A 125,126-nucleotide genomic window follows, 5' to 3' on the forward strand; every position below is an offset into this window, starting at 1 on the left:
TGTGCCTGCGCACGCCGTGCGCATGTGCGCGGAAATATCGATGCCTGCTTATAAACACCTACACCAAGTGTGAACATTGTTGCTCAATTAGAAGGAGAGTTATTGAGTTCCAAAGTCTCGACGAATCAAATTGCTAATCGCTCTGCTTAGCAGAAAATGTTCATTATCGAACTTAGTCAAGGTATTGATGTAATAAAACTATACACCAAGTTGTTGTGGGGGGTTGGATGGCCGAATGGTTATCACGCGCCAGCTGTATCATACGGTCTGTCATTGAGTCAACTGGCGGGGTTTCGATTCCCTGGTTGTACATGACAAGGAGTAGGGTCGCCTGTCCAACCTCGTGGGTTTTCTCCGGGTCCTCCAGATTCCTCCCACTGCTAAAGACCCCTATGCGCAAGCGAATGATTGAAATAAAATTGAACCATGTGTTAGTCCCGAAACGACCTAGTTTGTGTCGAGTGGACTTTAAACCCCATTTCTCTCTCTCTCCAAGTTGTTGTGTCCCAAAGCATCAACCAATCAAACTGCTTACCCTAAGCAGAAAATGTTCATCTTCGAACTCCATCAAGGCATCGTCCTAATAAAACCTACACCAAGTTTGAACATTCTAGCTCAATTAGAAGGAGAGTTATTGTGTCCCAAAAAGTGTGACAGATGGACAGACAAACCCATTTTAATAGTACCCTGCTTTCTTCGAAAGATAGGGGACAATAAATATGGTTATATGGGCAATGCAAGCCATTAGAAAAGCAGGAGAATTTTCCCTGGACAGAAGCATTTCTTTTTCCAATTTCTAAGAATTCAGTTACTTCCATTTACAATGCATTTAATGGTTGACCTTTTTTCCTGTATCTTGATGAATAGGCACACTTTCCTTGTCAACCTTTGACGACCGGTGCCATTATATCCTTAGTAAGGGGGCCACGGAATGTTCCAGAACCTAAACCTAGCTAGGACATCTTTCTGTGAAAAAAAATTAGGATAAAAGTCATGTGACATAATGCAGTTCCAAACTATCAAAGGTAAAAATTTACTTACCCTCCTCTGGTAAATGGACGCCCAAATTTACTTCCTCTACCACGACTATCAGACATACCTGTAATAAAATATATCACACAGTATGTACAAATATATCACAGATTATGTATAAATTCATAGTATCAAGATACATCTCTTAAAATATATTCTAGCACTCCAGTATGATATATTGTTGAATAAGTGAATTCCCATTTCCAAGTCGTAAGGTGTGGATCACTATACTTGAATCTGCTATCTTATGAGCTATTCTACAAATTCTATTGACCTTTAAATATAACCATTTCATTTTCATATTTAGTATCAAATTTGGGTTTTCTGGTTAAATTTGTGACCAGAATATGTATCAACATTTGAATTATATTGCGACACCTGCATTGTGATATACATTATATTGGGACAATGTGACATTTTTATTTGTATTTAATCAACCACAAAAGCTGAAAAACTAATATCATATTGAAATCAGAGATATATTAAATATAAGAAAGATAACAATTTACTTACGAGGATGACTACTATCATGTCGATTATAACTACCAGGTGGTGTAAAGAAGCGACCTCTAGGATTAAATCCTCTACCTCTATCAAATCCACGACCTCGTCCCCGGAAGGGTTCCTACAATATAATATTATTATAAATATAAAAAGAAATAACAATAACAATTGTTAAATAACAAGTGTTCCAGTTCAATAATTGTTTTTGATTATCTTCTTTAGTATTATTGCAATTCATCACAACCATGTAAGAACATTAAGTCAGCATACATATATTATTATAATACATACCCGATCCATTGTTCGTGGTCCAGGGGGAGGTGTTCCATGAGAACTTTCCGGTCCTTGATGTTTTTCCATTTTCACAAAATCATCCACATGCATAGAGGGAGGTCGACTGGTGTTTGGGGGTCGTGATCTGAAGGGGTCATTTGGTCTACCACTAGAAACCATACCATGCATGATACCACGACCTCTCATTGGGGCAACTGAAAATAAAGCAATCAAATTCATCAATCTATATAAAAAATTCTTTAAAGCATATTTTGAGGGATCTGGACTACATATGAATATAAATACCATTCTTTCTTTGTAGAAGATTAAGATCTGATCCATGTAAAGCGAACGTGTAATAACTTTATATTCTTACCAAATGGTCGTCTAGCACCACCACGTCCTCTACTGTAAATATTTATACCTTCTTGAGAACGTCTAATATCCCTACAATATAAACATGATCAAAATTAATATCAATTTATTAAAATAAAAACAAATAATCATATTAGTTAGCTATAACATTTTCAGTTGGATGCATTAAAGTCAGATACATATATCTCGTATGTGAAAACTATGTACTATTTTAATGTAAAGACTTGTTATTGAGCGTGGGCTGAAGCGTATGAAAAAAAAAAGCAGAATTAGTATAGCTATATCTAAGACATATAAAGATTTTAATAAAAGTATATATTATGCAAGTAAATTTGATATGATCCTGCATATCAGATGGCCAGATCACATCTCAATCCAGGAACTGTGGGGAAAAAACAAACCATAGGTGAATCAATCTATATCAGCAATGATACAAAGCCCTTCCTTAGTATATTAAATATAGCATGTAACTTAAAAAAATCTTACTTCAATCTTTTTGGTTTAACCACTTCATCACCAGAAGCCACTTCTATTTCTTTACGGAACTCTTCCTCCAGATTAAAATCACCACAATATTTTTTACACATATCCTCTAGGTCAGTAGTTAATGTATCTACATCAGTATCTAGTTCATCATTAACGGGATTAGCTAACCATGTAGTCGGACTTAATCTACCATCTTCACCATCACATAATATAAATACAGCTCTCTGATTATATAAACTTGATAACGTCTGACATTCAGGTAGTATCTGTTCTTTAATTTCTGTAAAACATATAACAGTAGGTAATTCTGTAAATCATAATAACAGTAGGTAATTCTGTAAAACATAATAACAGTTGGTAATTCTGTAAAAAAAAATAGTAACAGTAGGTAATTCTGTGCGATTGACATAACAAAGTAACAGAATGGTTAAAATTATGAAGTGACATGGATGGATAAGTTCTACTTGATGGAGATATTTTCTTATTCACTTGGCCAATATTTCTTGGCTAAATTTCTCCAGCTTTAATTTTTTTAAACACCCACATTTTCATGTGGACATATAGTCATCGCCCCTGTATATTGTCTGTCCGTCCACAATTTGTTTGTGGACACTCTGATTTTGACCAAACTTGAAAAATAGGTTTATATCCAAAAGATCTGGGTTCATTTCAATATTGGCATGCATCGGACAGTAACATCATGGATTATGGCCCCTGATTGAATGAAAAATCATGTTTTTAGCTTGTGGACACTCTAGGAAAGGAACGAAGATATTTGGGTCATAAAAATACATTTTAAGTTTCATCAAAATCATATAAAAATTGGGACCTCTAGAGGGAGCACAATCTTGGTATCACATACTTTTACACTATTTGCGTACGAGAAGCTGCCATTTTGTCAGGTAATTTCGGTTCGATTTTCACGAAATTTCAACTCAACCGCCATTAGGGTGTAATGGTGATATGTTTGAACAGTTTTTAAAATCGGAAAAAAACCACATGCTAGAAATGTGATTCTTCGTACAATAAAGGGCTATAACCCAGGATGTTATGATCCGATATGTGCTAATATCGAAAGGAACCAAGATCTTTGTGGTTATAAACACACATTTTAAGATTCATCAAAATTTGATAAAAATTGTGACCTCTAGAGTGTCATACAATCAGGGGCCATAATGCATGAAATTATGATCTGATACATGTCAATATCGAAAGGAACCAAGATCTTTGGGATATCAACCCATATTTCAATTTTCTTCAAAATCAGATAATAATTGTGACTCGTAGAGTGTCCACAAACAAAATCTATGATGAACAGATGTCCAGTCGGACAGGGGCGATGACAATATACGTCCGCATGAAAATGTGGGCGTATAAAAATGTCCACTCCATGTTCTCAAATAGTGTAAAAGTATGTAATACCAAGGTTGTTAACTCTCTAAGAGGTCACAATTTTTATCCGATTTTGATGAAACTAAAAATATATGTTTATATCTCCAAGATTTTGGTTTCTTTTGATATTCTCGCATATCGGACCCTAACTTCCTTGATTATGGAATCTGATTGTACGAAAAGATTTTTTTCAGCTCGTTTTCTGTCCATCTCTTGCAAAATGTGTGTGTATCTTGCACGGCAACCACTTGTTTACCGTTTGTGTGACACAAGAAAATTTGTGTTTGTGACTTTAAATGCTTCATTCGGGAGTTGTACGTCTTTAGTACCTTATCACATGCTATTACGATTTTACAAAGCTTGCTTTGTTTCTAATTATAATAATTACCTATTTTTTTATCATCATCGTCAGAATCATCATTCAGAACTTTCAATATAGTGACTAAAGTTTCTGATAAACTGTCTACAGCTTCATCTTTATCTAGATTCTATAATAAATACAAATTTATATTTTGGATAATAATTGAATAGTTTATAAATCACAAAAATAATCTTCTCACGTCATGATGGTAAATACATACTGGAACAATTAATGAATGGGGATGCGATAATACACATGTCACAATTCTATGGAATACACTTACTGATACTGTTTATTACTGAGCGATGTTTCGACTAGGCTTTTCTAGTCTTTAGACAAAGATATTACTAATTTTGAAAGGAACTCTTTCTACATTGATGTAAAAATACTAGAAATTCTATGTTTAGTTTAAATTCTTTCTAAAATAAATAAATAGACATGTTTATTTGGTACAGACCTTGAGTAATTTATCTATCTCTGATAGGGGATGATCGTCACCTGTCTCCCATTCTAGTAAATTACGTAGTTGTTTAGGTGATAAAGTAAATGTACGATTACCCTCTTCTTCGGGTCCAATATAAACTAAGACATGTAATAATTCTATAGTAGTAGATAAGGTAGTTAAACAATCAGGATTATCTTTACTAAAACTTGTATTTAATCTATGCAATAATTTAGTTATTACACCTGGATTCTGTTCAAAACTCCTGTTAAATATAAACAAACATCAGATAATGATTTTACTTTTCAAATGGAAAAACTTTGACAAAATAACCCCAGGTACCGTTCATTAAAGGATGGATCTCAGTAATCCCCAAAACACACATTGTTGTTTGAGGAATAATTTTTACTTTTTCTTGCACCAAAGTAAGTTATGTTACATCAACTTTCATAATAAATGACACTTTATCCATGTTCTATCCAGTCTATCTGGCTGTTAGTTTTACTAGTATCAGTGAGGTACAGCAAGTTACACAGAAAATCTGCAAGAATGCTACAGATAATTGATACTACAGAACATTACAGTAGGCGAATCAAATGGAAGTGGGGTAGAAGATAATAAAATCAGTATTATATATCTAAAATTCATGAGGATCATATTTAAAACGAGTAATACCTTACCTGTAAACATAGTAGAAACCATAATCATAGAAGGTTAATAGTATTAAAGATCTAACACATGGCATGATAGATGTTAAACTATGACCTATACCACCAATATGTTCTAATAAAGCTGTTAATAAAGGACATAATATATCTTTATCTGGCAGACTGTTTGATAACTGAAAAATACAACCATTTTTAATATAGAACTTAATATTACAGATCAATATATTAAAGAGTAGTTCCCCCCGAGGTGAAATGAGCCACAGTGACCCAGCGAGTAAGGCACTGGCTCACTTGCCAGAATGAGGGCTTGGCAATGAACAGCGTCCAATCAATTGCATGAGATGAAAAACACATAAAAGAACCATTAACAGTTGCAATTTCCATCATGGCACACTGTATCATGTATGCCTGTCTTCATTAGATCGGTTAGAGCAGAAATTTAGGCCACTAAATTCCATTTCATTTTATTTTGCAACCCGAAAACTTATTTTTAGCTAAAAACATCATATTTCATAAGTTTGGCAGACAACCGTTCATTGTAAAGTGAAGACATATTGTACAAACCAGGGCTTTCACTTCAAAATTTTCACTACCGATAATTTTTGATAACGCACGAAAACTTTGCAAAATAAATTCATATTTCATGTTTTATATTCATGGTAGGGTATTTGTGAATTCACATGTCTATACCACTTTGTCAGCATGGAGTACACAAAAAATTATATATTGGACTTAAAAATGAAATATTAGTAAGGCTTATGATAATTATTTATTAATTAAATATTCCCTTTTGGCTACTTAAATAATCAAATAGCTGAATTGGTTGTAGAAAAACCATTTCAGTAGCTCACACATAATAACCATGTGCTTTATAGAAAACACACTGACCTGGATAATTATGAGTTGTTATACAATAACTTTGATATGAAGATAAATATATAATTATCGACGGCATATATATCTCACATTTATTGGTTCCCGACCATCTTTTACGGCATTACGGACCACAGAATTGTGACGTAAATCTTAATAATGAATAACTATCGGATAACTAACTTCACAGCTAGCGACACTAGTGCCCCCTAGAATATTGCTGTGTATAAAAGTTACCATACATGTATATACACAACATTTTTGTAACACGTGGAATTATCAATATTGCTACACAATAGCACTGGAATACGTAATGTTCTTAATTTTTCGGTAAGCAAGTTAACAAATCTCGAGATTTTATTTCTACAATTCGCACAAGGCCGTAATAACGTTATAAAAAAATTATAATGTATTTTTCTCCCAACACATACGTTGTTGAGGATTTACGTAATTTCTATGTGTTTTTATTTAATATGACAGTTGGTTGGATTCGAAGAGCAGTACTTCATATTAATTGCTCTTTTTTTGAAGATAATAATAATCTCGTTTTCATCGTGCGTGACTGTAATAGCGGTAAACGGTGGTGGTCTAGAAAATTCTTATGACACTTGGACAATACGTGATTGACTAAGAATGGACCGCTTCACGCCTTTGATAAGATTCCCGACCGGCATATACGGCTGACATGGAACCTATGGTACAAACTCATATTTGGGTCATAAAATACTTTAATAAGAAAACACAAGAAAGCAATCTATATCTTAAAATATCTAGGATTACACGGACATAATATAGAAAGATCTATGCAAAACTATTGATAATAATTCTACTAAATTACCTGTTCTGGCAATAAAATATCACCCAACATCAAAGTTACATCAGCATCACACAGACTAAGCGCAATATTCTGAAATAAAGAATTAAATAATAAAATACATGATCGTGTGTCACCCGGCAAAAAGATATCTGTTTCGTTTATAAGGTGGTGTAACCTTAACATGTGTGGTTTAATGGTCGAGATCAAGACATTAAGTAATATGTGACCCGTGCTGGCATAATGAGTTGCAATGAGGAAATTTTGAAAATTGAGTTATTATTGTTTTCACATTCTCCAATTCAATACTTGCAAACTGATGTATGATTGGTTTGATTCAGGCAAAAATTGGCTGAGCTGTGTCCTTTTGAAGCTGACCAAGTCAGGAAAGAATATTTGAGAAAAACCAAGTTAGCAAAATCACATAGCAACCAGGCAATTTATCTGCTATTCAGTCGTTTAATAAAAACATTTCCTATGACAGTGTTACAATTTAGAACAAATGTGAATATTCCATACTTCAGTAATCCATGTTTCGTATATTATAACTTTTATGAGAAACAGAGAGAGAGAGAGAGAAATATGGTTTAACGTCAACTCGACACAAACTAGGTCATTTCGGGATTAACATATGGTTCAATTTTATTTCAATAATTCGCTTGCGCGTAGGGGCTTTTATGAGAATAACTTGTCTTAATCTCATCAATTAATTAGCTCCTTTAGTGGTTAAGAGATTAAAATTGTTTATTGGGTAATCAAGTTTAATTTATTTAGAATCATATAGAAGCCGCCACAGCTATACATGTGCTCTGTGTGTGTTCTGTTATCTTCGTCACACGACTGAACTAAAGTAAGGTTTTGCGTGTACATGTTAATTTCAGGTACCGTAAGGGTATCAGAATCTGAATCACTGATAGAATGATAGAAATTTGTAAGAGATGCTTATGTTCACTTTAGAGCCTTTTGGAATAGTGAAACGAACGGCGGGGAATTTTCTCACTAGAGATTTGTCGCTTTTCAACCTTTTCGTTGTTCTAAAGTTTCCGAACCTTGCTGATAATAAAATTTGAAACAATAATATCCAATTAGGCATGCTTGTACCAGTATATTTTATATGCCGTATAAAGCCACAGTAAATGAAATTCAACTATCCATATAAATATATGATTTTTTTAAAGACAAAACGAAATGTCAAATAATCACAGCTTGGATTAATTAATTATTCAGGTTAAATAATGACCTGAGAAAGGTTTCATATATATCATTGACAATTATCAATCAACTACTCATTAATCCATGACAATTGATAAGTATTCTTCAATGAAAAGTTTCGGGTTTAACCTAGTTGATTAATTTATGATATGCCATGTGGGATGTCTGGGCCAATCGGCAACTGAGTTACGCTGGGCTGACTTGAAACAGGCTAAGGATGTTTACATTTTTAAACTTGTTTGTACTCGATGAAAATGATATAATCGGAAGTACTTCGGTCATATTTGTAAACTACAGATGTAACGCTTCACAACGATGTCAAGTATTACGCAAGGGGATTACCTGATCGACCCACACCAAGCGAAGACAAATAACTAATTCGCTGAGAATTTTAAGAAAAAAGAATAATTTATGAATATGGTACTCTCAAAAGGTGTTTCAAAATGTTTTATTGCTATTTTGATCTTTTAGGTTGATAAGATAGTATATTTATAGACATATTTTTGTGAAAATCTCATTTGGCCATCACAAGTCACATATATTGATACTGCACGAGGACGTTAGTCTGAGTGTTGTTTCAATATATTACACAATGTCTTGCTCGAGACCATTAAACAACTTAAAGTACAGACACTATCCTGCATATGTGCATTTCAATGAAACTGTCACCCAAGTCCAATATTTCATCCAGTGTGATGCGTATGATTGGCACGCTGCTTGAACCATTATTTGAAATAATGGTACGCCAACATCAAAGTGTGACATCACATCTGTATTTTAACTTGCTTAAATATTCTGAATAACACTTCAATATTTAATGAGAAAGTTTTGATATTTTTGAAATAGATTAACTAATATCTTTATATACTAACGACTATATTTTCTTGTATCTGTATATGATATGCTTTATCATTCTCTACAGTAAGCTGTGATAAAATACTGGGTAAAAACGCTTTATACTTCTCATCTCCTTTATTACTACAATATATGATAAAATATTAATTATAGCAAATATAAAATAATTATTTGTTCAGATATATTATTTTCTAACATTCTGAAACCATAAAACATTCACAAGAGTCTATGAAATCAAAAAGTGAAAAGAATATAGAAACGATTGATGAAATGTTCTGCTTTGACTGGGCTAATGAAGACAGGCAACCGCCATACAGCGTGCTTTGAGCGAAATCTTGCCCCGACAGCGGCGCTACGGTCTACTCTTATATTAAATTCCAACTGCCAATGGATCAGTTATAAGTGAATGCCAATGTGTACACGGGACCTCAGTTTTTCATCCAATTCGAACCATTATACATTGTCCATTGACAAGGGGGAACCACACTGGGAAATCCTGATGAAGTTTCTCGGCCAACGCAGGGATCAAACACGGGGCCTCCAGGCTAGCGAGCCAATGTCTTACTCACTGAGCCATCGTGGCTCTGAAACTGTAAAAGAGAAGTTATAAACAGAAATCGTGGAAATTCAATAGGCTTGTCAACTGAATCAATCTTAGCAATGATAAAATTTTATGCTACAGTAAACACAAGATTCTACAGTGAGAGCAATAACTCTGGTAGTTTTAAATGAAAATTGTAGAAATTTTAGACTTTTTCTGAAGTAAATTTGAACAAGATTTGCGGTATATAGTTGTCACCACCTCGGCAATCATTTAAAATTTGACACTCTTTGAAAAAACCAGCGGCTGCCAGGCAGGATACGCCCACATTTTGCGAAAGATGGATAGAGAACAAGCTAAAAAAAGCGATTTTTTGTACAATCAAGGGCCATAATTCAGGAAGTTACGATCCGATACGTGTGAATAACGACAGGAACCAAGATCTTTAAGTTACAAAGATATATTTCAAGTTTCATCAAAATCGGATCAGAATTGTGTCTTCTAGATGGTCCCCAATCTTGATATACCATATATTTACACTATTTGTGTACGAGGGGTGGCCATTTTGTCCATCAGCCTTGAACTGATTTTCAGGAAATTCTAACTCAAACATGTAACGGTTTTTTAAATTGGATAAAAATTTGCCCACATTTTGCAAGAGATGGATAGAGAACAAGCTAAAACAAACAGGATTTTTTGTACAATCAGGGGCAATAATCCAGAAAGTTATGGTCTGAAATGTGCAAATACACAATTTGCGTACAAAGAGCGGACATTTTGTCAGGCAGTTTCATTTCGATTTTTCCCGAAATTCAAATTCAACATTCATTATGGTGGAATGGTGATATATTTAAACGGTTTTTAAAATCCGAACTCTAAATTACGGTTTAACAGTGATATATTCGAACATTTTTTTAAATCGGATAATAATTGTGACCTCTAGAGGGATCACAAGCTAAAAACATGATTTTTCGTACAATCAGGGGCCATAATTGAGGAAGTTATGATCCGATACACACGAATATCAAAAGGAAACAATATCTTTGGGTTATAAACATGTATTTCAAGTTTCATCAAAATCTAAAAACAAACAGGATTTACGCTATTTGAGTGTGAGGGGCGGCCATTTTGTCTGTCAGTTTTGGTTCGATTTTTACGATAATTCGAACTCAAGTAGGCAACTGCTCAATTTCAAACCTGTAACTACATTAATATAGGACGCTTAATCTGGACATAGTATTATCATTGGATTATACAGATGTCTCTCCTCATGATATTCACAGCATTCATTAAGTGTGAAAATTATTCATTTAGTTCAATACATGCAGAAATAATAACATGTAGCATACCTTGATTGTAATATATGTATAAAAGCTGATTTAGCTGAAGCCTGTGTTACTAGCCATGATAATAGACTAAGTATTTTATTTAATAGTGAACTGGTAATTAGTTCATCTTTAAATATATCATTATCTTTCTTCTCTTCTTCTACTGTCTTCTTATTACACAGATCTAAATATACATCTAATATACACCTGAAAATAAAACATATACATCTATATACTTCAATTCATTAACGGTTTAAACCAGCGGTTGCCAGTTAGGATACGCCCACATTTTGCAAGAGATGGATAAACAAGCTAAACAAAAAGCAATTTTTCGAACAATCAAGGGCCATAATTCCAGAAGTTACGATCAGATATGCGCAAACATTGGAAGGAACCAAGATCTTTGGGTTATAAACATGTATTTCAAGTTTCATCAAAATCGGATCAAAATTGTGAGCTCTAGAGGGTCCACAACCTTCGTATTGCATACTTTTACACAATTTGCGTACAAAGAGCGGTCATTTTGTCGGGCAGTTTCATTTCGATTTTCCCGAAATTCGAATTCAACCTTCATTATGGTGGAATGGTGAAATATTTAAACGGTTTTTAAAATCGGAAAAAAAAATTGTGACCTCTAGAAAATCCGCATGCTAAAAATGTGATTTTTCGAACAATCAGGAGCCATAATCCAGAAAGTTACGTTCGGATATACGCGATTATGTTTTTTTAAATCGGATAAAAATTGTGACCTCTACATGGACGACAAGCTAAAATATCGAAAGGAACAAAGATCTTTGGGTTATAAACATGTATTTTAACTCTCATCAAAATCAGATCAAAATTGTGACCTCTAGAGGGTCCACAAGCTTGATATACCAGATGCTATACACTATTTGCGTATGAGGGGTGGCCATTTTGTCTGTCAGTTTTTCACGAAATTCGAACTGAGCCATCCTTAGGGTATAACAGTGATATACTAAAACGTTTTTTAAAATCGGATAAAAAATTATGACCGCTATAGGGTCCACAAGCTAAAATCGCGATTTTACGTACAATCAGGGGCCATAATTCAGGAAGTTACGGTCCAATATGCCCGAATATCGACAGGAACCGAGATCATTGTGTTATAAACTTACATTTTAAGTTTCAACAAAATCGGATAAAAATTGTGACCGCTATAGGGTCCACAAGCTAAAAACACGATTTTTCGTACCATCAGGGACCATAATCCATAAGGTTACGGTTCAATACATGCCAATATCGAAAGGAACTGAGATCTAAGGGAGATAAATCTATATTTCAAGTTTTGTTGAAATCGGATAAAAATGTCATTGATTAAGTGGCAAGTGGTACTAGTCAAAGATTGTTAACTGGAAAGTGATGTTAAACATAATCTTGTTAAGTGGCAAGAAGTATCAATCACAGATTTTTAAGTGGAAAGTGGTATTTGTCACAGACTGTCAGGTGGCAAGTGGTATCAGAAATACTACTATTATCATCACATACAAGTATTCTAATAATATAGATCCTGATATAAAAGTGTAATAAGATAAACAGTAGAGAAATATTATTACTTGATTAACATGGTAGCTGATGGTGATGATAAATCTGTTATCTGCCAACATACACGACGTATTATAGTTTGTAATGGTAGACATCCTGAAACTGTAATATATATCAATCAGATATAGGTTCATTAACTACTTTATCATTCTTACTTACATTTACTTTAACTCTTATACTGCTATGTAAATCTGTAAGAAACATGCAATACCCTTCTTCACAATAAGTAACAGCTGACAAATTTTCCATAAAATGACACATGAGTAGGGAAATATATATGTTATCAATCATAGTTTACAGAATAAGGGCAGATACTGATAGTCTAATAAGTGTAGGTTACTGTTTCATAACTTAGTACAGAAATAGAAGAAATTCAAACTCAAGTTACTCAGTTCTTTCTTATTACACACTAAATTCTGGATACTACACATTAAATTCTAACTGTGTAGTGTCCATTTAAACAACATAAAAACAAAAATAAATGTAACATCGTCTAATTACAATTTGACTTTGTTTCACCGGTTGACACTTATTCTGTTATTACATAAAATTTGATATCAATTAACAAATATTAATGAAATATCATCTTACCTATTAAGTTTGATATAATTTGTATAAACTGAGGTGTTAAAGAATGTAGATGAGCACTCCATAGTTTACGACTAGTAATCATTAAAGTCACCTCTTCTTCACTTAATCCCTACAAAAATACAAACACATACTTTAATATAAAAGATGATATCCACCAAACATAACAACCTAAACTACAACACTTCAGTGAAAGAACATACAAATTTTAACCATGTTAAACAACTTTCTTAGCAAAATGTTAATTATTGCAATAGTCCGGTCAAAATACAGTTTAACCCCCCCAAAAATTGCTACAAAAGGTTTCTCAACTGATTCTGGCAGGATTTAGTGTACTTTATAACATACTAAAAGTTTACCACAGTAGGACCCCGGAAAAGTGTTTTTTTCAAGATGGCGTCAAAGATGGCCATCAAAACATCTTAATGATCATAATTATGTAACTATCAACTAAAATTTGATGATCTTGGGGTCTATTCCTAGGTTTTGTGGGGCAAAGAACACATTAAGATCACTAAAAATGATGTTGGCCTATTATGTCAAAAATGGCCGCCAACACGTCCTAATGACCGCAAGTCCATAACTATTGACTCAAATTTGATGATCTTATGTCTATCCCCAGGTTTTGGGGAGCAAGGAACATATTAAGACAACTTTGGATGTCACTGAGCTGTTCAATCATTACGAAATTGAAATTTTTGGGGCTTGAGGGGCTATTTTCCATATATTGACCTGACTACAATGGTTTTTGTATTCCACACTCCAATGAATAATTTTAGGCTATATATTTATCAAAATTTTATGAAAATTGTCTGTTGTATTTCTTCCTTTATAGAATTACACTTCTATGTAATATTTTCCTTGAATTGTTGTTCAAAACAGAAGGTCACAGGTGACCAGCATACACATCCAAAGAGTTCCCCCTTTATGTCAGACTTCGGGAACCGTGACATGATTAATCATCGCCTTTCAGTCCTGGTAATAGAAAGTTTCTATTTGTGTCGCACGAATCAGTGAGTGTAAATAATGACGGCATCTTAAAGGGAGGCTTGAGTGAAATAGTCGCTCTGAGCGTTATAGTGTCATCCACAATGTTAAAACCATGGTTTCTATTTGGGTTTGGGCTCAAAAGATTGTGCCCTTAATCATAACTGCAACCGTTTGGATAGAGTTCAAATGAAATAGAATAATTAAGAAAAATAATTTAACCTCCTTTGTTTGAAGAGGAAGTGGTAAGGGAAGTAATTCCGATAACAACAGTAATCCACCCATGTAACAGTATGGTGATTTAGATGTATGTTTAAATATCTCTTTTAATGTTAAGGTCCACAAACTCTGACTAATAGCTGAAAAACACAAAATCATTTAACTCTTACAATTCTTACAATTATTTGTTTTAATACTTATACATGACAAATGATGAAGAAATAAATCTGCAGCAAATTCTAGCGACAGGGAAATTTTGGATTACAAAACATCCCTACACATCAATAATGATTATTTTCATATGTGGCCAAATAAAAATACAAGTCAAAAATTCCATCCAAAAGATTTATTTTTTCAAAAAACAATATGTGTGTAGGGAAGTACACACTGGTCATATTGAAGCCCCTGTCCAAGTTTTCCCCCAAAACACAGATTTACATATCAATTGTATGTAGGTATACACTTTAGAACATACTGAAGCATATGGTCAAAAGTTCACACAGTTCTATAAAGATTTGAGGTTATTGAAGTTTGAAAAAAAACTTTGTCCTATGAATTGCCAAAAGCTGATGGTGACCGAAAGTGTGACTGCTGTGTCTTGCCTTCAGTTGCTGTTGTCGAGGACAAAACAAAAAAAGACATTGACCCAGCTTCAAAGTCACATACGTTTAATTAAATGACAAAAACTCTATTGCTTTAAAATAGACTTTTAAAAACAAATTCATATAAAAACTAAAGATAACCAGCGGCTGCCAGGCAGGATACGCCCACATTTTCGAGAGATGGATAGAAAACAAGCTAAAACGAAAGTGATTTTTCCTACAATCAAGGGCCATAATTCAGGAAATTACAATTCGATATGCGCAAATATCGAAATGAACCGAAATCTTTGGGTTATAAACTTACATTTCAAGTTTCAACAAAATTGGATAAAAATTGTGACCTCTATAGGGTCCACAACCTTGATATACCATATTTTTAAGCTATTTGAGAACGAGGGGTGGCCATTTTGTCTGTCTGTTTTGGGCCGATTTTCACGAAATTCGAACTCAGTCGTCCTTATGGTGTAACGGTGATATAATAATACGGTTTTTTAAATCGGATAAAAATTATGACCTCTATAGGGTCCACAAGCTAAAAACGCGATTTTTCGTACAATCAGGGGCCATAATTCAGGAAGTTACGGTCCGATATGCGCGAATATCGAAAGGAACCAAGATCTTTGGGTTATAAACTTATATTTCAAGTTTCAACAAAATCAGATAAAAATTGTGACCTCTATAGTGTCTACAACCTTGATATACCATGTTTTTACGATATTTGAGAATGAAGGGCGGCCATTTTGTCTGTCAATTTTAGGCCGATTTTCACGAAATTCGAACTCAGTCGTCCTTATGGTGTAACGGTGATATAATAATACGTTTTTTTAAATCGGATAAAAATTATGATCTCTATAGGGTCCACAAGCTAAAAACGCGATTTTTCGTACAATCAGGGGCCATAATTCAGGAAATAACGGTCCGATATGCGCGAATATCGAAAGGAACCGAGATCTTTGGGTTATAAACTTACATTTCAAGATTCAACAAAATCAGATAAAAATTGTGACCTCTATAGGGTCCACAACCTTGATATACCATATTTTTACGCTATTTGAGAACGAACAGCGGCCATTTTGTATGTCAATTTTAGGCCGATTTTCATGAAATTCGAACTCAGTCGTCCTTATGGTGTAACGGTGATATAATAATACGGTTTTTTAAATCGGATAAAAATTATGACCTCTATAGGGTCCACAAGCTAAAAACGCGATTTTTCGTACAATCAGGGGCCATAATTCAGGAAGTTACGGTCCGATATGCGTGAATATCGAAAGGAACCGAGATCTTTGAGTTATAAACTTACATTTCAAGATTCAACAAAATTGGATAACCAGCGGCTGCCAGGCAGGATACGCCCACATTTTCGAGAGATGGATAGAGAACAAGCTAACAAGAAAGTGATTTTTCCTACAATCAAGGGCCATAATTCAGGAAATTACAATTCGATATGCGTGAATATCGAAAGGAACCGAGATCTTTGGGTTATAAACTTACATTTCAAGTTTCAACAAAATCGGATAAAAATTGTGACCTCTATAGCGTCCACAACCTTGATATACAATCAGGGGCCATAATTCAGGAAGTTACGGTCCGATATGCGTGAATATGGAAAGGAACAGAGATCTTTGGGTTATAAACTTACATTTCAAGATTCAACAAAATCGGATAAAAATTGTGACCTCTATAGGGTCCACAACCTTGATATACCATATTTTTACGCTATTTGAGAACGAACAGCGGCCATTTTGTCTGTCAATTTTAGGCCGATTTTCACGAAATTCGAACTCAGTCGTCCTTATGGTGTAACGGTGATATAATAATACAGTTTTTTAAATCGGATAAAAATTATGACCTCTATAGGGTCCACAAGCTAAAAACGTGATTTTTCGTACAATCAGTGGCCATAATTCAAGAAGTTACGGTCCGATGTGCACGAATATCGAAAGGAACCGAGATCTTTTGATTATCAACTTAGATTTCAAGTTTCAACAAAATTGGATAAAAATTGCGACCTCTATAGTGTCCACAACATTGATATACCATATTTTTACGCTATTTGAGAACGAACGGCGGCCATTTTGTCTGTCAATTTCGGGCCGGTTTTCACGAAATTTGAACTCAGCCATCCTTAGGGTGTAACGGTGATATACTTGAACGATTTTTTAAATCGGATATAAATTATGACCTCTATAGGGTCCACAAGCTAAAAACACGATTTTTGGTACAATCAGGGGCCATAACTCTAGAAGTTACGGTCCGATATGCGCGAATATCAAAAGGAACCGAGATCTTTGGATTATCAACTTAGATTTCAAGTTTCAACAAAATCGGATAAAAATTGTGACCTCTATAGTGTCCACAAGCTAAAAACGTGATTTTTCGTACAAACAGGGGCCATAATCCATGAAGTTTCGATCCGATACATGCCAATATCGAAAGGAACCGAGATCTTTTGGAGATAAACCTATATTTCAAGTTTCGTCAAAATCGGATAAGAATTGTGACCTGTAGAGTGTCCACAAACAAATTGTGGACGGACGGACGTCCGGACGGACAGGGGCGATGACATAATACGTCCACATGAAAATGTGGGCGTATAAAAATTGTGACCTCTATAGGGTCCACAAGCCAAAAAACGTGATTTTTCGTACAAACAGGGGCAATAATCCATGAAGTTTCGATCCGATACATGCCAATATTGAAAGCAGCCGAGATCTTTTGGAGATACACCTATATTTCAAGTTTCGTTAAAATCGGATAAGAATTGTGACCTGTAGAGTGTCCACAAACAAATTGTGGACGGACGTCCGGACGGACAGGGGCGACGGCATAATACGTCCACATGAAAATGTGGGCATATAAAAATAAATCTTCTAATAAATATATTTACCATCTTCAGTATCTGACTGATCTAATATTGGCTGCGTAAATGCCATCAGGGTATCTACTATACTTTTCTGTACCTTAAATACCAAATAAAATAAAGTGAATTTTCATTTTTAAAATATAGAATGGTAGTGTAGAGATCATTGAGAAACATATACTTTAGAAAATGTAACTTCGCCAGTTCAATCTTAATTCTGTTGATATCTTATAAATATTCATTGATTGTCAAATCCACAGTTTGATTTGACAGAACCCATAAAAGCAGTTATTTGCTGCCCATAAACACCAAAATGACAACAACTGAATTAAATGTTGGAGAGAACCTCACCTTTAATACAGATTGATTAAATAAACTATTGACTGGTGCTGAACATAGTACTGTATGTAGTTCTAATAATATAGGTACACTTGTTACATCTTTAAACTAAAATATAACATACACTGATTATATATCACACTAGGTTAATAACCAATAAAATAATCAATCAAAATTGTTCAATTCTTGTCTTTGATATCTAAAATAAATACTTATGTTAATTTTCTTTCAAATTTTATTTAATACTATTTGTGATATATGCAGAGTTCTCACTCAGCTAAAGTTCTCACTTATCAAAGTTTTAAATTAGAAAACAAATTGAAAGAAAATATGTTATAGATAATAACTGAATGTCAGTATTTAAAATCAGGACGAGATAATATTGAAACTTGAGTATTATGACAGCTCATGTGGGACTGGCACATACATTCCTAAGACAAAGTGTGGTGTTTTACATTGTGTAAGGAATTGAATAAATTGCAATTGCCAGTCTCGATTACAGATAGAGTATGAGTGGAATCATAATTTAATCAAACACAAAGATTTGTTTCAGTTATGCAGATTGGTTTGATTCAGTCCTGGAATGTTCAATAGTATATCCTATATGGGGACATATAAATCAGATAGTTATATATAAAAGAAATGAACTTACTGCCGGTCCTCTTGACTCTATAAAATATTGCATGGTAGCTTTATATATATCCATTACAGGTTGTAATATAGAGAAATATATATCCCATAGTTCACTGTTATTAGGTAAACCTTGTTGCCATGGATGTAACAACTTATCACTGAGTTTCTAAAATAAAGTTAACAAATTAAGAAATTTACATTAAACATGCACTTTGTTTAAACTTTATTAACCAGTGAAGCGTGACGTCTTTAAAACGTTAACTACCCCCTATTGTGTAATTAATTTGACGAAGAACTATGTACTATGTTCTAATAGGTTGGGGAAAATACCTCCAAGGGCGTTATATTACGCACTGCACACAGTGAGTGGCAGTTGTCCAGGACGTAATATAACGTCCTACACAAGCTGCGATCGTGGGGGAATTCCCAAGGGATTCTCCCAAGTGACGAACTATGTTCTAAGAATAGGTTGGGGAAAATATATCCAAGGCGTTATATTACGCCCGACACGCAGTGAGTGGCATTTGTCCAGGACGTAATACAACGACCTATGCACTTAACGGGTTAATTATATGAATTCCCCAAATTAAAAACATCAACGTCAATGAACATATGCTTGCCCTCTCAATATTGACTTGTAAAGACAATTTATGTCTGAATCTCATGCATTAGACAATAAATGAAATATTTGTGAGCCAATGTTTAGATTTTGTTATATGTATACAATGAATTCCTTACCATTATTTCAGATTTGAAATGATTAATATAAAAAGTTACCTGTATTAATTGTGTAAATACAGGAAGACAATCAGCACTATATAATTCGATTAAAGCATATTTATACTTTAACTCTAGTCCACTTTCTACAAACACACAAATACATATTATTATATTACAATACTGATTTTAATATCTAAAACATTGTTCAAGCTTCTTCATTTTCACACATGGAAAGAAACAATAATTTGTTTACTTTTTAAGTTTTAATAATATGGACATCAGCTCCTGATTATCAAACGAGTCCAGTCACTATAGATTCTTTATTTTAGTAACACACTGGCTGCGATGTTATCAAGATAACTGTCACCCACTGTAAACAAACAAAGCAGCACACTAGTCTCGGATTCAATGACTTTCTTTGTTTATTCACCTATAGACAAATGTTTATAGAGTATGAAGAGTAATTATTAGGGCATGCACACAAGACTTTGTTTATAAACAGTGAATGACAGTTACACTGATAATGTCACAGCCTGCGTCTTAATTTGTTTTGTAAAGGCCAAATCATTTGCACTTCAGCTTCTGCATTATGGAAAAATATTTTAATAGTAGATAGTGAATAAAATGGCTAAACTCCTCATTTCGGAACTAACATATGGTTTTATTTAATTTCAATAATATGCTTGCACGTAGGGGTTTTAAGCCAGAGGACCCAGAGAAAACCCATGAGGATGGACAGGCGGGGAATTGAAACCAGGCCACTTGACTCAATGACAGAACTTATGAGTCAATGTGCACGTGTTGAACCATTTGGCACCCCCCCCCCCCACAACCGAGAAGTAATACAGTTTTGTAGTTACCATCAGGGAAGGGTGTATCTGGTGGTATAGCTAGATGATGTAATAAACGTATTGTTGTTATCAAGGCATAAGGTAGTTTCTTTATATCTTCTGAATACTGTTTTAAATAATTAATTAGGTTAGTTAGACCATCATATGTAAAACATATCTTCTGACATGGTACCAACCATTCCTGCAACTCTGTCAACTTGCTATTTATTTCTGTAATTACACATAAGACACAAACACTAGAACACATGATATTGCACTGTTAATTGTTTACATCTTTTTGATGTTAACATCTGTGATATAGCCATCTTTCTGTACGGCAGACATAAGTGGTACTCGATTAACCTTTCCATAATTGAAATAATTCAATCCGTTGAAAAGTGTCAATTGTTTAAACGCAAGAATTTCAGGCAGAGTTTTTACTCCAACTGAATTTGATAGTATTTTGAACAATCACCATAGTTGAATGCTTGATCACGTCATGATTCTACTCACACCATGTCTGTTATTTTGACTGGCAGAACTGTGACAGAACTCAATTTTGTTTCGGACTGATAATCAAGGATCTTCTACATTGAGTCCAGTGTAATAATGAACGATGTATAATTGTCATACCATGCATAGTGAGATTTATGTACAAATATCTTCATTTAGTAATCATCATTCTTTGAAATTAGGCCATGTTACTTATATATGCAAGATTTACAAATCTTACTGAATACACAGTATAATAAGCCTAAGATTAGATACCTACCTTCTTCACTAATAGCTATCAACTGTGGTGAAAATTGTTCTAACATCTTGATATTAGTAGAGTTTCTAATAACAACACGTATTAACTCGGTAGCAAAACTAGTACACACTGATTTCTTTCTTTTTAATTCTTTTTTTCTGTCTCCTGTAGAAACAAAATGTAAATATGAGGATTTATTTGTCTTTTCTACCATAAAGCTACCAGTAATTCCGACTCTTTTTAATTAAACACCATAAATTATGTATATAGAGAGAGAAATGGGGTGTAACGTCCACTCGACACAAACTAAGTCATTTCAGGGCTAAAATATGGTTTAATTTTATTTCAATAATTCGCTTGCGCGTAGGGGTCTTTAGCAGTGGGAGGAAACCGGATGAATAGACATTGAGTAATGGTAGTAAAGATTAAACAGTACCAATATGTAATCTTATCATTTTCACCATAGCCTTAAGGCAGGACACTACTAAAGAATTTCACATCGATAACAGAAACTTGCCATTTAGAGTATATATTGTATATGATGTCCCAAATCAGATTTAACAATTTGAGGTAAAATGTTCATTTGTTGCCATGGAAATAGTGACCATATTGGATTTTTATATATTCACCGTGGGTATGTTAGGAAATCAAACAAACAATTGTGATTTGGAATAACATATATAGGCATTAAAGAATGCAATGAGGTATAAATTTTACTATTTGACTGTTAATAAAGAACATTATGCATCCCAAATAAAATAAGTGGGTGTGGCCGAACACACCACTAAAAAGATTTTGTACAATAAAATGTCCAAATGTATAACAAAAACTTTGAAAATCATCTTATTGCACACAGTAGCTATAGCACTAATCGTATTCCAAAGATGAGACCATTATCTCTTATAGATTTTGAGAATTTGATTTTCTAAGACCTGATAGGGGTGAAAAATTGAGTACGAAAAAAAGCAAGTTAAAAGTTTGATTTACTTATATAAATGACTAAATATTCAAAACTATATACAGTAAACCTTGCATAAGTCGGATTCGTATAAGTCGGATTTGTATAAGTCGGATCCTGGGTTCTTAATCCATTTTGAAACAAACCGGCCAGAATTGGGTCAAATGAGGTCCCGGTAGGAAATGGGTTAATTATAAGCTTCCATTCCCTTTAATGTAACGAAACTTCCACAAAAATAATTCTTGGTAATTTGTTATGGAAAATGTCATATTCTGATGTATGTGATTACCACAAAAATAACAACAATTAGGTACACCTTTTGAAAATTTTCCATATTTAATTCACGTACCAGCTTTCAAGTTCACGTCCGTAATACTCCTGAATAAATTACGATCTTGTTTATTCGATGAAACATTCGTGTTTCATCAGTCGATGATCAAAAATATTAGCATTTTTCTACTATTGCCAGTATCCGAAAATGCTGCAGCCAACATAAACTGATACGGCATCATGGCATTTCTTCATAACACAATTTGTAGTTTTTTGTCATCACGTAACTAGTTACGTAACTTGCAAAAGTTTTTATTCATTCATCGAAGATAGACAAACGGCACAATTTTCATGTGACAACCATAATTGAATTGCTTTAAAATAAAATTCTGTATAATTATGATATAGCCTTCAATAAAAACGACAGTATATTTAGAATTAAACCATTGTCAGAATGTGTATATACTAAGCAGCAAAAGAAACATCAGGTTGGTATGCTACTCTGAATAGACGAATTGTATAAAACTTGCCAAATGTTTTTATTGTATACTTGTGACCACATCTCCAACTTTATTTGAGCAATAAGGTTCCAGGAAATGTTCTCAAAAACGCAACCTGACTTCTGAGATGGTAATGTGTTCTCCATGATTTTCATGTAACTCATGCTGCACGTGCTGTTCACCGGGACCAGCCCTATAAAATGTAGCCCCATATCTGGTTGAATCATTCACATTACAACGTCAGCAGCATGCAACAACTCATGACAGCTCAGAGGAACCAGGTGCATGAAAGACTCGACGCTGGCCACACTTCCCAAGCCGTTGCCAATCACTTCCAGATCAATGTTGAACTATCTACAGGCTTCAGCAATGCTTTCAGGCTACCAACACCACAGATGATCGCCCCTGAACTGGTAGACCAAGGACTAAGACAAGGCGACAAGACCGCCATGTTGTGTGACAGCACGTGCAGAATCCCTTCACACAGGCATCTGAGACAGCACGTCAGATAGTGGGAACACACGGAAGACCCATCAGTACTGATATAGTGCGCTGACGTTTCACCAGAGAGAACATCCATTGCCGTAGACCTTACTGTGGACTGATCCTCACACCTCGCCATCGACATGACAGTCTACAGTTTGCCCAACAACACCAGAACTGGCAACACAGGCAGTGGAGAACTGTTCTGTTAACAGATGAGAGTCGGTATTGCGTATCAACTGCAGATGGCAGGACCAGTCTATGGCGTCAACGTGGCCAGCATTATTCTGACCAATGTGTTTGGAGTGGAATCGGCCTGAACCAGAGAGTGGGTCCTGTGGTGTTCCAAAATCTTGGTCCAGGGAGAGGAGTCAGTGTCACAGTAGTACGCTACATCGATCAAGCTCTCAGAACCCATATCATACCACATTTAGCACGTCATCGAAACAACGTTTTCCACCATGACAATGCCCGTGCCCACACCGCCAGAGTTACTTGGAACTTTCTACAGCAGAACGGTGTCAACGTTATGCACTGGCCAGTCCTTAGTCCGGACTTAAACCCGATTGAACATCCTTGGGATGAAATTCAGAAGAGACTTAATAACGTCGCACCGAGACCAAACAGCCGATGGATTGTGCCAGGCTTTTCTGAGAGTGTGGTTCCAGGTGCCAATGGCGTTCATCAATCGTCTGGTCCACTCCATGTACAGACACTGTGCTGCTGGTATTGACACTCACGGTGAACACACCAGATACTGATGTATAGACTGTGTACAGACTCTAAACCTTCTCGTAATGTCTTGGAATTGTGATGAATTAATCACTAATGTGTCAACATATTGTTCATAAAAAATTGCTTTGATCCATTTAGTAAGTCGTATTCTAGAATGATTTGATTAAAGTGCATCTCTGATTTTGAAATCGTAATAACATTTAAACTGCTGTTTAGTATATAATAAAAATGGTAAACGCTATTTAAAACTGGTTTATTGACCTAATTCCAAACGATATGTCACGTGTCATTGGCATTCGGCACTGGAGATTCTATCGGGAAAATATATTTTTAATGACTATTTCTCAGTGTATTCAGTGTTCTATCAGGGGATTATACTCAATGAAGATATAAATTTACCTATGGCCGAGCCACGTAAATCTGTACGCCACCCCACATCTAGACCTCAATGGCCTACGCCAAAGCCGTTTAACAGAAGGGGACGCACTTTTAACAACATGTTGTGTTGCACATACTGACTCTAGCGATGTAAGCGAGGTCTTATTTTCTCACTAAAATGTTCCTTTACATTGTTCGGGCGTTCACAGAGACTGACACACGACTGGGAACCGATTTTATTTCAACAAGGATTCAATAGGACGGTTCCTGAACGTACAGGGTGATAATGAGACCTACGTTCAGAGCTGAACTAGGTCTTAGGCTAACTTGGATCTTCGCGTAACTCAGATAAAATTGGTCAATCCATTTAGATCCGACTTATGCGAAGTTTACTGTAATATAAAGGCTGGACACGACTTGAAAAATCAGCAAATTTTTCCTATTTTGGGTTAGCTGATATCAAAATTTGACAGATCAAATCAAACACAGTGTTTTATAAGGTAGTGTCCTGCCTTAACATCAAACTGACACTCCCATTTATTATCCACTCAACAGAAACTATGTTATTTTGGGACTAACATGATGGTACAATTTTATTTCAATAATTCTTTAACAGTGGGAAAAATGCAGAGAAGGTTGGGCAATTGACCCTACTCTATGTCACGTACAGGCTAGGGATTGAAACCACACCACTTGATTCAATGGAAGACCCGATAAGTGAAGCACACGCACCCAACCCCACTCAAGACTATGATCTTAAGCACACAATTTAGACAACTCAACCACCACTGTGAAGATGATTCTTTCCAAGAAATGATATTCATTGCATGTGCCATTAGTATAATAAATGAGAAATACCTGAAGCCTGTATGAATGGTAATATAGCTTGAAGGTTGTTATCAAATGACAGTACATTTACTACCGCCTCACGTCCCATCAACGAGAAAACTACACCTGACTCTCTAACAGTGGAGGTAAAAGTCATTGAAAATAAGGTATGTAAACATGTTAATGGTTCGGGTTCATCAAATTTTCCTTCTTGTCCAACTGAAGGAAAGAAACAAAAACAACAAAGATTTATTTAAAACATTAGATATTAATGCTAAATGGGCATCCAATTTTTCACTAAAAGTTTCAAATATCATCTACAGTTTTAATGACAATTTATTATAATCTATGTTGATAATCCGTATAGAGACTCAGTAATACCATTAATCTAAATCTAACTTCTCTATGTAACAAAGGGAGTCACAGTGGTTAAGTGAGTAAGATGATGGCTCGCTAACAGAAATTTTTGGGAAAATCTCTAAAAATAAAACAAAGAAAACACTGAATCCGGGAAAAATTTGATACAGACCTCCCGTGTCAAGGGGCCCCGAGTCCAAGAAGAGGACCCATGAATCGCGAATCACCTGCATTCCCCTAAGATTAAGATTAATATTAATTTTTAAAAAGTCAAGAACAATTAAAATTCAAACATTTGTTTTGCTTAAAATTCCTTTCAAACAAATTTAGATTCTATCTAAACCCACATGCAAGTGCTCTAAATCTCATCTAAGGGGATGTCATATTCAAAATATTCCAGGGGACGGCCCTGAACCCCCTGTCACTGAGCCCTTGAGAATGAGTCACCTCTGATGGCCAATCCCTTAATAAGCCCCTGAGCCCAAATGGAGCAGAAAAGTAGGACATTAAACCCCATTTCATTTCATTAATTTCTATATAACAACTTCCGATTCAAAAAAATCTCACTGGTTAATAAAGGATAAGGACATAGGAATCAATAGGATAAGTATATACTTACGTTGTTTATTATAGGTTATAAGTTGATCTATTAATGTAATGACATGTAGATGATTGATCAAATCAACACCTAGTTGTTTACATATAATATCATCTACACTATCTTCATTTTCTTCCTATAAATAAAAAACAAACAAACTTATACTAAATATGTGTATTCATTTAATTAGTTTATAAATCATGAATAAATATTATCTTTCTCATCAACACTGATTATTAGGGTCAAGTATAGCTGTTGAAAACTGTATTTCAATATTTAAATTATATAGGATCAAAGTAACATGCATTTTGTTAGTCTTAACAATTATTCAGAAATGGAAAAAGTAACAACTGAGCTTTATTTAATTCAATACTAAAAATAAAGTGAATAAGTTATTGGTGTAATTGTTTTAGCGGGTCAATTTAACTATCGGTAACAACTATCAGTCAAGCAGAATTGTTCCATTATCTGCTGAGGTATTGTTTGTAATAATGATGGTGATTTTGACAATTTATAGAATAAATATTTGCCAAAATAAAAAGAACTTTTCATTCATAAAAATAATGTTATGTATCGAATAGGTTATCATATTGTGAAGTTAAATCGATCAATAAAAAAAACCCCAAGTATTCTGCTTGAACCATACATCTCAATTATCTGATGCAAAAAGGCAAAATAAATTTCATCTAAACAGAGAAATTGGAAACTTACTTGAGTACTAACTTGTAAAAGTGATCTTATAATACCATTAGTTATCTCTGAGTTAGAAGACAGATATAAGAGACCAGTCTGTGATTTTAAGAGATATTTGAGTATATTATGAACACTGTGATATATTGGTGCTTGGGTAAATAATGATGGTGAAGATACTAATACAAACAATGACTGTAGCAGATTACTGAAAAAAAAAAGTAAATTCAAAATCTTATCATGATATTAACTTGCCAAATTAATTTTAGGACAAAGTACATCTAACTGAAGACAACTATATTAGATTAGCTATATAATTATTAACTCATCTAGATAATTATTAACTTACCAAGTATTAGCTATATAATATAAACTAGGATATGGATCACTATGTGCACTACCTTTATCAAATGGATTAGTCGTAGGCAATGATCTTTTTGGCTGAGCCTGAAAACAAAACATAAACATGTATGACACTTTAACCATGGACGGAAAATAATAAATGAAGACAGATTTTTATCCTCCAAAAGATATAAACACATGAAATCCAATTAAATTGACAATTTTATTTTTTCACTTAGAACAAAGTGATCTTGCCATCTTGAAACTGACTTTAAATATTTCAATAAAATACAACTTTAGCAAATGTAAAAACATTGCATAAAACACTGAATGATTAACACTGTATCTTTAAATGATGACTTTACTCATATTTGTCTGTGATATAGGTAAAATTAAAAAAATACTAACTATAAGATCAGGAGCTAAAACAAGAACTTTATAAATTTCCTCCAAACATGTAACAATGTTATCTATGTCACTCTCTGTACAAATATTAGTAGATAATTCTACATCTATATCTGTTGTATCTTCTGTACTGTCTTCAGATAAATTATCTACAATTCTACAATAAAATCAACAATATGCATAAGAACAAAACATTGTCAATTAATAAATGAAATGAAATGGGGTTTAATGTCTTACTTTTCTTCACTGACTGGGCTAATGAAGACGGGTCAATCAAAAAGTACAAGCATACATTGGACCAGGAGCCGAGCATCCAAAATCCAAGGCTATATTCCAAGGAACAAGCATGTCGTGTTTCACGTCGATTGTCCTTAAATTGACAGAGTCTTAGTCTCTTTTCGAAGAGTGTCACCACCATAAAGAACAGCAAAATGAGTAGCGCTTTGGGCCCAGTTCCTGATCCAAAAATATTTGTTCACATTTAGCCAAAAACATGTGTATCACTGTTCCTGGTTTAACTTGACCAACATGTCATGCGCATGGATAATACTCCTACTTAATTAATGAATCTTATCATTCTGAAAGAAGTTCAAATATGACAATGCTTCATACAAAACCTTACCCATTTACAGCTCTAGACAAATTCTTCATTACTTCATAAATATGAATCTTCCTCAAAAAACATGTCAAAGCTACAGTTGTTCTTACTAACTATAAATAGAAGATTAATTATTACTAGTAACTTCAACTATTATGTTCCCTATTCCTTTATCTTAAAAAAAAGACATTATCACTTTCAAGAGAACAATTAATTTAATCAATTTTACATCTCATATTTAAAATGTCCTCACCAAAATGTCTCCTGATTCATTGAAAACAGGAATGCAATATAACTTCCTTAATTCAGTAATGGATTTGCAGACTTGTACTAGGTTTTGCATGCAATATAATTCAAACATCACTAATGTAACTGTATATTCAAATCATGTTAAATGGGGAAAACAAATTCCACCCACCAGTTAGACGTCCTAATGCCTTTTATTGATAGGCTCTACTATACAAACTGTGTATAACTTTTGCACTATTTCAAACAATCATTGGCTCAATGAGTAAAACATTGGCTTGCTAACCTGGAGGCTCCATGTTCGATCCCGGTGTTGTCTGAGAAAGATAATCAGGATTTGATGGCTTGATTTCACGTTGTGAGTGGTGCAAGACGGAGGGCCTGGCAATGGACAACATAGCCAAACTGAGGTCCTGTGTACACATTGTCATGCACGTAAAGGACCCTTTACAGTTGGAATTCAAAATAGAAGTAGTAAGAAAGCATTATCGGAGACACCACATTTTAAAATATATCAGCCTTACAGGTTAAAAAACATTTTTTTTAAATTTACCTGTTTGCCCAACATTATTTCTAATGTTCTTTGATAACATGTGACTTGATCTTGTTGCATAGCAGATGTCTGTTGAGTGTGAATTCCCAGAAACCAATTTAAACCATCAACATATCTAACAGTATTATCTAAAGCTCGTACTATCAAGAGTTTAACACTGAATGACATGTATGGACTGACAAATAAATCTATTAATTTGTGTTGTATATCTTGTGTCTGCAATTGAACATAAACAAAGTTAAATTAGGATATTCTAATAATCTGATAACATTTTTGTATTGATTAGTTGTCTGAGATGACAATCTATCTTTTTGAAATTTTGCTTAGTCATAGCCAATGAGTTTTGTGTTCAACAGTCGACAATTTAAGTCATAAATCAAACTAAAACAAGATAACTAGTCATCACCATCCCACGCAATTGAACTTGTTTGGAAGGCATAAGGAAAAACAACTTCTTGGAATATCAATGACACTAGTCAGAAGATTCATACTCTGATCATAGTAGCTCGGCAAGGCACAGTTGCTACTCCCTGTAAGGTTTGCACAACAACCTTTTACCTACCTCAATCAGCTGCTGTATGTTAAACATTAAACTTATACATCAGAAAATAAAATACTTTAATAGTTTGATGTTTGTATAAAGTTTTAAAAAGATTTCTTTGAACAGATAATGAAATATGCTCTTGAAATGAAGTCGGGACAGAAGGAAGGTCATCAAAAAATAAAATGATAGGTTGATGAATGTAAAAGTGTTATAAAGGTATCTTGAACAGTTTCTGAGATATGCTCTAGAATAATAATTATATACCAAGACCTAATTCAAATGTGTAGTAAAAATCATTCAACAGAGAACTTTTTTTCCATGGAAACACAAAAATTATAAAATCTGACAAATTTCTAATTAGCAAAAGGCACAACTACTGTAATAGGATGATGTGTGTTCAAAGTTTCAAAAAGATATTTTGAACGATTTATGAGAAATGCTCTGGAAACAAAATTGTGCATAAAAACTAAGTCAAATTTGTTTCCATAGAAACACAAAAATGATTAAATCACAGAAATTCCAAATTAGCAAAAGGCACAACTAATATAATAGGTTAATGTTTGTAGAAAGTTTCATGAAGATTTCTTGAATGGTTTATGAGATATGCTCTGTAAACAAATTTGAACACCAAAAACTAAGTCAAATTTGTTTCCATGGAAACATGAAAAAAATATAAATCCCAGAAAATCCTAAATAGCAAAACGCACAACTTTAACAGATTGATGTTTGTACAAGTGCCAAGAAAATATCTTGAACGATTTATGAGATATGCTCCGGAAACAAAATTGTACACCAAAATTTGTTTCCATGGAAACACAAAAAATATAAATCACAGAAATGTCTAAATAGCAAAAGGCACAACTACTGTTGATGTTGATATCTTGAACGGTTTATGAGATATGCTCCGGAAACAAAATTATACACCATAAACTACGTCAAATTTCCATGGAAACAAAATTATACACCATAAACTACGTCAAATTTGTTTTCATGGAAACACAAAAAATATAAATCCTAGAAATTCCTAAATAGCAAAAGGCACAACTACTGTAACAGGTTGATGTGTGTACAGAGTTTCAGAAAGATATCTTGAATGGTTTTGAAAAAACCTTATCTTGACAGTGCTTGTCCCATTACTAATAGAAATAACATTTTGTAATTCTTAAAACATTTTTTTCAGTTTTTACTTTACTGTCCGTAAAGCATTACCAATGATAAAGAATTATCCATAGAGATAAATGAAATTTATTATTTATTTAAAACCGACAAGTCAGATTGCACAATATAAAATGTGTACGGCAGTATACTAGCATTTTTCTGCAACCGTGTAAACAAATTTTTAAAAATCCATTACCAAAAAAGATTGTGAACTTCTATTTTCTACTTACAATGATTTTCTTAGCTATATCTGGATTTAAAGATGCAAGGGTACCAGCTAATGTAATTCCCATCTTTAAATGTCGCACTTTATAAGCTGATTCTGGTTGTTTCATCGCTAAATCTAGATCTACACCTTCCATAGTCCAAGACAACAGTTTATCCAAAACATCTGCAAATACACATAAATACCGGTACAGTAATTAATTGTCTATTTCAAATGCTTTTAAAATTTCTGTTGTTAGATATTACTGGTAGTAACATCCATTGAATACAAACTAGGTCACTTTAAAACTTACACAGGGTGCCGTTTTTATTTCAATAAAAGTTTAAGAATCCAGTCAAGTGAAATTAGGTCATTTCAGGACTAACATGGAACAATTTTATTTCAATAATTCGCAGTGGGAGGATACCAGAAAGCTCAGAGAAAATCTATGAGGTTGCACAGGCGACCCTTCTCTTTGTCACGGACAAACATGGCTGATCCAAAGCATCCAATCCTCAACATCATAGATTAATATAAAATTATATTGAATACCTACCAGTATTTTTGTCTTTAACTAGAAGATAATTGAGACCTTTTTCTAATAGATTAGGTACTGTTTCCATAGCTTCTACCCATCTAGTGTAAATAACATTACTTATATTAGCTTTTTAAAATAATTATAGGTCTATATATGATATACATCAGTAGAAGAAAAGGTAAATACACAAATTTGTTTTTTCTATTGGCCTTTGGACATACACAGATATGCTTTATGTACTGTGTGTTTATTACTCACTTTCCGGTATTTTATATTTCCTGTTCAGAAGAAATATCATATTTTCAATTGAAATAAGGCTTGAGCGTACACGAGATATACTAATCAACCCCAAAGGAATACATTCTATATCTGTTAGTCTTCTCAAATTTCTCTTTTCTATTCACTGTTTCTATTCTTTTGTTGGCTGTATTAGAATTTACAGTGTTATTAAATTGTTAATTTGTATAGCATAAACTGATATCTTACTTGTCATGATGTTGTATAAAGCATGAACTAATATCTTACTAGTCATGATGTTGTATAAAGCATGAACTAATATCTTACTTGTCATGATGTTGTATAAAGCATGAACTAATATCTTACTTGTCATGATGTTGTATAAAGCATGAACTAATATCTTACTTGTCATGATGTTGTATAAAGCATGAACTAATGTCTTACTTGTCATGATGTTGTGTTGTTGTGTATAAAATAAACTGATATCTTACTTGTCATGATGTTGTGTATCTGTAAATTGTTGTAGTATATCTAGTATAGTCTGGGCTTCCTCAGGTCTTTCACTCGTCTCAGTAGTTTCTAATATTTTTCCTTCTGCTTCATACACAGATAATGCTGGATCTTGAAAACTCTGAAATATACATTTGAAACAAGTGATAATCAAATTATTATTAATCTTACCATTTTGGGTGATCCACACCACATCTTTTTGGAGACTAATTACCTCCCTTGAATTTATACATGGAAAAAAAATATAGCATCAACAAATACAGTAAAACAGCCCTTGATGTTCAATACAGGATGTTTCTAGTAGTTTAATATATTAAAGAAAGCATTAAACCTAATATGACCACCCAAGGTATTTCAGTTATTTCACAAAAAGTTTTTAATTTTATATCTTTCAAATATTAAAATATATATTGTATTTGAACATATCTCTGATCAAGAGTAATATAAATAGTAACAACAACTACTGTTAGTCAAGCGAAGAAGTGGTATTAGAGGTTTTGTATGAAGCAAGCAAATCTAGCACATGCACAATCATACACAATTTAACCAAGGTACAAACCTCCAGAGGTACAAGTTCACATTGTAGTGGATTAAAACTGGCTGTAGCAAAATTCCATGGATCATCTGCCAGATCATAGAGCTCAATACCCTAAAAATATGAATGGAAATTGATATTATTTATAATGATGGAACCATAAAGGCAAATTATTCCATACTATATACACTGAAAAGCAAATCTAATAAAAAACTAAATTTTTCATTATGGTCTTCCGATTTTATGACATCGCCTTGATTTTCTCTAATATTTTCAGTTGATGCCTGGCAGTGTTTCATTTAAACCCAAGAACATCTAGCTCAAGATGGTTGATCATCATTTGTATTTTTTTTAACAATATCTAATTTTTCCGCGGCATAATCTAACCTGAAATTATTTGACAGCATACGTATTAGACCAATCGACTACATAAACACCTGCCCATCCTTGATAGCAACAACCGAATGAAAATTGGACCTTGTATTTATTTCTAATTTTAAAACAATTAATTACCTGTAATTCATCCACTTCAGCTGCCATCATATCATCATCTGATGAAATATCTTCATAACTAGCACCATCATCATCCTAATAAAATAAATTATTGACGAATGAGTAACTACAAGAATGACCCAAGTACCTGTGACAGGTTATATTGTGATGCAACTGTTTTTAAATAAAACTTACCTGTGTGTCATTATCAGCTTCAACTTCTCCTTCTGGTGCAAACATGTCCTCTGGTGAATTCTCGTCTGATAGACTTTCATAAATATCTTCTTCCAATTCTCCTGAAGGAAAACCAAATTCAACTAAAATGACACTCACTGCATTCAGTGCAAGTGAACATTTGATAACAACATCGGCTGCCAGGCCAGATACGCCCACATTTTGCAAGAGATGGATAGAGAACAAGCTAAAAACAAAAATCAATTTTTCGTACAATCAGGGGCCATATTCCAGAAAGTTATGGTCTGAAATACGCAAATATCACAAGGGATAAATTGGATAAAAATTTTAACATCTACAGGGTCCATAACCTTTGTATTACAAACTTATACACAATTTGCGTACAAAGAGCGGCCATTTTCAGGAAATTCCAATTCAACCTTCATTATGGTGGAATGGTGATATATCTAAACGGTTTTTAAAATCTGAAAAAAATTGTGACCTCTACAGAATCCACAAGCTAAAATGCGACTTTTCAACCAATCAGAGGCCATAATCCAGGAAGTTACATTCGGATATGTGTGATTATCAACAGGAACCAAGATCTTTATGATAAAAACATATATTAAAAGTTTCATCCAAATCGGATTACACTATTTGCGTACTCAACCTATCATTAGTGTATAACAGTTAAATCGGATAAGAATTGTGACCTCTATAGGGACCACAAGCTAAAATCGTGATTTTTCGTACAATCAGGGGCCATAATCCATGAAGTTATGGTCCGATACATGCCAATATCGAAAGGAACCGAGATCCTTGGGAGATAGACCTATATTTTGAGTTTCATCAAAATCGGATAAAAATTGTGACCTGTAGAGTGTCCACAAACAAATTGTGGACGGACGGACGGACAGGGGCGACGACAATATACGTCCACATGAATGTATTTATAAAGTATTTATAATATAATGTATTTATATATATATTTATAACGCACTTTATCCACCTATATATATAAAACATACCTTACTTGGTCTGATATAGTTATATCATAGGTTTATTTTCTTAGTGAAAAACAATCATCTCAATATAGTCCATGTATCATGTTTAGAATGCCAAAATAGTGTGAATTACAGAAACAGTTTCCAATATTCAATGTCAATGACTTTATTATTTAGTTTATAAATGTACCTGATTCCACATCTTCTTCTCTAGGTTCAGCTGGTTCTGGTGGTGGTTGTGGTGCTACTGTAGGATGAGGTATAGGTGATCTAGATTCCGATCTATCTGGTGATATAGATCTAGCTCTTGGTATTGGTGGTGTTCTAGGTCTAGCATCTCTTTCTTCATATACTGGACTTCTTTCACGATCTCTTTCCAGCTCTCTTTCTCGTTCACGATCCCTTTCTCGATCACGTTCTCTTTCCCTGTCTCGTTCCCTTTCCCTATCCTGCTCTCTCTCCCTTTCTCTCTGTTCTCTTTCCCGTTCTCTCTGTTCCCTTTCCCGTTCTCTTTCGTGTTCCCTTTCTCGATCACGCTCTCGATCTCGCTCTCGTTCCCTATCCCTTTCTAAATCTCTTTCTCTTTCCCATTCTCTATCTCGATCACGCATTCTTTCTCTATCTCTTTCCCGGTCACTATCTCTATCTCTATCATTATCCCTGTCTCGACTGTCTCTATAATCTCTAGGCTCACGAGAAGATTCTCGCGACTGAGATCTCTCTCGGCTGTCCCTTGAACTTCGTCTTCCTCGAAATTCCCATTCATAGGAATCCCTTGAACGAGCATCATCATGCTGATCTCGTGGCTCAAACGGTTCCTTTGGTTCTGGTGGAAAACTAGGATAATCTCTTTCTGGCTTTTGAGGTGGGGGATATTTTTCTCTCTGAGGGGGGTAGTTATGTGCTTGACTTACAGGAGGTGGACCATGTGTAAGTTGATGAACAGCTAGAGGTGGTGTGATAGTTGGAGGGGGTTGTACAGGATGTGTAGCAGCTTGTTGTTGAAACCGTTGCTGTAACTGTATTTGTTGCTGTATGTAGTCCAGTGGATGTTGCTGTTGGGGTGGTGGTAGAGGTCTATGATCAACTTTAACTTGTTCAGGTGGTCGATTCTCAACTGCAATATACAAGATAAAAGAATTCATATAGTATGCCAAGATTCACAGAATATAAGTCTATTATAACATTATAGTAGAGGATATGTTGAAGATAATCTGAAATTGATATTACAACAAAGCCATGATCCTTAAAATGATGCACAGAAACACATTGAGTAAAAATCATAACACTGTCAGGATGCAGATAAGGTTCTTGATAATTATGAGTTCTCTAATCTTTCAACAAGTTGAGCTGGAAATTTAACACAAACGGACAATCATAAGCACAACGTTTGGCATGTACCTATGTCGTTGTATTGTATACCCAGGACTTAAGTCTATAGGTTTTATTAACTTTTCTTCTTTGAAGACATATACATTTCTACTAATTCCAAGACAAATGAACATATATGAAAAGATAACATGGTGGAATTTTCTGATGTCCATGATATATAGTGAGCCCCATGTAAGGATGCAACGATACATACAAAAATAATCATGATTAATCATGATTATTTAAAAATAAATAATCGCGATATCTTGGATTATCGTGATGTTATCATTTATCGCGATAATTTAAATAATCATGCTAGAAGGATTCATTATCGCGATTATTGAAACTAATAAAGAGTTTTCACAGCCTAGACTAAGTACAGTAGGCCTACTTATTATGTTGGAATGGATGTAAATTGTGAATGTGTGTTTTGTTGTGATATTATCTGTAGGTACTCTGTGTAATATACTGTTGTTACTGTGTGTAGAAAGTTTGGTACAGTTCTAACTCGTAAGGCGGAATCGTTTAACATGGCCAGGGAAACACTGCGTTAATTGAATATACCCCCTGCCCCCTTGGTTATGCAGCTGCAGACTACCCACCCATATTCAGAATATCTTTATGTTCTGATTTTCTTGTTGAATGGCTGAATTAAAATAAAAACTAGAATATACATGTATTTATCACTTTACTTAGTCAGGTTGATCAGTGTCATAAAGAAATTCAGGCCTTCAATCCTTTTCATTATACAATGCCAATTATGATTTTCACCACTGGCACATCAATCAAAATTTTACAAAATAAATAATATTGAGTATTTTACTCATATGTGTCTTTGTTGAAATTGGCACAGTTGCATCATTCATTTTCATTGTTAGTTAACCCTTAAAATTGTTACACATCAATTCATGTAATTACACAGGTTCTCATGCCGTAAATGTGTCATCAAACTTATTTCGTGGCAATAAATTTAAAAAAAAAACAAAAAAAAACAAAAAACAAAAACAGATTCTGTTTCCTACAGAATTGAGAATATTTCAGATTAGTTCAGTGGCAGTCACTATTAATTAGTACACATTCTTACAAGTCTATATTTTTACTTAGAAAAAGCATCTGATTTACAGTATCTGGATGTAGCCGGTTTCTGGTTTTAGTTGCTATTAATCCTGCTCCACTAAATAATCTCTCAGAAGCGCAGCTTGTTGCGGGTACTGATAGGTACCTTTTGCCAAACTTTGATAATTTCTGATAAGTAAACTCATTTTTCTTCCACCAAGCTAGAGGATCTTCAGTTGATGAAATATTTTCACCATCCTCATACAGTTGTAATTCTCTTTTTAATTTTTCTCTGTCACTCAATTCTGTCTTCTGAATTTTTTTATTTTTTTCAATCTGCAGCAATATATTTTTAAGGGAACCACATACATTACTATCAGAATCAGATACTTTATAACTTTCTTCATTCTTCTTTTCTTCAACATCAATAATTTCCTGTACCCGTATTTCCTCATCTAATATGTTTAACAAATGATTTTTTACTTTAACTACCATTTCATCACTGACACAGGAGCTTTTAAACCTAGGATCCAGATAGGAATAAACTGATAAAAACAGTTTGATATTCTCTGATTCATATCTCTTTTGAATAGATTTCAATATTGTTTTCTTTAAGTTAATTTCTAATGAACTGTCATCACCTTCATTAATCTTTAATAATGTCCCACTTAAATATTCTAAGACAGGTACCAGAGCACTTACAGTAACATATTGATCACCACTAAAAGTGTCTGTAAGTTTAGACAACGGAAACAAAACATTATCAGTTTGTTCCAAACATCTTATGATAGCTGTATCTGGCATAACATGCCAGTGCTTTCTGTCTGTAAAAGGTACTGAATTCACTGGTTGTTGTTGCTCTAAAAATCGATGGATCATGCTGGCAGTTGAACCCCATCGAGTGGCCACGTCGTGGATGAGTTTGTGTTCTGGAAAATTCAGTTCTTTCTGTTTAATCATTAGGTCTCGACTCTTCTTCCAGCTTCTGGTAAATGTATCCACAGCTACTCTGACAAGCTTTACAGCTCTACTGACAGTGTCAATCTTTAAACCTTCATTAACAGCAAGATCCAAATTGTGACCAAAACAGGATAGCTGTTGTTTCTTTAGGGCGGTAAACATTGTAGAATTATTGGAGGCATTGTCTGTTGTTCCACTTATCACATCATCCAACTTTAAATTCCACTTCTCCAGAGTCTCTTTTATTCCTTCTGCCATGTTTACCCCAGTGTGATCATCATTGAATGGAATAGCACCTAAGTTAATGGACTTTAATTCCCAATCAGGATCTATAAAATGGACAGTTAGGCTCATGTAAGGCTCCATAGTAATCGATGTCCACATATCTGTGGTGAAAGAAAGCTTGTCTGCAGTACCTAAAACATCTTGGACTGTAGCTTCAACATCGTTATAGATTGTTGGGATGATTTTCTGTTGAAAATAGGTCCTGGAAGGCACTTGATATTTAGGGTTAATTTGTTCCATGAGATGTCTAAATCCTGTTCTTTCTACGGCAGAAAAACTTATCATATCCTTCGCCATCCAATGGCCTATTGCCAGGTGTGTAATTATTGCAGATTTAGAATTAATGTCCCATTTTTTTTACTTTCTCAAATGCTCCAACAATACCGGGTTGGGTTTTAAACTTTGTTGAACTTTGTAAGTTGGATCCCTGTTTTAAATTTTTCGTTTTGTTGGTGTCTGAATAAGCATGCGGGTGGTTGTCTCGCAAATGATTCGAAGTGTTACCCCCTGGCGTTTTGATGTCTCGAGAGCAAAGTTTGCAGGTCGCGACGTCTTTATCATTGACATTTTTAAGGCCAAAATGACACCATATCACTGAAGAAGTGTTCTTTTTTGCAGCAAGGATACCATTTGCTGTCGAAATCGGTACAGAACTTTCCAGTTGAGCAGCCATATTGTTTCTAATGACAATAAAAGAAATATCATCCAGACGCATAAATTGTACTATAACATAGTTACCGACTGGATAACCAATGTTCAACAACGCGACGAGTGGAGTTGGTTTCTATGACAACGACACTCTACTCAGCAGCGCGTGCAGTGGCCAAACTAGAAATTGTTAACACGAGATATTTTATCATCCTTCTGTCATTTTGACAAGAATTCTATCGAAATAATACAATATACTTTCCATATTTTATAAATGTGATTATTCCAAATCATAATTGTGATTATTTTAAAAATAATCATGATATATCGTGATATAACGATTATTGCGAAAGGAGGCGATTATTTAATCGCCTGACCCAATAATCGCGATTAATCGCAATCCCCGTATAATATTATGCAAAACTATGAACTATTGTTTCACACAATGCTCCCAAACGCAAAAAATATTGGCCCGTGTGCACAAAAAAAATTGCACGAGATGCACATGAAAAACCCAATATTCACGTGCAGCATTGTGTGTGAGCCCTTTAAAAGCATGTTTTCAAGTTAATGTGCAGTACATGAACTGTGAAACGTCAATCTGTCGTAATTTGTTGTTGGACGTGTGAAGGAATCGAGCTAGAGATGCCGAGACTTACTGAAAATCAATGGAATGAAGCCATGGGAATGTCCAGGACTGGCATGTCTACACGTGCTATTGCCAGACACTTCAATTGTCATCAGTCCACTATTGTAAGGTTGGTGGAACGTGTTCGAGTTACTGGATCAACACGTGACCGTCAACGTCCTGGTCCACAACGCGTCACAACCCAGACTCAAGACCGCTACATCCGGGTCACTCATCTGCGTGACAGATTCCACCCAGCGACTCGAATAGGTGCAGCAGTCGTCGGAAGACAAGGACCAGTAAGTGCCAACACCGTAAGACGTCGTCTAAGAGAAGTAGGAGCTATCCTCAGGGATCATCACCATCAGTGGCGTTTGATATGGGCTCAAGGACACCAGACATGGAGAAGAGTAGACTGGCAAAGTGTGCTCTTCAGTGATGAGAGTCAGTTTTATTTTTATCACGCTGATGGCCGTCAACGTGTGTGGAGACGTCTTGGGGAACTTCTTGCAGACTGCTGCATCTTCGAAACGAATCGATGGGGTGGTGGAAGTGTAATGGTGTGGGGAGGCTTCACATTTCATCACCAGACCGCCCTACACATTTGCAGGGGTCGCGTTAATGCTGTAGCCTACTGTGAAGATGTCTTGCAACCAATTGTTGTTCAGATGTTTCGAGCGCACCCACAACTTCAGCACTTCCAACAGGATAATGCACGTCCGCATACCGCCCGTTTTAGTATGGACTACCTGGCTGCTAACATCAATGTCTTGGACTGGCCAGCCATGTCTCCGGACATGGCACCGATAGAACATGTCTGGGATGAGATTGGACGCCGTCTGTATCGGAGACCACAGATGCACACCATTGCTGCTTTAGAAGCTGCTCTTGTCCAAGAATGGAACAATTTGCCCCAGGCCTTCTTTCAAACATTGGTAAATTCCATGCGACATCGCTGCACAGCGTGCGTAAGAGCCTGTGGAGGACACACACGCTACTGACATCTGTGTCATACTTTTGGTTTTGACCCCTCTGACTTTGTACCGTTGATTACAGATTAAACATCCATAAGTGTACAAATTTGTTGTTATTGATGTGTTCCCATTTGAATATTGGTCACAATAAGAAGCAAATTAAATAAGATATGTTTACGGGATCATTTTGTTATACGAAAAACTAAGTGATGCGTTTTCCATAGCGCTCAGTATATTTCTTCTTCAAACATGACATTTGGACTTCAATTCTTTCATCATATTCTTGAACTTCTTACCTTTAGCTCTAGGTGGTTGAGCTGGAGGAGGTGGGGGAGGGGGAGATGATCTTTCTTTTGGTAGAACAGTTGTCAACAATCCATATACAGCCAGTGTAATTGTGTTATACCAGCCTTTGATAATCAACCCATCTGTTGGTACCTATAAAACAATCACATAATATAAAATTATTTCCTAATAATTGTAAATCAACCATATGACCATCTGAAAATGAAACTATGCTTGTCAACAGGCCAAACTACATAGAGATAAGAATACTATTCAATATCTATCTGAATAATGTATTGAGTTGTAGACAGAAATAATAAAAACATGTAGAGTTTAGATGCCAATTGGTAATTCGATTGATGATTACATGGTCCTGTGCATAAACTATCAATGTGCGGACTTGACAGACTGGTTTAGTCTGACTCTGGAAAGATAAATCTTACATGCCATTGAGGAATTTTTAAAGGAAGGTTGACTAAGGTATATTTTTCTTTTATTTATCTTAACATAAGAATATAAGTATACTTACATCTTCATTGGGCTTGAGTTGAATATTATTTTCTTTATACTGTAATCTATAAAACATGAATATTAAATCATTAGTGGGTTACTTTCCCCCCTCACCCCGCTCATGGACTGATAACGTAACCAGGATCTGTGGAATCCAAATCATATTTTATAGCGAGATCCTAGTGTTCAAATACAATAGTTAGAGAAAGAAGACTTACACTCCAATATTTTCAAATGTGGAGGAATTTGGTTTATTCAGGTTATTGACAAATAGTTCTAGTTTAAAAGTAGATGGATTAGTTGCCCTGAAAATAAACAATTGAAATTAATTATTTGTATGACCGTAACTATGTGCTAAGGCAGTTGATGCTTTGCAAAGACTCTGGTGATCATGTACAGAGGCAAAAAGTGCCTTGAAAGTACATATCTTTGATATAAATTATTATAATAATATGTCCAATTATATAGTGCCAAATACATAATGTGTGCTCATAGGGCATATGAAATTGAAAACTATATACAAAAGTTCATTGGCTCTAAGTTTTTTGTCAATTTTTGTAGTGAATGGTGAAAAGATGAGTTTTAAATCAAGATTTTTGAAGATTGACAAAGAAGTCACAAAACGGAGTTCAACTTAGAGTGAATTCCATCACTCGGCAGTGGCAACAACCAGCGCTCTTTGTCCAATAGTTGTAAGTTTCCACGGCACTGGCTGATTGAGATTGTTTGAACCACTGTTTTTTTAGAATATTCTGTTGAATTATTTCACAAAGGTAAATCAGGAGCCTCTCCACTGAACTGATATATTAGGCAGAGTACTTTAAAGTCTATCCAGGCACTGATTGGTAACCAATGAAGGGATTGGAGAACTGGGGTAATGTGACAAAGATATAGAGATCTTGTGATCATTCTTGCTGTGATATTTTGGATTCGTTGAAGGTGATTTAGTTGATTTTGGGGTAGGCCGGTGACAAGACTATTACAATAGTCTAGTCAAGATATAATTAATCATAAGCTACAGCTGAAGCTGAATTCTGTGTGAGAACATGGCGGAAGGAACTGATGTTCTTCAGATAGCAGTAGCATTTTCTAGACAAATCATGACTTAATTTGTGAAGGTCGGGCCACTATCCAATAGTACATCTATACTATTGGATAATTTGTTAATTAAATATAGTACCTACCCAAGTCTTACACCACCAGGTAAATCTGCTTGTACCTGCGTTCTAAGTGGGATAACTCTTATTTCATATATTATAACTGGGCATGGAAATTGCACAAGATCAAGATTCAATTCCTAGAAAAGAAGAAAATATTGTGACACCAGTAACGATAAAGCATTCAGAAGGAACATACAAAGCTACATCTTCAATAGAAGGCTTGATCTCGCTTTTTAAAGACTACAAACATCTTATCACGTAATAGTAGAAAATAATATGTCAAAGTAGAATTCTTCTTGTAACATGTAGGCCTAAATGAAAGCAACGAATGCTGAGAACAATAATGACAGTGAGTGAAACAACAGTTATGTTATTTTTAAAATTATGTAGTTGCTATGGCAACCAAGCAAAGTCCTTAATATTTCCCTAAAATTACACAATTCATAATATTTTATATTACATGTGTTATAAGTATATGCTAAAATGCTTACTGGTATCGTACTTAAAATGTGGGGATCATTTGCAATTCAGTACGGTAAACACCATTGAAAATGGTATAAACATTGCATTTTTGTTGGTTTGTTTTTCGTTTTGGTTACCGGTACTATAACATCCAAATATTAAGTAAAGACATGTGATTTTAAAAATTCACAAACACATTTACTTGTAAACAAAATTTTACTTCAATATCTCAATTCCTTCATATTTTATTTATGTCGTAATAACGGCCAAAATGGGCAATTTGCTACTGAGGAATTTTTTTCAAATGTAAACCCCTTTCCTGCTGTTGAGAGAAGACATAAAAATACCTTGATTTTGTTTATTTTTTAAAATCTTGCCTGATAGCTTCTGATTTTAAGATAATACAATTATCAATATTGATGTCATAAATATTGGAAAATACTGCTTATTGGAAAAAAAATAACTGTGGTTACTCCTTCATATTTTTTCTCAAACTTACACAATCCATATAATTTGATATTGCATGGTTTTCAAATATTTTAAATTGCTTACTTTAAAATGTGGAGATCACCTTTTGGGTTATGGTAAATAGCGTTGAAAATGGTCGAAAATTGCATTTCTTTCCATTTTGGTTGCTATGACAATCAAAATTGATAATGTATGGCAGATTAGTAGTATGTAATTTTAAAAATTCACAAACTTTTTGACATGTTCACATAATTTCACTAATGTATCTCTATTCCTTCTTATTTTATTAATGTCCAAAAAACACCCCAAAAATAGGCAATTTGCTTCCGCGGAAAATTGTCCAAAAATGAACATATATCCTGCATGTGAGAGAAGGCATATGAATATTTTTCTCTTTTTTTTTCCTGTTAATCTTACTTGATAGCTACTGATTTTAAGACAGGTTGCCAGGCAACGAAACATACGCCCACAGCAGCTGTATCGTCCGGGCAGTCAACAAGAGTTGTTGCATATTTTTACTTTTTTTCGGTAATGAAACATTTATAATACATTAAAATCTGATTAAGAGTAACAAATCATTTAGTAATTATTAGAAAACCTTTAGAATTTGTTCTGTTTTTATAAAGTTCTGCCCCATGCTAACGTTTAGTATACGAAACTTTTAACATCATGGATTTAGCTGTTCAAGTCATAAAGATTCATTGAAAATCAATATACTTGTTTGTCTCAAGAACTTAAACACTGTGTATAATATAAATTTAAAATCAATCGGATACTAACTTTAGCCTCAAGATTTTTCAAAGTGATCAAGTGCCATAACTCTAGCTGTAATCATCGGAAATCGCTGAAAATCAATAGGATTCTTCGTCTCATGACCTTATAAATTTAAAGTCAATCGGATATTAACTTTAGCGTCTAGAGTGTCTACAAGATTTTTTGAAGTGATCAAGGGCCATAACTCTGGCAGTAATTATCGAAAATGGTTGAAAATCAATAGGATTCTTCGTTTCATGACCTTAAACACTGTGTATAAATTTAAAGTCAATCGGATATTAACTTTGACCTTTAGAGCGTCCACAAGATTTTTCAAGGTGATCAAGGGCCATAACTCTGGCAGTAATTATCGAAAATCGCTGAAAATGAATAGACTTCTTCGTCTCATGCCCTTAAACACTGTGTATAAATTCAAATAAATTTAAAGTCAATCGGATAGTAACTTTAGCCTCTAGAGCGTCCACAAGATTTTTCAAAGTGATCAAGGGCCATAACTCTGACAGAAATTATCGGAAATCGCTGAAAATCAATAGGCTTCTTCATCTCATGACCTTTAACACTGTGTATAAATTTAAAGTCAATCGGATATTAACTTTAGCCTCTAGAGCGTCCACAATTTTTTTTTAAGTAATCAAGGACCATAACTCTGGCAGTTATTATCAGAAATCGCTGAAAATCAATAGGCTTTTTCGCCTCATGACCTTAAACACTGTGTATAAATTTAAAGTCAATCGGATATTAACTTTAGCCTCTAGAGCGTCCACAAGATTTTTTGAAGTGATTAAGGGCCATAACTCTAGCTGTAATCATCGGAAATCGCTGAAAATCAATAGGATTCTTCGTCTCATGCCCTTAAACACTGTGTATAAATTTAAAGTCAATCAGATATTAACTTTACCCTCTAGAGCGTCTACAAGATTTTTTGAAGTGATCAAGGGCCATAACTCTGGCAGTAATTATCGAAAATAGTTGAAAATCAATAGGATTCTTCGTTTCATGACCTTAAACACTGTGTATAAATTTAAAGTCAATCGGATATTAACTTTGACCTTTAGATCGTCCACAAGATTTTTCAAAGTGATCAAGGGCCATAACTCTGGCAGTAATTGGAGGCAGACCACCATTAATTTCCCCATTGACTTCAATGTTAATTCTGGCCTCTTTGCCCACCTCCAACTTTTCCCCAAATTTTCGTTGGGCTGAATGCTTACCACTACAGACAGAGGAACAAATGGTCATGTCTTTGCACTAAAATTTGCATGAGGTTGACCACCAAAATTTTGAGATACACAAACTTGAAGAAGCATACTAAAAACATGTAACTAGTTGCCGTACATATCGCCGTAGCTAACCTGATAACCCTCTTATTCTTCCGCCTCAAAATCATGAATATTTACCAAAACCTGGCAGAAAATGTTAATTCAAACCCTCTTCATCCATTCTAGACCAAAAAATCAACACAAATGGGCATGCGAAAGGGGAGAAAAGAGAGAGAGAGAGAATTGCTATAAATAGACGAACTACAATTCGTGGGTACCGAGATGATGAAATTTAATGGTGGTCTGCCTCCAATTATCGAAAATTGCTGAAAATGAATAGACTTCTTCGTCTCATGCCCTTAAACAATGTGTATAAATTTAAAGTCAATCGGATAGTAAATTTAGCCTCTAGAGCATCCACAAGATTTTTCAAAGTTATCAAGGGCCATAACTCTGGCAGAAATTATCGGAAATCGCTGAAAATCAATAACCTTCTTCATCTCATGACCTTAAACACTGTGTATAAATTTAAAGTCAATCGGATATTAACGTTAGCCTCTAGAGCGTCCACAAATTTTTTTGAAGTGATCAAGGACCATGCAGTTATTATCAGAAATCGCTGAAAATCAATAGGCTTTTTCGCCTCATGACCTTAAACACTGTGTATAAATTTAAAGTCAATCAGATATTAACTTTAGCGTCTAGAGTGTCCACAAGATTTTTTGAAGTGATCAAGGGCCATAACTCTGGCAGTAATTATCGAAAATGGTTGAAAATCAATAGGATTCTTCGTCTCATGGCCTTAAACACTGTATATAAATTTAAAGTCAATCGGATATTAACTTTAGCCTCTAGAGCGTCCACAAGTAATTGTGGACGCCGGACCGACCGACCGACGGACGGACAGGGGCGACGACAATATACGACCACATTTCAATGTGGGCGTATAAAAATGCATAATAACCAGGTTCAATATTTCAGATATAACATGGACAAGACAATTTTTGATGAAAAAATTGACCAAAATCACTTTGACAAAATAGAATTTTTGAGAAAATCTATGTATTTTTGAGTTGCTTGGGAAATCAGAGTAATTGTTACGAAAATGTGAAAATCGGAACATAATTAACCTTAAAGTTGTATTTCATGAATTTACATCTAAATTTTTGATTGGTTTGCTATGAAATGAAATATGACATTGCAAAAAACACCAAAAATGACTTTTTCAAGGCGTTGAAAAGCCTTTCTTTCACGAAATGTCAAAAATTGCAACTTTGCGCCTCTATAAAAAAAAAAAAATTTCATTCGATTTTGAATCTGTAAAAAGTTTTGGGAGATGAGATCTACTTGAAAAACTAATAAAATCAAATGTATAATCATAATCCCAAAATCACCTTTTCCACCTATTAGTAATACCCTGCATATTTCAGCACTAATTTCAATTGGGTACAAGCCCAGCTTGTGAGCCTATCAGATTCCTTGATCGTCGTGAATACCAAGTCTCGTGCTTTCAAGCTAAAATGTCTACCTGTGATAATCGAGGTTGCAAAGTTCAAGGTTCATTCAATGTCAAGGTTTCCGTGGAGGTCGCGATGTCACAACCTCTGATTGGACGCCACTGATCACTTGTCTGTAGATAACATAGCTATAAGTTCGGGAATCGTGAAGTAAACAAGTAACGTCCAGATGTTGTAAAACTCACAGACATTGCTTTAGGAACATGACAAAGCTAGTAACACTGAGAAACACAACTAACAGATATGTACATGCTTATTGCTCACAGCAATTGAAATTTATTTCTTTACCTTAAAAGATGGGGTTTAAAACTTGGAACCATGCAAGGTTCAATGGATGCTAATTGACTACTACATTACACAATATTTATCTAAAACCCACCGTAAAAATATTAAATTGCGACATAGAGGTGTTTGAAATATCTAAGTTCACAATGACCTCTCATGGGAAAATATACCCTCTGAATTGAGCCGAGCCACTAACACTGTAAATCTGTGCAAGCATTTTGTTTATGTCACTCACAAGGATTCCTTCCAAGAAGTTAAATGAAGTTAGAATCAGAAAATAGTTGAATTAACAGTTTAAGCCAATTTCTTAAAAACAATGTCCATCATGCTGGCCATAAATATGGATTGATTACCTGGCAATAAAACTTACATCCCACTTCTACTCATTGCCACTGGCAACCTTTGATAAAACTGTCCTGTTTAATTGCAGTACATGCAGAAAAGTATCCGTGTATCAGAAATGTTCAGAAAGAGTACTGTTCATTTCAGTTGTTGTTGTTGTTAGTGTTTAACGTCCGCTTCCACCGAAGGTGATATCGCAGACAAGTTGTCTTTTTTTTTTTTTATTTTCATTATCTTAGCGCACGCGCAGGGGTCTTTCCTGTGGGAGGAAACCGGAGTACCCGGAGTAAACCCACGAGGTTGAGAAGGCGCCCCTATCTCCAAGCCACATACGCTCACACCAGGGATCGAAACCACAACCGCAAGCCAGAGGTGACCGGCCAGCTAGAGGTCGAAGCGTGACACTCTAGACCACTAGGCCATCCCAACCCCCCCTACTGTTCATTTCAGATACACGGATACTTTTATACCGTTTTAGATACCTATCAAGCAATAAGTAGCGGACGTTTAGTCCGACCCAGATCGCAATTGATAACAAGGGCTCTGTACAATGTCCACGAAACGACTAGTCAAAATCATAGTAACAAAACAAAATGGGGGGAACTACATGGCAGTTCAAAAACATATACAATGACATAAAATTAACATAACAACATATTACAAAAATCAATTATTATACATATCAATTGGCATCTATTTCATAATTTGGTTTCAGATACACGGATACTTTTATACCGGATACTTTTATACCGTTTTAGATACCTATCAAGCAATAAGTAGCGGACGTTTAGTCCGACCCAGATCGCAATTGATAACAAGGGCTCTGTACAATGTCCACGAAACGACTAGTCAAAATCATAGTAACAAAACAAAATGGGGGGAACTACATGGCAGTTCAAAAACATATACAATGACATAAAATTAACATAACAACATATTACAAAAATCAATTATTATACATATCAATTGGCATCTATTTCATAATTTGGTTTGATTTATATTAATATGCAAAATATATAAATTAGAATTTTGAATAATTATTTTAATTAATTGTGATGATAGAAGGCGCAGTTCTCTTGCTTGACACTTCACAGGCATTGAAAATAAGCAGGATGAAAAAAAAACGCCTAGAAAGTCATAAACTTTATTACAAATAAATTTCAACGGAAGAACCATCCGCCGATGCATACTTTCACCAGGAATGACCCACGTTTCGCATTTCCTTTACACTACATTTAATAATATCGCAGTCCTCTAGGCCATAGACAAGTTTGTTTTGACGATGTGGTCTAAACAAACACGTGAATGTTTTACGCTCAGAGTATCATAGCAAGACGCACGTGTAAATACTACTCAGGTCGTCTCTCCACTGCGAAATCATTCTACCATGAAATGTAACGTGAGGCTCATAAAGGGATAAATAATGAAAGAGCAGAAAGTATTTGTCACTTTTCGGTTGAAACGACTCGATAATAAATACTATTTTTCACATTTTGCTTCACAATACTCGATAGAAATGTGATGTAAGTAACTTATTAGCACCTTTCCTCGGTGTATCGGTGAATATCAGGACAGTTTTGGTCGGGAGCCGCCTCGGCTGGGCCCCTCGACCAAAACTGTCCTGATATTCACCGATACACCTCGGAAAGGGTGCTAATAACTACTACATACATCCACGGGTAAATGTAGCTAAGTAGTCTGTTGGTTTAGCATCATTAACCTCGACTCCTGTTCCTAGTAACTCAACCCAGATTAGTCTCTAAGGAAACATATTTTCTGCGATATCACACTTGATGGAAGAGGACGTTAAACCCTACAAACCAACCATCAATGAATCTTGTACTCTTGTAGCAATGTTTTTCTAGGGAGCATTTACAATACACTAAAAACTAATCATGGGAAACAACCTATGAAGATATAATATAACATTAAACATACATTATGCAAGAGCTAAATCTGCCTATTGCAGGTCTTTCTTTAAGCCTGAAATGTTTTCTAAATTAATAATTAGACATTAATTAATTTATCCAGGTCTATTGCAGGTCTTTCTTTAGGCCTGAAATGTTTTCTAAATTAATAATTAGACATTAATTCACATATCCAGGCCATAATCAACTCTCAATGGCATCAGATTTCTCCGATACTAAATAGATTAGAACAGTTCAGCCATATTTTGATTTAAGCTAAAAATGGAAGAGCGAGACTTAGTTTCAAACAACCAGTACGGTGGTTGAAATTATTGCACACGTCTTGTCAAACCTTCAAAGGCTAATATCATTGCTTGCAATAGAGTAATTTGATTGAAATTTTCAAATTATTCATTTTACATTATTTATTTTCACACTATTATAGCAAGAATGACTAGCTCTTTATCTAAAATAATGTATCTTTAATCAAGGGAGATAAATGGGGTTTAATGTCCGACAAACACAAACTAGCTCTAACATGTAATACAATTTTATTTCCTTGAGTGTGGGATCAAAATCTCATAATCAATAAAGGAGTAGGCTAGCCAGAAAGCATGAGTTTTTTGATGAGATATGGCACCAGTATTAAAAGTTATGTTAGCTTATTTTCTAACTCTTCTTTCTTAGGTAAAGTCATCTTCAATAGAAGGCTTGATCTTGCTTTAACTCTGTACATCTTATCAATCTCTTCACATACATGTAATACCCTGCATATTTTCGTCACTAATTTTAATTGGCTACTGACCCAGCTAGGGACATCTCAGATTCCTCGATAGAATATATCATTGTGCTAATGTGCTTTCTAGCTAAAAGGTCTACCTGTGATAATCGAGTTGCAAAGTTCAAGATTCGTTCAATGTCATGGTTTCCGTGGAGGTAGCCATGTTTAATTTGAGTGTGTTTGTGCCACGGCCTCTGTTTGAGTGTGTTTGTGCCACGGCCTCTGTTCACGTGTCTGTGGTAAAGGGAGATAACGTACCTATAAGTTCAGGAATGACTAGATGTTGTAAAACTTGTGGTTGTTGCTACAGAACTACATGTAAAGGCCCCTCGGGTATTAAAGTAGACCTGCTTGCATAAGCCTACATACTGTTGTGTTTAGCCAATTCTTTAATGATAGGTCATACAGGAATAAGCTATTCATTTATATGATGACTATAATGATAATCATAATTCATATTAAAGTAGCTAAGTCTCTAACTCAATATCATTCAAAGTCTTCGACATTGAAAACACAAATTATTTGCCAAATTAAATCAACATTTACGTCGTGATCTTACCAGGAAAAGATGGTGTTTATCAACTCTGTAATATGAGAAATCATGACAGATTCGGTTTCCTTAAGTATCTTTACAGAGATGTTGTCAACACCTGTAGCCTTTTTGTCTCCAATCTGTTTTAGAAAACCTGAGACATTTTTTTTCACTTACATGATTGAAACTAAAATTGACATTACTACTTTGTTCACTATCTATTTCTATGCTGTCTTTACCAATATATCTTTTGCAACATTTATATAGAAATCATTGAAAATATTACATACATTGTTTTGGTCAGACGTAATAGTATCATTCACATAATGTGATTGCTGTATCATGGCAGCTACCCTTGTTTGTAAGAAATGGACGTATTGTGGGCCAGAAGTCTTTCGACTTTGGTCCACCAGAGCACCTTTCCATGAAATATTCTTTAATAGCTTTCCTTTTTAATTTTGTAACATTATTTCTTTGACATTTATAGAGTCACCAATTCTTATCTGTTTTACATCTTTGAAATTTCCTGAATAGAGTTTCCTTGTGATTAATAGCTTTTCTTAGTTCACCGTTCATGAACAGTGCGTTAAATTTCCTTTTTGGTTTTTGTTTGATAGGGATGTGTTTATCAATAATCTATTTAAGCATCTTGTCATGTGCCCAGTATATATCATCCATGCACAATTTAATATCGCAACGAATAAAAAAGTTCTCTCTTGAAAAAATTGAATTCCCATAAACTTTTGACATGGAGAAATACCAAAATGGAAGCCGATTACGTCACTCTTCGGGAGAGATCATTTTGTATAAAGGGGTTACAAGATGTCACGGTTTGCGGTACTTTTACGACAGTTCAAGTTTTGTGTAATCCCGACTCGGTATTGAGTTTGGTCGTTCACACACATAACTGCCCGTATTCCTTTATTTTGTTACTATCTTTAACATTCTACTAACTCTAGTAAAATCTCTGCAAAGTTTATAGCTTTTACCTTTTGAAATATTTTGTTTTAATCATATTTTTGATTAGAGTCGGGTGAATGAATTTAATCTGATATATAACATGATAGATCTAACGTACATGTAGGCCTACAGGGTAGGCCTATTTAAAATTATGGGGCTATGCATGTTCCTGAAGCAACGACTATGAGTTTTACAACATCTGATAAGATGTACGTAGTTAAAGCGAGATTAAGCCTTCTATAAAAGGTGGGGGCTATGGTGTGATTTAAGTATTATTCACAATAAATTTTTAAATAATAATTTATAAAGAATATATTTTCATCATGAACAATAAACATTGTACCATATCACAATACGGTCAAAACTGTAGGCCTAATCAGTTGATAATTTTTGTTGCCCAAACTCAAACGTTTGAAATGAGGACGCTTTGTTTTGATTGCAACACATGGTTGTCAAAATCTCTGTCATACCCCGCAACAGATTCAATAATGGTTTCGTCCAACACAGCCTGAGGAGGAAAGTCATGTTCATGATGTTGTCTTGTCAAAAATACAAGTAAATACGTCAATTTTTTCAAGAGAGAACTTTTTTATTCGTTGGGATATTAAATTGTGCAATGGATTTTATTTAACGGGAGTTGATTTCAAACACACAGGTAAGTTTACAATAACCAAAGATAAGTAGTTTGATCATAATTGAAATTTTTGAAATGAAATCCGTTTAAAATTTACGATGGTTCAGACAGTAATTATTGTTAACAATAAAAACTACGTATGGCGTCATATAGAATTAAATATCATTTTATATTCAAATATAACTTTGTATCGTGAATTGCAACAGATATTATAATGTCACCTCTGTATTTTCATGAGAAAATGTATCAAAAAATAATAGTTCCATTTGTTGACTGCCGGTGTCCGCCATCTTGGCGGAGGAAAGAAAGAACTTTAGAGTTATTTCCCTTGAATAATCGAAAGTAGAATTTGTTATATAGAAATTAAATTGTTTGGCTCAGAAAAATGAAATGAAATGGGGTTTAACGTTCTACTGTTCTGCTCCTAACCTGGGTTTATGAAGACGGACATACGCCATACAGTGTGCTATGAGGGAAATTTTGCCCGGGCAGCGGGCGCGTCGAATTACCCAATAACACCCAAAAAGACCCAATAACTGCCCAATAACACCCAATAACGGCCCAGTAACACCCAATAACTCCAAAATAACAACCAATAACTACAAAATGTTGACTTTAGAAACACAAAATAACAATTTAGTTGAATTTAAGAAGCATCGCTGTAATTGTGTCCAAATCGGAGTTGCACGCTCACTCTCCTGAGGGGACATGTGATTTTTGTTGACAAGAAATTAATAACACCCAATAACTGCTCAATAACTGCCCAATAACACCAAATTGTTGACTTTGGAAATACAAAATAACAATTAATTTAGTTGAATTTAAAAGCCTCGCGGATCATGTTTGAAAGAAACTCGCGATATTCAAAGCTTATATTGTGAAGTATGTCAACGTTAGTGCCATTCAGATTGTGAGAAAGTAGATACTACTCAGTTGAATTTTTTTCAATGTTCAAGTGAAGACTACATATGTAGGTCTTGCAGATCCAACAATGCTGGTTTTGATATTCAAATCAGAGTTTCACGCTCGTCTCGCCTGAAGGGAGATAATTTGTGTATGTGATTCCCTGGTTATACCTGACAAGAAGTAGTGTCGTCTGTCCAGAATCGTTGGTTCTCTCTGGGTCATCACACTGGTAAAGACCCCCCCCCCCCCACACCACACACACACATTATTTTATTATCTTTATAATATTTTCATATGAAACATTTTTAAATATGTGTATGTTTTTTTTATAAAACATTGTTTTGTAAAGGAATTAAAATTAAACGCCAAGTATCTTGTTATTGGAAGTTAATTTGAATTTCATGAAAAACTATAGCAGGGACATCTGTAATAACGTTTGTTATTGCAACCGCCAGACGATACCCATGGAGGACTTCAAATAGTTATTCCATATTTGACGCCCATGTATAATTAAAATGAATTGCAACGAAAGCATACATTAATTTCTTGTAAACAAAAATCACATACGCGAGTTATCTCCCTTCAGGCGAGTGAGCGTAAAACTCTGATTTGGGCTCAACGTTGCGAGGCTTTTAAATTCAACTAAATTGTTATTTTGTATTTCCAAAGACAACAATTTGGTGTTATTGGGCAGTTATTGGGTGTTATTAATTTCTTGTCAACAAAAATCACATATACGAGTTATCTCCCTTCAGGCGAATGAGCGTGAAACTCCGCGATTTGGACACAAAGCAGCAATGCTTCTTAAAATCAACTAAATTGTTATTTTGTGTTTCCAAAGTCAACATTTTGTAGTTATTGGTTGTTATTTTGGAGTTATTGGGTGTTATTGGGTGTTATTTTGGAGTTATTGGGTGTTATTGGACAGTTATTGGGTGTTATTGGGTAATTCGACGCGCCGCAAAGATCTCGGTTCCTTTCGATATTCGCGCATATCAGACCATAACTTCCTGAATTATCGCCCCTGATTGTACGAAAAATCACGTTTTGAGCTTTGTGACCCTATAGAGGTCATAATTTTTATCCGATTTAAAAACCCATATTATTATATCATCGTTACACCCTAAGGGCGACTGAGTTCGAATTTCGTGAAAATCGGCCCAAAATTGACAGACAAAATGGCTGCCGTTCGTTCTCAAATAGCGTAAGAATATGGTATATCAAGGTTGTGGACCCTATAGAGGTCACAATTTTTATCCGATTTTGTTGAAACTTGAAATGTAAGTTTATAACCCAAAGATTTCGACTCCTTTCGATATTCGTGCATATTGGACCGTAACTTCCTGAATTATGGCCCCTGATTGTACGAAAAATCGCGTTTTTAGATTGTGAACCCTATAGAGGTCATAATTTTTATCCGATTTAAAAAACCATATTATTGTATCACCGTTACACCCTAAGGACGACTGAGGTCGAATTTCGTGAAAATCGGCCCAAAATTGACAGACAAAATGGCCGCCGGTCGTTCTCAAATAACGTAAAAATATGGTATATCAAGGTTGTGGACCCTATAGAGGTCACAATTTCTATCCGATTTTGTTGAAACTTGAAATGTAAGTTTATAACCCAAAGATCTTGGTTACTTTCGATATTCGCGCATATCGTACCGTACCGTAACTTCCTGAATTATGGCCCCAGATTGTACGAAAAATCGCATTTTTAGCTTGTGGACCCTATAGAGGTCATAATTTTTATCCGATTTAAAAAAACGTATTATTATATCACCGTTACACCCTAAGGACAGCTGAGGTTGAATTTCGTGTCGATCAACTCAAAATTGACAGACAAAATGGCCGCCGTTCGTTCACAAATAGCGTAAAAATATGGTATATCAAGGTTGTTGGCCCTATAGAGGTCACAATTTTTATCCGATTTTGTTGAAACTTGAAATGTAAGTTTATAACCCAAAGATCTCAGTTCCTTTCGATATTCTCGCATATCGGACTGTAACTTCCTGAATTATGGCCCCTGATTGTACGAAAAATCGCATTTTTAGCTTGTGGACCCTATAGAGGTCATAATTTTTATCGGATTTAAAAAAAACGTATTATTATATCACCGTTACACCCTAAGGATGGCTGAGTTCGAATTTTGTGAAAATTGGCCCAAAATTGACAGACAAAATGGCCGCCGTTCATTAATAGCGTAAAAATATGGTATATCAAGGTCGTGGACCCTATAGACGTCACAATTTTTACCTGATTTGTTGAAACTTGAAATGTAAGTTTATAACCCAAAGATCTCGGTTCCTTTCGATATTCGCGCATATCGGACCGTAACTTCCTGAATTATGTATGACCCCTGATTGTACGAAAAATCGCATTTTTAGCTTGTGGACCCTATAGAGGTCATAATTTTTATCCGATTTAAAAAAACGTATTATTATATCACTGTTACACCCTAAGGTGGACTGAATTCGTATTTCGTGAAAATCAACCCAAAATTGACAGACAAAATGGCCGCCGTTCGTTCTCAAATAGCGTAAAAATATGGTATATCAAGGTTGTGGACCCTATAGAGGTCACAATTTTTATCCGATTTTGTTGAAACTTGAAATGTAAGTTTATAACACAAATATCTCAGTTGCTTTCAATATTCGCGCATATTGAATTGTAATTTTCTGAATTATGGCCCTTAATAGTAGGAAAAATCACTTTCTTGTTAGCTTGTTCTCTATCCATCCCTCGAAAATGTGGGCGTATCCTGCCTGGCAGGCGCTGGTTTTATTCTGTTATAAAAACTGTTTAAATATATTACCGTTACACCCTAATGCCGTTTGAATATGTCTTACCAGGGTTTTCAACCCTCTAGATGTCAAAATATTTATCCGATTTTGGTGGAATTATATGTTTGTATCCCAAAGATCTCGGTTCAATTTAATATTGTAGTTTATAGGACCGTAACGTAATGGATTATTCCCCCTGACTCTGACCAGTCTATCCAAATGTGGGCTTATCTTGAATGGCAACCGCTTTTTATAATCATTTTATTGCCAAAATGGTATTTCTCGCATGAATTTATAGAACAGACATCTACTGTCAATTATTTTTATATATATTAATGAAAAATATATATTTAATGATTGGAAGATCACTAAAAGCGCCTCCTTACTCCGCAATCACCCCATAGGGCCTACTCAATTACCAGTGCTGGTAAAGTAAAGCCTAAATAAAACTTATGATGTTTTTGCACTTACCTAATCGAGTGAAGATTGAATTTAATTCAGAGCAAAAACATCGTAAGTGATATTTTGGACAGAATGGGTGTAAATAACTGTAATTCCAAAATTGCACCAAACATTTCATTTACCCTTAATATCATTAGTCAAGTGGAGAAATGTGAAATGTATTGCAAAAAACTTGGATTTACCAGAAATGTTTCAACCTTTAAAGTCGTTTTTCTCCACAATTAAAAAAATGTCACTATGTTTTTGCTCTAACCCAACGATATGTCTGATAAGTGGTCTGTAAAAGAGGGACTTTCTTCTTAGTACAGTAGTGTAGTACTAGTAGTACTGTACTACATGTAGTAAGGGAGGTAGTAGGAGGTAGCTGACCGTTGTTCCTAAACTCGCGGACAAAATTGGCACTATGCCTTAACGGTCATTCCTATAGAAGGGCTAGAAGAAGCGAAAAATTAACAAACATTTGATAAAAACCGAATCATCACAATAGAATTTCAAGTTATTTGCTTAAAGGACAACATTTGTGGTGGCAGCCATTATCACATGCATGGTTAAACACGTTCCAAATAGGGTGTAATTTTAACATAGAGATCATTGCTACGTAGATGCGTAACAAAGATTTCAAGAAACGGAAGTGACAAAAGCAAAAGGGAAACACGAGTTATCCTTCTATATAACTGACAGAAGTATGAAAAGAATTTTAAGTATTTGCTGAAAAAAGATTTGGATAGATTAAGATCCAATTACATGTAAATTCAATAGCAATATCGCGTTGAGGTAGGCTACAACATCAGGCAGTGCCAGTGAGTTTGGGATTTGTTTTCCATCAGACCAGATAGATTCAAATCTTCCTTCAACTAAAAAGTTAATTTATGACCTTTAGATCGCTTGATGACTACATGTTTGCTATGAAGGTGGTTCTCCGTATTTTAGGAGCGACCTCTGCCTCACAGGAGGTATCATGGAACCGTCAATGCCCTTGACAGTTCTTAAAGGGCTTTTACCTTTCGCGAGAAAGTAGCTTTTTACACATTGGTACCTATACTCGTTAAGAGTGAGCTGAATGCACCATATATTCTAGCTACAGATTTGTTCAAAACTTCAACTGCCTTTCCATCAATACCATCTTGGAATGTGAGGTTGATAAAATCATTTTGTGTAGGTTTACTCAGTAGGAGCTTTTTGATGGGAAACAAATCCCAAACTGATGCTGAAATTAGCGATGATGAAAAGCAGTGCCGGATTAACCTTGTGGGGGACCCGGGACATACCAACTGTGCGGGGGCCCCACTTTTGTTTGTTCAAATTGTTCGTACTGACCGAGGATCGTACTAGTATTTACTCCGCCCCCTTGTGTTCCTGGGGTGTTTTCCTCCAGGAATTATTTTTTAAATTAGAATTAATTTCAGTGCATCTGAGATGATTTAGCAGCGATTTCCTGGGCCCCCAAAAATCTGTTGGTACCTACCAGTCCCGGGGCCCCCAATATCCCTTACTGCCCATGGCCCCAATCATCGCCCCTTCAGCCCCGGTACTGGTTGGCTCCGTCCGTGATAAAATATTAGTATGACCCAAAATTGTGGGGGGGCCCGGGACATTTGACCCCCCCCCCCATCAGATCCGGTACTGATGAGATGGACAATCTGAATATAGAACAAGCATCAGCCTACGAAGACGAGATCTTAGATTTTAACTAGAGTGGATGGATGGTAAAAGGCACCTTGTGAAATGACTGATAATGTGAATGTGCTCCTTTGAAATATGTTATGATTAATAATCTTTCAGGGCGTGAAATGAATCAAAATATTACTTATCAAAAGGACATTCTGCCGAAATATTGGAGATAATCGTGAATGGACCTGTATGATTAACCCTATAATTCACTATTGCCAGTTGAGAAATTGGCAAAAATATCATTTTCATCTTCAAATTCAAATGTTTCAAGATAGCTACTCCATGGTGGAGAATAGAAAACAAGGGAGGTAATTGTGTTATTATTTCCGGGGTAAATAAGTTTTAAGTGTGAGAATGACACCTATGATCGTATAATAGTGAGTCGACAACCTATTGAGCAAAGGACATAGAAATAATTATGTTTTGACTTTCTTAGAAAATATGAAATTGTAACTTTAAGAATTCCCATTCTGATCATTGGCCATCAAGGTGCCTCCGTGTATAGTGCCAATTTTTATCCCCAAGTTTAGGAACAATGGTCAGCTAGCTCCCCTATCTGGACCTTATCAAAAACTATAAGTACGAGGGAGCTGTAAGGCTTTGGCTCAGAAAGTTTCCTGCGATTCTGCCATGTTGCTTTGGCCTTATCAGTGATGTATGTCGGAGGATCTGGCAAGGAACTGCATCATTGGCATGCACATAAAAGAACCCTTGACAGAATTCTAAATGCGCCCTAGCTCTGTACTCCTAGTCCTGCACTTCGACTCCAACAGGATAACCTCACTGGAAAATCACTACAAACTTTCTAGGCCAAAATTCAGATCAAACCCATCAGGATAGCAAACCAGCGACTTACAAAATATATCTTATAGTCCATGGTATTGTTTTCAACGGACGTCTGACTCATACATGTGCTGTTTGTTTATTGTAAACCAATCACAGGCAGAGGCGGATTCAATGGGGGGCGCGCCCCCCCCCCCCTAATTCTCGACAGTGCCCTTTTTATACGCCCACATTGAAATGTGGTTGTATATTGTCGTCGCCCCCGTCCGTCCGTCCGTCCGGCGTCCACAATTGCTTGTGGACGCTCTAGAGGCTAAAGTTAATATCCGATTGACTTTAAATTTAAATGAGACGAAGAAGCCTATTGATTTTCAGCGATTTCCGATAATTACTGCCAGAGTTATGGCCCTTGATCACTTCAAAAAATCTTGTGGACGCTCTAGAGGCCAAAGTTAATATGTTTAGGAGGGCACAATAAAATTAAACAACAGAAAGTAAAGATTACTATTTTATTGTATATTAATATTAAACAGATAAGATCTACACAATAAACCTCAGAATGCCTCGTTCGGCATTTTTGTCCAAACGTGGCAAAAACGGGCTAATTCTGGACAAAATACCTCATTCCAAAAACATGGCAATTTAAAAATAAAATATGTTTTGGAACTCCAGACAAACGTCGCATTTTGTTTTTACCACGTTACAACTTGGCAAAATTATGGCAAAAATTCTAATATGTTTTTGCCACGTTTGGACAAAAATGCCGAACGAGGCATTCTGAGGTTTGTAGTGCTAAAATATTATCATTTCAACAAATTATTGAAACTGATTAAAAATGAGAACAGACATAAACTATAAGATAATATAACAATAAAAATTCAACAAACACTTAATCAAGAAATAATATATATTATATTATCAATATTGTATTTGGGTACACTGGCTAAAGTATTACATGCTTATTCAAATGAAAAGGTAAAATTATTGAATTTATAATTGGCATAGATCATAATAAAGAATATAAACATCCTCTTCATTGGAAATTGCAAATATACAAATACGAGCACCAAATGTAAACGTCCCCTTTCATAAAAAAAATAATTGATCTTACTGTTTATGTAAAAGTATCTCCCATAATTATAATGTATCTTTAATTAAGAATTTTTATATAGCCCTATTTCCACAAAGATTGCTCAAAAGCGCTTTACAATAAACAAATGGTAATAACATATATAAATGCATCAAGTAAAAAGATCTTAACTGTTAAATAAAGGTAAAATATAAATTGTGGTTATGATTGGAAGGATAAGGAGGTACAAGATTAAAAGTTGATACCCGGTAGTAAGATCTTGTATTCAATTCTAAAAACTATTGGTAGCCCATGTAATTTATACTGTTAAATAAAGGTAAAATATAAATTGTGGTTATGATTGGAAGGATAAGGAGGTACAAGATTAAAAGTTGATACCCGGTAGTAAGATCTTGTATTCAATTCTAAAAACTATTGGTAGCCCATGTAATTTATACAAGACTAGAGTTATGTGATCTTTATGTGATGTTCTAGTTATAAGTCGAGCTGTAGTTTTTGCAATTTATGAATAGTTTTCCATGATGCTTGAGTTGACTCTCTTGTAGTCTTTATTGATTATCACTGTGCTCTTGATCCACAAGTTATCTACAGTTTATCTCCCCTTTATCATTACAACTTCTGGTACGATTTCTAGAAAAGTCCTTTGTGTGAAAATTATAAACAAACTAAACTGAACAGTAAAGGTAACTTCCCTACACGAATTCACCGAGAAAAACAAGGACAATTATGATGTGAAGGACACAGAGTATGTATTATGCCAGTGACAATAACTGCATTATTATGCTCAGTGAATTTCATATCCATAATTAGTGGATTTCTCTAAAAATTTGTAAACTTTGTACTGATCGTAGTGTAGAACTAATTTGAACAAAATTAAACTATATTATGTCTTGAAATCTCGCTTTTCTCCCATGAATACATGGAATTACAAAGAATTAAACAAATTTAAATGAGAAGTGACTAGTGAACAAATCAAGGTATTTGTAGTGTCAATTGTTAGACTTTTTTGTGTATTTTTCTAATGTTTCTGAGATGATATAATAACCAATTTTACAAATATTGTTGATATGAATATCCAAGGACAAGTTAGAATAAAATATTACACTTACTGGTAAATTTTCTTGCTAATTTTTAAGAGGCTTAAAGATACATTCCCGCGTACAAACTGGGTGATTTAATGGTATATATGGACTAAAAACATATTCAAACTAATTTGTCATAATTTTGCTTCAAATCCTTCTCAAACATTGTAATTGCCAAGGAATGCCCTGCTATAAAAATTCAATCAAACCAGGTCATGTTTATGTCACGTGACTTACCTCTCTCGGACATCAGAGGAGAATTCATTGCATACATAAGACGATGTTGTCTTTAATCGCTTACTATTTATTACAAATATCGAATCCTAATTAAATTCTCAGATTATCCACTACCCACGTCTTTTATCGTCATTTTTATCTCAGAAAGTGTTTTATGTCTAACTCTTTATAAAGTTTATCAACTTGTACATCAAGCGCTCAATGATAAGTTACCCAAATCAAGTCTAGAAGTAATTAATGGAAATTGTTAAAATTTAATAGGTTTCTTTGTTTTACAAATTTAAATCAAAATAAATGTAGTCAGTAGACTGTTCACAAGAATTTGAGGATGATGGACGAGGGAGAGCGGCAATATGCAAAAACATTTCAATGTGGGCATATAAAAACTTATCACATGGTCTAGGTAAGACACAAATGGATTATAAATATTTGCATAGTAAATGTGCACTGAACATGGTTGAATGTGAGCTGCATACAGTAATAACTGAAAAAGGCATTTGAGATTTAACCAGGAATAAAATGTTAGGTGGGAAATTAACAGCGGAATAGACTATCCTAAATATAACAAATTATAAAAATTAAGAAAGGTTGCCAGGCAACAAAACATACGCCCACAGCAGCTAAATTGTCAGAGCGGTCGATAAGGGTTGTCGCATATTTATTCTTTTGAAGGTAATTGAGGGTTCACAAGGTTCTAAAAACTAAAACAAGGGCCTTAACTCAGGAAGTAATCTACAGAAATTGTTGAAATTCGACAGGCTTTTTCGTTTTACTAATTCAAATAATGCATATAAATTTCATACAGATCGGATGATAACTTTTGTCGTTCGAACGTTCAACGAAGTAAAACAAGGGCCATAACTCTAGAAGTAACTGTCGGAAATTGCTGAAATTCAATAGGCTTCTTCATTTCACTAATTTAAATGATGCATATAAATTTCATACAGATCGGATGATAACTGTTGTCATTAGAGTGTTCACAAGTTGCAACAAAGTGAAACAAGGGCCATAACTCTAAAAATTAACGGAAATTGCTTAAATTCAATAGGCTTTTTTGTTTTGCTAATTCAAACGATGCATATAAATTTTATACAGATCAGATGATAACTTTTGTCGTTCACAAGGTGAAACAAGAGCCATAACTCCAGAAGAAATTAACGGAAGTTATTGAAATTAAATAGGCTTCTTTAATCTCACTAATGCAAACAAAATATATCAATTTCAAAACAATCCGATGATAAATGTAGTCTGTGGAGTGTTCACAAGAAATTGTGGACGACGGACGGGGGCGACGACAATATACAACCACATTTCCATGTGGGCGTATAAAAAATAGTAAAAACAAAAAGTATGGTGGTCATACTGATGTGACTAGTATCCACCATCCTACGTTGAGCATATCTTAGCAACCATTGAAAGAATTTAATATATACCAAATCTAAGATGAAAAGAACACATAAGACAATGTTTCACGGTTCGGTTGTAAAGTAATCAAATGAATAAGCCTCAAGTCATAAATATATACTTCTATCACCAGTAAGCAGACTAAGCATAATATATATTTTGTGTGAAATTAATATAAAACAGCATGCTTATTCACTTCTTACAGCCGGGAGGTAAATGACATTTGTCTGGTCCAATCTTTTACTAATTCAGCTGCATCTACTGCAGTTCCCCAAGAAAGAGAAATACCATTAGCTCCATGACCATAATTATGTACAACCTGGAAAATAAGTATGCAATTTTAGAAATTGAAACAATTCTATCTAAATTCTACTTGTAAATATGTTTATTTTAACAAATAAGAAGAAACATCTTCAACTGTTTTGACCATTTTTGATGCATTTTTAAATTCCTATACTGTAAATCTATCAAATCAATGTATTTTCTTTTATCTGTTTGTTTATTTTTGAATATTAGTTGATTTCAATGTATAATCCTATGTACACATTGGCGTACATGTAAAACCTGCGGCTGCCAGGCGGGTTACGCCCACATTTTGCAAGAGATTTATAGAGAACAAGCTAAAAACAAAAAACGATTGTTTGCACAATCAGGGGCCATAATCCAGAAAGTTATGATCTGAAATGTGCAAATATCAAACGGGACTGAGATTTTTGGAATATAAAGATATGTTTTAAGTTTCATCAAAATTGGATAAAAGCGAAAGTGTCATTACAGTTTAACAGTGATATAGTCAAACAGTTTTTTTAAATCGGATAATAATTGTGACCTCTAGTGACCACAAGCTAAAATCGCGATTTTTCGTACAATCAGGGGCCATAATTCAGGAAGTTACGATCCAATATGTGCAAATATTGAAAGGAACCAATATCTTTGGGTTATAATCATGCAGGTCAAGTGTCGTCAAAATCGGATAAGAATTGTGACCTGTAGAGTGTCCACAAACAAATTGTGGATGGACGTCCAGACGGACAGGGGCGATGACAATATACGTCCACATGAAAATGCGGGCGTATAAAAATAAGTTCAATAAAATATATACCCTAAGTTTATTGCCATTGAAATCCATGAGTTCTTTCTCTACACGTATTGGTTCTCTTGTTGGTCGAAGTCCTACCCAATCAAATATTACTTCAGCACTCTATGAAAGACAATCATTTATACATTTTTAGCTGATTAACAAAAAAATATATACAGGTCGAAGTTAGATTGATTTAACATTGATGGTTATTAATTGTTTACCATGTCAGATGGGTTTCTTTTCAGAAATTCTTTTGACTGTCATTGCAAAGTTGAACAAATAAACATTTCATTGAGACTATATCCATTATGCTAAAATATATGTTTATTTATTGGGTATATTTATCTCCTTTTTGAATAAATATAGATAAAACAATCATTCTTAGTGTACCGGTTACAGTCGAAGTGCCGAATTAATACATGTACCTACAAGCCCCAACAAATTTTACAATGCATGCATATATATAAAGCTGATACAAACATCATGCAGTCAAAAATTAACAGAATTCCAGGAAATATGTAAGGTGCCCAATTTCTATCAAATATCTCAAAATTCAACCTAAAACAATTCCAAGAAAATAGAATTTTCATTGATTTTATACCATAATTCAATCAAAAGGTTCTATCAAATAGCTCAAAATTTAACTTAAAATAATTCCAGAAAATAAATTTTCGATTATTTTAAACCATAATTCAATAACGCCAGCGGCTGCCAGGCAGGATACGCCCACATTTTGCAAGAGATGGATAGAGAACAAGCTAAAAACAAATGGGATTTTTTTTACAATCAGGGACAATAATCCAGAAAGTTATGATCTGAAATGCGCAAATATCAAAAGGGACTGAGATCTTTGGGATATAAAGATATGTTTTAAGTTTCATCAAAATCGGATAAAAATTGTGACCTCTAGAAGTCCACAACCTTCGTATTGCATATTTTTTACACAATTTGCGTACAAAGAGCAGACATTTTGTTGGGCAGTTTCATTTCAATTTTCCTGAAATTCGAATTCAACATTCATTATGGTGGAATGGTGATATATTTAAACGTTTTTTTAAATCCGAACTCAATCAAAATTACGTGTAACGTGATTTTTCGTACAATCAGGGGCCATAATTCATTAAGTTATGATCCGATACGCGCTAATATCGAAAGGAACCAATATCTTTGGGATATAAACATGTATTTCAAGTTTCATTAAAATTGGTTCAAAATTGTGACCTCTAGAGGGTCCAGAAGCTTGATATACCAGATGTTATACACTATTTGCGTACGAGGTGCGGCCATTTTGTCCGACAGTTTTAGTTCGATTTTCACGCCAAAATTACGGTGTAACAGTGATATATTTGAACGTTTTTATAAATTGGATAAAAATTGTGACCTCTAGAGGGACGTGAATTTAGCAAGTTTCGATCCGATATGCGCGAATATTGACAGGAACCAAGATCTTTGGGTTATAAACTTACATTTCAAGTTTCATCAAAATCAGAAGAAAATAGTGACCTTTAGAAGGTCCACAACATTGATATACCACATTTTTACGCTATTTGAGTACGAGGGGCGGCCATTTTGTCTGTCAGTTTTGGTCCGATTTTTAAGAAATTCAAACTCAACCATCCTTAGGGTGTAATGGTGATATATACAAACGTTTTTCTAAATCGGATAAAAATTATGACCTCTATAGGGTCCGCAAGCTAAAAACGCGATTTTTCGTACAATCAGGTGCCATAATTCAGGAAATTAGGGTATAATGGTGATATATTCAAACGTTTTTTTAAATCGGATAAAAATTATGACCTCTATAGGGTTCACAAGCTAAAAACGTGATTTTTCGTACAATCAGGGGCCATAATTCAGGAAGTTAGTCTGATATGCGCGAATATCGAAAGGAACCGAGATCTTTTGGTTATAAACTTATATTTCAAGTTTCAACAAAATCAGATAAAAATTGTGACCTCTATAGGGTCCACAAGCTAAAAACGTGACTTTTCGTACAATTGGGGGCCATAATCAATGAAGTTACGGTTCGATACATGCCAATATCGAAAGGAACCGAGATCTTAAGGAGATAAATATATATTTCAAGTTTTATTGAAATCGGGACTGTAGAGTGTCCACAAACAATTGACAGGGGCAACGACAATATACGTCCACATGAAAATGTGGGCGTATAAGAAACGAGAACTCCAAAGGTTCGAAACACGTTATTAAAAGAAAATTAATAAAAGAAAATTCCAGAAATCAAATGACAAAAAGATGGACAGGATGTAACTTATAACCTCCCTGATATTACTGGTAGGGGACTAATAAAAAGTATAGGGTATCTTTAACTAATAGGTTAACTTTTTGTTTTATTTATTCTATTCAAATTCTTAATGCTACTAGTGGGCATATATATATTTATTTCCTGGTAATGTCACGTTTCGAAAAGACTGATCTTCAGAGAAAAGTTTATAATCATAACAAACCATGGAACAGGAGCAGCCAGTTTTCCGACCATGGCCTTATGCTCACAATATTAGTGTCCAGTATTCTGTTAACAACCTTTGTATCAGTACACCAACTAGGACTAGCTCTACAAGATTGACATAAACAAAAAAACAACATTGTAGTGTTATGTCCAGCCAGTGAAAAGTTAAAGGATTCTGCTGTTAAAGAGTTTAATTTCTGTGAAACAAATTTTAGATATTATCTTGCTATAAACTAAAAGACTGAATGTAAATAAGTAATTCTATGAAACTTGTTCATAATCATCATACAGTAAACGTCGCATAAGTCGGATCTTAGTGGACTGACCAATTTAAGCGAAGATCCGAGTTAGCCGAAGACCTAGAGTTCGGCTCTGAACGTAGGTCTCATTATCACCCTTGTCGAAATAAAATCAGTTTCCAGTCAATTTTACTGGGCACCTTATTACTGCTAAAAGGTCGTGTGTCAGTCTCTGTGAATGCCTGAACAATGTAAAAGAACATTTTAGTGAGAAAATAAGACATTACTTACCTCGCTAGAGTCAATATGTGAAACACAACATGCTGTTAAAAATGCGTCTCCTTCGGCTTTGGTGGATTTCAATGGCGCCTGCCAGGGCGTTTGGCAGAGGGGGACGTATTTTCAACAGCATGCTGTGGTGAACATACTGCCGATCTGACTTAGGCTAAGGAAAAAAGCCGGAATTAGATCAAATGGACCGAACATTTTGATCCGAGTTGAGTGAAGATCTGACTTAGGAAATCCGACTTACGCGCAGAAATTCAATAAGAAAAAAGTGCTGGATCAAAGGGTCCAAACGATTTTATCCAAGTTGAGCGAAGATCCGACTTATACAAATCCGACTTATGCAAGGTTTACTGTATTTAGATAAAATCCAAGACAGTGACGAATTAACTTCTTACTGATGGGTGGAAGAATCCTTGTACAGTGCAGGCAAGATCGGATCTCAGTGATACAGTTGGGGACTGAAGGACAGGATGATTTTAGAAAAATTACAAAAAAAAAATCATAAAACTATTACCGTTACACCGGGAACAAGTTGTTCACATCTTTTACTTATATCTTCTGAAAACTGTTTATCTACCTCAAGATGATAATTTCCTTTTTGACGACATCCACCCAATGTAACCTCTCCATTAGCCCTGCAAAAATTAGTCCATTTCTACTATGAGAAAATGTACCACACAACCGGTAGTAGCTACAAGATTAATTTTTCATTATTGAAATACTGCATTCTGTTCTTTGCTGCATTCATAGATTTTAAAGTCAATGGATAAACAGTGAAATAACACAGCTATATACAGTTAAATTGGTTTTCTGATACAGTTCATACTTCACCTCTAGTGAATCATTCACTTCCTATTGAAGAATCGAAGGATGACATTATACAGGAAAGAAAAATATGGTGGAAATAATTAATAAAAGCTGATTAATATAAAGCTCTAATTAACCACAAAGAAGGTAGTGCCACACAAATATGTGACAAATATTCAATGATCATTATTCATAGGCAATGTAAACTGGTGAGAAAAAACTAAGTGATGCTGACCTTTGACATGGTCTTATTTACTACCATATTTGTCTTATGAATAACCAGTTTAGAAAGTTGTTTTTAAATTAAATTGGATTTTATTATTAGTTTGTAACAAGATTCCAGCCTTAAGACCGATAACTCACTGTGGTATAAGATATGTGTCATCTTCTGTTAAATACCAATGTTTTATCCATGGCGCTCTCACCTAGCAAAGAAAATATCCCGTCAAGCAGATCACAATATTTGAGACCCAAACTCTACAAACTTTTATTTAGCCTCACAAAGTACTTCTAAATTTTTATGGCTTTTTCTTAATGGAAGGAACGGAAGGTGTTTTGAAAATCTGATAGATATACACTATATAAGACAGTTTGGTCAACATGTTTCAGTCTAATATTTATAGGAATCTATAATAAAGGAAATATGAAAGGGCCCCAACAATGTCATAGTAAAATGAAATACGATGGTTTAACATCTTTTTTTTTCTTCACCAGCTGATCTAATGGAGACAGGTATGTACCATTCAGTTACATGCTATGAGGGAAATTTCACCAGAAACCGCAGCCTTATAGTATTTCGATTTTAAACTGCCAGGGAATCTTTAACATGCTGCCAATGGTATTATTCAGGACCTCAACTAGATTCTCTTCCTTGCCAGGCCTTACATCACTGGCAAGGTGAAAAGTGGCTGGAAAATTGAGAGGAACTTTCTCAGCCAACACCAGGAATGAACCCAGGTTAGTGAGACTGTGCCATACTCACTGAACCACCATGGCTCCCACATTATAGTGAAGGTTTTCCCTCTAATTTAATATTTATAGCGATCCCAACAAAAGCTTTACAGTGAAGATCAAGTGTAAATGCATGTTATATATTAGTGACCGTAATATCTTATTGGTAGACCTGCACGTCAATATTAAGAAACCTTTACATTTCTAACAAATGTTTTCAAATGCAAAATGTTCAAGGAGGGAATTAATAGCAGAAGATTTTTAGCTTAAAAGATATTAACAGTTGTTACAATTTGATAACATATAATTTTGTTAGTTTTTTGTCCCCTGCGTTTTGAAGAATGGGTTCGTCCGTCCGTCTGTCTGTCTTTCCGTCCGTCCGTCACACATTTTGTGACACAGTAACTCTCCTTCTAATTGAGCTAGAATGTTCAAACTAGGTGTAGGTGTATATTGGGTCAATGCCTTGATGGAGTTTGAAGATGAGCATTTTCTGTTTAGGGTAAGCAGAGATAAACAATTTGATTGGTTAGTTCTAATTAAGTGAGAGTGATGACATTTGGTGTATAGTTTTATTACATCAATACCTTAACTTAGTTCGATAATGAGCATTTTCTGCTCAGGGTAAGCAGAGCGATAAGCAATTTGATTGGTCGAGACTTTGGAACACAAAAGCAATTTGATTGGTGATAAACATCGTCTGCTTACGGTAAGCAGAGACAAGCAATCTGATTTGTTGATGCTTTGGGGCACGATAACATTGGTTATATTTAAGTGAGAGTGATGAAACTCTTGAGTATAGACTATAGATTCATCATATCATTACCTTGACTAAGTTCGATGATGAGAATTTTCTGCTTATGCTAAGGAGCGATAAGCAATTTGATTGGTCAAAACTTTGGAACAAAACAACTCTGCTTTTAATTGAGGTAGAATGTTTTAACTTGACGAAGATGTTCATTTGGTGAATGTCTTAACCCATCCTCGGTTACCCAGTGTACTCATTCCGCTCTACTCCACTATACCCTGGGTTAATCTATGGGGGAGACACGTTTTCAAGTTATCCGACCTTGATGATTGTGCTATTTTTATCAACCAATCCCATAAATTGTTATTTGAAAAGGAAGTTGGCAAAGGTAAGTAACTTTCATCGGACAATGTTAGGAGTTGGGCCTATTCTACATGCGTAATTATTAACAACCAATAATATAATAATGTAGGGTCATTAGTTTTATTTAGGATCGTTCGTTCGTTCCCGGAATTTTATGTCCACATGATATCGTAGACAAGTTATTGTGAATCAAATGATGATGGGTTAGTTGTATTTTACGTCCGCTTCCACCGAGGTGATATCGCAGACAATTGTGAATCAAATTGCCAATTAAGTACAAGTTCAATAATAATAAACATAACAAAATGACATATTTCAGACAAAAAACGAACAGTAATAATAATAACAAAAGTCAACCATATAGATGTTATACATATTTGAAATTAACAACACATACTACAGATTTTGATAATACAATTAAATATAAATAAATTATAAATATATACATTATATACATAAATCATTCTGTAAATGGACATGAATATGGTTATCTACCCTTATAAAAACGAAGGCGAAATGATTGGTTTGTAAACTGTTTTCTGATTGGTTCGTAGAGTGTAGCTACATTCTAGGCCAGGGCAGATAATTTGAAATCGTGGAAACCCTATGGATTAACCCAGGGTATAGTGGAGAAGAACGGAATGAGTACACTGGGTAACCGAGGATGGTCTTAACCGAGTTCAGTGATTAAAATTTCAAGCTAAAGCTAAGCAGAGTTAAGCAATTTCATTGGTCGATGCTTTGGGACAAGATAACTTTGATTCTATCTGATAGTGAGTGATGAAACTTAGTGTATAGTTGATAATTAGTTCGATTGCTTGATACTTTTGGTGGGGTTGGATGGCCGAATGGTTAGCACGTGCACGCTGTATCATAAGGCCTGTCATTGAGTCAACTGCCGTGGTTTCGAATCCCCGATTGTATGTGACAAGGATTAGGGTCGCCTGTCCAACCTCGTGGGTTTTCTCCGGGTACTCCCACTCCTTAATACCCAGCGAATTATTGTAATAAAATTAAACCATATGTTAGTCCCGAAATGACATGAAAATGTGGGCGTATATAAAAATACAATTAGTTTTATCATAATCTGGTAAGTATAAAAAAGAGAAATACCCTCCTCAGCTGTCCACGAACGGGAAAAATTGATTCATCACCAATCAACTGACGACAAGCAAGAGCAGTACAGTTTACAACTATATCAAATTTACCTACAAACTGAAATAAAGTTTACAGGTACATATAAATATATATTACAAGCGACTGCCATGCAAGATACACCCACATTATGCAAGAGATGGACAGAGAACAAACTAAAAAAGTGATTTTTCATTCAATCAGAGGCCATAATCCAGGATTTTACAGTCTGACATGTAACAATATCAAGGGAACCAAAATCTTTGGGTTATAAATATTGTATATAACACTTGGCAGAACTTCAAAGAGAATGTAGTAGTGTTCAGTGTATCATACTATGACCTGACAATGACATCCAAGGAAATATGCAGTGTAATTACAGACACCATAATTTGATAAACAATACCATATATGATGATCACTCTTGTTCATCTTCCCATATTGTTGGACGCTATATACGCAGGCGTTTACTGACAGTAAGTCAGACTTGGAATAGAGCTCCTCCCGAATTATGTCTATTTCATGTTCTTAATAAAGGTCTTATCAATTATGCTGATCTTCTGTTATCTGTAGTGTTACACCACTCGAACAGTTGCAATGGATAATTTTCAAGAGTTCGCCAGGCGCAGAATTGTTTTGGGTAATAATTGAAATTTATTTGCTTTCATCCCTATTCAGTTGGGTTCATTTCATTTGCCATCCCCGTCCATACCATAATTTGAAAGTACACACGTTGGCTATGAAATCTTGTTGCAGGTGATGTTAGGGGAAGCCATTAAGGAATGACAAATGCTTCATCAGTTGCCACTTTCTTGGTGAAAATGATATGGCACAGTGATGATAGCGTATCATTCGATTTGCCAACAAAGAGATCAACCATCAGGTCTTTGCCAAGATCTGATATGTCCTCTTGAGATTTGTTTTGAAGGGTAAATGCACTAGCACAGGACAGGATCAGATTTCACTAATTTCCGGAAGGTGGACTTTTTTCCGATGTCTAAAATCCTTGAAGTTGAATCACGGCCTGAGTAGACATGTACAAAGAGAAACTTGTTGCACACATCGTCTTCTAAAGTTTCTTTCAACAGGTTAATGTTATACACTTTGTGTTCTTTTGACTGCTTGTTTGAACGGAAGGAGCAAGATCAGCAAATCTGTGACAATTCAAACAATATTCAAGAGGTCGATACTGAGGAGGAGGATGGCACTCAAAACTGAACGCGCTGAAACTTATTCTATGATAGTGGACAGTTGAAGGTCATGAATACAATTTCATAATGATTTAACAGCTCAGTGATATCCAAAGTTCTCTTAATGTGTTCCTTGTCCCCCCAAACCTGGGGATAGACATCAAGATCATCAAATTTGAGTCAATAGTTATGGACCTGCGGTCATTTGGAGGTGTTAGCGGTCATTTTTGACATAATAGGCCAACATCATTTTTAATGATCTTAATGTGTTCTTTGCCTCCAAAAACCTAGGGAAAGACACCAAGATCATCAAATTTGAGTTGATAGTTACTTAGTTATGATCATTTTAAGACGTTTCGGTGGCCATCTTTGACGTCATCTTGAAAAAACACTTTTCCGGGGGTCCTACTTTGGTAAACTTTTAGTAGTTATTAAGTACACTAAACTCTACTAGAATCAGTTGAGAAACCTTTTGCAGCAATTTTGGGGGGGTTGAGGGGGTATTTTCCATATATTGACCTGACTATTGTGTTCTCTGAGTAAGTAAGGTTTTACATATAATAGATGGTTTTGTGAACCCCATGACTTTGCTTTTAACCACATGAAAATGTGGGCTTATAAAAAAATAGATAATGAAAAGAGAATATGTTGAAAATTTCAGTCTAATAGATAATGAAAAGATTGGTTACCAGGCAATGAAACATACGCCCACAGCAGCTAAATCGTCCGAGCGGTCGACAAGGGTTGTCGCATATTTCTTCCTTTGTAGGTAATTGGGCCTTTACAAGACAGTTCCATACAGATCAGATTATAATTTTTGCCGTTTGAGGGTTCACAAGGTTCAACAAACTGAAACAAGGGTCTCAACTCTGAAAGTATTCTACAGAAATTGTTGAAATTTGACAGGATTTTTCGTTTTACTAATTTAAATAATGCATATAAATTTCATACTGATCAGATGATCACTTTTGTCATTCAAACATTCACAAGGTTCTCAACTGCCATAACTCTAGAAATTATTGACGGAAATTGCAGAAATTCAATAGACATCTGTTTCACAAATTTAAATGATGCATATAAATTTCATACATATCGGATAATAACTTTCATCAATCGAGCATTAACAAGGTTGAACAAAGTGACTCTAGAAGTAATAAACAGAAATTGCTGAAATTCAATAGGATTCTTCTCTTTACTAATTTAAATTTCATACAGATCGGCAGATAACTCTTGATGTTAGAGCGCCCACAAGGTTCAATAAAGTGAAACAAGGGCCATTACTCTAGACGTAATAATCAGAAATTGATTTTTCGTTTCACTAATTTAAATAATGGACATAAATTTCAGAAAGATCGGATGATAACTTTTAGTGTTAGAGCGTTCGTAAGGTTCAATAAAGTGAAACAAGGGCCATAACTCTAGACGTAATGAACAGAAATTATTGAAATTAAATAGCCTTCTTTGCTTTACTAATCTAAATCATGCATATAAATTTCACAAAGATTGGGTGATAACTTTTGGCGTTAGAGCGTTCACAAGGTTCAAAAAAGTGAAGCAAGGACCATAACTCTAGACGTAATAAACGGAAATTGCTGAAATTCAATAAGCTTTTTTGTTTCACTAATTTAAATAATGCATATAAATTTCAGAAAGATCGGATATTAACTTTTGGTGTTAGAGCGTTCACAAGGTTCAATAAAGTGAAACAAGGGCCATAACTCTAGACGTAATGAACAGAAATTATTGAAATTGAATAGCCTTCTTTGTTTCACTAATTTAAATCATGCATATAAATTTCACAAAGATTGGGTGATAATTTTTGGTGTTAGAGCGTTCGCAAGGTTCAAGGAAGTGAAACAAGGTCATAACTCTAGACGTAATAAAGTGAAATCGCTCAAATTCAATAGGCTTCTTCGTTTCACGAATTTAAATAATGCACATAAATTTCAGAAAGATAGGAGGATAACTTTTGGCGTTAGAGCGTTCACAATGTTAAACAAAGTGAAACAAGGGCCATAACTCTAGAAGTAATAAACGGAAATTGCTGGAATTCAATAGGCTTTTTCGTTTCCCTAATTTTAATATTGCATATAAATTTCACAAAAATCAGATGTTAACTTTTGGCATTAGAGCGTTCACAAGGTTCAACAAGGGCCATAACTCTAGACGTAATAAACAGAAAATATTGAAATTAAATAGGCTTTTTCATCTCACTAATGCAAACAACATAATATATCAATTTTAAAACAACTAGATGATAATTTTGGCGTTAGAGCGTTCAGAAGAAATTGTGTACGATGGACGGACGGACGGGGGCGACGGCAATATACATCCACATTTCTATGTGGGCATATAAAAAGAATGTGCTGAAATTCAGTCAAATTATCACCGTTTTGAAGAACAGTATAGTCTTGATTGCCATTACTACCGTTGGTACGATAATAAACAAAGTCTTGATTATCCCTTTTTAAAATAAAACATAAACTGCCAATCGTTTTAAATCTGTTGAAAAACAAAACCGTCCGAAGTTGGAGAAAGTTGATTATGGGCTTGGCTTGAAATTGCTATATTACATGACATCTTTGCAGAATCATGTTTTACTGCCTGGTGGCATATCTGATTCACAAACATCAAACACATATGGAGACTGGAGGCCTACAGGCCACATGAATTTTGAAACTCCCATCCAGGTTTAAGAGATGTTAACTCAGACTTTTTAAAAAAAAAAATCATACCTCTTCCAAACTTGCAACAGTCCTAAAATAAGATGTGCCACCTTGCTGTTGAAATCTGAAAAGTTGGAATACATAATTAAAACATAAAAAGCCAGATTGTTCAGATGTATTTTAATATAAGCAATATTAATGTATATTATGTGTAGGATAAAGCATGAGACTGGGGTATGCTGGGGAAGAAAGACTGAAGAAAATAACCTGAGAAAAAGAAAAACCGAGGCCGGCAGGCCCAGGTTTTTCCTTCGAGGGTTTTTTCTGACGTTTTTCTTCCCCAGCATAACCGAAGTCGAGGACTTTATCTTGCTTATAAACCGTCTATGTTTACATGTACGCAAGTTGAAAATATCCCAGAATTCCAGTAAGAAAAACCATATATCATGTTTTCTTATGGAAAAAAACCCTACCCTGGAAGAATAACCCAGTACAGGTTTAAAGAAAAACTTTCAGAAGAATAACCCCAAATTTTCCTGTATATATCCAAAGCCACCCCTGACTTCCAGACCGCAAGTTATTCCAGGCATAGAATATACCCCAAAGATCAAAGAGATTTACTGTTACAGGTTTATAATTTAATGTAAAGATGGTTGTTCTGGTAATATGTAATTAAGCACATCCAACTATTATTTAAAAAACACTTCAAGGAGAGTGGTCTTGTTTGTATGAAATAGACAGTAAAAGTATTTTTATAATATTTGTCTAGCACAAGATGGTAGTATGAAATCAATAGAACAAATGCAAACATGGCTGTAACTTAAGTTCGTATATATCGATCTAAATAATTTTTGGACCAGGATTTCTTTTAATTATTTTAAATTTTGGTCTTTATTACAATAAACAGTGCTAAAGATTTTAATCACGTTATGATTTTTTCTGTTCAGAAACAATAATTTATTTTTACTAAAGACAATATGGCTGACATTGAGATTATGTAAATGTCAGTATTTTAATAGCCTACATATATGTCTATATTTTGAGGTAGATAAAAATGAGTGATTTGGCCAGTTATCCCTTTTAGCAGTGACTATAGTTTCGTTCTAATCGAACTCTTCAGACTGATTTATCTCACTTGGTGGGGTTCTATATATACTGTATTGAAATACCGGTGAGATTTCAATGAGGTTTGAGTTTTGGCGGGGTTTACCGGGGTGTCTATGGCAGAGTTAGGAAAAGGGGAGGGTCTAAGTGAGACCAGTGAGGAAGGAATAAAAAGAGAAAAGACATAGTGATAAAAAAGAGGTGTATGAAGATCTATTTATCATAAACTAAACCTAAAATGATGGATGAATGAAACAAATCTGTATCGGATAGCTGGGATCTGAGGGAGGGGTCTTCTTGGATCGCATCTATTAAGGTGGTTTCCATCGGGACACGGAAGAGGTGATCCGAGTGCGTGTCTGTCTTTCCATATGTCACTCCTGCTTGTGCTTATGGTGTTCCAAGTTTCCCCTACAATGAGGTTCGGGGAAGTTTCATAATCCCAACTGTAAAGGGAAGGAAACAGAGCGCCCTGGATGTCAGCATAGCTCTGGCTGTAACTTGTTGAGGCTCTATTGGGAGTGTTATCTCGAAAGGATGATGCCCCCGTGGCTGGGACTGTGGCAGTCGAGCAGTTGGAGTGTATTGATCAAGGTCTCCAATGGTATCGTCTATGGGGTGTCAGTGACCATGGTTGAGTTCTCCACTTCCTCAGCGGATTTGGTGCCTTTGCAGCGGTCATTTTGGAGGTACTCTTTTCTTCTGAACTGCTTTCCACTTTCTCCATACCCGAAGAATGTAGGATGATGCCTTTCCCTGGAATTTTGCAGAAGGTGGCATCGTTTAGAAAGTATTTTTCCACACTCATGGCAGTTTTCCATCTTGTTTTGGAAGCGGTTGCTATGACGTCAAGTAGGTCATTGTGACGTAATGTTCGAGTAACATATCCGTACAGGAGTATATTACAGATAGGGGGTTAGTGCAACCACTCTGAGGGTTAGGAGGCTAAAAAATCCAAAGTTGGAACACCCAGTGGAAGGGTTGTAAACAAGTTCAGATTTTGTCATTGATAACATATGGTTGAAAGGTTTTCAATCTAATGATACAATGAAGTTCTATGGTGCATCTATTGGTGGTAGATTTTGGGAGGTCAGGATTGGTACCCAATTGTTTAATTATTTGGTAGTCAAAGTTTCCACTAGAGGTGGAAGTGGGTAATATCAGCATAATGTTCCTTCAATCTAATTCGAAACAGTCCTTTTGTTTGACTAACTTATTGTTTTTAGCATAGGTTGCAAGTAAATAAGCAGATAATGTTTTTGCCGTGGCAAGTGTAATTGCTATGGCAATTATAAGATTTGCCTGTTTTGCTAGAATAAAATGTTTCCTTTCCTTTTAACGTATTGCAACATTCAGAGGAAAACCCTCCTAAACACAACCAGACCGAAGGATAACATACGTACAGTTTTCATAACGGACTATAATCCAACTACGGTCCACATCAGCAAGATCATCAGGAATAACTGGCACATCCTCCATAGTTCGAACGATTGCCGGACTGTTTTCTGCAACCCTGCCTTACAGCTTATAGATGCAACCTGTCTCTAAAAGATCTTTTAACTTCAGCAACTATTAAAAGACACCACACCCTTACCCCAAGTAAGTGGGAAAAGTTACAATTATTTAGAATCCACCTGTAACTATCCCCAATGCAATTATTGCAATACGTTAAAAGAAATGATAACATTTTATTCTAGCAAAACAGGCAAATCTTATAATTGCCATAGCAATTACACATGCCACAGCATTTTGTTGTGCATCTGATTTGTCGAAATGATTACAGATTACCTCATCTGTATGTCAATATGTTCTTTACAAAGATCAAACAAGGAAATAAGGAATCATTAAAACAGAACCAGCGGCTGCCAGGCAGGATACGCCCACATTTTCGAGAGATGGATAGAGAACAAGCTATCAAGGGCCATAATTCAGGAAATTACAATTCAATATGCGTGAATAACTGAGATCTTTGTGTTATAAACTTACATTTCAAGTTTCAACAAAATCGGATAAAAATTGTGACCTCTATAGGGTCCACAACCTTGATATACCATATTTTTACGCTATTTGAGAAGGAACGGCGGCCATTTTGTCTGTCAATTTTGGGCCGATTTTCACGAAATTCGAACTCAACCTTCCTTAGGGTGTAACGGTGATATAAAAATACGGCTTTTTAAATCGGATAAAAATAATGACCTCTATAGGGTCCACAAGCTAAAAACGCGATTTTTCGTACAATCAGGGGCCATAATTCAGGAAGTTATGGTCCGATATGCGCGAAGATCGAAAGGAACTGAGATCTTTGGGTTATAAACTTATATTTCAAGTTTCAAAAAAATCGGATAAAAATTGTGACCTCTATAGGGTCCACAAAATTGATATACCATATTTTTACGCTATTTGAGAACGAACGGCGGCCATTTTGTCTGTCAATTTTGGGCCGATTTTCACGAAATTCGAACTCAACCTTCCTTAGGGTGTAACGGTGATATAATAGTATGTTTTTTTAAATCGGATAAAAACTATGACCTCTATAGGGTCCACAAGCTAAAATCATGATTTTTCGTACAATCAGGGGCCATAATTCAGGAAGTTACAGTCCGATATGCGCGAATATCGAAAGGAACTGAGATCTTTGGGTTATAAACTTACATTTCAATTTTCAACAAAATCGGATAAAAATTGTGACCTCTATAGGGTCCACAACCTTGATATACCATATTTTTACGCTATTTGAGAACGAACGGCGGCCATTTTGTCTGTCAATTTTGGGCCGATTTTCACGAAATTCGAACTCAACCTTCCTTAGGGTGTAACGGTGATATAATAATACGTTTTTTTAAATCGGATAAAAATTATGACCTCCATAGGGTCCACAAACTTAAAACGCAATTTTTCGTACAATCAGGGGCCATAATTCATGAAGTTACGGTCCGATATGTGCGAATATCGAAAGGAACCAAGATCTTTGGGTTATAAACTTACATTTCAAGATTCAAAAAAATCGGATAAAAATTGTGACCTCCACAAGCTAAAAATATGATTTTTCGTACAATCAGGGGCCATAATCCATGAAGTTTCGATCCGATACATGCCAATATCGAAAGCAGCCGAGATCTTTTGGGGATAAACCTATATTTCAAGTTTCGTCAAAATCGGATAAGAATTGTGACCTGTAGAGAGTCCACAAACAATTGTGGACGGACGGACGGATGTCCGGACGGACAGGGGCAACGGCATAAAATGATTGTCAGTTACTGTGGAGGCACAGGTTAAACAACCAGCTACTACTACTACTACTACTGCTGACAAGCTAATCAGAGGTAAGCAGGGGCGGATCGAGGAATTTTTGCAGGAGGGGGTTTGCTAGGTTCTTAAGGAAATTTGACAGTTGACAATGCATGATGCCATCATTGTCTATAATATTATGTAGGCATACATACACACTGAGCTTTTTGACCTCAATTTTTATTATGAATTAAAGCTACGTTCCCAGAAAAGTATTTATCGGGTGGTTATTTCCAATAAAAGTATGGCAATTTTGGTATATATGGAAAGTAGAAATATCCAATCTTACTAGAAAAATACTGGATTCCATGAAAAATACTCATGGAGCGCATACAGGACAAAAATGTAAGGGTTTCCCTAATCGACAGCCCGACGATTAGGAGTGTCTGCACGGGTGACGTCGAAGATTGCACGCGGAAATTGAGTGCTTGATGTACATGTTGAGAAACTTTATGAAGAATTAGACGTACAACACTTTCTGAGATAAAAATCACAGAAAAAGTCGCGGGCAGTGGATAATCCGATAATTTAATTAGGCTTCGATATTTGTAATAAATAGTCAGCGATTAAAGACAACATCGTCTTGTGTATGCAATGAATTCTCCTCCGACTTCACCTGCTTTGCTAAGTACTGAGAGAGGCAAGTCACATGACACAAACATGACCTATTTTTTATAGCCAGGGTATTCCCCGACAATTGCAGTGTTTTGAGAAGGATTTGAAGCAAAATTATGATAAATTCATTAGTTTGAATATGTTTTTAGTCCAAATATATCATCAAATCACCCAGTTTGTACCCGGGAATGTATCTTTAATAGGATCACATAGTGATATTACATATGTCTATATCATTATTTTGTGCTTTGAATGCCCATCTCATCCCACCATCTGATGATAAAGCACATGACCGTGACACTTTTCTCATAAAAGTGTTGTTTAGCAATTTTTTTTATGTAGCTGAGTGGGGGGCACCCCCTCTGGATCCACCCCTGGTAAGACCTCTAGATTAACCCTTTGATCTAATATGCACACTTGTATAAGGCATATTTTAGTGTATATAAAGTAATATAGAAACAGTGATCACCTCTCTAGAATACTACCTATCGATACTGAGCTACACCCATCCCACTCAAAGCTCATTCATGTATATGTACAAATCACTGGGGATATTATTCCATTCATAATGACCACTAAATCTCTTGGTGATACAACACTCTATTTTTAACTTTTATTTGGGGGGGGGGGGCTGAGGGACACCCCCTCTGGATTGACCTCTAGATTAACCCTTTGATCTAGTATGCACACTTGTATAAGGTATATTTTAGTGTATATAAAGTAATATAGAAACAGTGATCACCTCTCCAGAATACTACCTATCGATACTGAACTACACCCACCCCACTCAAAGCTCATTCATGTATATGTATAAATCACTGGGGATATTATTCCACTAAATCTCTTGGTGATATAGCACTCTATAGTTAACTTTTATTTGGGACCATTACGGCTTGTTAAGGGGAAGCATCAGCATTCCTCTACAATATGCATTTTGAAAATACTCATTTCTATTAGTGCTATCAACATGAAATGTTCAGGAATTTTTCAAATAGCACAATAAGACTAAGCAACAGTTTTGGGTGAAATGCAGAAATTAGTTTTAAACCTACAAAGATTCATTCTCTGAAAGTATCTAATATACATATTGTAGAGCAGTGCTTCGCCTTAATAGTCATAATTCAACTCATTCATAAAACTATATAATAATATAATACAATGATGACAAACAAATTACAAGAACTTTAACCTACATACCTTCGCATCAAATATGGCAATAACTGACCAGGTGATATGCTAATAGTTGATATTAAATGAACATAACTATGTAAAAAAGAGAATATATTTTTAAATTGTTTAAGCGGCATTTAGTCACTGAACAGAATAACACATGACACAATTATATGGAACAAGTTACTTAGAAGTTTGGAAGCCACGGTGGCTCAGTGAGTATGACATTTGCTCTTAAACCTGGAGGTGCCATGTTCGTGTCGAAAAAGTTCATCAAGATTTTCTAGCATGGTTCCCCCTTGTCAGTGGTGCAGGACACAGAGCCTGGCAAGTGACAACATAGTCGGACTTGAGTTAATCTAGACTAGTTGGGGGGCTGTGGCATTTTGGTCATGCTGTCAGGGGCACTGCATAACCTGCCTGGCAGTGGTCATTCATGATTCCTGTGGTGGCGCTGAACAACTTCCAAGCAGTTTTAGATGGTATGCACTTCAGCTAATCTAGCCTAGTTGAGGGATGTGGCATTTTGGGCTGGAAGTTGTCATTTACGATCCCTGTGGTAGTGCTGAACAACATGCAGTTTTAGGTGGGAGAAAATTGGTAAATTTTCCAGCTAGGCTAACTCCCCTGGACTCCTGCTCTATATTCCCATCTTCATTAGCCCAGTTGGAGTAGAACAGTAGGACATTAAACCCCATTTCATCACTTAGAAGTTTATTCCTGGCAACCTTTCGCTATTAATGGTTCTTTGCTTGAAAACGCAAAGAAAATCCTTGTCGAAACGTCGCCAGGAATAAACTTCTAAGTAACTGGTATTTCATATAATTGTGTCATGTGTTAATAGATTTTTAAATGAAACAATGAATAATTCATTATTTAGCCTGGAACGGCCAAGTTGTCTGCTACTTTTGACATCATAGATTAACAAATTATCCTGAGCACCTGTTACTGACTTGATACATTTGTCATAACCAAAAGACTATAATGGTGACAGATACATGTCTCAGGAAGACATTCAAATGTTAAGGTTACTGTTAGTTATTAAAAATTTGGGAGAAAAATTACATTTAACATATTCTACCATTGTATTTTTTGACTTAAAACTTTCAAGTATGAAATACCTACAATCTTCGCATCATGTGAGAGCCCATTCAGTTTTTGACATAAATATAACATTCAATGTTTCATGTGTAATAGTTTAGAAAAACTGTTTCAGGGCTTTATGACATCATACTGAAGAAGATTGAAACAAAAATATAATTGTATAGAGCATGCCCCCATCACTAATCAAGAGGCCAAACTCTTTTAAAATAAAATATGTTGATACTTACGGATATCTAAAACCCCTGCATTCTTTTTCTTTATCTGACAAAAGTCTAACATGAAAGGCTACTGATTCTATTAATGGATCTGCCTAGAAAATACAATTGCAGCCTTCTGAAGTGTAAATACTCCGAGTTAAGGGGAATAAAACCAGATTTATTTTTTTACTGTAAAGGCATTTAAATCCACATAAAGAATAGGCTGTCTTGTACAGAAAACAGAGAATTATATTACTATCATTATTTACCTCATCAGAAGCATGTTGGCATGATAAAGACTTAAACTGTAATTTGATGTTTGTTCATAACATACTACTGAAATCAATAACTCTACTTGCACACTTTACCTCTTTTTTTGAAGAAAAACTATAGCCATCAATAACAAATGCTCCAATTTCCTTGCTTTCACTCGATAATGCTTTAGCTGAATAAAAATTCCATGATGCTTCAACCCATCTCCTGTAATATGCAAAGAAAGCTTGTAACATATTCTGGTGGAAAAAAAAACAAGCGCATCGGTCCCACTGCAATATACATCCACATTACCCCAAAATAAATAATTGCTATCTTTACAGTATAAGAAATACAGTAAATATGCAAAGTTCCAAGATGATCCTTTCAGACGATAAACACAAAAATTGGGCGTGGCTTGGCTCCTGGGGGTTGGATATGGAACAATATAAATAGGTACAACTCTATGGTGGATCATGCCGAAATGGATCCTAATCTGTCAATAAATGCAACCCGTAGATTAATTACAGACAAAATATCAACAACAAGTGTGTGTGGCACCACCCAAGCAAGGCAGATCATGCACCAAAATCAATAGTAGCCCTCCTTACGGTATAAGGAATAGGAATAAGTATACGTATAATAAGTATAATATTAGATAATCCATCTAATATTATGGCCTCCAGACACTAAACACAACCAGCGGCTGCCAGACAGGAGCCATAATCCAGGAAGTTACATTCAGATATACGCGATTATCAAAAGGAACTAAGATCTTAGTGTGTAATAGTGATATATTCACATGTTTTTTTTAAATCGGATAAAAATCGCGACCTCTGCATGGACGACAAGCTGAAAACATGATTTTTTGTACATTCAAGGGCAATAATTCAGGAAGTAACTATCCGCTACGCACGAATATCGAAAAGAACCAAGATCTTTGGGTTATAAACATGTATTATACCTCTCATCAAAATCGGATAAAAACTGTGACCTCTAGAGTGCACAAGCTTGATATACCAGATGCTATACACTATTTGCGTACAAGGGGCAACCATTTTGTCTGCCAGTTTTGGCCCGATTTTCACAAAATTTGAACTCAATGAACATTACGGTGTAACAGTGATATATAATCAAATGTTTTTTTTAAATCGGACAATAATTATGACCTCTAGAGGGACAACAAGCTAAAAATATGATTTTTCATACAATCAGGGGCCATAATTCAGGAATTTACGGTCCAATATGTGCGAATATCGAAAGGAACCGAGATATTTGGGTTGTAAACTTTCAAGTTTCATCAAAATCAGAATAAAATTGTGACCTCTAGAGGGTCCACAACTTTGATATACTATATTTTTTATGGTATTTGAGTATGAGGGGCGGCCATTTTGTCTGTCAGTTTTGGTCCGATTTTTACGAAATTTGAACTCAATCATCCTTAGGATGTAACGGTGATATATTCAAACGTTTTTTTTAAATCGGATAAAAATTATGAATGCTATAGGGTCCACAAGCTAAAAACGCGATTTTTCGCACAATCAGGGGCCATAATTCAGGAAGTTACGGTCCGATATTCGTGAATATCGAAAGGAACCAAGATCTTTGGGTTATAAACTTACATTTCAAGGTTTCAACAAAATCGGATAAAAATTGTGACCTCTATTGTGTCCACAAGATAAAAACACGATTTTCATACAATCAGGGGTCATAATCCATGAAGTTACGGTCTGATACATGCCAATATCGCCAGGAAAAGAGATCTTTGGGAGATAAACCTATATTTCAAGTTTCGTTAAATCAGATAAAAATTGTGACCTGTAGAGTGTCCACAAACAATTGTGGACGGACGGACAGGGGCCACGACAATATACGTCCACATTAAAATGTTGGCGTATAAAAAATAGGCGTGGCTCTGTCGCTGGAGGTCGGGGCATGCACCAAAATCAATAGTTGCCGTCCTTTGGGTATAAGGAATAAGTATACCAAGTTCCAGGATAATCCATTCAGAATTGTGGCCTTCAGATGCTAAACACAAACTATGGGCATGGCTCTGCCACTGGGGTTCAAGGCATGCACCAAAATCAATAGTTGCTGTCCTTAGGCTAAAAGGAATACATAAGGCAAGTTCCAAGATGATCCATTCATAATTGCTGCCTGTATACGATTAACACAAAATTGGCTCTGGTGGTCGGGACATGCACCAAAATCAATAGTTGGCGTCCTCAGGCTATAAGGAATACATAGGCCAAGTTCGAAGACGATCCATTAAGAATTGTGGCCTATAGGCAAAACACAGACACACAAAGAAAAAATGGGTGTGGCTCTGCCGCTGGGGTTTGGGCATTCATTAAAAACAATAGGAATCATCCCTAGTGTATAAAGAATAGGTATGCAAAGTTTCAAGAATTGTGGCCTGTGGGCAACACACATTCACCAAAAATAATAGGGATCATCCTTAGGGTATAAAGAATAGGTATGCAAAGTTACAAAAGACTCTTTCAAGAATTGTGGCCTGTAGGCGACACACAGACACAAACATTGGACATAGCTCTGTTCCAGTGGGTCGGGCATGCACCAAAAATAATAGAGGTCAGCCTTGGGGCATAAGTATGAAAAGTTTTCAAGATGTTTCATTAAGAATTGGTCACATGCAAGTCTGAGATCGAAATCATGACACTTAAGATGACTGGCCTGTCTTAAGGACACATTTTAGAGCACTCGACGACAGCAGTCTGTATAGTGTGATTATAAGACATTGTGGATTGTGGACAGTTGGACCAATGGACAGATGCAACAGCAAAATACAACAATGTGTATAAAAGCATGCATAAAATATATCTAATTACCCATTAGCATTATAGGTTACCTTATCAATTCTTTATCGCCTTTAATGTGATGAAATGTCGGTCGGAAAAGGCCCCCAGCCCCCCAACTGGTAGTATCCTTTTCAAACTTATCAGCAAATAAAGTGACAGTTGCAGTTGGTATTAATTCTTGTATATTGATAGCTGTAGACAAGCCAACAACTCCTGCTCCAATAACTGCTATTTTAACCATGGTTGAACAAACTCAAACAACACCTTAAAAAAAATCAAAATATCTATTTTCATCAACAGAAAATATACTGAAATTTACATGTTCATTTTGTTTTGTTTTTATAATAAATGCTATCTATTATTTCAATAACTATTTCAGGCAATACATGTTCAAACATCAACAACATTTTGAAAAGTGACTTTCATGTTTTCAAGGTCAAGAAAATAATCTGTATAAAATGCATGGGTAAAATTTTGGTACGATTAAGACAAGCTTAGAAAACAATCTCTTAGAATCAGAATAAGAACAGGGTTACCCCTTTGATAGGACGGAACAAGGGCAGTAACTCTGAAATTCTCAATTTTGATAGGGTTGCTTCTATAAACTAGCCCAAACATTCCAGCATGTTTGAAAAAAGAAGACATACCTATAGACCTTTTACGAAGTGGAGGAAATACTACTTCACATAGAAAATTTTGTGTCGTTTGTGCTAGCTAGTAAATTAAACAATCAATGAAAGAATTTATAGGATTGTAAAGTGATGAAATTAAAAATCTGGACAAGAAGAAAATAAAAAGAAAAAAATATCTTACAATCTGCAAAAGGTTTCTTATATCCTCAGAGTGAATATACTTGCAATAATTGTGTCAAAGATAAGGAGTCATGTGAAACTAAAGCTATGTACATAACTAATCGACCCTTTAAAATAATATGCTAATATCTGTTTCTATATATATATAGGCCAGGTTAGAGAAGAAGTGATAAGAGACTATAATGTGTATGTCATATATAGGAACATGAAATGAAATGAAAAGGGGTTTAACGTCCTCCTGTTCTGCTCCTATACTGGGCTAATGAAGACGGGCATACGCCATACAGTGTGCTATGAGGGAAATTTTGCCCGGGCAGCGGCACTATCGCCTACTCTTATATCGAATTCCAACTGCCAAGGAATCTTTTACGTGCAATCCAATGTATACACGGGACCTTGGTTTTTCGTATCATTCGAAGGACTAGACAGCTGTCCTTGTCAGGCCCTCCGTTCTGCACCACTGACATGGGGAAACCACGTCGGAAAATCCAGAGGAACTTTCTCGGCCAATGCAGGGATCGAACACCCGACCTCCAGGGTAGCGAGCCAGCGTCTTAATATATAGGGACAACATATACTCTTAAAAAAAGTAGGGGATATTGAAATGCAAATACTTATGCAGGTTGTGATATGATAAATAGTCATGGACACTTGACATGCTTCGAGAGTATGTTCACAGATGAAGAACTTATCGCCCCAACAAAACCACTGAGCTGCACCTGCGACATGCAATAGCGCCATACACGTGGGAGGGGTTCATTGTCAAATTTGACACTTCAAGGAAGGGTTGATGAAAACTGCCGCATGCTGGTTTATCCTATCCATGTTTGCTTTCCTATCAGTTCTTGCATAAGATTTACTGTTTAGCGTATCTTTGCTTTAGTGTGTTATGTTTAATTTGACCGACAACACTGCAAGAATTGGCTGTGGAACTACAAGAGGAGTGGGTCAGATTGGCCCAAATCGTGATTGGACGGTTGATTAGGAGCATGCCATGACAAATTGCTAAATGTGTGAGGATTGGTGGAGCAATTACTCATTATTAAGACAAAAATCAAAAACGTCTATTTTCACTTTTGACAGTGTATCTCTTTGCGAGTGAAATGGTGCCGTCAGATAAGCCGCCAATAAGAACTGTTTATGTTTATGTGTAGGCAATTGGCCTGTTATTAACATACACTAGTTACCTCTAATAAAAACAGCAGTACATTTCCGCAGTTTTGTATTGTTTCTGAATATCCCCTACTTTTTTTGAAGAGTATATATAGGTGTTTAGTTAGTGCTCTGTGTTACTGATGTTCCCCAATATTCTAACAATTTGGTGTTTTTTAGTTCTTTGAAATAAACATATTATACCAATTTAAAGGAGCTAAATCTCTATTCTTTGGCACCAAATAATGGACACAAATGGGTTGCAACTCATATAATTATATGAATGTATATAAACTGACTTACATTCAATCGTTTCTGTTTTTACTGTAATTTCTAATCGGTTATTTTCGGCGAAATATGGGTCACAAAGCATATATAATTATATGAATGTATATAAACTGATTTACATTCAATCGTTTTTGTTTTTACTGTAATTTCTAATCGGTTATGTTCGGCGAAATATGTGAATAGTCAAAATTGAATGGCTGTCTTTAGCATCTGGTTATTCCAGTCAACTCCGTGTTCATTTTGTATTATTATTATTATTATTGTTCGATTTATATAGCGCTTCATTACACGTGAAGTGTTTCTAAGCGCATATCACAAACATATACTTAAAACACACAAAAACAATCAAAATCAGGAGAACATAATTAAACACAGCTGCCTGTTAGGCGCTATTATTCAAAGGTTTATATCCAACAAATCAACCGGCTAATCTCTATATTGAACTCAGTCAAGGTATTACCTGATGAACACCTACACCAAGTAGAGTTCAAAAATAAAATCAACTTCATTAACAAAAATTAAACAATCAAAAACTAAACTGATAAATCAAATTCAAACGAAACAAATAAAACAAAGGAAATGAAAAGAGCAGTTCATTACCATTCTACATTAACAAAATAAAGGAAATCAACTTGTGAAAATTTGTTAAAAAAATAAGAGCAAAGTAACACTAATGTTAATACTTTTTTAACGAACATATCATAAATATAATTAATTTTACCTATAATATCTATTTCAGAAATCAGACTTTATTTTGCAAATAAAATAATCCAAAGAGTTGTGTACGACCATTATATTTAAACAGTATATTATGCTGTTATATATATGATAAAGTGAAAGTGATGAGAGTTAGAATTAATGTTAACAATTTGATAATTACTATATTTAATTTGTTAAATGTTGCCCTATGATAAAGTTGGATTCTGCTTTCTCTTGTTCAATCCATGCATCAACTGTTTCTATAGTTATGTCTAAAACATATATTATAAAACATCTCCCAAAATAATGCAAGTAAGATTAAGTACTGTTTGTACTAAAATTTTTACAATTCATATAATGTACATAAAGTAATAAACCATTAAACATGGTCAGGAACAATGTCTTATTTAGAAAATTAAACTACAATATATTAGGATGGCAGTCGGAAGTCTGTGTAAATACAACAATTTATGGAATACATGTATAAAGATTTTAAATACATTGTATTACCAAGGACCTTATTTATAGGGTCCATGGTATCATACCAGCGGCTGCCAGGCAGGAGAAGCTCACATTTTGAAAGAGATGGATAGAGAACAAGCTAAAAAAAAAACCCACGATTTTTCATACAATCAGGGGCCATAATCCACAAAGTTATGATCTGAAATGTGCGAATATCGAAAGGGACTGAGATCTTTGGGATATAAAGATATATTTTAAGTTTCATCAAAATCGGACAACAATTGTGACCTCTAGGACTCCACAACCTTCGTATTAAATACTTGCACACAATTTGCGTACGAGGGGCGGCTATTTTGTCGGGCAGTTACAGTTCCATTTCCACGAAATTCGAATTCAAACTTCATTGATGTTTAACAGTGATATATTTAAACGGTTTTTAAAATTAAATACAAATTGTGACTTCTAGCAGGTCCACAAGCTAAAAATGTGTTTTTTTTAACAATCAGGGGCCATAATCCTGGATGTTACGTTTGGATATGGGTGATTATCAAAAGGAACCAAGGTCTTTGTTATTTAAACATAAAGTTTCATCAAAATTGGATCAAAATTGTGGCCTCTAGAGGCGTCCACAACTTTGATATACCATATTTTTTACACTATTTGCGTATGAGGGGTGGCCATTTTGTCCAGCAGTTTTTGTCTGATTTTCAAGAAATTCAAATTAAAACGTCATTAGGGTGTAACGGTGATATATTCAAACAGTTTTTTTAAATCAAAAAATAATCGTGAGCTCTAGAGGGACCACAATCTAAAAACGCGATTTTTCTTACAATCAGGGGCCATAATTCTGAAGTTACGGTCCACTTTGCATGAATATCGAAAAGAAACCAAGATCTTTGGGATATAACCATGTATTATAAGTTCCATCAAAATCGGATCAAAATTGTGATCTCTAGAGGGTCAACAACCTTGATATACCTTATTTTTATACTATTTGCATACCAAGGGACTACAAGCTAAAAACGCGATTTTTCGTACAATCAGGGACAATAATTCAGGAAGTTACGATCCGATATGCACGAATATCGAAAGGAACCAAGATCTTTGGGTTAAAAACATGCATTTCAAGTTTTATCAAAATCAGATGAAATTTGTTTAGTTATGGTTCGATACATGACAATATCAAAAGGACGGACGAACGGACAGGGGCGACGGCATATTAATACGTCCACATGAAAATGTGGGCGTATAAAAAATGTTGATAGAATATATGAAGAGAGAGAGAGAGAAATGTGGTTTAACGTCCACTCCACACAAACTAGGTCATTTCGGGTCTAACATATGGTTCAATTTTATTTCAATAATTCGCTTGCGTGTTGGGGTCTTTAGTGGCTATGAGAACGCGGCTAAAAACGTTGAGATATATACTGATGTGTTTGTTTTTAGCTACGATTGGATGCCTTATTAGTTCCAAGTGGCAAACCTAATTTCTTTATTAATGCATGTAACATCTTTAAAATAGATAAGTTTATGATATTATGATTAATTAAACTTACAGAGGCCAATGTAGTGGCACAACTGTCGCCTAACTCCAAATATTCGCGTTTAAATTAATGAAGCGTTGTTTTTGTCTGACATTTCACCGTCATTGAAATCCATTCATAGTTACTGTGCTTTCGATTGTCCTTTTGATTGGCTGTTATAAAAGCCTTATATTTAGCCCCGCCTTCATGATGACAGCGTATCGTTTAAAAAGATGGCGGTCTTATTAACGGCTTAACGCCTCGATTTTAAAAACGACGATTACCCGTTTCAGGTAGGATTTTATGCTTAATTGTAGTTGGGTGTTGTAGAAATATTATAAATTACAATAATCAATCGTTGTTTTGATTAAAACTATTGTCAATTTTGTTTAAAAATGCCGGGTGTGAATCGCTCCCGCAGGTGCAATGTTATAGGTAATGGCCTCATGTCTTATCTCGAAACACGAAGGGTTGAGAGATTAAGGTTTGTTATCTAATAGAATTAGGGGGTGAGGAGTCAGGAATCTTCACTGAGAACACAAGATTATTTTCCCCCACTTCTTGTTCCCTCGTCCCTCGATCTACATTTTGCTTTCTTGGTTTGAAAATCCTTGACTTTTCACTTTCTCAACTTCTCATCTTCAAAATTCACTGGCTACCACCAAGAGCAGAATTTACCCAATTCAGCACATATCTTCACAAACTCAAACCACATTCGTTATCATGCATTTTGTTATTTGAACATTCATGGTGACAATTATGTTTATGTCAAAGGGCACACTTGGGATAATCTTGAGATAATCTCTTGGTCAAACTCTGGTATCAAACCCAGGACTTCCAGGTTAGTGAGCCAGCATTCTAAACACTGAGCCACCACGGTTTCCAGTTTTAGGGGAAATGTCAATGTACACTAAATTTTAGGTCATGTCAGGCAGAGTTGAAATCATGGTGTGAAAAAGGAAAATCTGTAGTATATAAATTGTCCTCAAAGTACTGTATTGTTATGCACAAAATTAAATAATTTTTAGAAAAATCTGCAACATCTGAATTGAAATTTTATATATTTCTTGGTCAAATAGTTAGCGTTTGTTAGAAAAGCGATGGACTGAAATGTAGGATACATCAGCCTGTGAATAGTGATTAAACGGCGGAAACAGAAGTTGACAGGAATCCAAGAATTTACTTAAGCAGCGACAAATTGGCTCTCCCTTAATCAAGTCATGTGATAGACAACAAGGCTCCTTAAAATAGATGTTTACAGCTTGGGGTATTTGAAGCAAACTTTTGATAGTTATATAAATTAGTTTGAATATGGTTTTAGTCCAAATATGTCATGAAATCACACAGTTTGTATGTAGGAAAGCATCTGTAAGGTATTTTCTTTTCCACAGATATTTTTTTACACAGTATATGAAGTCTATGGATATACTCTTCTTTTATTTGTTGGAACATAAATATTTTCTGCCCACGCTCAAAGGAATGGGAGGTCGTGAAAAGGCAAGACCACTATTAATTATCCCATACACTTTAATGTTAATTCTTGTTCCGTTGCAGGGCTCCAACTTTTTCTCAAATTTTTGTTGGGCTTAATACTCTCCACCACAGACAGAGCAACATCTGGCCATGTCTTACTCCAAAGCTTGTATGAGGTTGACCATTGAAATTTTGAGACACACAAATTTGAAGTATCCATCTAGTAAACATGTAACTATCCCTGTAAATATCACCATAACCAACCTCTTAGCCATGTATCCTTCCACCTCTAAACCATGAATATTCACCAAAACATGGCAGAAAGTATTTATTCAAGCCCACTTTGTTTTGATTCAATACCAAAAAGTCATTGGAAATGGCCCTTAAAAGGGGGGAAAAAGGAGACAGAGAGACTGTAAATAGAAGGAAATACATTTGTGGGTCTAGGATAGAGATTATAATTGGTAGTGTACTTCCTATAAATATAGTTTTAAAAGTTCATATTATATCAGCAAAATTCTTTTATTATACATAGCTTTCCATATATTCTTGCGGGGTTGGGTGGCCGAATGGTTAGCGCATGAACATTGTATCGTAAGATCTGTCATTGAGTCAATTGGCATGGTTTCGATTCCCCAGTGGTATGTGACAGGGAGTAGGATCACCAGTCCAACCTTGTGGGTTTACTCTGGGTCATCTGGTTTCCTCCCACTGATAAAGACCATAGATAACAAACCTCATCTCTCAACCCTCCATGTTTCGAGATAAGAGATGGTGCTATATAGTTCCACGAAGCAAAGCCCAGCGCAAATCACATCGGGACTCAGTAAGCAAAACTGACAATATTTTTCATTGTTATTTATAATATTTCTGCCACATCCAACTACAATTAAGCATATAATCCTTCCTACCTGAAACGGGTATAAATCATCGTATTTAAAATCGAGTCATTAGCCGTTACTAGGAACGCCATTTTTAAACGGGAGATATGACGCTATCAGTATCACCATGAAGGCGGAGCTAAATATAAGGCTTCATTAATTTAAACGGAAATATTTGGAGTTAGACGATAGTTGTGCCACTACATTGGCCTCTGTAAGTTTAATTGGTCATAATAGTATAAAATTATCTTATTTTTAAGATGTTACATACATTAAATATGCATTATGCAAGAGCAGAATCTGCTTATTACAAGTCTTTCTTTAGGCCTGAAATGTTATCTAAATTATCAATTAGACATTAATTAACTTATCCAGACCATAATAAACTCTCGATGTCAAGGCTAGCCTTCGATGTTGGCTGGATTAGATTCCTATATGCCGCTAACGGCCACTGATAATTAAATCAGAAAAAGTGGATAATCGAGACTGCTGTTTATATTAATGATTTTAGTAATGATGACCGAGACTATGCAAAAATTTCACACGCTTCTTTCTCGGCTCATAGTGGATCAATTTGACTGAAATTTTCAGCAAATTACCTTTACACTATCTAGTTTTTAACTATTATAGCGAGAACTGCCATCTCTTTATCTTATCTCCCATAATGTATCTAGAATAAAGAAACTGAGTTTGCTGCTTGGAACTAAAGGCACCCAATCGTAGCTAAAAACAACCACATCAGTATATATCTCAACGTTTTTAGCCGCGTTCTCATAGCCACTAAAGACCCCAACACGCAAGCGAATTATTGAAATAAAATTGAACCATATGTTAGACCCGAAATGACCTAGTTTGTGTGGAGTGGACGTTAAACCACATTTCTCTCTCTCTCTCTTCATATATTCTATCAACATTTTTTATACGCCCACATTTTCATGTGGACGTATTAATATGCCGTCGCCCCTGTCCGTTCGTCCGTCCTTTTGATATTGTCATGTATCGAACCATAACTAAACAAATTTCATCTGATTTTGATAAAACTTGAAATGCATGTTTTTAACCCAAAGATCTTGGTTCCTTTCGATATTCGTGCATATCGGATCGTAACTTCCTGAATTATTGTCCCTGATTGTACGAAAAATCGCATTTTTAGCTTGTAGTCCCTTGGTATGCAAATAGTATAAAAATAAGGTATATCAAGGTTGTGGACCCTCTAGAGATCACAATTTTGATCCGATTTTGATGGAACTACGTTCTCGTAGCTATAATTCTATGTGATATCCACGCTCTTGTCCTTGACATTTCGGGTCAAGAAGTCAAGATAATAAAATAGCCGAAATGTGTTTCCATACTTTTTGGTAGTTTATATAACAGGAAAAAAGGGAATGAAAGGCCTACTGCAGTCATTACAGCAAAAGAAAAAAGAAAGACATGTAACCTTTCATTGACATTGGTATGTAACACATATCTGGTTACCTGTAATCCTTCCATTAATAGAGAATCAACCAAGTAGAATCGGTAGCTAGGAACATAACATGGCATTGGATGGAACTTTGTCGGTGGCTCGCCAAGGTAAGGTACTGGATGCTCGAATGTTCTTTACTGCTTTGTTGTTAATTTGACAACCGAGTCTAAAGACGGAAGTATCGGTAAGTCACCGACCGACGATGTGTTTCGAGCATGATATGCAACAGACACGTTTAACAGTTTGATAGTCATTAGCTGATAACATGTTAGTATAAATAACAGCAGAGTCCCGCAAAAGAAGGATGTGTGTCATCCCGATTCTGTCATTTGGCTACCTTTAAATGTATATTAACATATAGCCATCACGACATGCACTATTTCACACTATGTGACTATATAATATTATATACCGGGTAGCTCGTAGTAGTAGTAGGCCTACAGTCAGTAGTAGTAATGGTATAGATATTAGACTTTATTAGTATTAAGTAGGCTATACAGTCAAATACTAGTAATATAGACAGTACCGTTTTATTTATTAATATTATAATAAATAGAGAGTGATGAAACTTAGTGTATAGTTTGATTGCTTGATACTTTTGAAAAAAATCAATGTCATGTGGGATTAATTAATATGTGTCATCAATTTATTTTGGGATTTTGGTGGGGGACATCGGTCTCACTGTTACAGTGTTAGCTTGTATCACTAATATGTTTCACACATGATATTGTATTCTGCAATTCCAGTCGAAAGATGTCAATGGAATGCACACGTTAATTTATTAAATTAATATGAATAGAACAACTTCTGAAAAGACTGTCATTGAATTGATGTGTAGATCTAATGATCTATAGCTAAGCTGTGATTAATTTTGATATTAAATTGAGATTATGAGTCCTTTTAATGGGGTTTTTGATAATTGATATGACAGAATAAAATAATGTTATAGATAAGATGGAATATTATGATAATAACCTTTTTACCCAATCAAGGATCCACAGGGGACACATACATAGGCCAACAGATTATTTAAAGAGAGAAAAGCCAAATGACAATTATATGCCATCTGACCTTCACCTATACAGCTAGACATAAAGGACAGTCTGGATTCAATCGTCTGACTTGGAAATTACCAGTCACTTCTTATCAAAATTGTTACACAGAGATAACTGCAATAAGGTTTCTTTTATCACTGACGTATTTAAATTATAAATTTAAAGTACAAGCACGTCAGTTGAGTTAGATAGATTAGATGGTAACAAAGGTAAATAAACTATTCAAAACCATCATATTTTTCGTCACACATGCTTTGATTATGGTACATCGGATGCACATGTAGGCCTACATGTATACAAACTGGTCCTGGCAGAATGTCACTTTTTAATCATTTTATACCTTTGCATACTATTTTATGTACGGTACCCGTTTACATTAAATATGAAATTTGTTTTCTCCACTTACACTTATTTCTTAATAATTTAAAAAACTATTCAGTAATTTAATTTACAGAGAAAAAAGTTTATCTTGAGGCCTCATTAACTCGGACTGTTTTCATTAAACTTTCATATTTCATATGAAAGCTTATTGCCCCCCGCCTTTCAAAGAAAGCAGGGAACTATTAAAATGAGTTCGGCAATGCTGTGTAAAGAGAAATCCTCAGTTATGACATGATATACGGTACATGGGATTCCCCAAACTTTTCAGCGATTACTCATAGAAATACCAAAAAGTGTATGGAAATGCATACATGGATCCATCTCTTGTCCAGAGATATATTAATAGTCTAGAAAAGGTTGTGAACTCAACAGAAATTAGAATTTTTGAAGGCATAAAGTAAAGGATCCTTTTCAAATTTAGTCAACATCCAATTTTTTTGGGGGGGAAAGCTTACAGTCTATGGTTATGTTATATTGTTTTTAAGATATAGCTGCAGTGTGGGCATATTGCCATGCATTGTGTCATATGGCTATCTTTATTTTTTCAAATTGGCTTATGTTCTTAGTTTATGTGAAGAATAAAGAAATTTATTTTATGATCAGTAGTGGAATACCGCGTTTTATCAGTGAAATAAAAGTGTTATTCCACTGGCTAAAGTAGTCCATGCTGTTTTTACCTAAAATAATTGTAAAATCATAAAATAAATAGAACATTTGTCGTTTTGTCGTGAATAACATATTTTATTTCATCTCTAAGCAAGAATACGTATTATAAGTTTTCTTGCTTCTCGATGAAATAAAATATGTTATTCACTCTAAAACGACAAATATCCTCTATATATCTGGGATGACTCCTGTTAATCTGTATGATCAACATATTGCAGTCATGTATGAACTTGCAATGTGCAGGTGCAGGCACATAATCGTCATATAGTTATGTTATTTAAAATATTTCTTATTATAGGTTCATATCGAGGTAGGCTTAGAGTTTAGATTTATAATATTTAGTTAAGTATTATAGTATTCATATTCATAATCATAGTTTTGCATTAATTAACATATTGTCTTTAGCCTGAAACTAGATTTATAATATTTAGTTAAGTATTATAGTATTCATAATCATAGTTTTGCATTAATTAACATATTGTCTTTAGCCTGAAAGGTTAACTTATTATTTGCTGGGTTTACTGTGTTCTTTCTAAATTGTTTTGTTGTGCAGTGTTGCTACATTGTGGACACTGTAGGTTACAAATTTTATCTGATTTTGATGAAACTTGAAATACATATAAGTTTACATGTATCTTCAAAAGATCTTGGTTTCTTTAGCTTGTGAACCCTCTAGAGGTCACAATTTTTATCCAATTTGAAAAACAGTTTAAATTTAACACTGTTTCACCCTGAAGATGGTTGAGTTAAAATTTAGTGAAAATCGAACGGAAACTGCCTGATAAAATGGACGGTCCTGGTACGCAAATAGTGTGAAAGGCTGTTTCTATTGTGTAGACCCCCTAAAGGTCGCGATTTTTGTACAGTTTGGATGAAACTTTAAATATATGTTTATATCTTAAAGATCTTGGTTCCTTTTGATATTTTCACATGTCGGACCGTAGCAGGGGGGTTGGATGGCTGAATGGTTAGCGTGCGCGCGCTGTATCATTAAGTCTGTCATTGAATCGACTGGCGTGGTTTCGAATCCCCTGTTGTACGTGGCAAGGAGTAGGGTCGCCTGTCCAACCTCGTGGGTTTTCTCCGGTTCCTCCGGTTTCCTCCCACTGCTAAGTCCCAAAATGACCTAGTTTGTGTCGAGTGGACGTTAAACCCCATTTTTCTCTCTATCTCGGACCGTAGCATCTTGGATTATGGCCCCTGATTGTTCTCTGTCCATCTCTTGTTATCCGATTTTGATGAAACTTAAAATGTAAGGTTGTTACCCAAAGGTCTCGGTTCCTTTCAATATTCGCCCATATCGGACCTTAACTTCCTGGATTATGGCCCCTGATTGTATAAAAAATTGTGTTTTTAGTTTGTGGACCCTCTAGAGGTCACAATTTGTATCCGATTTAAAACACTGTTTAAATATATTACCGTTACACCATATTGCCAGCAGGGTTGGAGTTCAGTGAAAATCAGACAGAAACTGCCCGACAAAATGGCCGCTCCATGTACACAAATAATGTATATGTTCTGGACCCTCTAGAGGTCACAATTTTTAACTGATACAATGAAACATAAAATATATGATTATATCCCAAATATTTGTCTTTCTTTCGATAATTGCGTGTATTGGACCATAACTTCCTGGATTATGGCCACGTATTGTACGAAAAATTGTTTTGTTTTTAGCTGGTTCTCTGTCCATCCCTTTCTAAATGTGGGTGTATCTTGCATGGCAACCACTTGTATATTTATTGAGATAAGATTTTAATAAACTGGAATAAATACGAAAGCCCAGAAGGCTCGTTCCATATTCCAAATGCGAAATTCCAAATTCTTGTCGTACCAAACACCCTAGCTGCCATGATGATTGTGTCACATGATTATGTCGAATTTGAAAATTGGAATTTCGCATTTGGAATTTGGAATTTCGAATCTAGTAATTTGGAAAGGGTGTTTATCCGGCCCAGGCATCAGATAGGTAAACTCGCACTAATTAGCTGTGTAAAATTTCAATTTATTTAAATTCTAATTTGTTTAATGGAAGGGGGCTGCCAATTTGCTATTTCATTGGTAAGACATGAATTTGGAATTTCGCATTTGGAATTTGGAATTTCAAATCTAGTAATTTGGAAAGGGTGTTTATCCGGCCCAGGCATCAGATAGGTAAACTCGCACTAATTAGTTGTGTAAAATTACAATTGATTTAAATTCTAATTTGTTTAATTGAGGGGGCTGGGGCTGCCAATTTGCTATTTTATTGGTGGCTAATTTCAGCGTGACAGATGGGACAGAATAGGTGACCATGTAAAATGTCAAGCCCATATGATACTACGGATAGAAGGGAATTTAAACATGGTATTTCCTAGCAGAGAACATATAATATCATATAAAATATGAAACTTAACTCATTAAAACAATCTCTAGATGTCATCCCCTAAACCATGACCGTGACAGACGGAACATTAATTTGCATCCAGTTTTCAAAGGATTTATTCAAAACAAAAATTCTCAATTAAAATTTAAACTACATTGTTATAATGATGTCAGGTATCCCATAAATTAAGGATCATATCTGGGGCAAGGATGAGAGCAATATCTTAAAAATATACTTTTAGGGGTGAGTTTTTATGCATGACAGACGGGACAAATTTGGACAAGAGAGAATGCAAACTTATTTGAAATGATAAAGAAGTTGGGAGTAAATGATGAGTGATGAATACTTGTCTTTGGATGTTTGAAATCCATATAAAGAAGGAGATAGCTATTATTGTTAAACTTTTAAATATTACCTAGTTCTGTTAATACACAAACATTTCAGTGTATTCTGTGACAGACGGGACAATAATTTATTGTTAAGATTTTCTGTTTGAAAGATACTTTAACTTACCCTCAAAGAAATTATATACACTGCACGGTTTATTACTAGTTTATATGATACAAATATGCCACTATCATCATTTTCTACCCCTTTTTTATTACAACAAAGCAAATTAAATTTAGGCTGCTAAATCATAACTATTTTTTTTAAAAATGACCAATAACTTCGGCGCCTCGTATTTTGGTGATAATGTAAGACAGATAAAATATCAACCCAATTTAAATAACTTCAACATAATTATATTGAAAAAAAAAAATGCATTGCACTTCCTCCTTATCATTTTATTTTTGTTCAAGTGTGGAACATTGGCATGGAATTAGCCTGCCAGTAAGACATGAATTTGGAATTTGGAATGAGCCTTCTGGGCTTTCGTAAATAACCATGCCAACAAAGTGTTGATTTAATAAATGCATCTGAAATGTTATTTCAATTGGACACATACCGGTATGTGGTTAATTTATTTTGTCTGATTTTAGAACATGTTTTGTAGGCAATACCTCAACATGGCTGAATCTCGGGGTATTAGAAACTAAGATACAATCATGGACTTATTAAAATTTTTATATCACAATAAAACATAGTTGCCAACCATTGATATTAGAAACTAACATGGGTCCCCTACATACCGGTACTTTCATACAGTTTTAATAACTGTTATATCAGCCCCCGCCTTAATTTGGCTGCAAGTACTCTTTTCTTCGGGTTATTGCACGAAAGTAATTATGCCGTTAAATACAACAAGAGCTGATTTTAACATAGAAGTGAGACTTCTAGAACGTTGTCTTTAGGAAAAAAAACCTATTATGCTCTATACCGACCCCTGGGTTGAGAGATCCCCAGTTGCGAGCAAAGGCGTACAGGCTCCATAAATAGGCAGAACCTAAATTGCCCCCATAAAATAATTGCGGGTTACAGATGGTGGTTCGGTCATCTGCGAGAGGCAAAGGAGCAGAGCTTACCAAGTAGGACACACACATTTCTACATTTGGAGCATGACTTAATTTTTTAATAAGCAGAAGCCTTTTATGAAGGGTGTTTCACGTTTCGCCGGTGTCCTTTTATCAAGATAAATCTACACATAAAATGATCCAGTGATGCATAGGCGTACAAGCTCGATGAATGTTTAAAAATTCATCTGGAGCAAACATGTTTTCCTGCTAGACCATCCCGTGAATACAGATACTTACCTAAATCCCATATCCCAAACAACCAATCGTCGCGGGGTATGGGGGCCTCGCACTCCTCAAGAAAATTTAGAAAATTCAACCACCGTAAATGCATTTTTTTTTTTTTTTTCTAGCCCATGAATTAAGCAACTTCAATGTTTCCAGTTGCTTTTCATCCGAAATCCCGCTCTATGCTGACCCAAATTCCAACCATCCAATCAGACTGTTGCAGCTGCATTCACAAAACATAACCGATGGCCAAAAAATGTCACACAAAATAGAATGACTCCAGACAATCTATAGTCAATTCAGTACAAATTCGTGGTATTCAATTAAAAGAAAAGTAAAATCAGTGTGTTACTAGATTTCGGGCACTTTATTTTGCCAACTAGATGAAATATTAATTTTTGTTTTCACTTTACCCGTCTGCACCAAAATTGAACTCATCCAAGAGCTAGTGATGCTCATTTTAAGTTCATAATCGGATAAAACATCTGACCTCTAGATGGTCCACAACCTTGGTATTACATGCTTTTATACTATTTGCGTAAAGGAGGGTCATGGCCATTTGACTGAAAGTTTCGGTCCGATTTTCAGGAAATTCATAATTATGATGTAACAGTGATACATTTGAACAGTTTTGGAAATAAGATGAATATGGTGACCTCTAGAGGGTCCACAAGCTAAAAACGTAATATTTCGTAAATTAGGGGTCATAATGCAGAAAGCTATAGTGCCAATATCGAAAGGAACCCTGGCCTTAGATTTATATCAAAATTGGATGAAAATTAGAACCTCTGGCCCACAACCTGGGTATTACATGCGTTAAAGGGTAGTGGCCATTTTGTCAGGTAGTTTGGGTCCGATTTTCACGAAATTTGAACTCAGCCATAATTATGGTGCAACAGTGATATATTTGAACGGTTTTGACAATCAAATAAAAACTGTGAGGTCTAGAGGGCCCACAAGCTCAACTTGTCGAGATCTTTTGGTTATAAACATACATTGTCAGTTTCATCAAAATCGTATAAAAATTGTGACCTCTAGAGTGTCCCTAACCTTGGAATTATTATACATATATTTGTGAAGTTCAGCATCACAGGAAGCCACCATCGAATGTTTTTGCATGGTAAGGTATTTAGAAACATTGCTGAGTAATTTCATTAGCCAGAAAGCGTCTCTAGATCCCAAGGAGCTTCCAAGGCCTATTCGGCCCCTGGACCCTCACCTAACGTCCTAGGATGGTAGCCCCCCCCCCCCAAATCAAGAATTGCTTCCGTCGGCCTTGTATATCACCATATTAGGCTTTTCCAAAAGGTCAGTTATACCAAAGATTACATATCATTATCATTTTAATCTACACTCAGCATTTTATGTGTCAACAACAAGTAAGATGATCTAGTGTTTAGTACATGTTTCTATTATTGATTGGTTTATTGATCACATATTTACAGGTCGAAGCTGTCCATTTAGTACATTTTCATATACAGAGTAAGTGTCAAGAAACAAGATGAAGACTTTTCGAGGATTGTTGCATGGTGCATCATTTCTAAGTCGGAAAACGACAAGCAGATCAATACCTTATTTAAGATTTTTACCAGGTAAGATTTTTGATGTTTAGACTATTCATTAATGATAGGACATGTATGTATATAATCATACATTTAGACCAATTAATAGTATATGCTTACTACATGTACTGACCTATATGGATTTGTAACTGACAGAACTGTATACAGAAAATGACTGTTGCTATGAAGATCAATATTAAGGTTTCACACGGCATTGTTTATGTGAAATACTATTGTTTTTGTTCGGATTATTATTACTAGGCTAGACCATAATTTAACTAAATCAATAAATCATAATGCATATGTATGTAGATTTTATTAACAATAATTTTGTGTCCACTAAAGATACTGCAATGTATGTATTTCTCATAAAGATATATTCTACAGTACGTATTCTGCATTCTAATTATCTATTAGCATCCCTGGTATACAGCTAAAATTAACTTGTCTTCATATAAAAACATTATATTAGCAAGTTCAGTCATAAATTATTTACCAGAAAAGACAGAGATTGCAATTTCAGGTGTCAACCACCCCTTTTCGAGTCTCCTTGCTTGAAGCACTATAATATTACAATAATGGTAATCTGGCTGTATAACTTGTTTTATGTGTGTGTTATATTTTGAAAAGCACATGTGGGCACTCAGTCCTTGCATGGCTCGACCATCACATTGCAAATGTAATTAATTACATTAATTACATTACTTTTCTGTTTAATGTACATGCAATTATTACAATTCCATCAGCATTACCCCAGCCCAGAATGTGCAACAATAATGATAATATATTCTTGGAATGGCATTGAGTAATTGGAATATAATCAAATAAAACACTATTTATAGATAACATTTACTATGCAATGTTTGGAACAAAATGGTGTTTAATATTTTAATAATGATAATAATATTGTCTCATATAGTGTCCTTCTAGACAATTTTAAAATGAATCTAAACATTCTATCTTTGTTTAGGTATGCCTGTTTTAGAGGTATGGTTTTATAGTTTAAAAACCTATTATCAAATATGACTGATATAATGAGCTTATTTTCTTATCTTTAACAGTTCTATCATCACAGAAATTTATTCAACATGAGGCAACAACGATCAAGAAAACTGAAAAACCCAGAGAATTCATACAAGAAACTATAAGATCGACATCACATGGACAAGATCGAAAGAAAGCTCAGTTGGTTATATTTGACAAAGATGGAACTCTCATCTGTTTCCATTCAATGTGGGCACCATGGGCTCACATTGTCGCAGAAAAGTAAGAACTTGCTCTTTTACCTCCCATCTTTGTACACATTTATCTCCCTGCCCATTCATCCAAATGTGCTTTATATTGGAATCTTCATCGGATTTTAGTATGTGGTTTTATTTTATATATCCCTGACGCCTCAGTTAATTTTGAATGTGAACACAATTCAATCAAACAAAGGATTCAAATAAAATTTCACAAAAGGTAAATTCAACAGGTTACTAGAGAGGTTTCGCAGCTTAACAGTTACACTTACACTTACATTTAGATAAGTGTAAGTGTAACTGTACATTATGACGTTTCGCTAAATTCACACTTACAGTTACACTTAGTTTAGTAGGTGGCGACAGACGATAGGCACGAGAACATGGACGCTGACGAAATTTTAAGGTTATCCTAACTAAGTAAGACTGGGTATAAATAATGTCTGTCATCGGGTCAAGTGACGTGGTGGTTTCCTAAGCTTGTAGTTATACGAGGCAAGGATGTACTAAATTTAGGGTCTCCTCCCCAACATAGTGGGTTTTCTCCAAGTTCTTCGGTTTCTTCCACTGCAAAAAAAGAGTGTGAAGGATAACCAAGTCTTCCCAAGGTAGCCACAGACTAGGCCAGGTCCATGATATCGATAGGCCTACATAGCACCATAGACGAGTCATGGGCAGTCATGTTTTGTCTCGGCCTCTTCCTTTTTGTCTAGGAGAAGGTCTTCTCTGTGGATGTAGTTCGTGAAAACCACGATTCAGAGAACAATTATGGACTTGATCATAGAAATTAAACAAGGTTTAGCTAAGTGTTGTGAACTTACATTTATGGAGGCTGCTATCCGTCTGCTACACTTTAATGACGTGCGCTTTACGTCATACGTCACAAAAACCGATGACGTTTTACCGTCTAAATGTAAGTGTAAATGTAAAGTTGCGAAACCTCTCTATTATTTCAATTTTGCAAAAATAAATTTAATGTATTGGATGGAATTGTGTTAGATATACATGATTTAAGGCATTGATGCTAATAGTAATAGTTGCGGCTTGTCTTAAATATTGTAAATATTGATATTTGCAATATAAAAGTAATTGAACTGTAATTGAGTGTTATCAATTATGTTTCCATTATCATTACCTTTTAACAGTTCCAGTACTCATTACGTGTCCATTACTTCAAACTATGTTACGGTTACTTACATGTACATTACTATAGTAAACACATCACCATTACTCCAGGAGTTCAGGTCTGCTTCACAATGTATACAGCTGTTCATATAATGCATCATTTCATTATCACCTGTTAATAATTTTATTACTATGATAATATGATGATGTATTGAATTCTTTCCATATTCAAGGTTTTCCCCCCATTTGCATTTTGTTTTTATTCGCATTTTATTGTGATCATGAATTATCATCCCAGTTTGTCATCACATTCTTTTTTTTGTTAGCATGTACAACAGAGCTTTCAATAATCCATACATTTTACAAAGAAAGCAGGGGATGATAGGGATGGTCTGTCACACTGTTTTGGTCACAATGACCCTGCTTTCAATTGGAGTAATATGTTCAAACTTAGTGTAGATGTTCATTGGGGAAAATGTTTTGACTGAGTTTGATGTAGATCATTTTTCCCTCAGGTTAAACAGAGATAAACAATTTGACTAGTCAAGACTCTCATACACAATAACTCTGCTTCTAAATGCTCAAACTTGATGTAGATGTCCATTTTTTGTCCCACGATTTTCAAAGAAAGCCATTGACTATATTAAAATAAATTGTAAGTTTGATGATGAGCATTTTCTCCGGTATTTAAGTATTTTAACAGCAACATGGTTACGTTCAAAATGTAAACAGAAAGATATCTTTTTTTTAAGATGTCTTTCCTTTAAAAAACAATTAGGTTCGTCTTCATGCTCCATTGAACAACTTAATTGCGTTCACAAGTTCTCATGAATTTGAATATAAATGATAGAGTTCTTCCGTTGGCCCAAATCAGCAATCTCACTAAGTTATAAACTTTATTTCTTTGTAGTATTGCCAAAGCCAGTGAATTAGATATAGAACTGAAAATATTTGACAAACTTGGATATTGTACAACCGCCCAACGTATTTATCCAGGGTTATTGGCGGAAGCTACAAGTTTTATGGTTCAAAAAGAACTAGTGCAATTATTAGTATCTGAGGGTTTAACAGAGCAGCGATCGTGGGAGGTAATCAAAGAATCCTGGCAAGAAGGAGATGTCGACAATCCAGAAGTAGTAAAGGGCATCACTGATTTACAGACTCTTTTTAAAATCCTAAAAAGCAACGATATCAAAGTTGCGGTCTGTACCTCAGATTCGAGAAAAGGTACAGAGTTGACATTAGCTACTCTTGGATTAACTAAATACATTGATATGATCGTGTGTGGAGATGATCCAAATACTGAACCTAAACCCTCTCCGTACAACGCCTTAAAGATTTGTGATCAATTAGATATTAATCCCAATCGAGCTGTAATGGTGGGTGATACTCAAGCCGATGTTGGCATGGGTCGATCAGCTAAGTTAGGTTTAAGTATAGGAGTTTTGAGTGGAATAGGAGGAACAGATGAACTCAAGGAAGATGCAGATCACATTGTTAAAGATGTGAAGGATATATTGCCTTTGATATTACCCCATAGTTCATGGCGGGAGTATTACGCCTATTCTACTGATGACAGGGTCCTGGTAGAGCCATATTGCACTGAAGATGCCGATATGAGACGTATTAAAGATTTGAGGACAGCAGAACTTGTTATTTTAGATCTTCATGGTACTCTAATATGTCCCCATACCAGATATGGTAAATGGACTGAAAAACTTGGTGAAAGGTGAGTTTGGTTTAATGTGTTAAATTAGCTCTTTGAAATCTGATTAAGATCATTTTTCTCTTCCATGTTTTTCTTTCTATCACACCCAAGGGATCTATTTATAAAGTCACCTGAAGTCTGATGAATAATTCAGTTGACATGAGGCGTTTGAGTAACAGCTGTTCTGAATATATAATTTGTAGGTCTCCTATAACGAAAAGAAATCATTAGTTACAATGCAGTCTTTGACAGTTGTTAAAACTTTTTGTCCCCACCAGGGGGACAAAGCAGAGAACTATCAAAAGGGGTTTGTCCATTTGTCTATCTGCAACACTATTTGGAACATTATAAGTCTGCTTCTAATTGAGGAAGAATGTTCAAACTTAATGTACGGTAGATGTTAGTATTTATTAGGTGATTGTCTTGAGTGAGAGTGATGAAACTTGGTGTATAGATTAACTAAATCAATAGCCAATACCTTGACTAATGTCAATTATGGGCATTTTCTGCTTAGCTTAAGCAGAGAAAAGCAGTTCTGTTGGTCAAGATATGAAACACTATATCTTAGATTTTAATAGAGTGAGAGTGATGAAACTTACTGCATTATCTGCAATCTCGGAACCCAGAGAGATATTTACCGTTCGTTTCTCTCTGGGGAATCATGTTGGCAACTAAGCAGTCTGAATTCGGTTCCTTAGCTTCTCCCCAGCCAGTGGCTCCTGATTGGGTGGATTTGTTTGAATGAAATGCTGCCAATTACTCGACAATTAGGCATCAGTCAGTTACACACATGTATTAATGATCCTTGGAGCAATTTGATTGGTTGAGACTTTGGAATACAATAACTTTGTTTCTAATTGAGTGAGAGCGATAAAACTACAAGTATGAATTCATTATATCAATACCTTGACTAAGTTTGATGATGAGAATTTTCTGCTTAGGCTAAGTAGCAATAATCAATTTGATTATTCAAGACTTTCGAACATAACAACTCTGCTTTTAATTGAGGTAGAATGTTTAAACTTGATATAGATGTTCATTAGATGAAATGTCTTGACTGAGTTATATGAATAACATTTCCCGCTAAAGCTAAGTAGAGCTAAGCAATTTCATTGGTCAATACTTTTGACAAGATAACTTTGATTGTAACTGATAAAGAGTGATGAAACTTAGTGTATAGTTTCACTACCAGGTACTTCAAAACCTTGACTAAGTTCAATAGTGAACATTTTATGCTTAGACTAAGTACATGTATAGATAACCAGTTTGATTGCTCGATATTTTTGAAAAAGATAAATGTGTGATTAATGTGTGTCATCTATTTATATTGGGATTTCGGCGGGGGACATCAGCCTCACTGTTGGCTTGTTAATTTTAACTTAAGATTACTATAGACTAGTTATGCCTTTATGTACAGAAAAGAAATAGCAACATTACATCTTATCTAATATCTATTGGTGTGATTAATTTCAGAAAGAGTAATGATGTTCTGACTCTTTTGGCTTCAGAAACATATTTGTATACAGACAAAAACATACTAGCCAAACATCAAAAGATATGCTTTTAGGACATACACAAGCCATATTCATGTAGAAATCAGCAAAATTTTGGTGTGTTATTGTAGGAAAACAATCTGCTGTTACCCTTGTAACAATACCATTAAAATCCTGGTAAGTGACTGTTGCAACAAACATGTTATTTTATTTTGTTATACTAATCATATACCTATCACTATGTATTTTAGATTGAATGAAGCAACAGGGTTAGAATTAGCAGAAAAAGTTTACAGTACTCTAGATGTATGTCAAGATTCTCTCCAAGTAAAACAAGGTTTGCTGGCTGTTGAAGGAGCAGGTCCAAAGATAAAAGCAGCGATTGTGCAGATCTTATTGAATGAAGGATTTTACTATGAAGATGCCATTATGTTGGTAAACCAGGTTTGGAATGATTGTGAAGACACATTGAAGTCGGATCCCAAGTCCGTTGGTGGAGATCTGAAGACTCTTTTTAGGAATTTAAAGAAATCAGGAGTGAAGGTCGCCATTTGTACAGGTGAAAATCGAGATAATGCGCTTAAAGATTTAATGACTCTAGACATCATGAAGTATGTTGACATGATGGTTTGTGGCGATGATCCTTTAAGCGAACCTAAACCGTCTGCACACAATACTCATCTTATTTGTGAAGAACTAAAAGTGGATCCTTCAAAAGTGGTAGTAGTTGGTGATACTGTAGAAGATTTGTTTATGGGTGAGAAGGCTAAAGTTAAATCAAAAATAGGTGTATTAACCGGAGTCGGATCCCGAAGTGAACTAGAAAAACACGCTGATCATGTTTTGCCAAGTGTAAGTCATGTGTTAAAATACTGTGTAGGAGACATAGTGATAGAAGAACTTACAAAACCTAATGATACAGACAAAAAAACAGTAGTGAGTACAGTTAATCTTGATTCAACACAAAAATTAGGTACTCGGACATATCATACACTCTCTAACAGAATAAAAGATTTTTTCTTTAGTCAACGGAGGCATTATTCTAGTAATAGTGGTAGCATTCCATCCAGAGTGCGTGCCAAAAAAGCACTAGAAGAACTACCAACATATGATTATCTTGTTTTAGGTGCAGGATCAGCTGGCTGTGTTCTAGCTAACAGATTAACGGAAAATCCCAATAACAAAGTTCTATTACTAGAAGCCGGGCCAAAAGATAACACCTGGAAAATTGATATGCCAGCTGCATTAATGTATAATCTGTGTGATGATAGATATAACTGGTTTTATCACACTCAACCGGAAAAACACATGAATAACCGCGTCATGTATTGGCCTAGAGGCAGAGTATGGGGGGGATCATCATCTCTTAATGCCATGGTGTATATTCGTGGACATGCACACGATTACAATAGGTGGGAATCAGAAGGTGCTAAAGGGTGGTCTTATGCTGATTGTCTCCCTTATTTTAGAAAGGCACAGAATCACGAACTAGGAGGAGATGATTATCGGGGAGGTGATGGTCCATTACATGTTTCTCGAGGTAAAACTAACCACCCTTTACATCATGCTTTTATTGAAGCAGGAAAACAGGCAGGTTACCCCTTTACAGATGACATGAATGGCTACCAGCAAGAAGGTGTAGGTTGGATGGATATGACCGTTCATGATGGAAAGAGATGGAGTGCAGCAGCTGGTTACCTAAAACCTGTATTATATCGCCCTAACTTAGAAACACAGACCAAAGCCTTGACCACTCGTATTATATTTGACAAGCATAAAGCTGTTGGTCTAGAGTATGAACATGGAGGGATTACTAAGCAAGTTTATGCCAGGAAAGAAGTTATATTAAGTGGTGGCTCTATCAATTCACCCCAGTTACTGATGCTTTCGGGAATAGGAAACGCTGATGAGTTAAGAAATCTTGATATTCCTGTTGTTGCTCACCTACCTGGAGTTGGAGAAAATCTACAGGATCATTTAGAAGTTTATGTTCAACAAGAATGTCTTAAACCGAACACACTGTATTCAGCACAGTGGAAATTTCCACATAACATGATAAGAATTGGATTACAGTGGTTTACTAGCAATACAGGGTATGGTGCTACTAGCCATTTAGAATCTGGGGGATTTATTCGCAGTAAACCAGGAATAGATCATCCAGATATCCAATTCCATTTCCTGCCATCTACTGTCAACGATCACGGAAGGAAGGTGGGGCCCTGTCACGCCTTTCAGTTACATGCTGGTACCTTGAGAGCAGCCAGTCGAGGACACATCAAACTAAAATCAAATAATCCGCATGAGCATCCTCTCATAACTGCCAATTATTTTTCTGAACCAGAAGATATTGTAGACTTGAGGCAAGGCGTGAGACTCTCTAGAGAAATCTTCAATCAAAAGGCGTTTGATGAATTTCGAGGACGTGAATTAGCACCAGGGTTTGCAATGACCACTGACAAGGAAATTGATGATTTCTTGAGAAATATGGCTGACTCAGCTTATCATCCTTCATGTACATGTAAGATGGGGTCTGAAGACGACAAGATGGCTGTTGTAGATAATGAAGGTAGAGTTTATGGTGTTGAAAATTTACGTGTGGTAGATGCCTCTGTTATGCCGAGTGTAGTTAGTGGTAACCTTAATGGCCCTACCATTATGATTGCTGAGAAAATGGCTGATAGAATTTTAGGTAATCCCCCACTACAGAAGTCTAAAGCACCAGTATACCAACCTAAATCTTTAGAAACCCAAAGATAACATTATTATTTTTAGTTTATATTATTTCAATCTGATTAAAATACAGATCTATATTTCGTTTCGGTTTTTTATATTTCCGATGGCCTACACTACATGAAGATCTGACAAGCTATAGCGATAGGTCACGTCAGGGGTCAAAATATTGACTTTTGACCTATGACGTCAGACATTTGATTTACCAATCAGCATTGATGTTACTAGTGGATTACCCACAGTTCCGGTCAAAAAAGGTCAAACCCTCGATTCGACAGACCATTTGATTGACTGACCCCTCATTTCAAGCAGAACACGAGTTAAATAACAAGTCTTCCAGATCCAAGTGTAGTAAAGACAAGTAAAACGAAATTTTGAACTATAAAAACGAAACGAAATAGGATCTGTGTTTTAACCAGATTGATATTATTTTGTTGTGTTTGTAGATTCTGTTCTAGTTTTCATTTATATACATCCAATTGCCTGTTGATTGAGATGGAGAGATATTTTTGGGCTTAAAGTAAAGTATATTTTACAGATATTTCTTTTATTTGTTGATGTGATATGATTCTTTTGCACCTGAATAATGGTTGTCAAGGTATTATGAAATACAGGATACCTTGCCTGCAGTAGCCAACTTTATCATAAACTTTGTTGGAAAATTATTTTTGAAAGATTTAGGATATATACATGTCTCCAGTCTAATTATAATCACGTGTTGTGTCAGTTACATGTTGTTGTATTTTTCATGTTTTCTCCAAATATATGACTTATATTCTGTTACAGGGCTGCATTTGTGGTGCATAAAATTTAAAAATCCATGCACATACAAGTGTTCTGTTATGTTAGGGATGTAGAACTCTCAAAAGTTGCTAATGCAGTCAAAGTATCAGAAGTAATTATCTTGTAAACCTTGATATTATGAAGATGTATTTGTTTGTTAGTTTTCATCATATATTTATAATAAGTAATTATCTTGCAATACTTTGATATTATGAAAATGTATTTGTTTATTAGTTTTCATAATAGATTTAATTATTTTAACCAATACTGTTATGATTTGCCATATTTGTGTAAAGTATGTCATGTATATGTCACTGGTACTTACAATTTGTATCAGATAATTTACATGTAGATTTAAAGTATTGTTGATTAGAGTCATGTTTCACAATAACTAAACATTAAAACTAAACAATATATAGACAAACACAATTACTAATTTACTAATCCAATAATCTTGTTGAACATGTTGGGTCAACCATCAACAATGAAAAACAACCTGCATGTACATTGTGTTTTATTGATATGCAAGTTTTGTGTAACCCCTGTGTTGCCTTTCTTAAAAAACTCATTTTGTACAATTAACTGAATATAAGAACAAGAAATAACTTAAAATATAGGCATAGAATAATTAATGAAATAGTTATTCATCTGTATGTCTAGTCCATACTATGATCAGGTTGTCATAACTATTGTTGAAATCACATAAACACAACTTTATGGATAACAATCACTAGCAAGTTTAATAGTCCAGTTTTTAGTTTGAATAGAATGTTGTAGTAGTCATTATGTTTGACAATATATTTAATACGCTTTAGTCATTAATATTGTTAACATGATCAGCCAATTGTTATTGACCCACATTTATATTAAAAGTGGTTGATATTACTGGTATATATGATAAATGTAATTTAATTCTAAGAATTTTATAATGGATTTATATTATATCCAATTAATTTGAAATCCAATGGTATTTCATTATTAATATATGTTCTGTGAAGAAGTTAATATATACATCTATTGTTTTGTATATTAGTGGAATTACCCAGTAAGATTAACTTAAATTTTCTTAAAATGGCTAGATCTCTTTGAGTCTGAGATACAACTGAAAGTTATATTGGTTTTGACAAAGAACCACTAATACTAGAAATAGGAAACTACGATTAGTAAACATACCTACTCAAAACATGATATTTCAAAACAAGAATTTAGTCGTACAGAGGTAGGAAAAGTGTCTAGTTGTTTGGATGAGACAGAAAGCAGAGGTCATTCATGGTACATAAAAGAACGCTTAGAAATCGATTAAGAGTAGGTGGAAATGCCATTGTTTTAGCCAAATTTCTTTCATAGAAAATGGCATGTGCTCATCATAAACATAGGACCTTAAACCACATTTCATTTCCGTAATCATAGAGGTTTAGCTACTTTAAAGTTGATTGAATTGTTTACCTTAGAAATCTCAGGCCTGAATGAAATTTTGAATAAATGGTTGATGAATTTAATGCTGTTGTATATAGAGAGTCTGACTACTTAATTGAAATTATTTTGGTCCAAGTAAAAAAATATAAAAATTATGTGTTACATTCATCTGTTTAAATAATTAAAAATATAATATTTTGTGCAATATAAATTTTATTGAAGCTGTATTAGAGCGGGAGCCCAGGGCGTTAACCTAGCTGAAAAGTGTACCAATTTTCTCCTATATGGTCTCAATGCATGTATATCTGGTATCATCAGAATGTAAGTCTGCCGGGTTTCCGGTGATGGGTGTGGTATTCCACGCCCAAAATACCACGCCCCCCAACTAGGCTAGATTAGCTCAAAAGTGTACCACATAAAAATCTTACAGCAGTGTACCGTACATCTGCAGGTGTTACAAAAACACTCTAACAGACATTTATAGTGATGGGTTACCCCTGACAGAGCTATGTAATTGTCAGACATTTGTAGTGGTAGAGTATCCATGACATGAGTTTTCTAATTTCCAGACCACAGCTAGGCTAGATTAGCTGAAATCTGTACCACCTAAAACAGCTTTGGAGTTGTTCAGTACCACTACAGGAATCATGAATGTCCTGTGATGGTACTGAACAACTCCAAAGCTGTTTAAGGGGGTACAGATTTCAGCTAATCTAGCCTAGCTGTGGACTGGGAATTAGATAACTCTGTCAGGGATACTCTACCACTACAAATGTATGACAATTACATAGCTCTGTCAGGGGTAACCCACCACTAGAAATTTCTGTTAGAGTGTTTTTGTAACACCTGAAGATGTACGTTACACTGCTGTACGATTTTCATGTGGTACACTTTTGAACTAATCTAGCCTAGTTGGGATGCATGGCATTTTGGGCGTGGAATACCACACCCAGCACCGGAAACCGGCAGACTTACATTCTGATGATATCAGATATACATGCATTGATAAAATATTGGAAAAAATTGGTACACTTTTCAGCTAGGTTGACCTCCTGGGCTCCAGGTCTATATGTAAAGTTTAATTAAAAATTAGACCATACTGTCTTTTGGTCTGATATGTCATAACCTGTCATTTATATTTACACAAAGTAAATCTTTTAATAACTTCTGCTGACTGATCCCTATTTTCTAATATGAAAAGATGTTTTCCTATGGCCATAATGGTTTTTAGTCAATCACTGTTGCTCAATAAGACCACCTATAGAACAAATTAACCATAAGGAAGTAGTTAGATATTATGTAGTGTAAACCAACATGTGTTCATGTCGGAATAAAATGAGAGTTAGTTTTAATTATGTTGATGTACATTTATTCGTATTACACTGTCTTTTTAAAATTTGATATCGGTAAAACAAAATACTCCCCCAAACCAGTAAAACACAGAAGTTTACATTAGGAATGTCATTTTATTGAGAAAATGTAAACTTAAAATTTATAATGGACCTGTGTTGAAGAGAAGTTATTTATGCAGTTCATTTTTGTCTTAAAGTGTCAACTTGTGATTTGTTTTGTGTTTAAAGCTTTTAGACACCTTAAATTGTTTAAATGTACATTTTAGATGAAGTCTTATTATAGGAGTATATAATCGTCATAATGGTTATCATTGAAGGAGTTGTCCTACCCAAGTATATTTTGTGAATAAAGCATTATCTTGGAATGGCACTTAGAAACCTTTATCTGAAGCCCAGTAATAGTTTTTAAGTAAATGAAATGAAATTTATATGCCAATTTATATCCATATGCTTTTTTACTGAAGAATTTTATGGCTTATAACCTCTTTACTTTTGACACCAAAAGACAAAAACGTCTAAATGGTGTAGTAAGTTAAATGGTTTTAAAAAATTTATAAAACAGGTTTTATTTGAGTTGTCTGACTTTTAATCTCCGTGCAGACGGTCGCCCGTTTATTCAAAACATGATCATACATTTGTAAGAAGATCTTGATGGATAAACGTACGATCGTCCGGACTGTTTTTCCCAACAAACTTGAACAACAAATGTGTACAGATTTTCAAGCCATTAACGAACCAGGTGTATATAGGTGACTTGGTGCAGCTGCTTATCATGTGACATAAAATGAGTGCGGTCATTTTCATTTTAGTTTTATTTTGCACTTCATCATACAATGTAAAAGAATGTTGGGCGATGTGAACGGAATTTCACAAGTTTCAAAAATTCTTGGTATCATCATATTATCAAATAACACACTATTTATGGATAACAATTACTATGGTTTATTTCACTGTCACGTTTCAACAAGATTTCACAAGTCGTTATCAAGCATATGGTTGATAACGACTTGTGAAATCTTGTTGAAACGTCGCAGTGATATAAACCATAGTAATTGTTATCCATAAATAGTGTGTTACTTGATTATGTTTCAATTAGTGTTCGGCACGAATATTCGAATATTCGCTCGTCGAATATAATATTCGAATATTCGAATAGCAATAACGATATTCGAATATTTTCGAATATCTATTATTTATTCTATTTGCTCTCAAATATTATTAAAGGCGACTTCCCTTGCCACATTTACACTCAAAGCTTACCTAGATTACCTAACCGCAGCTTGTAAGGGTGCTACCCCTGCCGTCTTCTGAGACAGTTATTCTGTAAGAAGCATGTTACCTATTTTGGTTAGCCAGTTAGTGCCACGATGGAGTTGGCTGTCTTGACCATAGAGGTGTATATATTGACAATATATACACCTCCATGGTCTTGACTAATATCACATCAAGGCAATCTTTGGAACCACATGAAGTTGAAACATATACGCAGATCTAGATACTTCCTCTGCAAGGGACGTGCGGTCAGGCAAGATTCGGCCAATTAAAAAGTTTTACACAAAGTTCTCCATGCAACAGCAAGAAGTATGACAAGATTCAGCGCAGCAAAAAAACGTCACTGAGAAATTGATCAAGTTTGTAGCCAAGCATTATCAGCCCCTCTCTCTTATTGACAATGACCATTTTCGGGAATTGGTAGAATTAAGCCCTGAATCCATCACACAATTTGCCGTCAAGTAAAACACTCAAAAAAAGAATGGAAGAAATCTATGATGCCGTTCATTCCGACGACCGTCAAATCAAGAATAAGACTCTGGAAGTGAAATCATGTCCAGGTTCACATACCTCGGATAAACTAAAAGAGCATCTGACGGAGATGGCAGATGACTGGAGTATGGTTGAGGTCCGCGTAAACTTGTTGCGATGTCATGGAAGGCCGAGGTCTTGTGTACAAATTGGCAGTTTACGTAAAAGATCCACTGGCAATTGCCAAAATATAATCTTGTGCATTGTCACATGTCAACAGAAATTTCACGTATTTCATAATTAATTAGAAATCATAATAAATTGAATATAAACCACTTTAAATATATTTATATACTATTCAAAAAAAGTAGGGGATATTTGATTTTTAAGTGTTATTAAAGTCACCTAATGAAACTGACGAAGAAACAAATGACAAAATGAAATGAAGTTCACATTCATCGATTTATTCCAAATGATCGTTAGACTAAGTAAGGCACAGGCTGACCATTATAAGGGTAAAATGATACCCGGGGTCAAACAGCAAAGTTACCACAGCATCACAACCAAGTCAGTAACGGGTAAATCCTCCTCTGTTTGCCAAACAAGCATTGATCCGACGTGGCATACTCCTAATGAGACGTCTAAGGTCATTTTGGTCCAGATTGTCCCATTCCTGTTGCAACGCAGCAGCAAGTTCTTGGACATTGGCAGGACGTTGTTGACGTTGACGTAACCTCTGTCCAAGCATGTCCCAGACATGCTCGATGGGGGAGAGGTCGGGACTCAGTGCTGGCCAAGGTAATGTGGTGATGTTCTGTTGTTGGAGGTAACCTGTAACGATCCTGGCCCTGTGACATCTTGCGTTGTCATCCTGGAAGATGAAACGGCGGCCATGACGTCGTGCGAACGGCACAACATGGACTGCCAAGATGTTGTCCCGGTAGTACTGGCCTGTAACACGCCCTGCAACAACATGTAAAGCCGTTCTTCCAGCAACAGTGATGCCTCCCCACACCATAACAGAACCACCCCCAAATCGATCATGTCTGATGACGTTAACGTCTTGGAAGCGCTCGTTTCGACGACGCCACACCCTCCTACGTCTGTCCAAAAAATCAACAGTGAACCTTGACTCATCTGAAAACATCACATTGCTCCAGCGTCGATTATCCCAGTGTTGACGATCCCTACACCAACCACGTCTTGCCTGAATGTGATGATCTCTCAAACAAGGGATCACGCGAGGACGTCGGGCGCGAAGGTGACCCCTATGCAGTCGATTCCGAATCGTCTGGCCACTCACTCTCACACCAGTGTCTGTTTGAAGACCAGCGCTGATCTGATTTGCTGTGACGACACGATTTCTCAAGGCCAAGGTACGGATAAATCGATCCTGGGCTTGAGTTGTCGCCCTTGGTTGACCTGAGCGTGGTCTGTCCTGTACAGATTGTGTATCACGGTATCTGGACCATAGCCTGCTTATGACAGACTGAGAAACATTCATCGTCCGCGCCACAACCGCCTGTGTTGTGCCGATCTGTAGCATGCCAAGGGCACGTAACCTTTCATTTTGAGTAAGCCGACGCATATCAAAATTTGTTTTCTGGTCACTAAAACAATTAAACTGATGTTTCCACCCTGGAATTCAATGCCACAATGACTGTAACATTCAAAGTCAGAGTCGTGCAAATCTTGGGTTGGACCCCCATGATGATCCCAAGCATCACCTGCATTCCATGCGGTAGCTATTGGTGCGTTTGGGCGTCACATGTAACTGGAAATGTTTCTTCTGTTAGGTTCTATAGTGACTTTTTTCGTAGTCATTTGCATATTTTAGTATTATGCCCCCAAAATCAAATATCCCCTACTTTTTTTGAATAGTATATTAAAAATTGAAAATATTCGAATACAAATTTCAAGACCCGTCGAATATTCGAATAGTATTCTTGTTCGAATATCCGAACACTAGTTTCAATTACTTAATGCCATTCAAAGAATATCATATTATGATGTTTTGGACCGATGTATGATGTCTGGACGCGGCGTTCAGTACTGTGAATGTGGGCCTGCACAACCTAGGACGATCAGTTTTTCGCCCCATCCGAATGGTTAGACGCAGTTCCTTGCTTGCCCTCTGTCCTGCACTACCGACAAAAATTCGAGTAGCCACGCTGAAAATCCCAAGGTACTTTTCAACTTTCCGGTTTCGATAAAGTGTTCCCAAGTCCAACGCATGGATGAAAAGCATTTCCGGACGACAGCCCCTCCTGTAATATTGTAAATATGTGAATGAATGAAATAATTTTCAACGCCAACTGGGCTAATGATGACAGCATACTTGTAATATAACTTATCTGGGCCCCGTATTGTATTACTTACCCCTTTTGTAATAATTGCAATAAAACCTATCTTGACCCGACTGTGATAACTATTTTGTCATACATTGAAATCGACAACTTGAATTGTTTATGGGAATTCGATCCTCATTTCTTTGTGACTTTTTATACGCCCACATTTTCATTTTCATATTGTCGTCGCCCCTGTCCGTCCACAATTGTTTGTGGACTCTCTACAGGTCACAATTCTTATCCGATTTTGACGAAACTTGAAATATAGGTTTATCTCTAAAAGATCTCGGATGCTTTCGATATTGGCATGTATCGGATCGAAACTTCGTGGATTATGGCCCCTGATTGTACGAAAAATCATGGTTTTAGCTTGTGGACCCTATAGAGGTCACAATTTTGAACCGATTTTGATGAAACTTGACATGCATGTTTATAACCCAAAGATCTTGGTTCCTTTCGATCGTAACTTCCTGAATTATGGCCCCTGATTGTCCGAAAAATCGCCTTTTTTAGCTTGTCGTCCCTCTGGAGGTCACAATTATTATCCGATTTTTAAAAAACGTTTGATTATATCACCGTTACACCGTAATGAAGATTGAGTTCGAATTTCGTGAACATCGGACCAAAATGGCCGCCGCTTGTACGCGAATAGTGTAAAAGTATGGTATATCACCGTAATTTCGTGAAAATCGGACCAAAACTGCCGAATAGTGTAAAATGTAAAAATATGGTATATCAAGATTGTGGACCCTGTAGAGGTCACAATTTTATAATCCGATTTTTATGAAACTTGAAATGCATGTTATAACCCAAAGATCTTGGTTGCTTTCGATATTCAGGCATATCGGGTAGTAACTTCCTAAATTATGACCCCTGATTGTATGAAAAATCATGTTTTTAGCTTGTTGTAGAGGTCACAATTTTTATCCGATTTAAAAAAAACACATGTGAATATATATCACCATTACACACTAAGATTTTGGTTTCTTTTGATAATCGCGTATATCCGAACGCATTTTAGCCGATTCTGATATTTTAAAATATATCTTTATATCCCAAAGAACTCCGTCCCTTTTGATATTTGCATATTTCAGACCATAACTTTCTGGATTATTGCCCCTGATTGTACAAAAAATCCCGCTTGTTTTTTTCTTGTTCTCTATCCATCTCTTGCAAAAGGTGGGCGTATCCTGCCTGGCAGCCGCTGGTCAGTGAATCTGGAATTTTTCTAGTAAGATTGGGTGTCTCTACTTTCCATATGTGACCGAGAAGTCCGTCAGATATAACAAGAGTCTGGAATGTTTCTTCAAATCTTTAATACTTGGAAACTTATCATAAATATATCTACATACACTTACTGGACCGCGGATAAGCAATGGCGTAACTGGCTTTCCGAAACAGGGGGGGGGGGGGTCAATTTCATCCCGTTGGGACCCTCCTTTAAACCCAAACCCTACAGCCATCGTCTCAATTGCAATCTAAAGTTAATCCAACCAAAATTCTCAATTCACTTCGACAATTCCATTTTTTTTTTTTTTCTTTCTTTCTTTCTTCTCTCCCTCCAATCAGTCAAGATACCGAAGTCAACTGTGCGAGCCAATTCACGTTCGATATAATAACATCGCAAGTCCAGACGCTATTCGCCCATCGTGCTTCTCAAATCAGCTTTAGCCTGCTGAAGGTCCGCTCAGCTTGGGTCGAACTCACTGGAATGGTCATGAATATTCTATATGAAGTAGAAACATAGGCGTACGAGGAAATATTTGACTGGGGGGGGGGGGGTGGCCGGTGCCCCCAAAATATAGTTACTTTCTTAGTATGTTACATAATAATAATAATAACTTTATTTTCTTATAAAACTACAAATATACATATTATTTACAGACAAATGATCTAATAACGATGAAATAAGGTTTCGAGTCTTAAGATTTCTATTTAATTGCCTAACTATAGACACTCTGAATTTAAATTGGACACATTCAAGAACACAATATTTTTTTTATACAACTTTAACAAAGTACAATTGTGTGCCCAAATTTTCCCAGCATTTGGTGCCCAAAATGGGGGGGGGGCAGCTCGTATGCCAATGAGTAGAAAAATAAAAGGGAGTGTCTCCTGGCTGTGTTGGGAGGTTTTCCGAGCACAATTCATTATAGAGTGCTATGGAATGAAATGGAGTTTAACGTCCTACTGTTCTATGGCGGTATATTAGATTCAAAATTCCAACGTGCTTTCGTCTAACTTCTAACTTCTGTTCATGTAATTTCTAACTTCTATTCAACATCAACGAATTTAGAATTTTTACACTTCTGCCTTGCAACCATCATTATGAAGTCGTTTGGTGTCGCCACTGCGTGCTCATTTGGTGATTGCGCACCTGGTCGGGACCATTATGTTGATATAAACGACTCATTCTTCGTCTGGTTGAAGGTTGGAAGGAGTGCTGAAATTGAGAGAGAGAGAGAGAGAGAGAGAGAGATGGGCTTGATAATATAAAGAGGAGAGTATCCTCGCCGAAACGTCGCTTAGTATTAAACTCAGTAACTGCGTATCCATAAAATTGTACCCTGTGTTAATATAGACCAACAGTATATAAATATTAATTGGCTCAACTGTAAAAAAAAATCAAAAAAAATTCTCCAAATCTTGCACTTGTCTTTAAAAAAATTGAACAAATGTTGTTTAGCTTATATTTGAAATATACTATTCAAAAAAAGTAGGGGATATTTCATTTTGGGGGCATAATACTAAAATATGCAAATGACTACGAAAAAAGTCACTATAGAACCTAACAGAAGAAACATTTCCAGTTACATGTGACGCCCAAACGCACCAATAGCTACCGCATGGAATGCAGGTGATGCTTGGGATCATCATGGGGGTCCAACCCAAGATTTGCACGACTCTGACTTTGAATGTTACAGTCATTGTGGCATTGAATTCCAGGGTGGAAACATCAGTTTAATTGTTTTAGTGACCAGAAAACAAATTTTGATATGCGTCGGCTTACCCAAAATGAAAGGTTACGTGCCCATGGCATGCTACAGATCGGCACAACACAGGCGGTTGTGGCGCGGACGATGAATGTTTCTCAGTCTGTCATAAGCAGGCTATGGTCCAGATACCGTGATACACAATCTGTACAGGACAGACCACGCTCAGGTCGACCAAGGGCGACAACTCAAGCCCAGGATCGATTTATCCGTACCTTGGCCTTGAGAAATCGTGTCATCACAGCAAATCAGATCAGCGCTCGTCTTCAAACAGACACTGGTGTGAGAGTGAGTGGCCAGACGATTCGGAATCGACTGCATAGGGGTCACCTTCGCGCCCGACGTCCTCGCGTGATCCCTTGTTTGAGAGATCATCACATTCAGGCAAGACGTCGTTGGTGTAGGGATCGTCAACACTGGGATAATCGACGCTGGAGCAATGTGATGTTTTCAGATGAGTCAAGGTTCACTGTTGATTTTTTGGACAGACGTAGGAGGGTGTGGCGTCGTCGAAACGAGCGCTTCCAAGACGTTAACGTCATCAGACATGATCGATTTGGGGGTGGTTCTGTTATGGTGTGGGGAGGCATCACTGTTGCTGGAAGAACGGCTTTACATGTTGTTGCAGGGCGTGTTACAGGCCAGTACTACCGGGACAACATCTTGGCAGTCCATGTTGTGCCGTTCGCACGACGTCATGGCCGCCGTTTCATCTTCCAGGATGACAACGCAAGATGTCACAGGGCCAGGATCGTTACAGGTTACCTCCAACAACAGAACATCACCACATTACCTTGGCCAGCACTGAGTCCCGACCTCTCCCCCATCGAGCATGTCTGGTACATGCTTGGACAGAGGTTACGTCAACGTCAACAACGTCCTGCCAATGTCCAAGAACTTGCTGCTGCGTTGCAACAGGAATGGGACAATCTGGACCAAAATGACCTTAGACGTCTCATTAGGAGTATGCCACGTCGGATCAATGCTTGTTTGGCAAACAGAGGGGGATTTACCCGTTACTGACTTGGTTGTGATGCTGTGGTAACTTTGCTGTTTGACCCCGGGTATCATTTTACCCTTATAATGGTCAGTCTGTGCCTTACTTAGTCTAACGATCATTTGGAATAAATCGATGAATGTGAACTTCATTTCATTTTGTCATTTGTTTCTTCGTCAGTTTCATTAGGTGACTTTAATAACACTTAAAAATCAAATATCCCCTACTTTTTTTGAATAGTATAGAAAATGAAATGAAATGAAATAGGGTTTAACGTCCTACTGTTCTGCTCCGAACTGGTCTAATGAAGACGGGCATACGTCATACAGTGTGCTATGAGGGACAGCGGCACTACGGCCTACTCTTATATCGAATTCTAACGGTCAAGGGATCTTTGACGTGCACGCCAATGTGTACACGGCACCTCGGTTTTTCGTCCCATCCGAACGACTTGACCGCTGTACTTGTCAGGCCCTCAGTCCTGCATCACTGACAAGGGGGAACCACGCCGGAGAATCTGTATGAACTTTCTCGGCCAATGAAGGGATCGAACACCCGACCTCCAGGCTAGCGAGCCAGCGTCTTACCTACTTAGCTACCGTATTTGAAATAGTATTTGTAAACCATATATCTATTATTATTATATATATATTTGTGACTGTCGTCTGTCTGTCTGTCTGTCTGTTCGGGGTTGGCGGCTACACTAGGTCTGCCCCGAGTCTGAAATTTGGGGTATAGGGGTAGCTCGGACTGGGGAGTAACATAGGCCAGGTGGCGTTAGTCTACCACTTCCGGTTTCGGAGATATCACCCCCGAGCGAAGCCGGTCTGTTCGGGGTTGGCGGCTACACTAGGTCTGCCCCGAGTCTGAAATTTGGGGTATAGGGGTAGCTCGGACCGGGGAGTAACATAGGCCAGGTGGCGTTAGTCTACCACTTCCGGTTTCGGAGTTATGACCCCCGAGCGAAGTCTGTATGTTCGGGGTTGGCGGCTTAATCTGCCCCGAGTCTGAAATTTGGGGACCGGGGAGTAACATAGGCCAGGTGGCGTTAGTCTACCACTTCCGGTTTCGGAGTTATGACCCCCGAGCGAAGTCTGTCTGTTCGGGGTTGGCGGCTACACTAGGTCTGCCCCGAGTCTGAAATTTGGGGTATAGGGGTAGCTCGGACCGGGGAGTAATATAGGCCAGGTGGCGTTAGTCTACCACTTCCGGTTTCGGAGTTATGACCCCCGAGCGAAGCCGGTCTGTTCGGGGTTGGCGGCTACACTAGGTCGACCCCGAGTCTGAAATTTGGGGTATAGCGGTAGCTCGGACCGGGGAGTAACATAGGCCAGGTGGCGTTAGTCTACCACTTCCGGTTTCGGAGTTATGACCCCCGAGCGAAGCCGGGTATCCTGCTAGTTATTATATATATCACGTTCAATGTTGCACGTGCGCGCTGTATCATAAGGTATGTCATTGAGTCAACTGGTGTGGTTTCGATTCCCCGGTTGTACGTGACAAGGAGTGGGGTCGCCTGTCCAACCTAGTGGGTTTTCTCCGGGTCCCCCGTTTCCTCCCACTGCTAAACACCCCTACGCGCAAGCGAAGTATTGAAATGAAATTGAACCATGTTAATACCGAAATGACCTAGTTTGTGTCGAGTGGACGTTAAACCCCATCTCTCTCTCTCTCTCTCTCTCTCTCTCTCTCGGTCGATGTTGGTTTCAATTTTAACACTCCACCAAACCATTCAACCTGACGAAGAGCGAGTCGTTTGTATCAACAGAATGGACCCGATCAGGTGCCCAATCGCTAAATTGAGCACACGGTGGCGATACCAAACGACATCATAATGATGGTTGCTAGGTAGAACTATCATGCTTAACATGTTCCGCCTTAATAATAGAAATCAGATGAAACAGAATTAAAATTTACACTGAACAAATAAAGAAGTTGGATTATACATTGTCTTAAAGGGACTAGCCTGATTTCAAGAGAGTCTCAAAAATAAAAGTCGGAGTGTTTATGAAATTTAAGCGCCAAAATATTGAGTCGTTTGGACATGAACGTCAAAACTGCTTATCCGGACACGTAACCCTTTTAAGATTTCGGGTCAGTTTTTTCGTTGGGTGAACTGATAATCGATTCCCGTTCCTTGATAGGTCTATATAGTGAATGACCCATGTGCTCTACTTGATAACGAAAGGTAAATTTCACCTACACATTATTATCATAAAATAAAAGTCTGGTTTTATCCAGACACCGTATAATACAGCTTGGGACACTGATCTCCATTTCCAGATGAAGACTGACAGGTTTAAGGTGTTTGAAAACTTATCACATACATTGAGTTAGTTGCTCGGCCCTTAGCTAGAGGATTTTAAGTGATTTTAACACAAAATTAAGCAGTTTTATTCTCCAAAAAATATCGGGATTAGCCCTTTAAGTTAGAAATTACATGAATGGAAGTTAGAAATTACATGAATAGAAGTTAGAAATTAGACGATAGCATGTTAGAATTTTGAAACTAATATACCGCCATACTGTTCTGCTCCGAACTGGGCTAATGAAGACGGAGAGGGTGCTATGAAAGATGAGTGCTTATCATATAGCGATTTCTCTGGACGTCGACCGCATAAAACTCAAATTGTTTCGTTGTTCTCGTCGATATGGCTTGGCATATCCGAAATAAACATCGCATTTGAAATGATCATTTATTTCGTGTGGTTCGTCATCGGCGCCTTCATCATGGAACCGTTTCTAACAATGGCAATACATGGATCGACGAGTAGGCCCCATTGCTGACGCGTGTGCCGGCACAGAAAGATCGGCGAAAGGGACCCATGGTGATGAGTATAATGGCCCCACATAGATCGACGAGTGTGCCCCTACACCCACGCGTACTTTCACATTGATCAAGGGCCCTTCATAGATCGATGAGACATGAGTCCCTACGGCATACGAATGGGCCCAAGTACATTAAAGGGGATCCTCTGACTTTGATTAAGGCCCCTAAGAGTAGTGTGGGTTCAATTACTTCTACGTGGGGGCCTTCTGGCATTGACTAAAGGGTCCCTCATATACTCATCTGGGCCCCATCTCTACCCAAAACTCAGTGCCTTTGGTTTAGCACAGCATTTTCTATGTTGCCAGGGGCCCTACCAAGTCACGCCACTGCGGATAACCGACTAGTATCTTATGCTACTAAGTCGGATAGACCTAAAAAAAGAGCTAACGTATCAAGCATAATCACATATTTATATGGAATTACTTCTAATCACTTGGCGAGGTCAAGTGCTGACATAAAGAAGCATTGATGTAATAATTTACAATATAAGAAATAAAACAATAAATTAATAATACGAGGCAGGCCATATTGGCAGTTACTTTCTATCTAAAACAGTTTTACAAACAATTAGGGGATATAATAAATTAACATTTCATAAGCATTACGTTTTG

At 35.6% G+C, this 125,126-nt stretch overlaps 3 protein-coding genes across 6 annotated transcripts; 1 reads left to right on the plus strand and 2 right to left on the minus strand.

Moving 5' to 3' along the window:
• Positions 1-13,408: 13,408 nt before the first annotated feature.
• Positions 13,409-52,677, minus strand: LOC126814533 (protein virilizer homolog). Its single transcript, XM_056100053.1, has 18 exons — positions 52,609-52,677; positions 42,491-42,603; positions 41,525-41,611; positions 41,326-41,371; positions 40,808-40,949; positions 34,780-35,706; positions 33,607-33,707; positions 33,433-33,507; positions 32,944-33,033; positions 32,366-32,505; positions 31,656-31,735; positions 31,125-31,285; positions 29,193-29,408; positions 28,418-28,506; positions 27,799-27,952; positions 27,398-27,495; positions 27,066-27,256; positions 13,409-13,419 (listed from the first exon to the last, which is right to left on the minus strand). The coding sequence occupies exons 1-18, from the start codon at positions 52,675-52,677 to the stop codon at positions 13,409-13,411; spliced, it is 2,790 nt and encodes a 929-aa protein (XP_055956028.1).
• Positions 52,678-59,489: 6,812 nt separating this feature from the next.
• LOC126814554 (D-aspartate oxidase) lies at positions 59,490-94,207 on the minus strand. Of its 4 annotated transcripts, XM_050539795.1 has the most exons (12): positions 94,060-94,207; positions 85,344-85,557; positions 82,591-82,702; positions 82,253-82,335; positions 80,949-81,014; positions 74,814-74,868; positions 70,868-70,969; positions 68,056-68,117; positions 67,400-67,520; positions 66,357-66,463; positions 63,910-64,008; positions 63,104-63,126 (listed from the first exon to the last, which is right to left on the minus strand). In XM_050539795.1, exons 2-10 carry the CDS (start codon positions 85,532-85,534, stop codon positions 66,458-66,460), a joined length of 798 nt encoding a protein of 265 aa, XP_050395752.1. In that variant the 5' UTR covers positions 85,535-85,557; positions 94,060-94,207; the 3' UTR covers positions 63,104-63,126; positions 63,910-64,008; positions 66,357-66,457. The 4 variants fall into 4 exon arrangements, with proteins under 4 accessions (XP_050395748.1, XP_050395749.1, XP_050395750.1 ...); XM_050539791.2 differs by lacking the exon at positions 66,357-66,463 and having other exon boundaries at positions 59,490-63,126; XM_050539792.2 differs by lacking the exon at positions 66,357-66,463 and having other exon boundaries at positions 59,490-63,126; positions 94,022-94,165.
• A 23-nt stretch (positions 94,208-94,230) lies between these two features.
• Positions 94,231-113,974, plus strand: LOC126814534 (uncharacterized). Its single transcript, XM_050539739.2, has 5 exons — positions 94,231-94,315; positions 101,640-101,786; positions 102,818-103,022; positions 105,033-105,851; positions 107,575-113,974. The coding sequence occupies exons 2-5, from the start codon at positions 101,696-101,698 to the stop codon at positions 110,078-110,080; spliced, it is 3,621 nt and encodes a 1,206-aa protein (XP_050395696.1). The 5' UTR covers positions 94,231-94,315; positions 101,640-101,695; the 3' UTR covers positions 110,081-113,974.
• Positions 113,975-125,126: the final 11,152 nt, after the last annotated feature.

This window comes from Patella vulgata, chromosome 3 (genome assembly GCF_932274485.2).
Source record: "Patella vulgata chromosome 3, xgPatVulg1.2, whole genome shotgun sequence".
Taxonomy (NCBI): Eukaryota; Metazoa; Mollusca; class Gastropoda; family Patellidae; genus Patella; species Patella vulgata.

What these genes read in the sequence shown, in the direction of transcription:
- LOC126814534 (XM_050539739.2), top strand. Translation starts at nt 101,696, where the DNA reads ATGAAGACTTTTCGAGGATTGTTGCATGGTGCATCATTTCTAAGTCGG. An exon ending in TTATTTAAGATTTTTACCAG is followed by an intron (nt 101,787 to 102,817) that starts GTAAGATTTTTG and finishes TATCTTTAACAG; the next exon opens with TTCTATCATCACAGAAATTT. An exon ending in ACTGAAAAACTTGGTGAAAG is followed by an intron (nt 105,852 to 107,574) that starts GTGAGTTTGGTT and finishes TATGTATTTTAG; the next exon opens with ATTGAATGAAGCAACAGGGT.
- LOC126814554 (XM_050539791.2), bottom strand. Translation starts at nt 85,534, where the DNA reads ATGGTTAAAATAGCAGTTATTGGAGCAGGAGTTGTTGGCTTGTCTACA. An exon ending in GACACATATCTTATACCACA is followed by an intron (nt 67,521 to 68,055) that starts GTGAGTTATCGG and finishes TAATTTTTGCAG; the next exon opens with GGCTAATGGAGAGGTTACAT. An exon ending in AACTTGTTCCCGGTGTAACG is followed by an intron (nt 64,009 to 67,399) that starts GTAATAGTTTTA and finishes TGTCTTTCATAG; the next exon opens with AGTGCTGAAGTAATATTTGA.
- LOC126814533 (XM_056100053.1), bottom strand. Translation starts at nt 52,677, where the DNA reads ATGGCGGACACCGGCAGTCAACAAATGGAACTATTATTTTTTGATACA. An exon ending in TTTCTCATGAAAATACAGAG is followed by an intron (nt 42,604 to 52,608) that starts GTGACATTATAA and finishes CTTCTTTTCTAG; the next exon opens with GAATTGAATCTTGATCTTGT. An exon ending in ACATTTGAAAATATTGGAGT is followed by an intron (nt 41,372 to 41,524) that starts GTAAGTCTTCTT and finishes CATGTTTTATAG; the next exon opens with ATTACAGTATAAAGAAAATA.